Source organism: Staurois parvus, unplaced genomic scaffold (genome assembly GCF_062004578.1).
Source record: "Staurois parvus isolate SC_StPar_1 unplaced genomic scaffold, SC_StPar_1.0 ptg000176l, whole genome shotgun sequence".
In the NCBI taxonomy this organism is placed as follows: domain Eukaryota; kingdom Metazoa; phylum Chordata; class Amphibia; order Anura; family Ranidae; genus Staurois; species Staurois parvus.
In genome coordinates this window covers 466,294-574,728 of record NW_028317972.1, presented here as the reverse complement: position 1 = coordinate 574,728, position 108,435 = coordinate 466,294, and the positions used below count along the sequence as shown (strand labels likewise).

At 41.8% G+C, this 108,435-nt stretch overlaps 1 protein-coding gene and 1 pseudogene across 1 annotated transcript; both read left to right on the top strand.

Annotated features, from left to right (window-relative positions):
• Window positions 1–13,051: 13,051 nt before the first annotated feature.
• LOC149462323 (uncharacterized) lies at window positions 13,052–14,192 on the top strand (annotated as a pseudogene).
• An 8,722-nt stretch (window positions 14,193–22,914) lies between these two features.
• QSOX2 (quiescin sulfhydryl oxidase 2) lies at window positions 22,915–97,219 on the top strand. The gene is made up of 12 exons (XM_089677028.1): window positions 22,915–23,175; window positions 42,689–42,789; window positions 44,386–44,434; window positions 45,098–45,203; window positions 46,266–46,356; window positions 49,335–49,480; window positions 56,278–56,421; window positions 56,663–56,792; window positions 58,924–59,046; window positions 61,091–61,241; window positions 88,899–89,087; window positions 95,360–97,219. Exons 1-12 carry the CDS (start codon window positions 22,926–22,928, stop codon window positions 95,875–95,877), a joined length of 1,998 nt encoding a protein of 665 aa, XP_089533154.1. The 5' UTR covers window positions 22,915–22,925; the 3' UTR covers window positions 95,878–97,219.
• Window positions 97,220–108,435: the final 11,216 nt, after the last annotated feature.

Here is a 108,435-nt window from a genome sequence, read left to right as displayed (position 1 = left end):
TGGCTTTGTTGGTGTTATCTCGCTGTATCAGGGACATGTGAGTATGAGACTGCCAGATGGGACGGGGGGCACTGCAAGCAACAAAAGAGTTGTAATACCTCTTCTTTACCAGACCATATTTCAGTTTTCAGTGGTGTGATAGTTGACAATTACAGTGTCATGCAACACTGGACACAGATACATTTTATTAAATTTTTTGATACAGAGCTTTCTTTTGGTTGTAATTGGTAACTACTTTTTTGTTTTACTATATAAAGGAAAAAAGACCAAAACATAAAAAACATACCCCTTATGTTCTGTTATAAAGCACACCAAACAGAACCGTTTGGAAAGTAGCCATAATTTTGAATGAGAAGCATGCTGGTATTGAAGTGGTTAAAACACAGAGTTTGGTAATGGTACACTAGATACAGTTCTTCATTAACGTATTGTATTAATGAGGAGGAGGTGAAGTGATTAATGCAGAGGTCACTTGAAGTGGGAGGATGGAAATGAGGGGGTTATGATGATGAAGGATGATGAAGGTGACAACGTTAATATACAAGTCACACAGAGGCACCATGGAGATGAAATGTACAAGAGAGGAAGGGGGAGAAGTGATGTAAACATGAGGGGTTGTAATTGATCGTGGTATCAATTTTTTTAATTATCTGCTGCTGATGATCTCTTCATTCACAAGTCTTCATTGATAAATACTTCCTCTCCTGTAAGAAGAAGGCGAGGACTCCCCGATGTAAACACTATAGTGTTTACATTTGTGATTGCTGTGATTGGTCATCCAGCGATCACAAGGTACAGAGCCACTTACATTGGCTCTGTAAAGTGTGTTTGCGATCTGAGCTGTCAGATTACAGATTAGATCACAGTCATTAAACTCATCCCTGCCACCCTTTAGCAGATATACAGCTACAGGGTGGCAGGAGTGTGCAAAATCACTTATATATACGTGATTTTGCATTTCTGGGTAGGGGGTGCATCCCGCCGGCACCTGGAGATTACCGAGGATCTCCGGTGGGGAGGAGGGCTGCTTTGTTTACTAACAGTCCTCCTCCCTGTCGGCTTGGGCACACTGCTCTGGAGGACTGTGCACCACAGCACAGCCCTCTAGAGCAGTGTGCTTACAGTGAAGCACCAACACACAGCCCCCCAGTAAAACACTCCCAGCACACAATTAACCTTTTGATCTCCCCTCATGTTAACCCCTTCCTGCTCAGTGTCATTAGTACAGTGTCAGTGCTTTTTTTTTTTTAGCACTGATCACTGTATTGGTTTCACTGGGGATGTCAGTGACACCAAGTCAGTTCCTCCCAGTATCAGAATGCCCCCTCCGCAGTCCCGCTGTAAGCCGCTGATTGCCGCCATTATTAGTGGACAAAAAAAAAATTCCAGTATCTTTCCCGCCATTTGTAAACAGTATAACTTTCATGTAAACCAATTAATTTACACATATTGGGATTTTTTTTTAGCAAAGACATGTCGCAGAATATATTTTGGCCTAAATTTATAATGAAATTTGAATTTTTAAATTTTTTTAATAGCAAAAAGTCAAAAATATTGTTTTTGTTCTCAAAATTGTATTTTTTTTTTTATAGCTCAAAAAATAAAAACCGCACAGGTGATCAAATACCACCGAAAGAAAGCTCAATTAGTGGGGAAAAAGGACATACATTTCATTTGGGTGCAGGTGCATGATCGCGCAATTGTCAGTTAAAGTAACTCATTGCCGTAATGCAAAAAATGGCCTGGTCGGGGGGGGAATGTTCAGGAGGGCAAGTGGTTCAATATCCCCCGTGCCTAATTTCTTCAGTGCCATTTGTAAACAGCACTGCAGAAGTACAGGTTCACTGTTCTGCCATTGTTAAACATACAGTGGTAGTGAAGTGGATGACTATATCAAAGGTGCAATATCCCAGTTTTAATTGCTGGCACCAGGAGGGGAGCCAATCTGTAGGGGAGCAGTGCTAAAGGAAAGTTTAGGCAGAGGAGGAAGCACAGAACAGGTAGGTCAGGTTTTTAAGACAGGTTTGATTTAAAGCTAAACTCCAAGCAAGTACAAAAGGCACACTGCATGTTGTATGTTGAAATGCAGTTTTATTACAAAATATATGAAAAATATTTTTAAAAATACATTTCAAATATACTGTATGTCTTTAAAAATACAAATCTACATTTTTTGGAATGCATTTACAAATATATGTAAAAATATATTTTAAAATGACTTTTTTATATGTAAAAAAAATCTGAAGAATATATTTTAAAAAAATATATTTAAAAAAATATATTTTTTAAATTTATTCTTCAGATTTTTTTAACCACTTCAATACAGGGCACTTTTACCCCCTTCCTGCCCACTTTGAATGGCAATTGCGCGGTCATACAACATTGTACCCAAACTAAAATTTTATCATTTTCTTCACACAACTAGAGCTTTCTTTTGGTGGTATTTAATCACCGCTGGGGTTTTTATTTTTTGCTAAATTAACAAATAAAGACCAAACATTTTGAAAAAAAAAACATGTTTTTCTTTGTTTCTGTTATAAAAGTTTGCAAATAAATAATTGTTCTTCATAAATTTAGGCCAAGATGTATTCTGCTACATTTCTTTGGTGAAAATAACCCAAATTAGGATATATTTTTTAGTTTGTAGGAAAGTTATAGAGTTCACAAACTATGGGATAGATATGAATATTGATCAGTCCTGAAGTACTGACAGTCAATCTAATTTCTTGAGGTCCAAGAATGTCAAAACAGTACAGATATCCCCCAAATGACCCCTTTTTGCAAAGTAGACAGTCCAACATACTTCATAAGAGGCATGGCGAGTTTTTTTAAGTTGTATTTTTTTTGTTATAATTTTTCGGAAAATGAAAAAATGTAAAAAATTATTTTCACTATTTTTTTTTTACATACTGTCACCAGTGCAGTTCACAGCTAGACACACTAGTATACAATGGATGGCATGAATGAAGCCATCCATTGTATACAACTGTCATGTGACCTGCTGTAATTGGTCACAGCAGGTTACATGGTACCGGTAACGGGGCCGGTACTCAGATCTGTCATCGGCCATATCGGAGGTACACGGCCGGTGACAGATTGCACCGCTGCGCGGCTCTGCAGGCGCGCAAACTGCGCATGCCCGAAAGGACGCCATATGGCGTCCACCCAGAACAGTGAGGGTTTTTGCCGGCTGCCATTCGGCCATAGGCCGGGCGGGAACCGGTTAACATATAAAAAGTCATTTTAACAATTATTTTTAGATATATTTGTAAATGCATTCCAAAATTGTAGATTTGTATTTTTAAAGACATACAGTATATTTGAAATGTATTTTTAAAAATATTTTTCATATATTTTGTAATAAAAACGCATTTCAACATATAATAAATATATATATACATATATAAATTGAATATGGCCAAAATTGTAGCATTTCAAATATATGTCACTATGTTTGGGAAGAATATTTTTTTAAATATATTTTTCTTCCATGTGGGTGAAAACAAATCCTGTTAGGTAAAAGAGCTCTAAGTATTTAGTTAGTGTATTTAGTGGTTTGCCTGAAGTCCAGCTTTAATAAGTTCTTCCAGAAAGTACTTTTTGGTCTTATAGTGGATCTCCAGCTAATGTTTTCCCACTTGTATTGGACACAGTGGTAAAGGCTTAGAAACTCCATCAGGTATTTATTGCTGTTTGTGCCTTTACTGGTGAGGATCTCCTCGTATTTCCTGTGTAGTGACAGCGGACAATAAAACAGGAAGTGAAGGGAAAGCTATCCAATGAAAACACAGGTGTCAGTAAAAAACAATTTTAGTTAGTAGGATTGGGAAAGGTTAAAACCTCTGTCAGATTTTTTTACTGTTGTCTGCATTACCACAGGGGAGATTACCATCCTCTCCCAGTATTCAGGTGAAACAGTGATCACAGGGACAGAAAGTGACAGAGGATATCCTTCACATGAGCAGCGATGTAAACAGCAGCACATCCAGTTGCTCAGAATGAGCATATTTAATGTTCACATGTCTTAAATGGACATTTCAGAGTCTTGCAGGACTCCTTCATCAGAGAGCATCAAATCACACAGTTATATTTTATTCATATAGTTATCCCAAAAGGAAAACCACCATTTCTGTAACTGTTAAAGTTAAAAAAAAAGTGTTATCAAGAGTTAAGTTTTAATTTATAGGTCACCTATGTAAAGTCCATCTAAATCCACTAGTCTATCTAATACTAACCTCTTCCCAGGTTGACAGTGCTGTTGTTGTTCCTCCATGATGGAGGAGTAAGTGTAGCCACCTTAAGATAAGACTTTTAATTTTTTAAATAAATACTTTTTTCCTAAAGTCTGGCTCCAAGCTTGCTGGATCCCACACATGCACAGAAACAATGCTGGTCTCTGCCAGCTTATTGACAGAGCTCACTGTGTTAATTCTCACGTGCAGGTGGTCTGGCAGATGTGCCATGGGGATCTTCAAGTCCTTAGACCTATGGCAGATCTCAATTCAAGATGGTGTCACCTGAGAGGAGCAGTGTAGAGAGAAATTTCCTTACAAACAAGACAACGCTGGACTCCATGGACTGGTAAGTATGTTTTTCTTTTTTACTTTTATACAAAGACAGATTTTAGGATTTAAAAATGTCATTTTGATAGTAAGGGTGGAGTTCCTCATTAAGGACAGGCAAGCTGCAATCTATTAAATGTTTCTTTTTGTGTTTACATACCTTTTAAATGTGATCATTCTGAACAACTGCATGTGCTGCTAAATACATTTCTGCTACTGATAGGTAAGGCACATGCACCATTTTGTTTTCACTAAGCACTCCTTTTTGTAAGGTCTCATCCATCTGGAGGGCACCTAGATGCACACGTTTACATATCCTCAACAGAAACCCAGGCAGCAACAAAAAGCTGATTGAGGTTCTACTCTTTCCTAACCCTTTTGAGAACAAAATGTTCAGCTGCATTAATCATATTCAATACATTGCATGTGATTTGTCAAAGCTCAGTGCTGAATGAGCTGTATAAAAATGACACTGAAGATTTTTGGGTGTTAAAAGCAATATGTGTGAAGTTTTGATTTTCTGTATGCTGTGCACAGTTTGTGCTTTTATATATTTAATATTTTTTCTAAATACTTAATATATTTGTGTCTGTGCATTATTATAATCAATTGCAAAAATAAAGTAAGACCTGTTTATAAAAAAAAAAATGTTGATAAACCATCTCTCCTGCTCACAAATATTTGAAGTGGGAAGCTGTAATGTTTATGTAAAGAGAAAATATAACTAGTGAATGGCAGAAAAATATGACACAACCTCTAAGAAAAGTTCTCCATATTATCTTTTGATAAAACTATTAGATTATAGCTGACCCTACACTTGTAGGATTTCTTTAGAAATCTGTCAGTTACAGAGCATTTGTTTGATATTCTAGGAGTTAAATGGAACAAACTGACAATCTGTTTTGACCAAAGCGAGTAAAAAACTCACAGGATAAGACGTTTTTGTCATATCTATTGGGAACAAATCAAACTTGTTGAATTTGCTCCTGCTGAGAAAAATCGTAACTAGTCGTAACATGCACTTGTGAAAGTTAATCCGCAAGTAGAACTTTGGTTCTATGAAAATCGAGACATCAACATGCAACAGACTGACATAACCTGAAAAAAAAAACACTGTGGAACATCTTACTACCTGAATACTTGTGTAGAATACACGTCATATCCTGTAACTAAAAACCCATTACTGAACGCACGGACTGCTGATTGTAAACTGGAAATGGTTGTTATGGATTACTCCAACTCAAATATCCATTGCTCTTTGTTCAGCCTATGTAAGTGAGCATTTATATCATAACATGTCATTTTTACTGCACTCTGCATAATTGGTTGTGTGAGTAAATGTATTATTATGTATACATAAACATTCCCATCACTCTTCCAATATTTTTTTCCTGCATGTTTGGGTCATCTTTGATATCCTCTGCAAGCTCCTGCAGGCAGCTATGGTTAGGTAATTAATAGAATCTGAGGTCATCATACTGTGGTAAACCTGAGACTATTGTAAGAATTAAGAGAACAACCAGCACGGTGGCCAGAAAAGCCACAAAAGACATTCCTAATTTTTCCATCCTAATCCCATCAAAAGTCACATCCAAAGTGCAGAGATCTAAGGGCTGCCCCCTGCCATGATTTCAATATCATGATTACTACAGGGTCTAATCTTTTTACTTGGCTTGTATCAGGGAATCCTCTATCGATCGACCTCCCTAAGGCCATTCTGTCTTGACACGTTTGATTGTGATCCCAGTCTTATTTACCAGATGACCTGCCCACAGCCATGACCCTTTTCTTTCACCCTCTCTATGAAAAGTAAAAGCTGGCCAAACACTAGTAGAATTTTGTTCAAAGATATGAAAATTTTGAAAAATCATTCATTAGAGACATTGTTGAGTCTAATTATGTTTGAATGCCCTTCAAATTTTGTTTAAACCACAGTTACAGTTAGAATTTTGTTCTTTGAGAAACATTTTCCATCCTGCTCCTTTAAATTTCCACTACAGTCGCAAACAAGCGTTGGTTTGACCCCATTAACCATTAGAAAATTGGAAAAACATCCTGAAAATGAAAATTTTCAAACATTTTACTGGACTATGGCCAGCTTAGCCTTTCCTGTGTTCCTCACTGTAGAATAAAAGAGTTTACACTATGGTTTAGAATTTCCCTCTGTTTACACAGAGTATTACATGAGTATTGGATGACTAATACGTGTATCTCAGTGTAGAGGTTTAGTAGAATAACAAAGATCTAACACAGACAGTCCATAATACCTACCATATACCGGTAGTATGTGGAGAAAATACAATAGAATGCTAATGTTAGAGAGGTAAACTTATGTTACAACTGGTGTATGTTCCTGATTGCCGAGAACTACAATTATTAAAGTGTATGTAAACCCCAAGGGCCTGTTTACTGCCCTTTTTCTGCACCTGACCAATGCCAGTAACTGTAAGGGCACATCACAACCCTGGAGATGCTGCATTTTTCCACAGTGGAACAGATGTCACTGCACTGCAGTGCAGCATGGAGACTTGAATAAAGCAGGACTAAAGTTAAAGTGATTGTAAAGGCCTAAATATGAAAAAAAAATCTAATAACAAATATGTTATACTTGCCTGCTCTGCTGCTCTGTGCAATGAAATTGCACAGTGGCCCGTAATCTCCCCTTCTGGGATCTCCCACCAGCACTTTAGGCTCCTTCTTTTATGTGTGTGCAAGCAAACCGCTTGTTATGGGAGTGCATGTGCAGGCTTACGATGAAGCCCACCTATGTACATCCATACACACTCACAGCATAGCTCAGCCCCACCCCTCTCTGCTCACAGGATTTGATTGACAGCAGCAGGAACCAATGGCTCCCATTGCCTCAGCAAAGCCTGTGAGAGCGGAGAGAGAGACGCTACAGACAGGCACAGCGCTGGATTGACTGAGGACTCTGGTAAGTATTTTTTTTGGGGGGGGGGGGGGGGAATCAGGGGGTGATACAAATACTGGGACATTGTTTTACCTTAATGCAGGAAATGTACTAAGGTAAACAAAATGTCTTGGTTTTACAATCTCTTTAACCACTAGCCTACAGGGCACTTGTACCCCCTTCCTGCCCAGGCCAATTTCCAGCTTTCAGCGCTGTTGCACTTTGAATGACAATTGCACGGTCATGCAACACTGTACCCATAGGAAATTTTTATAATTTTTTTGTGACAGATAGAGCTTTATTTTGATGGTATTTAATCACCTCTGGGTTTTTTTATTTTTTCTTAAACAAATCAAAAACCGCTGAAAAGTTTGAAAAAAAAAGTTTTTTCTTAGTTTTTGTTGTAAAATTTTGTAAATAAGTGATTTTTCTCCTTCACGGATGTGCGCTAATGAGGCTGCAGTGATAGGCACTGATAGGCTGCACTGATGGACACTGATAAGTGGCACTGATGGGCACTGAAAAGCAGCACTGTTAGGCAGCACTGATAGGTGGCACTGATGCACACTGATAGGCGGCACTGACTGGCACTGATAGGTGGCACTGATAGGTGGCACTGATTGGCAGCACTGATGGGTGGCACTGAAAGGCAGCTCAGATGGGCACTGATATGTGGCATTGATGTGGCACTGATGGGCACATGGCACTGTTCAGCACTGACAGCTGGCACTGAGGGACACTGACAGGTGGCACTTCTGGGGCCACACTGATCATCAGGGCACACTGATCATCAGTGCTCTGATGATCAGTGTACATGTCCCCTCCGCGGATTGCCGATTACCGGCTCTCCTCTCGAGCTGTCAGTGTGACAGCTCAAGAGGAGAGTAATCAACAGAGCTTCACCTCATTTCAGAGCTTCCCCTCGGATCTAAAGCAACTGTGCTTGCGGAGCACTTGCAGTGCACAGTATATTTACCTTTAGTAAATCAACCCCACTGTCTCACCTTGCTCTGCACATGCTGTCTATTTTTAGGCATTGTGACGAAAATGTACAGACTGATCTGCTAACAGCTTAAAGATTTTATGCTGCCCAGGACTTCAGAAATTGTCAGCCTCGGGCAAGAAGAAACAGGAACAATGCTGGAGGCAATTTAAAGCACACACTAATTTTGGTAGCATCATTATTAATATGAAATGTATGTTTACTGCTAAAGAACATTATTTTATATCAAGTTGTTATGTGTAAAATTCCACTTTTAAAATTTGTTACCCAACAGATATTAAAAAAAAAATTCCTGGAGTTTTTCCCTAAAGTGGAACTTTACCATTGATTTACCAAAAACAGTTACATTCAAGGCATCTCATGAATGATAACTGATAAATAGATAATTGTATAGCAGCCTCTTTGGCTGTAATGGAGAGTTTAGTTCCACACTAACTGATCACTTTAGTAACAAAAAAAAATTAGCACTGCTAATTACCAATGCACCTGAAACCATGGGTGCATGGGGGCTTATTTACTAAAGCTGGAGAGTGCAAAATCAGGCTCACTTTTGCATAGAAACCAATCAGCGTCTAACCTTAGCTTGCTCAATTAAGCTTTGGCAACAAAACCTGGAAGCTGGTTGGTTTCTATGCAGAAGTAAGCCGGATTTTGTACTCTCCAGTTTTAGTAAATAAACCTCATGGGGTGTTATTTAATAAAACTGAAGTGCAACTCTGCATAAAAACCAATTAGCTTTCAGGTTTTATTGCTGAAGCTTAATTAAAAAGCTGAAGTTAGAAGTTGATTGGCAACCATGCGCAGCTGGGACAAGAGGCGGGCAGTAGAGACAGAAGCCCTGGGTGGAACAATTTACTGGAGAAGGTGGAGCACGGATGAAGTGCAGTGTGCTGCTAAAATCTGGTCCTGGACAAGTACACTGCTGCCAGCCGTGCTACAATATTTGTAGAGCCAGAGGTAAAGCCCTGTGCCGAGTATGCTCCCACACCCGGCACAAGCCTAGGACCAACCCTTCACTTCTCTGTCAGGCGGAGTGATCTCCGTCCGACAGGCGCTTCCTAGTCCCGGCCCAGCATGACATCATTGAGAGGGCGGAAGGGGAGGGAGGAGACTAGAATGCTGCCAGTGCTGCGACCTAGAGGAACAAGTGTGTATCGAACAAATAGGCAGATTAATCTTTCTATCTTATGTCACACAGTATCAGTGTGAATGAGGCCAAAATTGATCTCTTTGGCATTATCTCAACTTGCCGTGTTTGGAGGAGGAGGTATGCTGCCTATGACCCCAAGAACACCATCCCAACTGTCAAACGTGGTGGTGGAAACATTCTGCTTTGGGGGTGTTTTTCTGCTAAGGGGCAGGACAACTGCACCGCATCAAAGGGACGATGGACGGGGCAATATACCGTCAAATCTTGGGTTAGAACCTTCTTCCCTCAGCCAGGGCATTGAAAATGGGTCGTGGATTGGTGTTCCAGCATGACAATGACCCAAAACACATGGCCAAAGCAACAAAGGAGTGGCTCAAGAAGAAGTACATTAAGGTCTTGGAGTGGCATAGCCAGTCTCCAGACCTTAATCCAATTGAAAATCTGTGGAGGGAGCTGAAAATTCGAGTTGCCAAACGTCGGCCACCAAACCTTAATGACTTGGCGAGGATCTGCCAAGAGGAGTAGCCCAAACTCCTTCCTGAGATGTGTGCAAACCTGGCGGCCAACTACAGGAAACGTCTGACCTCTGTGATTGCCAACAAGGGATTTGCTACCAAGTACTAAGTCATGTTTTGTGAAGGGGATCAAATACTTATTTCCCTCATGAACATGCAAATCAGTACATAATTTGTTAAACATGCATTTCTTTTGAAATTTTTGTTGCTATTCTGTCTCTCAGATCTATGGGAATGGTAAACAATGTGCTCCAGTGCAGAATCAAGGCTGTTTACATAACTGCGCTGTGCACAAAGGACTTTCTGCTCCAGGCATATACTCTCTCCATGATCACGAAGAACATAACTAAATAGCTGGCTGGCATATATTTACCAAGATTGAAAAAAGATGCTCCCAACACAGGGTGCTTACTGTGGGGATACAAACAAGGTTCCTAAATGCCACGTCCTAATCATAACGATTTAAGTGCTCATGGACTTTATAGGCACTACAAACAATGGTTCATAAAATGTAACACTTTATTGAACATGCACAATATAAATAGTGCATACATATAAAAAATTGTTACAGAATATATTCTGACCCTGTAACATACAATAATATATAATTAATCCAGATTCATATATTACTAGTTACTCCCACAATAGCAAAGGTATGCCACAACTCAGCAATAACTAAGAGAGGGTATTCTATAGATGATAACAGTAATGGCTCAACATGTTTCGCGATGCTATCGCTTCTTCAGGAGCTGTAAGAAGACTTCTATGAGAAAAGATATATAAAAACTGTATTGATAAAAACAACCAACATCTTATGTACAATACTTGAATCGGAGCTCCACCCAAAAGGGGATGTTCCACTTTAAAGACTGGTCCCTCGCTCCCCATTAAGGATTGGCACCTTTTGAGGGGCGGGGTCGAACGGGTACCCAAATTTGACAGGTTCCCACTTCCACTCTGATCGCCTAGGCGATCGGACGTGGAAGGTGTCCTCTCTTCCTTCCTCCCTGTAGTCTTTTGGGACACATGACAGGTCCCAAAAGACTACAGTACCATTCAGGAAGCGCAGCGCTACTTGCGCATGCGCAGTGGGTACCCAGCTGTGAAGCCACAAGCTGTCACAACCATGTTCCCACACTGAAGATGCTGGCGCCCAGAGAGAGAAGAAGGCCGGTAAAACGGGCTGCAGGGGACACACCGAGGGACAGGTGAGTGTGTGGTTTTTAAAAGTCAGCAGCTACAGTTTTTGTAGCGTGAGTGGAACTCTGCTTTAATGTACACATATCAAAACAAATGGTAATGGAACGAATATAATACCTCAAAATACATACATCTGCACAGAGGTGATGGAGGAAAGCGTCTGATAACACCATGAGGGTCCAATCGATGAGGGGATCCCAGCAATGCCGGAGGGGCAAATAACCTGCCCTATGACAGTACCTGGTGTGTGAAAAGGTGTATTATGATTGATAATAGTATAGTAAGGCCCTCCCAAATAATTGGTACCACTATGAATTAAGGGATAAAACTAACCTCCTCTTTAGTAGAACATAGTAGGGCCACTGGTTATTGTCCTGGTATGGGAGCACCTGGATCAGCCTGAAGGGGCCAGTATTGTATATAGAGATCTATACGTAATACACAAAAGGAAAAAAGTACATAAATATTTGTGGAGCATAGAAGCCCCAATTGTCCCCAACTAGGACAATTATCATACACCTTTTCACGCAGCAGGTACTGTCAAAAAGCAGGTTATTTACCCCTTCAGCACTGCTGGGATCCCCTCATCGATTGGCCCCTCATGGTGTTATCAGACGCTTCCCTCCATCGCCCCTTTGCAGATGTATGTATTTTGAGGTATTATATTTGTTCCATTACCTTTTGTTTAGATATTTGTACATTGACAGCTTCCCGTCTGCCCTATAGCAGAAATACTGCTACAAGGCGGCACGGGTGCACAAAATCACATATATATACGTGATTTTGCATCTCTGGGTAGGAGGCGCTCGCGAGCTGCGCAGCCACCTACCCGCGCCACCATTCGCAGCCGCGGCTGTCAGTCACCGGGTCTCAGTCGGTGATTACCGAGGATCTCCGACGAGGAGGAGAACTGTTTTGTTTATTAAAGCATGTCTCCAGAGCTAACCCTATTGAGCATCTGTGGGGTATCCTCAGATGCAAGGTAAAGGAGCACAAGGTCTCTAACATCCACCAGCTTTGTGATGTTGTCATGAAGGAGTGGAAGAATTGCAACCTGTGAAGCTCTGGTGAACTCCATGCCCAAGAGGGTTAAGGCAGTACTGGAAAATAATGGTGGCCACGCAAAATATTGACACTCTGGGCCCAATTTGGACATTTTCACTTAGGGGTGTACTCACTCTTGTTGCCAGCGGTTTAGACATTACTGGCTATGTGTTGAGTTATTTTTAGTTATTTTGAGGGGATAGCAAATTTACACTGTTATACAAGCTGTACACTCACTACTTTACATTGTAGCAAAGTGTTATTTCTTCAGTGTTGTCACGTGAAAAGATATAATAAAATATTTACAAAAATGTGAGAGGTGTACTCACTTCTGTGAGATACTGTATGTACTATTTATGTTGTGCATATGCAATAAAGAGTTACATTTTATGAACAATTGTTTGTTGTGCCTATAAAGTCCATCAGGTTCTTTATCTTCAATTATAAATTGTCATGTTTAGGACGTGGCACTTAGGAGCCTTGTTTGTAACCCCACAGAAACCACCCTGTGTTGGGAGCGTCTTTTTTTATTTTAATGTCAGATTACCAGGTGGAAACACCCTTTTCTTTGTGGCTCCTTTTATAGTTACACTTGGTGGTGAGTCATCAATTCAATACCATTACTTGTTTATATTGTTTTTCCAGAATTATTCTCAATGAGCTAATATGGACTTTATAAGTACTGCATGGACAGGCTACATGGCAGAGATTCAATCCAGTTGCAATATGCTTAATAGATATGAGAGTCTTAATCAACATAGCGTCAAAACCAAGCGGCTATTAAAAAAGAAGTCCAACTTATATTGGCATGTGGAATTTTTCCAACAATACATCAAAGAGAACATTAGTCCTATAGGTTTGAGAATACAAGTTTTCCTTACCATTAAAAATGCTACCCCAGATTTCAAGACCTCTTGGGAATAGGCCCTTACTAATTGCAGTGTAGACCTGATGGGGCCATTAGTGGGACAGTATCAAACTGATATGAATTTACTTGACCAAGAATTAATATTACTCAACAATAAATATGAATTGATGAAGAACCATAGACAATATGAGGGTAAATATCAGGAAGTTAACTTCTTTGTCAATCTTGGCTACATTGTCTTTATCTCTAAAAAGCAGAACAAACTCTCTAAGGACTGTTTGGACTTTATGGAAGGATATGCCTATCGCTTGGGCCAACCCAACATATAATCGTGAACTACTGAGACAAGGTAATTCTAAATTGTTCTATAATGGGAATACAAATGTCGATGAGGATTCTGAGTCAGATTCTGCCTCTTCCTCTATTCAACAACCACCGCAGGATAATCGTATGCATGGACCATATAATACCTTTCTTGGTCCACATAAAAGTAACCATTCTGGAGGTGGGTACAGTCCTTCCCAAACGCCTAAAAGACACCCCCATCAATTTCAACAGTTTGCCCAGGGTTCATCTCATGTCCCAGGTGCTTTAGCTGCTACAAGCAATGGAAACCCTTACACTGGCACTGAAGCACACAACAATCACCTAGGTCAGGTGGCTACACAAGCCTTGCAAATCACTAATTCACAATCTGGCATTCTCAATTCACAACCCATTTCGAACACCTCCAGGGTGGCCATTCCTCCGACACTTTCTCCGTACACTGTTAATTCACAACCACCAATTTCTTCCACTCAAGCACAGACCAGTATTTTACCAGTAATTCCTCCACAAATGCTTATGAGACAAGCAACTTTGGATCCCTATTTAACACACAACAATTTACAGCCTCCAGCACATCCACCTCTTTTGGGTTCACCACCGATTCTGAATTGAGTGTTATCAATCTCACTCCTTATCACCTCACTAGGTATGAATTAGAGGTTCTCAAATATGGCCTCAGTTTCTGCCCTACAACCCAGTTGGATCGTTATAAAACAATTAAAGATCTTTATCTATTTACCAGGAATCTTACATTCAAATTCCTGTTTGACCCTGATACACAAAGATTGAGACAGGACAAATAACTTATTGAACGTGTCAAGCACTTTACTATGGATGACTTCCGTGTGTTGCTTGACCTGATGTTATTGTTGGAGGAGAATGAAAACTCTAGTGACGGTTTTGGCGATAATACCATTGTGAGCTGTGAAACTCAGGAGAACCTAACTAAAAAATTAAAATGTAAAGCTCAGAAATTCCCAGATTTAATGATTAACAGCAATATTTGGGCCTTTCTAACAACTACTATAAGTGACATCAAACGCATGAGTTTAGCACCTACTATGAGGAACCTTAACAACAGACAACAAGAAGCCATTGTTAAACTTCAGAACCATCCTGATTTAATTATTAAACCCTCTGACAAAGGTGGTAATATTCTTTTGATGACATAATTGCAATATGAAAAAATGTGTAATGATATATTACGCAACAGAGACTGGTACCGTCCCATTTCGGGCAGATTTGTGGGCCCCTTCAATCTGGAGTACAAAGATCTAATCAATTTCGCCTATTTGGAGGCATTGATTGGTAAAGATACTTTTGATTTTCTTAATCCAAAATATCCTCGCGATCCCACGTTTTATACGGTATCTAAAGTTCACAAAAATTCAATGACCCCACAAGGACGACCTATTGCTTTGGGGATAGGCTCTCTGACCGAAAATGCCAGTAGATTGATTTCTTCTTAATGCCCCATGTTGTGCGGCTACCATCTTACATCAAGGATACACATTGAGGGAATGTCTGTACCTTCCGATGCCCTACTGGTGACTTGTGGATGAGGCTTTGTACTCTACCATTCCTCACAAGCAGGGCGTAAGAACTGTACGGACGTTCCTATTTGAGCAAGAACGTTCCAAATCGGAATTCAATGAGTTCCTATTGAGACATTTGTTTTGACACAAAATTGGTTTATTTTCAAAGGGTCGCACCACCTCCAGGTGCAGGCTGTGGCCATGGGTGCTTGCTGTGCCCCAGCCTACGCCAATTTGTACTGGGGGGGGGGGGGTTGGGAACGGGATCTCTTTTCCAACTAAGCTGTGGGCAATTATCTTGATCATGCATTATGTTGGTATAGATATATTGGTGATATTCTCATTATCTGGACAGACTCTGTCGAATCACTAAAAACGTTTGTGGATAAGTTCAATGATAATCACTTTAATCTCAAATTTACACTCAACTATCATGAGTCCACTATTGCTTTTTTGGATCTACAAAGATCAGAATAATTGTTTAGCTACTACTCTTTGTTTAAAACAACAGCTGGCAATACAATCTTGCATGCTGCCAGAGCCCACCCTCCTGCCTTAGTATGGAGTATTCCATATGCACAATACGTTCGCATTAGACGCAATTGCACTCATGACAGGGATTTTAAGATCTGGGCTAACCAATTACGCCCACATCTTTTGCTAAGAGGATATTCCAAATCACTCTTATGCAAAGCATACAATAGAGCTTTGGGACAATCATGAACTTCTTTCCTGTATCGATCCACCAGGCATGGTATTTCTCAACATAGGGTAAAATGTATTACCAAATTTTCGGCTCAACACCAGGCCCTACGTGAGGTTTTACAAAACCATTGGCATTAGCTGTTGGAGGACCCCACCGTGAAGAAATACATCAGTAATTACCATGAAATTGTATTTAGGAAAGTCACATCTCTATGCAACAAACTCGCTAAGAGTCATTACACGCCGTACCCAACATATACTAAAGCCCGCTCTGCAGGAATGTTTAAATGCAACTTATGTAATCTATATCCTTGAATTAAGTCTGGCACATTATTTACCTTACCTAATGGGGAAACTTTCCATCCTAGATTCTGTGCAGATTGCAACACGGAAGGTGTGGTATATCTCATGACCTGCAAATGTGGGGCCTTCTATGTTAGCAAGACTATCAGAAGTTACAATCTAAATTGAGTGACCATATCTACTACTCTGCCAATGGCAAAAAGATTACCCAGTTAGTCGGTACCTAGATCTTTACCACAGATTTGACACCACTATGGTTTCATTTATGGTACTGGAAGTAATTCCCAAGGATCTCAGAGGGGGTAACTGGGATAAACACATATTGCAAAAAGAAGTGTTTTGGATTGAACGGTTAAATGCCACTTGCCCGCTGGGCATTCATGAAACCTTATCTTATAAACCGTTTTTATAATCTATATCTAGTGGTTTTTAGGTACCTGATTATGATGTTATCATTTTACGTTTAATCACCGATATAGTTATATGTGTGCAATTTTGTACCTGTTTAAGATTCTTCATCTTTTGATGCATTGGGCTGTGGCATAACCAAGCCAGTACTAATGTACTGAACTGTTGCCATTGTAATGATTTTGGAACATATCTAATGATACTAGTCATATTTGCTCTGTTTGATCATGTGATGCACATCTGCATGGGGTTGTAGAGGGTGGGCGTCTGGTCCCTGGGTGGAGGGCCTGGTGATCGATGGGCGGCTGGTGGTGCCACGGAAGGGGTCCCTGTTCCATGCTGTCATATGGCAGGTTATTCGCCCCTCCAGCATTATTGGGATTTCCTTATCGATTGGCCCCTCATGGTGTTATCAGACGCTTCCCTCCAACACCTCTATTCAGATGTATGTATTTTGAGGTATTATATTTGTTCCATTACCATTTGTTTTAATATGTGTACATTAAGTATTGTATATAAGATAGTGGTTGTTTTTATCAATACAATTGTTATATCTTTTCACACAGAAGTCTTCTTACAGCTCCTGAAGAAGCGATATCAACGCGAAACATGTTGAGCCATTACTATTATCATCTAAATAGTACCCCCTCTTAGTTATTGCTGAGTTGTGGCATACCATTGCTATTGTGGGAGTAACTAGTAATATATGAATCTGCATTGATTATATATTGTGGTATGTTACAGGGTCAGAATATATTCTGTAAAAATGTTTTATATGTATGTACTATTTATTTTGTGCATGTTCAATAAAGTGTTACATTTTATGAGCCATTGTTTGTAGTGCCGATAAAGTCCTTAAGGTTCTTTATCCTCAATTACATATATTTACCAAGGGCAAGAGACGCACTTTTGTGCAATCCAATTTCATAACAAAAATACCTCAATTACTAAAATAATTGTAGAAATAAAACTATAAATATATAAATGTTCATATATAAAAATCATAAAATATACAAAATGAATACCCCTGAAAAACCCACTGTCTATATGAAATCTACTATATAAAAAAAACCTTGCTAGTACTACACAGTGGGTATAGAAAAGAATCACCCTGCTTTAAAATAATCACTTTTTGTTGCATTACAGCCTGAAATGAAGACAGACACACTTTTTGTTTGATCCAGCTGTATTTACTTCAAGTGAAAGATTTAGCACAAATATGTCAGAAAAAGATTTTTAAAAAAATCAAAAATAGTATCACTGAGTTGGAAAAAAAGATCACCCCCTCCTAAACATGACTTGTAAACTCAATCAGGTGTAGTTAATAACATTCTCAATGGCACACATAGCCATTTGACTTTCAACTGTGGTCAGATATCATCATTTTGATTAAGCTAGTTTAGCACTACCCTCTTGAGGGCTGCTGAGTTTTGGGTTCCCCCTAAGCTCTGCACATCCAGACAACACACATTTTCCACACTTGCATCAACAGTCAGTAAACCGTCCCCAAGCTTGGTTTTTGTTATTTTATTATGGGAAATAACTTGGATAGGGTAATAGGGATTATGAAATGCCTAACTTGACTGAAGCAATGCACAGACACAACTCCCTTTCTCTGTACAGAGAAAGATCCTGGACTGTTCTTCTCCCTGGATATGGTCAGTCTTTACGGATCAGTAGCATAAGCCGTTTGCGGACTAAGGACTCTCAGGCAAGGTCCCCTTTGAAAGTTAACACAGGTTGTTGCAAACTACATGCAGAAGTATCTCCTGTTCGCTGTAGAACTGCTCTTGGCTCCACAGCCTGCAGACCCTACCAGCCCTCCCAGCTTCTCTGAAGGTCTTCCAGGACAAGGATAAAGGTTTAAGCACAGAGCAGTCCTTTGAAAGCTTGCTACAAATGGCAGTCTCTCCCCTTGTGAATTCCTGGGTGTCCTGATGTACTCACACTGTCCTCATTGTCCTCGGCTACTCCTTAGGCAAAATTCCTCCTCAAACTTGGCCATTGATGAGATCTCCCCAAGCCAGGCTGAGCCCAGCCTGGATGTAAAGACCCCGCTAGACCTAGAGGATCCCTCCTAGGCCACCAACAGCCTTCTCAGCACTCCATCTTCCACTTGACTTGCCTGCTAGCATGGCTCTCCCATATTTATGGGCTAGTCTTACCACACTACCATGTCCTCTCAGCCTGGGATTGGTGAGACTCCCATAAACATGCAGACTTAGCTCTAAACCATCTGGTGGAAATACTGTCATTTCAAAGCTCCATCTGTATTCCATTTGACTCAATTCCCTTACAAGGTTTCCCCCTCTCTACTGTTCAGTAACCCTTTCTATCCCCCAAAACCTAAGACCACTGTGGTCTTTCTGATAATGTGCCCTAACATGGTTAGAACCACTGTGTTTTTTTATATCCCTTTTGATATTACTCACGTTCTCTTAAACATATAGCCAATGTCCTTGTCTTGTGTCCCACATATTGAAGTCCACATGTATATTCAAGCATATATACAAAACAATACCACCATTTCAGGGGTGCTAGTGAATCTAAACATGGCTCTGATTTAAGCTTCACTTCACGCGAAAACCCCTTGCTAGCCAATCCTAACAGGTATTCTTTCACTTGACCCGGTGAAGCCAGAAATACTCACCTAAGTGCAGGGGACTACTAATTTAAGACCACCAGTCCTCTTCTCTTACCTGAGAGTACTCCACTGGAAGTGTCCACGTCATGCAGACAGCAACGTGGTTACCAGAGGAAGGACCATTCTATAAAGCAAACAGAACAGGAGAAGAATTGAGTAGTAAGCATTATGATCATGGCCTAAGGTGAGTAAAAAAGAGCAATGGTATTTTTTTTTAATTATTACTAAAGTGATCAGTTAGAGGGCGGTGGAAGGAGGATATTTGCATCCCAGAGAGGGGCTTTACATTGGAACTAAACTTTCCTTTGCAGCCAAGGAAGCTGCCATCTCAGTCACTGTTGATCTGCAATTGCCATAGGGCTGCACATGTGATCATTTGATGGTTTGACAGTTCTATTGAGAGCATTAGTAACTGTGACAGTTATCACCCACAGCTAAGGTTGCCACCTGTCTGGGATTCACTAGTCCAGGTTTTGAATTATGTTTCCTACTTTCAGTCTTCCTTGAAAACCAGACACATTATTCAGACCAGAGTGTGGCTCCCTTAGATAGCTGGAGAGAGGATTAGACGTTCTTCCTCCCCCCAGACTGCAGGGGACGATAGAGAGCCGGGACTGAGAACACAGTCAGAGCCAGCACTTCTGGGAAGTGAAGACTTATCACATGTGGGGACACCAGATGTAAGGAAGGACTCTGATGGGGACACCAGATGTAAGGGGAGGGGACTCTGATGGGGATACCAGATGTAAGGGGGACTCTGATGGGGACACCAGATCTAAGGAGAGACTCTGAAGGGGACACCAGATGAAAGGGGACACAAGATGTACAGAGGCACTTTGTTGGGGACACTTGATGTAAGGGGGAACCCTTATGGGGACACCAGATGTAAAGGGACGATGATGGAGACACCTGATGTAAGGAGGCACTCTGATGGGGACACTAGATGTAAGGGGGCACTCTAATGGGGACACCAGATGTAAGGGGGAACTCTGATGGGGAAACCAGATGTAAGGAGGCACTCTGATGGGGACATCAGATGCAAGGAGGGACTCTACTGGAACCACCTGATGTAAGGGGGACTCTGGTGGGGGCACATGCTTTAAGGGGGACTCTGATGGGGACACCAGATGTAAAGGGGCCCTCTGATGGGGACACCAGTTGTATAAGGGGAGTCTGATGGGAAAACCAGATGTAAGGGGAGACTCTGAAGGGGACACCAGATGTAAGGGGGCGCCGATGGGGATACCTGATGTAAGGGGGGAATCTGATGGGAACACCAGATGTAAAGGGAGACTCTGAAGGGGACACCAGATGTAAGGGGGGCACCGATGGGGATACCTGATGTAAGGGTGGAATCTGATGAGGACACCTGATGTAATGGGGCACTCTGATGGGGACAACAGTTGTAAGGGGCACACTGATGGGGACGTCGGATGTAAGGGGGGACACCTGATGTAAGGAGGCACTCTGATGGGGACACCTGATGTAAGGAGGCACTCTGATGGGGACACCAGTTGTAAGGGGCACGCTGATGGGGACATCGGATGTAACGGGGGACTCTTAGGGACACCTGATGTAAGGAGGCACTCTGATGGGGACACCTGATGTAAGGAGGCACTCTGTTGGGGCCCCTGATGTAAGTAGGGACTCTTATGGGGGACACAGATGTAAGGAGGCACTCTGATGGGGGCACTTGATGTAAGGGGGAAACTTTGATGGGCACACCAGATGATGTAAGGGGGGACTCTAATGGGGCACCTGATATAAGGGGGACTCTGATAAGGACACCAGATGTAAGGGGGAACTTTGATGGAGACACCGAAAGTATATGGGGACTCTGAAGGGGACACCAGATGTGGGGGGCTCTGGTGGGGACATCAGATGTAAGGAGGGACTCTGATGGGGACACCTGATGTGGGGGAACTCTGATGGGGACATCAGATGTAAGGAGGGACTCTGATGGGGACACCTGATGTAGAGGGGCACTCTAAGGGGGACACCTGATGTAAGGGGGAATCTGATGGGGACATCAGATGTAAGGGGACACTCTGATGGGGACACCAGATGTAGGGGAGGCTCTGATGGGGACATCAAATGTAAGGAGGGACTCTAATGGGGACACCTGATGTAAGGAGGCACCTTGATGGGGATGCCTGATGTAAGGAGGCACTTTGATGGGGACACCTGATGTAAGGTGTAAGGAGGCACTTTGATGGGGACACCTGATGTAAGGAGGCACTTTGATGGGAACACCTAATGTAAGGAGGCACTTTGATGGGGACACCTGATGTAAGGAGGCACTTTGATGGGGACGCCTGATGTAAGGAGGCACTTTGATAGGGACGCCTGATGCAAGGAGGCACTTTGATGGGGACGCCTGATGTAAGGAGGCATTTTGATGGGGACGCCTGATGTAAGGAAGCACTTTGATGGGGACGCCTGATGTAAGGTGTAAGGAGGCACTTTGATGGGGACGCCTGATGTAAGGAGGCACTTTGATGGGGGCACCTGATGTAAGGAGGCACTTTGATGGGGGCACCTGATGTAAGGAGGCACTTTGATGGGGGCACCTGATGTAAGGAGGCACTTTGATGGGGACGCCTGATGCAAGGAGGCACTTTGATGGGGACGCCTGATGTAAGGAAGCACTTTGATGGGGACACCTGATGTAAGGAAGCACTTTGATGGGGACGCCTGATGTAAGGTGTAAGGAGGCACTTTGATGGGGACGCCTGATGTAAGGTGTAAGGAGGCACTTTGATGGGGACACCTGATGTAAGGTGTAAGGAGGCACTTTGATGGGGACGCCTGATGTAAGGAAGCACTTTGATGGGGACACCTGATGTAAGGAAGCACTTTGATGGGGACGCCTGATGTAAGGAAGCACTTTGATGGGGACGCCTGATGTAAGGTGTAAGGAGGCACTTTGATGGGGACATCTGATGTAAGGTATTTCTTTTACTTTAAATATTGATGTGATTTGCCTACTTTTATGCTTTATTAGAAAGCTGGAAGAAATTTTTTAGCAACGGGACCTCCTTGAATTGTAATTTATTACCCCTGCCCTAGGTAGACATATTTGCATTGCAGGAATGTGTACAAACTCATGTGCATTCCTGCAATGTACAAAACACACAGCCCTTTTTTGGTTCCATTCACACACCTTGCATTTGTGCTCAAACACCTGCGGCAAAATCTATGGTAACAAAACAGAAAACCAATTCATTCCAAGCAGTGCACATCCTTTTCTTGTCACTGTGTATACTTCTTGTCACATATAGGTCATTATATAGTTTGGGGGCTGAGGTTTGTTATGGTTTCAGGGTGAACCACTAGCTAAGTGCGGGCTAGCTTGCAGTTTTTTGGAACCTGTGCAAAAATCTATTAGATATAACCTTCTGCTATCGATCCAGCTGTACAGACCAGCAAACAAGGGAGAGCTGAACTCATGTTTCCTGAACTGTAGAGAGTCTTGTGACTCCTCTCACCAGTCCCTGTACTCCTTCTGCCCTGCAGATTTTCTGGCCGTTTACCTAGATATGTCCAGAAGATGCACAGTGATCACATTGTATACATTCAGAGCCATGCTGCACACAGCTACATTATACTGAATACAGACCTATCGCCAGCTCCGGGCTGTCCCACCTCCACAGCTGGAGGATCCGTCCAGCCCACTCCCAATCCCCGCCCAGTTAGGGCGTTCCCTCCCGGCTGTGTGTGCTCCTAGTGGTGACGTCACGCCTGCTCAGTATGGCGGCCGGTGTAGTGGGGTCTGTGGGGATGTGGTGGCCGGTGATGGCGGCGCTATGTTGGGTGGTGAGCGGGGAGAGTTCGCTGTACGGAGCCCGGGATCCCGGCATACACGTCCTGGACCGGAAGACAGTCAATGCCGCCCTGTACAATTCATCCTCCGCCTGGCTGCTGGAGTTCTACTCCTCCTGGTGCGGACATTGTATCAGCTACGCCCCCACCTGGAGGAGTCTGGCCGAGGACGTGCAGGGTGAGAGTACCATACACTGCCTGGGGGATGGGTGACATCACTGAGGGGTGGTGTATGTTGGATGGGTGACAACATCACTGGGGGATGGGTGACATCACTGAGGGGTGGTGTATGTTGGATGGGTGACATCACTGGTGGGGGGTGTATGTTGGATGGGTGACATCACTGGTGGGGGGTGTATGTTGGATGGGTGACATCACTGGTGGGGGGTGTATGTTGGATGGGTGACAACCTCACTGGGGATGGGTGACATCTCGGGGGGGGGGGGGGGGGGGTGTATGTTGGATGGGTGATATCACTGGTGGGGGGTGTATGTTGGATGGGTGACATCACTGGTGGGGGGTGTATGTTGGATGGTTGACAACCTCACTGGGGATGGGTGACATCTCGGGGGGGTGTATGTTGGATGGGTGATATCACTGGTGGGGGGTGTATGTTGGATGGGTGACATCACTGGGGGTGGTATATGGTTTATAGGGGGTGGTATATAGTGAACTGGGGATGGGTGACATCACTGGGGGGCTATATGAGGGATGGGTGACGTTATTGGGGGGAGGGCTTTATGGTATACAGGGGATGTGTCACATCACTAGGGGGTACATGGTTTACAGGGGGGGGGGGGAATATGTGACAGCACTCAGGGTGGCATATGGTGTACGGGGGACGTGTGACATCACTAGGGGTACATGGTTTACGGGGGGGATGTGTGACAGCACTCAGGGTGGCATATGGTGTACGGGGGACGTGTGACATCACTGGGAAGGGATGGTAGAAATCGCTTGGGGGGGGTTGGTATATGGTGATATCATGGGGAGTGTATAGAAGATGTGTGACATCACTTGTGTGGTGGGTATATGGTGTACAGGGGATGGGTGACATCACGGGGAAGGGATGGTAGAAATCGCTTGGGGGGGGGGGTTGGTATATGGTGATATCATGGGGGGTGTATAGAAGATGTGTGACATCACTTGTGTGGTGGGTATATGGTGTACAGGGGATGGGTGACATCACTGGAGAGGTAATGACAGCTGAGCACACCTTGTGGTTTGCTATCAGTGGAAGTACAGTATGGGGTTCCTGCTTGCTGTGCATATTGTCTGATGAATTCTGCATGTATTTCCCATCCTTGTGTTCTCGGTGACATTCGCTGTGGTTATTGGCTGCTCTATATCCAAGCTGGTGATGGTGACTTACTGGGGTTTTCCCATAGCATGGTGTCAGCTGAGTGTGTACATTCCTGTGCTGAGCATTGCCTTACATGTTGATGCACAATAGTGATCATTTAGGGAAATATATTTTAGGCAATTTATCTCACCAAAACTTATCAGACAGATGTTATTGAGTGCTGGGAAACATACTGCCTGTGTTTCTGTTATTTTCTGCATCAGGTGACCATTTACTTATGTTTGAGTAGCATCCCCGTGGGCAAACATCACATTTGTGTACTTACTGATAATACTGTTTACAGAATAGCAGTTTGTTTTATAGGCTGTTCTAGCTGATAAACCTGAAAGACCAGGAAGCAGGACTTCTGTATTCATGTCTGCCGTCACCTTCGCAGCCCTGTGTGTTACTGTCTGCTGTCACATGCTTGTGTCAGCTGTCACTCCGTGCTCCATAGGGTCAGAGATGGAGTCGGTCTTAAAATTACTTATTACTAAACAATAATTATATGCATTTAAAAGTGCACATTTGCTCTAAATGACAGCTTTAATTTGTCTTTTTCCAGCATGCTTAGTGAAGGAGGCATCCTGAACCCCATAGACTCATCTTACCAACACCCCCTTGCTGATATAGTCTCTGTTACAGCCAGTCTGGTTTTGGGGGAGCTTGTGACCACCTCCCATGTGACAGTGCTCTGGTCTAGAAGACCACCAAGAGGCCTTAACGCTGTCACATGACCAATGGAGTGACATCACTGCTGTCCTCAACATCATACACTAGGGATTTAGATGACTGCAACCTTTGCATGCCAACATTGAATAAAGTACAGTGTTCTCCCTAAAAATATGTTTCATGGTATAGCCAGGCAGTAAAAAAAAAATAAAAAAAGTGGCGGTGGGAGGGGACATTCCTCCCTCCACCTCCTTGCGCGTCTTTCTGGGGCTTTCCTGTTCTACTGAGAGTGCAGCCAGCAATTCCGCTGGCTGACCATAGAGCTGATCTGAGACCAGAACAACCCCTATCATCCCTGTGGTCTAAGAAACCAATAGCAATGAGCATTTAATCACTTCTGGTTTTGCTGGATGTAAACAAACTAGTGATGCACCGATATATCGGCTGCCAAAAATTATCATCTAAAAAAAGGGTTATCATCATTGTGCTGATAATTGACTTCAGTGCCAAAACACCCCCCCATGACTTCAGTACCCCCCCCCCAATCGACTTTAGTGCAATAATGCCCTCCCTCAACCCCCTGCATTGACTTCAGCGCAATAATGCCCCCCCCCACATTGTCTTCAGCGCAGTAATACACCCCCATTGGCTTCAGTGCAAAAGCACCCGCCCATTGGCGTCAGTGCAAAAGCGCCTCCCCCCATTGGCGTCAGTGCAAAAGCGCCTCCCCCCATTGGCGTCAGTGCGAAAGCACCTCCCCCCATTGGCGTCAGTGCAAAAGCACCTCCCCCCAATGACTTCAGTGCAAAAACGCCCCAGCCCCCCCGCACCCCTATTGACTTTAGTGCAATAACGCCCCCCCATTGACTTCAGTGCAATAACGCCGCCCCCCCCATTGACTTCAGTGCAGAAGCGCCCCCCCGCATTGATTTCAATGCGAAAATGCCTCTATTTATGATTTTTTATTCTATTTAGGTTTCATTTTATTTTCTGTCCAGTTTTTGTGTTACTTTCAAAAAAAGTTATTTTACATTTTTGGATTTTATCTTTTAAATCCATATTCATGATAATTAAAAAGTTAAATATAACACAATTATATATACAAAATATTTTTTTTTTTTTAAAAAACTGTCCATTTCCGTTTTTGGCCAAGTGCATCCTGAATTTTCGGTCAAGAATTTCCATTTCGATGCACCACTAAAACAAACCCACCATTGATCCTGACAAATTCTCCACTCCATTTGCAGAAATGCCATCCCAACCTTGCAAGGAACCTCCACCATGCTTCTCTGTTGCCAGCAGGCACTCATTGTACTGCTCTCCAGCCCTTTGGTGATCAAACTGCCTCCTGCTACAGCCAAATATTTCAAATTTTGACTCATCAGTCCAGAGCATCTCCTGCTATTTTTCTGAACCCCAGTTCCTATTTTTTCATGCATAGTTGAGTCTCTTAGTTATGTTTCCACATCTGAGGTATTGTTGTTTTTGTTTTGTTTTTTGTTCAATTCTTCCATGAAGACTACTTCTGGTCAGACTTCTTTGTTCAGTAGATGGGTGTACCTGGGTCCCATTGGCTTCCGCCAGTTCTGTGCTGATGGCACTGCTGAACATCTTCCAATTTCAAAGGAAAGTTATCATGATGTATCTTTCAGCTGCTGCATTGTTTTCTTGACTAACCACTGCATCTCCAGTCTTAAAGCAGAGTTCCACCTGAAAAAAAAAAATAATAAAGGTCAGCAGCTACAAAAACTGTAACTGCTGACTTTTACAATACAGCCACTTACCTGTCCCCTCTGTCCAGTGGTGTCTTCACCACGGCTGGTTTCACCGCTCAGTTTGGTGTGTATTGCTAGAGTTTTTTTTTTCTTGGGAGGATGCATGTTATCAGCACTGGGACAGTCAGCACTGGGACAGTCAGCACTGTCCAGACAGAGGGTCAGGACTTTCACATTCTCCTAGAGCAGAAAGAAAACTCCTACAAGCTTTAACCAGTGCTCTGCTGAGGTCCCAAGACTGCTCTAACTGCTGATGAGAAAAGGTATTTAGCAGTTTTATATTTACTAAAATAATTGCATTTCCATGTTGTGTGTACTGTGGAAGACCAGAAATCGTGAAGCAGGGTCCTGGGTTTAGTAAAACTTTAAGTAAAAAGTTGAATATAATACAATTATACAGTGCTCAGCATAAATGAGTACACCCCTTTTGAAAAGTAAGATTTGAATCAATATCTCAGTGAACAGAACAATTTTGACAAAACTTAGTTTTATAGAACATTTGTTTAGCTCATTACATGAAAGTAAATAGATTACAAAATCTTCAGTTTTACTCAAATTATTTGATGCAAAAATGAATACACCCCACAACAAAAACTACTACATCTAGTATTATGTATGACCTCCATGATTTGTAAGGACAGCACCAAGTCTTCTAGGTACGCAATGAACAAGTTGGCGACATGTCGCAACATCTATCTTTTTCCATTCTTCAAGAACGACCTCTTTTAGAGCCTGGATGCTGGATGTAGAGTGATGCTCAACTTGTCTTTCAGAATTCCCCATAGGTGTTCAATTGGGTTCAGATCAGGAGACATACTTGGCCACTGAATCACTTTCACTCTGTACTTCAGAAATGCAACAGTGGCCTTAGACGTGTGTTTTGGATCATTGTCACGTTGGAAAATTGCACGACAACCAAGGGCACCGAGTGATCGTAGCATCTTCTTTCAATTTAGAGGAGCAATACATCTGTGAATTTATGATGCCATCAATGAAATGCAGCTCCCTGACACCAGCAGCACTCATGCAGTCCCACAGAAGGACACTGCCACCACCATGTTTTATTTGTAGGCACCATGCATTTTTCTTTGTACTCCTCACCTTTGCGGCACCATACAGTTTTGAAGCCATTAGTTCCAAAAACATTTATTTTGGTCTCATCACTCCAGAGTACAGAGTCCCAGTAGTCTCCATTTTCAGCATGGGCCCTGGCAAATTCTAGGCAGGATTTTTTGTGCATGGGCTTTACAAGAGGCTTCCCTCGTGGACGACACCCATGCATGCCATTCCTCTGCAGTGTACGCCATACTGTGTCACTGGAAACAATCACACCAGTTTGGCTTTCTATTTCTTTAGCTAACTGCAGTGAACTTGCATGGCGATTTTCTTCAGCCCTTCTCATCAGAAGACCCTGCTGTCGCGGTGTTAACTTCTGTGGATGGCCTGGACATCTCTGTGAGATGGTTGCAGTTCCATCTTTGTTACATTTTTGTATCACTTTTGATACAGTATTCTGACTGATAAAGCTTTGCCGATCTTCTTGTAGTCTTCCCTTTCTTGTGCAAAAAAATTTTCTTTCTTAGGTCTTGTGACATTTTTCTTCCATGTGGTGTCATTGCTGATAGCATGAAATGGGAAGGGGTTTTCTTTAACGCCCTTTTATAATCAACTGTCTGCTGGACACCTGTTTAATGAATAATTAGATTCACCTGTAGTTGAATTCTTGGTAATTAGGATTTTGTTGTTTAAAATTTAGCTTTGCTCCTAAAGCAGGCCATAGATGGGTCGAAATCCAGCCGTTTTTAAAAAAAAAAAAAAAAGAAAATCGGTCGTTCAATAGGCCGACGTTACCACCAACGGTAAAAAAAATCAGCTGATTTTCATCCCTTCTACAGCCGCATTTAATTACTTCTGTCCCTGCAGAGAGCTCCACTATTATATTTGACATGAAAAAGTATATCGGTTGCAACATTGTATCTATTTGTATCCATTTCAGATACAATGTTTTTATTGGGATACAAATAGATACATTTTTGTAACCGCAATACTTTTTCATGTCAAATATAATAGCGGACTGGAATTCTTCGTTTTCTTCTTCTTTTTCTTGCAGGTCACGGCTCATGCGCAGATTTTTTATTGGTAAAAAGATCGGGCGATTTGCTGATTATTGCCGAAAAATCAGACGATTTTTTCCAACTTCACAGATAAAAAAAAATGTGCCAAAATCCCAAAAAATGGACGACCAATTAACCCATTAACAGTGCGAAAATCGGCCGATTTATTTATTTATTTTTTCTTCGACCCATCTATGGCCTGCATAAGACTTTCATTGGGGTGTATTAATTTTTGCAACATGGTCTTGAATGAATTTGTTAGGAAAAATACGTTTTTGTGTGTGCAAATTAACAAATCTTGTTTGCAATCAAGGGCCCGCATTTGTGGGAGTATTTTGTAGTATAGTGTCCCATAGAAAATGTTGATTCTGAAAGGAAAGTAAAGGTTTGCTGACAAATTTGTTGGGGTGTACTCTTTTATGCTGAGCACTGTATATAAAAAAAATATATTTAGAAAAAAAAAAAACCCTGTCCAGTTTGGTTTTGGTTTTCGGCCAAATGCATCCTGAATTTTCGATTTTGGTGCACCACTACGTAGAACACAACTTCCATTGATGTCAATATGCCTTACTGCTGCATGCCAGAAGAGGAACTTCAAGCAGCCAGCTCTCTTTCCTGGATATAATGTAAGTAAGGTATGGTGACATCAATTATGCCTCCTAGAAATTCAAAAGTACTTTTTTAAAAAAAAAATGTTGTTTTGCAACTATTTGTGTATTTTTTTGTTTGTGTGTTTCAGGGCGGTCTTCTAAGAAAGGCCCTCTTTGCACCTGAGTGTTCTGGGAATGTGCTAAAATGCATCACGTACCATAATGCGTATGTAGTGCCATTAAGTCTTAACGCAGCTAGCAAATGGCAAATACATGAGGATCACTACCTAAAAAAGAAAGCTCAGGAACTACTTTGGCGCTTTTGTCATGTTTTGGAATGTCTGCGTGGAAATGTAGATTCTAACAGTCTGCCTTGTTATAAAGCTATTCTGAGCATTGTCTTCTGTCAATTCTGCCATTGTTTGGAAGAGTGAAAATAATCCAGTAAAATGTTCATTATTAATAATTTTTCCAGTTTGACTATTTATCCTTTTCCTCACTGAAAATTTATGTTACTCTGAACCTGGCGTGGTCTATTTTTCTTGAGGAACCTAGATGATTTGTTTTATCATCCCTTTTGCTTTCACCTCATTCATTGAAAGTTTGTTTCAGACCAAAGGTATTTATTAATTTTTGGGGGGTTTATTACAATTGCTTTAAAGGGCTTTGCATAAAACTCTTGAATATATTGGGATGGTGGAACTTTGGAGAGATACAGCCAATTCTTGGTTATTCATAAAACGTGTGTGATTTAATAAGTGGAAATTACCCACTTAGGCAGTTGTCATTGGAACAGGCGTCGCCATTAGAAGATTTCCCCTAACTTCCTGTTCCAGTGACAACTATAAAGTTTTGGTTCTTGGATTACTGTGTCTCGGTGACAATAGTCATCAAGACAATGAAAGTTTCCAATTAGAGACACAGATAGAAAAAAAACTGATGGAGGTTTCAATTTTTCCCTGCTCTAGCCAAAACAAATAATACAAAGATCCACTTTAACCAAGACTGAAGGCTAGGCACCTATAGATACTTCCAAATACAGTACATGCATTTTTTTTATTACAGAACACCCAAAAAAGTCCGAAACCGATTGCACACCTATCATGCAAACAGAAAATTTAGATACTGAAGTTACAGTTGGCCTACCCTCTCCCAGACCTTAATAATGGTCCACAAGACCACCTATTGCAGTTAGCTCAAGTGTGACATGATTCTGGGTGCAATGTCGGTTTTTTGCACAGTCTTCCTCCAGCTTTGTTCCTGTACCTCTGTATGGGTTTTCTGTTACAAAGCTAGAGGCAGAATGAATGAACTATGAGTGTGCTGATCAGTGTGCTTACAGTTCATTGAAACTACAAGTCTGACTGCTGCAGTGGCACACGGGACTTGTAGTTTTCTTTTACAGCACTGTACAGCTGTGCCGTTTTTAAAATGTGACAGTGGGTTCAGGGAGAAGGGGAATGGGGGTTTTAATATGTTACATCTTGTACCCTAAATACGGATGTAACATGTTACTAAGGCTGGCCATACATTATACAATTTTCCTTTAGATTTACCAAAATCATGTAATATGAGGCCAGAACTAAACGCATTCAATTTGTATGCAATCAGACAGGCCCTTGCACTACAAAGCTGAAGGTAAATCTACAGGAAATAGAATAAGAAAATTTGTATAATATATGGCAAGCTTAAAGCTGAGCTTATCCTTTAGGCTTCGTTCATACCACGTGCAAAGATGTGAGTTTTTCTTCAGCTGGTTCTGCAAGGACATAAAGAAAACAATTGTCCTCTATGTGGCCTGTATACATCAGTGATATCACGTGCCATATGTTTTTCTGCACAGAAATCTGCAACGTGTATGCAGTATTCTGCGCAGAAAAAAACTCACGTGACAATCAATTGTGTATGTGAAGAGGGCACATAAAAAAACAATTGGGGTTTTTTTTTAATTAGTGCCCTTGTAGAGAATTTGTTCCATATTCCTGTGCAGAAAAAAACTCATATGATAGCAGTGTTATGTTGTGAACAGGGCACATAGAAAACAGTTGTCCTTGCACAGGCCTACTTAATAAATACGCACATCTCTGCACATGGTGTGAACTAGTTTATGCAAGTCAAATCTGCACTTTTTTTAAATCGGTGTCTATGCTTGGATGGCATCGAGGTAAATCTGATCATATTCACATGTATTGTTTCGTAAAATAAAATAACTACACAGTTCCTCCCAGTAAAGCCTTACCATTCCGCTTGCTATTCAAATGAACAGTACCTGTGCCTAGGGGCCGTTGTAAGTACTTTATTGCTCCTTTCATAATCACAGCTTTCTGGCAAAAATAGCAGCAGTAAAAGCTCAGTGTAAATATCTCCTTTTTACCTTCACTTCCTTCATCCTTCTTTTTCTCATTTTCTGGAGTAATTTGTCTTTTCCTGATAGGTGACCCAAGCCAAAAGAAAAAAAATAGGTCCAGCTAATATCAGGAGAGATGTCATTGCATCCAGTTTGATTACCTTTAAAAGTCATTTTTCCTGTTTTCACATGTAAAAGCTTAAAGTAAAACTAAAGGCAAACCTTTTTTTTTTTTTTGGACAATGTAGAGATGAATTAGAATGATTATTTATCAGTTTTTGCTGTCTGTGCTCCCATTAAGGAGATTCACCCTCTCAATTTGTCCTGTTTACCATTATCATTGCAAGTGAAAGTAAAAGAAAATTCTAAATTTTGGGTTGTCCCCAGAAAAGTAATAGAAGAGAAATGTTCCAATGGGGACATGGTCCCCCAGGAATTCCATTAAATTGAAGGGATTTCCTCCCACTTCCTGTTTGGCTATGGGACAGGAAGTGAGGGGAAATCTCAGCAATGTGACAAAGATTGGGGGAAAAAATCGGATGGGTAATAACCCTCTCTTGCTCTATCCAAAATGAAAATAAAAAGTGTTGCCTATATTTCTACTTTAATTGAGGAAGCTTTACACAACAATTTGCATTTTTTTTTTTAGCCATGTGTCTGTAATTTTCAAATTTCATTGAATTCAGATAAAAATAACTCACTTTTTTTAACCCCTTCATGCCACAGCCTCCCAGCCCTTTAAGTGAATCGAAATGCTGGGAGGCGAAGGTCATGTGACTGCTGTGATTGGCTGTCACAGCAGACACCTGATCGGAAAAATTCCTGAATTCCAAGTATGCATTGGGAGCTTTCTGTGACATTTTACTGTGCTTGGAGCACGCAGGGAGTGCTCTCTTGGCACAGTAAAATGTTTACATATAAATGCATATATGCAGCCACTCAGGTTGGGTGGTTAAAGCCCACCCTCCGAGAGGTCTCATATGCGTGCAGCCGGCGGGAACAGGTTCAAATAAAGAATCCTTTTCCTGGTATGTTTAGCGAATTGAGCTATTTGTTTGCATTGGACCCTGCTGCTAGAAGGGCCTGTTTACATTAAGGCTAGGTTCACATATGTGCAGGAGGTGCTGCTGCGGATCCGCACAAAAATCCATGCAGCCGCACCACCCGCACAGAGGAATGTGAACCTGCGGGCTGGTGCCATTAATTTTAATGGCACGTCGCCCACACTGGAAATCGCAACTGTACTGGGAACCGAGGTTCCCATGCGGACTGCGTTTTCATAAGAAGTGCAGGGACTTCTTCCCTGCGTGTCCCGGGCATGGGAGTCCATTCAAATGAATGGGCTCTTATGCCTGCACAAAACGCCGACCGCAGGAACGCGAATATGTGAACTAGGGGTCGGGCTCCATGCACACTGGCTTAAAAAATGCTGCTCCTAGAGGAGTTTAGCTTTTTGCCTGTAGAAGCAACTTCTGTTATTCTGTGTGTCCATGCACATTTGGTAGTCTAGGGGCATTTTTAAGATCCGTGTTTAGAAGCAGGAAAAAACCCTCTTGCGTTTTTGAGAGCATTTTTCTGCTAAAAAATAAATGCTAGTGTGCTTGGGGCCTCAATGTGCTGGCCAGTGCATAGACAAAGCAATTTACATCATATCTTATTATTTGTGTTCATACCAAAATGCTCTAAGGAAAAGTAGTACAGAATACATTTTTGATATATTTATTTTTTATTTTTTTTTAGGGTTGCACCGATATCTGTGCTGATACTAAGCATTTGCACTCAGTACTTATGCTCATGCAAATGCTTGGACACCTAAAACCAATACCTTTTGCGTTGCAGTTTGAGCTCATACAAAATGAATGCGCTGCAAAGAATTGCATGTGATTTGAACAGGAATGCAGTGCAGGCTTGTCATAGTGACTTTAGCCAGGGTTCACACAGGAGCTGTGCGGGAAACTGCATTTGATCAGACAGGAATCAAACTGCATTCCTATTCAAATCACATGCGATTCTTTGCAGTGCGATTTAAGCCCATTAATTTTGTATGGGCTTAAATCACACCTCGAAGGCATTGGTAATTGGTATCGACAAATACTTGAGCAAAAGTATTAGTACTCGTACTCACCGATTTAAAAGAAAAAAAAAAAGGAACTGTCCATAAATTTTTTTTTTTTTTACAGTGCATAAGGTTGAATGCAATGTAATTTTATAATATCTGAGTAAAATTAAAAGAAATTGGTTTAATGATTGTAACAATGCACCGCACCACTCCTATACCATGCACACCAGTGGGCACACAAGAGGGGGTCCTAAATTGACCAGTGCTTTTAGACAACAAATAGCTTTCTGAAAAAGTAGCTTTGTTGGATGCTGTGAACATTTCCTTTTAGTGTTGAAGTGGTTTTAGAAAAGTGAAAATCAGTTACTTGTTCACTGGCAGTACATCTGTCAGCTTCACCTTTTCCTCAGGCTTACAGTTTTCACATTAACTAAACATGGCTTTTTGGCTGCTTAAAGATTGTTCTTTTGGTAACCTGTAATTAAGCAGACCCATCATTAAAGTCTTAGTACAGCCAGCTGAGTTGCTGCCACAGTGACAGGCCTCTTGCCTGCCTGACAGTAGGATCAGTTTCAGAACTGACTACAAGTGGTTATGGGAAATTAGATAGAGGATGAAAAATGAATTGGTATCTGCATTCAGGCTATCAAGCTGCTTTGAAGTGTTTTGAAAGGGGGGGAAAATGTACTCTCACTAAGTTTTTGCCATAAGGTGTCTTACAGAGACCCAGGGGAGTAAATTGGAGTGCATGATATTAAGCACTACTGTGTACCTTTACTGCATGGCCTAAGGCTCAATACTTAAGCTCAAAAACTGCTGGGAACAGCGTTTTTTAGTAGCGTATAGGAGGATTAGCATTTTTATTATTATACAGGATTTATATAGCGGCAACATTTTGCGCTGCGCTTTACAAAATGAAGGTAGACAGAACAGTTACAATACAATTTGGTACAAGAGGAAACGGAGGGCCCTGCTCGTTGGAGCTTACAATCTAGGGGGAAGGGTTGAGTGATACAAAAGGTATTCGCTGTGGGGGGATCAGCTGATGGAGGAAACAAAAGGCAGTTTACTAGTTAGAAGCAGGATAGGCTAAGCAGGTTTTCAGGGATCGTCTAAAAGTGGATAGATTAGGAGATAGTCTGACAGATTGGGGTAGGGAGTTCCATATGATGGGAGAAGCTTTGGAGAAGTCTTGGAGGCAGGCATGGGGGGAGGTGACAAAGGAATTAGAGAGCAGAAGGTCTTGGAAGGATCGAAGAGAGTGGTTTGGTAGATATTTTGAGACTAGGTTAGTGATGTAGCTGGTGGCAGAGTTGGGGATGGCTTTGTAAGTTGTTCGTATTTTGAATTTTATTCGTTGGGCGAGTGGAAGCCAGTGGAGGATCGGCAGAAAGGGGTAGCAGACACTGAACAGTTGGGAAGGTGGATGAGCCTGGCAGCAGTATTCATGATGGACTGGAGGGGGGATGGCCTATGTAAAGGTAAGCCAATGAGGAGGGAGTTGCAGTAGTCGAGGCTAGAGATAACCAGGGAGTGAATTAGGAGCTTTGTGGTATCTGATTAAAAAGGGACGTATTCTGGATATGTTGTGGAGGTTGAGGCGGCATGATTTGGACAGGGATTGGATGTGGGCCTGAAAGTATAGTTCAGAATTCAGGGTTACCCCTAGCACTCTGGCATGCGGGGATGGGTTGATAGTGGTTCTATTGATCCTGACCAAGAAATCAGGGAAAGAGGCACGTGGGGGAGGAAATATAGGCTCCGTTTTGGATAGATTGACTTTTAGAAAGTGGTTTGACATCCAGTCTGATATGTCTGTTAGTAAATAGGTGATACATGAGGAAACTGATGGGGTGAGTTGAGGAGTAGAGAGATTTGTGTGTCATCAGCATAAAAATGGTATTGGAAACCATGGAAAGCTATCAGCTGACACAAGGATGAAGTGTAGACCGAGAATAGGAGAGGTCCAAGGACAGAACCTTGGGGGACCACGACAGTAAGAGGAGTAGGAGAGGAGGAGGTAGAGTTGTAAGTGACACTGAAGGTGTGCTGAGATTGGTTCGAATCTTACCTATGGAGAGTACAGTCACGAAGACCAAGTAAATAGTTTTTTGTGGAAGAGGGGGTGGTCAACTGTGTCAAAGGTAGCGGAGAGGTCCAAGAGTATGGAATAGTGACCATAAGTTATAGCGGTTAGCAAGTCGTTCATGAGTTTTAGAAGAGCAGTTTCTGTGGAGGGTTGTGGGCAAAATCCAGACTGAAAGGGATTGAGAAGGTTATTCTCAATAAGGTGGCAGCTCAGCTGGTTGTAGACTCGACATTCAAAGAGTTTTAAGGCAAAAGCGAGTAAGGAAATGGGTCTTAGGCGCATGTTTCTAGAGAGTTGGGGAAGATGCCAGTAGAAAGGGTGAGATTGAAGATATGAGTTAGAGTGAAGGATAGGCCAGGGGGTGACCGTAGTATTTGCGAGGGAACAGGGTACAGGGTCAGGTGGTTAGGTGGGCTTTAGAAAAATGTTTACCAACCTCCTCTATAGTAGCTGTGTTAAACAAGGGAAGTATAGATTGTGCAGGTGGACAAGGAGTGTAGGGTGAGGGAGATGTCTGTACAGTTGAGATCTCGTCACAAATTGTATCAATCTTATTTTTGAAGTGATTAACAATCTCCTGGGCCTTGAGTTAGTGGGTGGAAGTAAAGAAGGACGAAGTAGAGAGTTAAAGGTAGAACAGAGTTGACGGGGATTGCGTGAGAGGGTGTTAATGATAAAATAGGTCTGTTTGACAGTGTGCAGACAGGAGTAGAATTTTTGAAGGGCAGATTTATATTGGTCAAAGTCTTGCTGGGTCTTAGTCTTACGCCATAAATGCTCCAGAACACGGCTATGTTTTTTGAGGCATCTATTGTCTGTTTGCCAGGGCTGTAGCAGTCGGGGCCTAATTCTGTGTGTACTGAGAGGGGTCAATGTTTCCACGGTGGATGACAATGAACTGTTGTAGACAGAAGTGGCCAGGTTGGGGCAGGACAGGGCTGATATTTTGTCATAGACAATTTGTTTCCAAAAATAGAGAAGAGGGGTTAAGATAGTGAAGGTTTCTGCGGGTAAAGATTTGGTAGTTGGAAGACAAGGAGAAGGAAGCCAAGGAGAGAGTAAAGCTAATAAGGGAGTGATCAGAGATAGAAAAAGGAAAGTTGGTGAGGTTGCAAGGAGTGCATAGGTAGGAGAATACAAGGTTGAGGCAGTCACCATTCCAGTGAGTAGAAGTGTGTCCATTGTTATAGGTCAAAAGAAGTGGTTAGGCTTAAGAGTTTAGATGTAACAGGAGTGTTAAGATTAACAGGGATGTTGAAGTCATCGAGAGTGATTGTGGGAATTTCAGAAGAGAGAAAGTAAGCCTGAAAGCTTTATACCAGTCCCACAGGCTGATAGATCACAGCAATTCTCAAAGAAACTGGAGAGAATAGACGAATAGAGTGAACTTCAAATGAAGAGAGGGAGGTGAATTAAGGACCTGAAAAGTGCTTTGTGAAGATAGGATTCCAACTCCACCTCCTTTCTGTCCACTAGGCCTGGGAGAGTGAGTCCAGAGGAGACCACCATGGGAGAGGGAAGCCAGAGAGGGAAAGTCAGATTCATGAAGCCAGGTTTCTGTAATTGCAAGCAGGTTAAAGGAGTTTGTGATAAAAAGGTCATGGACAGAGGCAAGTTTGTTACAGGCAGAGCGGGCATTCTAATGAGCACGGAAAAAGGGGAGGCTGGCTCTAGGAAGAAGAGGAATAGTAACCAGATTGTGTGGATTGTGGCTGCTGTTAGAGGATAGGGTATGCCAGGTGAATTGGTCAAAGGAAAAAGATGGTGGTTCAGGATTTGGGGAGATGTCTCCATATGTTAGGAGAAGCAGAAGGGTGAGGGAAGTAATATGGGAGTATGACTTATATGGAGGGACAGGTTCCAGTGTCCTGGAGGTTTTATTAGTATGTGAGTTCAGAATTAGCAGGTGTTGATCAGTACAGTAATAAGGTGGAGACAGGAGTAAGGGTGATATATAACTATGAGGTGGAGAAGAGGGACGAAGGAGAGAGAGTTTGAAGAGAGAGGATGATACAACTGTGAGGAGTAGTGAGTGCATGTTACAGAGTGGTGAGATGAAGAAGCAGACTGGGTTAGAGCTGGATGGGGAAACAGGTCACCTGTAGTAGTTTAGTCTTTGAAGTTGTCTGCTGTGGCTTCTCTCTTTGTGCTTTTGCTGAAGTGCAGTGCAATGCTCAATACTTAAGCCATGATCAATACTTCAGTCAAGATGATAGTTGCAAATGCTACCCCTGGCTGTGCCTTCCCTAAGGAAGGCCTAAATTTATACTGAGTTGGGTGGGGGTATTGCCAATTAATCAGTTAGGAATGGGTAGTAGAGACATATGGTTAGCAGGGCAAACTTCTCACACCAAAGGAGGACTACAAGAGACAACAATGGAGCAGGAGAGCAGAGTTGTAAATATTAGGATCAGCTCATAAATTTGGGTTAGGCAATAAGAGCAAAATAAACACCACAATAATATGGACAGAGTTAGAGCTTTTGGAACCAGTAAGAATTACCAATAAGAACATTAGTAGTAATGAATCAGCTTCAGTTAGAGGTGGAATTTAAAAGCAGTATAGATTACCATATAGCAGTGCAGGGTGAATTAGCATTCATACATGTCATGGGTGGTGATAGTACAGATGGATATTGCTCGCAGACTTTTACCTGTGATGGGATAAAGAAGAGTTATTCAGATGATGGAGAGCCGAAGTGCATTTAGTACAGAACATTTAGGGGAAAAAAATAGCAAAAAAGCTGTTCGGAGCTTTTTAGGAGCATTTAGTGTTTTTTTCTGCCGCAAAAACGCTCGCAAAAAATCTACAAAACGTTTTATTTTTTAATCTGCCCCTAAATGCTGAATCTTGAACGCTACTAGCCTAAATAGTGTGTATGGACACATAGGATAACACTGTTTAGCTTCTAGGAGCAGGAAAAAAAATAACAGCTAGTAGGAGCTTAAAAAATGCTAGTATGCATGGAGCCTTAAAGCAGAACTACATCAAAGCTTTTTTTTTTTTCATTTTGAATAGAATAATCAAGGTTTAGGCCCCTGTTAGCTTTTTTGCCATTTGTGTCCCTTTGGAGAGATTTGCCTTCACTTCCTGTCCCATAACCAAAACTGAAAGTGAGAGGAAACCTCTGCAAACTAAGGGAATTTCTTGGGGCCCCCCAGATTACCAGAACTAGTGTCCCCATTGGAAGATTTCCCCTCTATTCCTGTTCTCGGGACAATCTAAAATGTTGGATTTTCTTTTACTTTCAATGATAATGGTAAACGGCAAATAGGGAGGGTGAATCTACAGGAGTAGAGACTGCACTAGAAACCTGACCGGGGTTCTAAACCCTCTCCACTCTATCCAAAACTAAAGAAAAAAAGTTTTGTCTTCAGTTATACTTTAATCCCTTGGCGCCGGCGCCTCCCGGCCCTTTAAGGGTTTCAGAAGCCTGGGGGCGGGGTTTAGGGTCATGTGACCGCCGTGACACGCCGTCACAGCAGTCATATGATCGGGAAAGGTCCCGATCGAAAGAGGAGATTGGGACCTTTCAGTGAGTACCGGACATTTGTGCTGGGAGCGCTCAGGGTGCGTGCTCTCAGCACGTTTTTTTTTTTAATAGAATGCAAATGTGCGGCCGCTTGGCGTCTGGGCCCAGATGCCGGGAGGCCACACATTTGCGTTCGGCCGGCGCCAAGAGGTTAAGGACCTATTTACACAGTAGGTGACAGCTACCGCACGCTACGCCACAGTGGTTTAGTGTGGTAGCTGTCCATTCCAGCTGCACAGAGGTGGCGGTAGGGGCGGTGTGGTGTGCATCCTTTTTTGTTTTTTGTTTTTTTTTTTTTTTGTTAAACTTTGAGGTTCACAAAAGCTCACTTTGTTCATGTTACTATACACCAGCGCAGTGTGTTTCACTGCTGTACAATGACATGCAATCCTGTGATAAAATGCAGCATATCATTGTACCACACCTCCAGGGTGCATTGCAGTGTGAATAGGGCACATAGAAAACAATTGTTTTCAATGTGTCCTAGTGGAAACCTGCATTCTTCCAGTGCAGAGAAATGTAGGTCACCGCATTGTGTGAACAGGGCCTAAGCAACATATGAAAATAATATAGCGTGTGTATAGTTGGCCACATTTCTAGCCTTGTGTAAAAGTTTGTGTTTGTGAGGGTAAAACAGACTTATTGAACGGATTATAACTGATTATATGCCTGCACACTGCTATCTCCCAGTCCGTTAATCAGAGAATACTGCCTGGTGTATTTTTCTTTGGCATACTTCAGACTGTCTCCTTTTAAAGTCCATCAGTGAAGACTTTCCATACATATTTTTGTATATTGTCTGTAATTCTGTGGTGTGAAATAACTATTATTTTCAAGTGTCCTGGTGCTTTAAATGATTGCATGTTAGGTGATAACAACATAAGATATTGTTGTTGGGGGGGGTCCTTTAAAGCCGTCATGGCAGAGGGAGCACACACATCCCAGATGGTGCGCTTTGACCCAGAAGTGCAGTAAGCAACAGGCTAGCATTGTCAGCCTGCATTAATGTTTCAGATTGGTACTGGCAGCCGCCATTATGGTCCCCTGCAGTTGGAAGTGGACGAGGAAGTGTGCATACTGGCAGTGAAAGGGCTCACCCCCCTCCTTTCCTCAAGCCAAACTGTTTTTCTTCTCTAAGCAATACATGACTTTGTGTGCTGCAGAATAGTCAGTTACATCCTTTGTCTGCACCTCAATGGCTGCCCATCTGTCCTCAGATACCTTCAGTCCTCTCAGCTGTCAGCCGGTCTGCTTTAACCGACATCCTTCCTCAGCTGCTATCAGTCTGTGTATTCATAAGGAAGTAAAGCTGTATTGTTGTGTTTTGGGGAAAGTGGCAGATTTTGGTCAGCTCAGATCTAAAGGATGGATCTGATAAATGGCCATCAAGGCCTTCTTTGACATAACTACCAACTGCCCTTGATAACCAAGGCCAATGCAAGGGGTTTGAAGATTTGTCACTGGAATTGTCACTGATTTAAAAATGTGACTGCATTTAGTATCCCATGTTTTTTTCTACATATAAAGAGACCCAGTCTGAAACAGCTAGGTTCTTTTTAAAATGACGCTAACAGCAGATATATTTTTATGTCCATGCATGCTAAATAATGTGTGTTATTTATTACCTCTTGCTTCCCCTGATAATGCCTTTTTCTTTCTTAGCCATCTTTATTCAGTAATTATCCAGGGTCAGAATCTAGTTTTTGGACTGAGGTACTGGCTAAGAGATGACACAAACATGTAAATCATTGTGCTTGTGCAGTTATTGCCTGTATTCACAAATGACTGACACAGACCAACACCTTCTACTGCCTTTCCCCTTGATATTGCTTTATAGTGATACTAAAAGCACACTGTTTCATTTACATTATCCCTTCTCTTTATGTATTTGGCTGATGGCACTATATTTATTTTAGTTAAAAAAATAAATCTATGTACCTTTTATCAAAATCAATATACAGCGGTCACGTGACCCAACTCTTTCCCAGACTGCAGGGAAGCCTCTACGGGAGGAGCTTCTACTCTTCTGCTGCCAGTCTAATGTTAAAAAAAACAGCCTTCAGAATACAGAGGGAAAATACATAATTACCAAATAAGTTTTAAATTGTCATACAAGTATGTATTTGAACTCAAATCTTTATTATTTTTGTGCAAAAGCATGGTGTGGGTTATGTAGGGGAAGGTTCTGGCAATCATAGCCTGTTCATGCCCCTGCAGCTTATATCTATTGTTTATATGGGCTTAGAATTAGAGGGAGGTGATGACTCCAACAATCAACATGTAATATCCCACGCCCATAGGGTTTAGCTGTTTCGTGGGCTCTATAGTCACTTGGGCTGCACAAATACGAAAAAGGAGGAAATGAACAACTTGGAAGGGAACTGAAACTGGAGCATGCTCAGTAGATGTGGCAATAGCTGGTTTATGGGCTGCTGCGGGGACTCAGACAAGGAGGGAGGGACAGTGACCAGAAGGCTCAACCAGGTTTTTGCATAAGACAGAACCGTATATAATACAGCATGTGCTGACAGTTTTTAATGATGTGGGTTTAATGACACTGTAAAGTTACAATGTACAGTCTGAGTGAGGAGTAGAGGAGAAAAATCTAAGAAAATGCTTTCTCTTGCCTGCAGCAGATTGAATACATCACCTTAGCTTAGTTACTGGACAAAGTTATTGAAATGTCTGTTTGTAATTTGCTTTCATGCTTTTGGCTTTTGGTCCGATAAGGTCCCATGAAGTCACTCTTGCAGAGGTTCTTCTGCATTAGCAAATAACGTGGGGCCAATACCTTCTGTCATCTTGCATTTAATTTGCTATATTTTGCCTTTGTATTTTTGAGTGCAGATCATGACTGCTGATAGGTGATATTCTTCTGTAGTTGCTAAACATTTAGACGACTCAGTACTGGGGCCAGTTTGCTGCTGCGGTCCAGTTTCAGCGCAGAGACATATGGAGGCATTAGCTGTACCTGCTCAGCATCTAGTCTGAATATCAGTTAAGATTTGTTTAAGCTTTGTGGCTATTTGATACAATGTTACAGCTACTAAAGTTACATGCGCAGGATATCTGCAAAGCCTTTACATAATGTAACCGAAGACTTGTGGTGTCATAAAAATAGCTTGCCAGATGTGTATTCTGTTATGTAACTCCCGGTTTCTTTCCTTCTAGACTGGGATCCATCAATAAAGATTGGTGCGTTAAACTGTGCCGATGAGGACAATACAGCTATTTGCAAGGACTATGGTGTCCAGTTCTATCCAACATTCCGGGTAAGTGCTGGGGTGATGGCAAAACCAGTATACTGTAAATGCCTAAAGACCTTATTAATGGGCCAGCAAACTGGAATCACCTTCGCAGTTATAGTATAGGAGAACTCCAAATGTATTCCCATTCTCTTGAAGATCCTGTTAAATACCAACAGTAAATTCATTTATAATGGCTTGCAGAAAAAAGAAGGCGATTAAAAGACTTAAGGCTGGAAATCCAAACAGAAGTGGGTTGCTATTACCTGTCAGATGTATTAAGTATAAAACATATAAGCTCACCGTGTCTGACTAGCAGTCTCCATCCAAAAATGTCAGCAACAGGTGAAAACAGAATTCTTTATAGCTATGACTAAGGTCTGATTTTCAGACTGAAACGTGTTAGCGTAAGTTTGCCATGGAATATTTTCACTCCTTTATGCAATAAAGAAGATTTTTGTATTCACCTGTTGCCGACATTTTTGGAATTGGGGCTGGAAATACCTTTCTGCGTGTTAAACATGGCAATTTGTATTACATGAGACTGCATAGGAGACTTAGAAGACAAATCCAAGTGCTTTACCCATAGTGTTTCCTATACTATCCTTTTGTATAAACTCACCGGCCACTTTATTAGGTACACCTGTTCAATTGCTTGGTAACACAATTTGCTAATCAGCCAATCACATGTCATGTACTTAGATGAAGATGTGGTGAAGACAACTTGCTGAATTTCAAACCAAGCATCAGAATGGGGAAGAAAGGGGATTTTAGTGACTCTGAGCGTGGCATGGTTGTTGGTGACAGATGGGTTGGTCTAAGTATTTCAAAAACTGCTAATCTACTGGGATTTTCCCCCTACAATCATCTCTTGGGTTTACAGAGAATCATCTGAAAAATAAGTCAGTGAGCAGCAGTTTTGTGGACAAAAATGCCTTGTACAGGTCAGAGGAGAATGGACAGACTGGTTGCTGCGACATTCAGATAATAGGGTCAGAATTTGTCCACTTGCTGTGGGGGCATTGGTCAATGCTCGCTCCCATGGCCTGCTTTGTGCATTCATAAGACAAATAAAGCCGGGGCTTGGTCCTGCTCTGCTTTCTCCTTTTGGCTTACTGGCTGTGATTGACAGCAATGGGTGGGAGCCAATAGTCCCACTGGTGTGTCCCAGCCAATGAGGAGAGAGAGAGACCTGGGACAGCCAAGGCTCCCGTGCACATCGCTGGATCGAGAAGGGGCTCAGGGAAGCATGGGGGGGGGGGGGGCAGAGAGGGGAGCTGATCACAGAATGCATGAAGGAAAAAAAAAACCTTCAACCTTTTGAACCGCTTTCAGCTTGTCCAATTAAGCTTTGACAATAAAAGTTGCACCATATTTTTCTCTCCCCAGCTTTAGTAAATGACCCCCATACGTCTCGGTACATTAGTGCATTTTGCATACATTGTACACATAAGGTATTTGCTCATTTTTACAGTGATTTGTTTCTATATTCGGTAATGAGTTTATAGGAGGCTAGAGATCATTAGTGAAATATAAATTGGTGAACTATAACCATTGCTGAATCTCTAAAATGTTATATGCAGTATATGTTTAACATTCTAAGAATTATTTAATCTGTTTTAGTTTTTTAGTGCATTTACAAAGGAGTTTACACAAGGCGAAAACTACAAAGGTAATTATTGAATTTATTTTCAGAAGAGCACAAATAATAATACATCCAAGAAAAGTATAATATATGTGAAGCTTTATAACTGAAAGAACTTTTGCCAGTGGCAACAAAATGTTTTTGTTTTTTTTTACCTGACCTTTGTTGTTACTCTCACAGACCTGGAACAAGTATAGTGATCTGACTTCTTTGGCTGCATATTTGTTCTAAGTCAGAAAGCATTGAAACCCAGGACAGTCCTCTTCTAGTATTTTCAGGATGTCCACAATAGTATCCCCCATATTTTTCTTGCTTTTCTACAATGAAGGTGTTACTCTCTCACATCTGGATTCACAAATTATTTCTGGAATAGTTATGGTAAATCTCTGGAGGGAGGGTAACACCATCAGCTGAACTAGTAATGCCAATGGAAGCTGGGCGTTCAGGTGGGGGAATCTCAACAGGCACCACGGTTTCTGAAAGATTTAGGACAACATGTAAATTGAACTTTCATGCATACCTTAAATTAGCTTTGCATGTGACTTTTATTTTCTTGTACTGAATGTTGCAGGCGTGTTGATAATCACATAAACGACAAGCAGTGAACAATAAGTCATAGCATTCAATGCTTGGTTTTGAATTTCTGCCTTGTGTTTCAGTGCTGTGAGAATAGCATTTCTTATTTTGCAGACTCTGATAGAAAAGTTCAGACGGTTCGCCATGGAATTATAGACTACCTGCAGGCTTCCCCTATGGAACACAAGCCTCCTGCTTTCCCTTCCCTGGAGCCGTTTAGGTAAGACCACTGAAATACAGTACTCTATCACCTAGTATTGGTTTTCTCTACAACTGTGTATGTCATTGGTTCTGTCACTGGTAAAGGTACTGGAGACGTAAGAGCACCAAGCAGTCCATATTCAAGTGAAGCTAATGCTTCAGATGATGTTTAGGTCCCAAGACAATTTTCATTATTTAAAACCGCTTTCCAGGTTTAAATCTGCTTCTCTATGGGACTGCAGCCTTTTTTAGTCTTCATTCTGTTGTATACAACTCACCCTTTTGCCATGAGAAACCACCCAAAATTTTAGAATAAGTAGAGTCATGACCTATTAGCTTGTGCAATTACATGGCTCAGCATTTGGTGCTCATAGAACACCAGATGAAAAGAACCTGGTAGTATTAGGCAATGGCGTAGACTAGTACATTATAGCCTCGTCTGGATGAAAAGGCTAATTTTAGTCTTTTGGTAAAAGCTTGGAAATGGTAGTGGTTGAAAGATGATTTGAGTCCACCACATTGACACAAGATTACCTAATTTGTTGCCAAAATTTGTTGAGTGGATTGGTTTTCTCCTGTGATTATTCGCCAGTGAATTTGTTTGGGACATTTTAGTTAGATTCAGTATGCTGCTAAATACGAGTTTTTATTTGTCTTATTTTGGTCATTTTTGTAAATTGCCCCCCAATGCCAGCCCAAAATGCAAGGCACATGCAACAGGCTGCTCAGGAATGCCTCACCATTTTGTGTTAGTGTTGTGGTTTCAGTGCTGTGGTCTGATATGCCCCCTTCATATCAAATTAGTATTTGGCAGCAGGCTCCATTTAACTATATTGTTTTTGTAGAGACTGCAATTGAGCTTTATTGATCGTACACTAGACCTCGCAGAGTTACATTCATTAAAGTATCTGCAATAAAAAGCATTTCTTGTCCTGTAGTAACCTATTAGAGTTAAACCACAACTGGCAGTTATAGAATTGGAAGTAAGAACTGGGCTGTCATCAATGCTGTTTTCTGTGTATAAATTGCTCTTCTGCCTCAAAATGGCTCAGCTTCATCCTTCTCTTTTTATGTTTAACAGTTCAAGTGACATCAACTCTCTACTTGGTCAAAAGGAACCCCATTACACCGTTATCATTTTCGAGAGTGAGAACTCCTATATTGGGCGGGAGGTGTGTTTTTTTTTCTTTTTTATATCTATGTATTTTAGATGAATTATTTAATTTTGTATATAGCACCGAACTAATCTCCAGAGCCAGGATGTCAATGAGCCAAAATATTTATAGTTGACCTTTATTTGTAGCCTTTTCTGTTGTCAAAAGAAGCACATTTACTGGATCCTAGATTGTACTGGCTGGCTTTTGAACCCTGCATAATTATGTCCACTGTTTAAAGCTGAACTACTTTGTATTTAAGCACCACAAACCAAAAGCACTATTTCATTAGTTTTTAATATGCAAAGCAAACTCACCCATCCATCCATGTCTCCATGCTTTATTTTGCTCAGAAATAACTTTGAAAACACCCCCTAGCATTTCTGGCCCTGGCCATCTTGAGTAAGGTCAGATGATTTTTGTAGCATTTACTTCCTGGAATCTATCTGCCCCTTGCTTAGGCATACAGGCTGAAGAGTGTGCTTAGGTGAGAAGACCTCTCCTCCCCTCCTGAAGACTGATGGGATGTATGACTTCATTTGTCTAGACATCTTAACCAGAAAGTGTTTAAAGAATTGTATTAAAAAACAGTTTAAAACAAGTAATTATGATCTCATCTATTTACTAATGCTAGCAGCATGAGTATTCATAATAGTCAATGTTGATTGAGAAAATTAAATTTCACTTTAAGAAGATATTGGCAGTATTTAATCTTTTTACCCTAAAATCGCAATCCTGCACAATGTCCTTTTTGTCTCTTTCGGTCAATTGACCATATCAACCGCTCTTATGCTTATCAGATGAAGTTTTCCCAGAAACTGTATATGCCGTCATAACCTTTGATATTGTACCTCACGACACTGCAAATAAATTGGCAACTTCAGTCACAGAGGCATCAGCTAAGAGGGCAGCAACAATTTGCCTTTTTTGAATCTCAATAAGCTCTAACATGATTCCATATTACTAGCAGCACACACAGTGAATGACCAAAGTGAGGCTTCCCACCTGTTAGGTGTCTCATCACACAGCGGAAGCCAAAGAATGTTACATCACTTTCGCTTTCAACACAAATTTATGTAGTCACTTTTACACCTGCAAATCATGTAGTCTTTCCAATTGTAGTGCACCAAAATTAAAATTCTGGACCGAAACAGAAACCTAACATTCAGGATGTCGAAAAACAAAATGGACAGTTTTTTTTTTAAAAGTATATTTTTTATATATAGTTGTATTATATTTGACTTTTTAATTAATATCATGAATCTAAATGAGTATGAATTAAAAAAAATACAATCAAGTAACGTAAAAATTACTTTTATTGAAATTAACACACAAAAATTGGACATAAAATAAATTGAAATGTATATAAAATGAAAAAAATGTAATCATTTTTGCATTGAAGTCAATAGGGGTCATTTTTGCATCAGGGATGTGCAAATTCTATTGCCCAATGCCTGGGACATGCAGTTCCGGGCATTTGGCCGTGCTGCGGGCAAGCAACAGGCTTTACTTTTTAATTGGGCAGTTGGAGGTCATAGTCAACCTGTCTCAGTCCGTTCAGTCCCAGCACAGAATACAGACAGCTGTACAGCCTACTGCACGCTCCTGCAATTTCTCGCTGACATCGTGGGGGGGGGGGGACGGTGCCTCATGCCCGTGCCCACAGGGAGGGGAGGCGAGGCGGACAGAGTAACGAGCACGTAGAGGGGAAAGTGAACCGGCTTATGGAAGGCAGGAGGAGGACAGATCAGCAGCATAGCCCCAGCTACGGAACTTGGAAGTGGGGAGGGAGCATGATCTTTTTCGTTAAGGAATTAGAAGAAGGAGGGGTCTTCAATGTAATGGCAAGAGGTGGGAGGGCCAGTGCTCAGCTTCCCCTCCCCTCTATGCCTGTGGTGCCCAGATGTACATTCTACTCATCAGCCAAACTTGGCATGGGTACCCTGTCTTACCTGTCATTCCTTCCTGTATGTTCCAGATTATGTCATATAGGGGTAGACATTGCTGATTGGCCATGACAGTCCCAAATCTGGCAGATTTAGTCCCTGCAAATGCCAGCCCTGTCTAGTAGCACAGAAGACCCTTTCCTTCTGATATATTCTGGGCCTCTTTTAATCTTTTTAACTAGAGAAAAACTATCTTCCATCCAGATAACCGTCCTCACAAAGAAAGGTTCCTTGATGCCACGTGACAGCATTGAATGCGTTAAGCAAAATTAAGCCCAGCGGCAGTGTCCCTTTTAAAATGTTGGCAACTTTGCAGTGCTACCCTGGCAGCAAGTGCAGGGCCCTTTAAGGCTAGGTTCATATCCACGCGGCCGAGGTTTGAATGGGCTGCCTTCCCTCATGAAAAGCAAAATAGAAGCCCCTGTACTACTTTGAAAATCACAGCCCGCATGAGAATCGAGGTTACCAGTGCGTGTGCGATTTTCAGTGTGTGCTGCATGACATTAGGATTAATGGCACCCATTTGCGGATCCTGCATTTCACTGTGCGGGTCCCACAGTGGCACCACCTGCACAGTGTGAGCCTAGCCTAAAATCTAATCTTTGTTTTTTTTACATTTAGCCCTGCTGCAGGAAAGCAGCAGGGTTTACTTTTTTTTTTTTTCTCCACACCCCTGTGCATGGAAGTCAGTAAGGGGGAAATTGCATTGAAGTCAATAGGATGCGATTTAGCATTAAAATTATCATCGGCACCTTTTGGTTTTTTCTATCAGCAAAAATGCTGATTACCTTTTTTTCGGCTGATAATTTTTGGTGGCTGATATATTGGTGCATCACTACTTTTCAATTTTTTGTCTAACCCTTGTATGTCTAATAATTGTGTTTTACTGCGGCGGGGAAACTGGAGTGTAAGCTCCTCTAGATCACAAACTCAGGAAATTGTCAGTTTTTAATAAAAAAAACTTGCAGTCTTTTTATTCAGACTTGCCAACAAGACAAGACCAGATAAGTTGTGTTTTCTGTGCTGACAATGATCTCTTCCCTCTTCCAGGTTATAATGGACTTGATGCAGTATGAAAACATTTTGGTGCACAGAGCGTTAAGTTCAGATAAGGCTCTGTTAGAGACGCTTGGTATTGTCTCTGTTCCATCATGTTACCTGATCTACCCCAACGGTACTCACGGATTAATTAACATGTAAGTAACTAAGTGTCTGTAAGAGATACAAGGCGCTTTCCTTTCCTCTATATGGAGGATGCTGTGTTTTCACAGTACTCGGTTTAATGTTACTCGCCCGTAACATAGTAACTGCTGATCGTGTCCCCTCCAAAATGTCTCTGTTGTCCCACTTTTCTTAATTTTTGTTTCATGCATTTTCAAGAATGGGAATTTTTTTTTAAAGAGTGCAACAGAATATTTCACTTGTTCTTTAACGGACACAGGAATCTAAATACTCAGGTTATACTGTTCCTTTCAGGAGGACTGGACACTGGCAAACAGAAAAAATGTAAGCCAACTCCCAGTATAACCCTTACGGTATCCAGCATGCACCAGGTACAGTGGCAAGAAAAGGTATGTGAACCCATGGAATGAACTGTTTTTTTTTGCAGTAGTTGCCATAAAACGCAATCCTCATCTAAGTCACAATAGACAATCGCAGTGTGCTGATAGTGATATTAAAGGCAGATTAAAAAAAAAAATATGTTATACTTACCTGCTCTGTGCAATGTTTTTGTACAGAGCAGTCCCAATCCTCCTCTTCTCGGGTCCCCTGCTGGTGCTTCTGACACCTACCTCCTGCCTGGGGGAGCTGCACACCTTCAGCCTTTAAAACCACTTTAACCACATCCCCACAGCCCTATAGCAGAAATACTGCTACAGGGCGGCAGGGGTGCGCAAAATCACGTGTATATAGACGTGATTTTGCATTTCCGGGCAGGGCGCGTGCGCGACCCACCTGCACCGCCATTCACGGTCGCAGCTGTCAATCACCGGGTCCAAGCCGGTAATTACTCGCAAGCGCCCAGTGATTTCCGACGATCACTGATGGGCACGATCGCTGGCTGTGATTACAGTGAAACACACACGCACCTCCCCCTAGTAAAACACTCCCTACACACTGTTAACCCTTTGATTGGCCCTCATGTTAACCCCTTCCTGCCCAGTGCCATTAATACAGTGTCAGTGCATTTTTTTTTAAAGCACTGATCACTGTACTGGTGTCACTGGGGATGTCAGTGACACCAGGTCAGTTCCCCCCAGTGTCAGAATGTCCGCCGCAGTCCCTTAGTCCTGCTGTAAGTTGCTGATCAACGCCATTATTAGTAAAAATAAAAAATTTTAAAAAATCCCAGTATATATATTGTCATTTGCAAACGCTAGAACTTTCACATAAACCAATTAATTTACACGTTTTGGGATTTTTTTTTCTTTAGCAAAGACATGTCGCAGAATACATTTTGGACTAAAATTATGATGAAATATGATTTTTTTTTTTTTTTTTTTTTTACTGGACATGTTTAATAGCAAATAGTCAAAAAGTGTTTTTTTTTCTCAAAATTGTCAGGTTTTTTTTTTTATAGCGCAAAAAATAAAAACCACACAGACGATAAAATGCCACCAAAAGAAAGCTCAATTTGTGGGGGGGAAAAGGGCTTAAATTTCATTTGGGTGCAGCGTTGCATGATCAAGCAATTGTCAGTTAAAGTAACGCAGCGCCGTAATGCAAAAAATGGCCTGGTCAGGAAGGGGGGTAAATCCCCAGGAGGGCAAGTGGTTAAGGTTTGGGCTCTGACTGGCCCCTGCAAAAGATGCATTTTCTTGTTCTGAAGCCAGTCTGTGGTGGGTTTACTCCAATGCTCAGGGTCATTGTCCTGTTGCTTCACCCAACGTCTGCTAAGCTTCAGCTGGCCAGCCATCCTGACATCCTGTGGCATGTTTTGGTAAACTTGGGAATTCTTTTTCCCCTCGATGATTGCAAGTGGTCCAGGCCCTGAGGCAGCGAAGCAAGTCCAAATCATGATGGTCCATTCACCATACTTCACTTCATGATATTCTGATGTTGGTAAGCTGTACCCTTTTTGTACCATACATAGTGTTGAGTTTTCTTCCAGAACAATTCAATTTTTGTTTTATCAGTCCACAAAACATTTTCGCCGGAGCATTGCGGTTTGCCAAGGTGCTGTTTGACAAACTTCAGGCATGCGGCAATATTTTTTTTTTGGAGAACAATAGGTTCCTCCATGTTGTTCTGCCATGGACACCCACTCATATACAGGGACGTTGCTGGTTCCAGTGATGTCCTCAAGCCTTTAGCTGTTACTCATGGGTTCTTCTTTACCTCATTGAGGATTCTGTCATCGTTCCTTGGGAGTCATCTTGGCTGGGCACCCATGTTTAAGAAGAGTTGCCACGGTCCATTTATAGACAGTTTGTCTCGCTGTTGACTGATAAATGCCTAAATAGATAGCTTTCCAGTCTTGTGCAGATTAAAGTGGTTATAAAATTTTTTTTTTTTTCTTTTAAAATAACAAACATTTCATGCTTACCTGCTCTGTGCGATGGTTTAGTATAGAGAAGCCCCTATCCTCCTCTTCTTGGGTCCCCCACCGGTGCTTCTGTCCCCTTCTCCTGCTGAGTGCTCCCAGAGCAAGCTGCTTGCTCTGGGTGCACTTGTGTGTGCTCACTCCCGAGCCTCATTTTTGTGTCTATGGTACATACATCGCTGGATCGGGATTGGGCTCAGGTAAGTGTTAGGGGGGACTGCGTGTCTGAGTGTCTTTTATCTAAGTAGCTCTAAACCACACCTCCAAACTCTTCATGAATTTGACTCTAGGTGTGCAAAACACTGACTCTTATTAATGTTAATTAAAGTAATTAGTCTATGGGTTGACTTCCTTTTTCCTCGAACAGTGTGAATGTCTAATGGGTATGTTCAATAGAAAAAGGGGAAATTTAGAATTGTTTCTGTGTTCTAAACTTGAGCACCCTTTGTGTCTATTGTTGTGACTTGAGGATCAGATCACATTTTATGGCAAATTACTGCAGAAAACCAGTTAACACCAAGGGGTTCACATATATTTTCTCACCATTGCATTTGCTAGTTTCCAAGGATGATGGTTGTCTTTTTCCCTAGCTATGTTGAAAAAAGTCTATAACCAATTTTTTTTGTGCTAGACTTTATTTTTGGATTCTTCTGCCATTCAGGTGATGGTCCTTCAAACAGCAGCTGGGCTGCAGGTGGTTCCCAGTCTTTCACAGTGGGGCCTGTAGTAGTTTTTTTTTTTTTTTTTTTTTTTTTTTTTTTTTTTTTCTGGACTGCTTTTGCTGACTGTATTTGAATTCCTGTATCCTTTAAAGTGCTAATAAAGGCCTCCTCTTCTCAGGTCCCCCGCAGAGTGATACCAACTGCACTGCACCTGTTATCCAGGCTTGCGCTGTCCAGAGTGGTGCCAGCAGCAGGAAAGAAGAGATCTTCAGGTCAGTGTGAAGCAGTACACTGGTCATTAATAATATAATACTGCTTTCACACTGATGCACTGCGGTTTACCCACACTGTGGGTGCAGTACAGTGTACCTGCGGCTTTCCTGTGGGTTTTCTGCACTTGGCCATGTTGTGTTGGTTTTTCATCACCTGCTTTAACCCCTTGGACCCCACAGAAGCATGCAGTTGCAGGGCGCTTGCAGATGGGTCCCATTTACTTGAATGGGGCACAATTGGCAAGCAGTTTCACCCACCAAAAGCAGCAGGTGGCTTAATTCCTACTGAAGCATGTGTACACTTTTGGCTGCTGCCTCAGCAGCTGAAGGGGGTAGGGATTGGAAAACCAGGACTCAACTACAGGTTTTTTCCACCCCCCAACTTTACCTGTGAACAAGCCCTAAGGCTGCCTCTTCCAAATGCAAATGAGAGCTCATTGACAAGTGCAACAAGCTATCCAAATGTGTTTGACAGGAGGCTATATATTACCTCCTCACCACCCGATTTAAACTCATGATTGTCATGCTATGCACGTTCATGGACTAACATGATGGGGCTCTAAAAGTATTACTAAACCCAAAACCAAGAGTCGCATATCTAAAGTGTACAATGCATCTAGATATACAGTCAGGTCCATAAATATTGGGACATTGACACAATTCTAACATTTTTGGCTCTATACACCACCACAATGGATTTGAAATGAAACGAACAAGATGTGCTTTAACTGCAGACTGTCAGCTTTACATCCAAATCAGGTGAACGGTGTAGGAATTACAACAGTTTGCATATGTGCCTCCCACTTGTTAAGGGACCAAAAGTAATGGGACAGAATATTAATCATAAATCAAACTTTCACTTTTTAATACTTGGTTGCAAATCCTTTGCTGTCAATTACAGCCTGAAGTCTGGACGCATAGACATCACCAGATGCTGGGTTTCATCCCTGGTGATGCTCTGCCAGGCCTCTACTGCAACTGTCTTCAGTTCCTGCTTGTTTTTGGGGACTTTTCCCTTCAGTTTTGTCTTCAGCAAGTGAAATGCATGCTCAATCGGATTCAGGTCAGGTGATTGACTTGGCCATTGCATAACATTCCACTTCTTTCTCTTAAAAAACTCTTTGGTTGCTTTTGCAGTATGCTTTGGGTCATTGTCCATCTGCACTGTGAAGCGGCGTCCAATGAGTTCTGAAGCATTTGGCTGAATATGAGCAGATAATATTGCCCGAAACACTTCAGAATTCATCCTGCTGCTTTTGTCAGCAGTCACATCATTAATAAATACAAGAGAACCAGTTCCATTGGCAGCCATACATGCCCACGCCATGACACTACCACGACACTACCACCACCATGCTTCACTGATGAGGTGGTGTGCTTAGGATCATGAGCAGTTCCTTTCCTTCTCCATACTCTTCTCTTCCCATCACTCTGGTACAAGTTGATCTTGGTCTCATCTGTCCATAGGATGTTGTTCCAGAACTGTGAAGGCTTTTTTAGATGTCGTTTGGCAAACTCTAATATGGCCTTCCTGTTTTTGAGGCTCACCAATGGTTTACATCTTGTGGTGAACCCTCTGTATTCACTCTGGTGAAGTCTTCTCTTGATTGTTGACTTTGACACACATACACCTTCCTCCTGGAGAGTGTTCTTGATCTGGCCAACTGTTGTGAAGGGTGTTTTCTTCACCAGGGAAAGAATTCTTCGGTCATCCATTACAGTTGTTTTCCGTGGTCTTCCGGGTCTTTTGGTGTTGCTGAGCTCATCGGTGCGTTCCTTCTTTTTAAGAATGTTCCAAACAGTTGTTTTGGCCATGCCTAATGTTTTTGCTATCTCTCTGATGGGTTTGTTTTGTTTTTCCAGCCTAATGATGGCTTGCTTCACTGATAGTGACAGCTCTTTGGATCTCATCTTGAGAGTTGACAGCAACAGATTCCAAATGCAAATAGCACACTTGAAATGAACTCTGGACCTTTTATCTGCTCATTGTAATTGGGATAATGAGGGAATAACACACACCTGGCCATGGAACAGCTGAGAAGCCAACTGTCCCATTACTTTTTGTCCCTTAACAAGTGGGAGGCACATATGCAAACTGTTGTAAATCCTACACCGTTCACCTGATTTGGATGTAAATACCCTCAAATTAAACTGACAGTCTGCAGTTAAAGCACATCTTGTTCGTTTAATTTCATATCCATTGTGGTGGTGTATAGAGCCAAAAATGTTAGAATTGTGTTGATGCCCCAATATTTATGGACCTGACTGTAATACTATTTAAACATGATATAAAGCAAAAATTGTAAATTGTGGCAGTGGGTTTAGTATCACTTTAACCTAATATTTGTTGCACAACCTTTAGAGCAAAAAAAAAAAATAGAGATTTCTGTAGCTGTCAATGAGACTTCTGCACCTGCCAACACATAGTTTAGTCTACTTTTCTTCAGAAAACTGCTCAAATTGACCCGAGTTTGAAGGGTATCTTCTCCAGACTGCATGTCAGAATAGTCCAATATTTTTCTCCTTAGTCATTCTTGGGTGCTTTTACCATTGTGTTTTGATGTCATGGGTCCTTCAGCTGCAAATGTGACCACTTTTTGACGTTGGGCAGTGTATTTGATAGTCTTGAGATTTTATGTACTGATGTGACATTGCAAGAAGCTCCAGTTTTGCCTCACCTGCCCAAAGAACATTCTCCTAGAAGCATTGTGGCTTCTCCATATGCATCTTGGAAAACCCTGGTCTGGCTTTTTTTGTTTTTTTTTCAAAAGTTGAGTCCCCCCTGGGTCTTCCTTCTTTCAGCCTGATGTGGATAAAGTGACGGATGGTGCAATCAGACACTGATGTACTTACTTTGACCTTGTAGTTTAACTTGTATCTGTTTATATTTTCCTTGACTTTTTGTTTGCCACTTAAACTATCCTGTTTTTCCTGGGGTCACGTTTACTTTTGAAACTATGTTCATGGAAGATGGCCACACTCTCTTGCGCCTTAATATCTGCATCTTCACTCACAAGAACATCAAGTTGCTTGGAGATGGTCTTCAATCCTTTATCTGGCCTATGCTGGTCTATGCTTATCTGCATTCTCTAATCCATATTCTGTGAAGTGAAAATAATGATGCCAAACAGCAGACTTACTACTTTTGTCCATCAAATAACATGAAAATGTTTGTAATACTTATTACAGAAAATCGTTTGAATAATCAATATGATCCAGTTATTTAGAGTCTTTTCTAGGGGTACCAACAAATCTGTCTAGAATATCTTTGTAGAATAAGCAATTATCTCTTTTCACACTTTCTTTGCTTCACTCTGTGAAATGCCAAAGGCATGCAAGTATACTTGAGACAATTGATTTGAATTGAATCACTTTTCTAAAGGAGTGAAGCAATGAGCTGTACGTGTACCAACAAATGTATATTGAATTTTTTTTTTTTTTGTTTCTGTATGTTAATGTGGATTTTCTCTGAAAATATAACAATTTTCATAGTCGTTTTTTTAAACCTCTTTCAGTGCGAAACCTCTGCGATCTGTCTTCTCCTCTCATCTAAAAGCTCTGCCTTCTGTAAGGAAGAAAGTAGGGGCACACTCTGACTATCCACCGAGGGTGGTCCAGGAGGATGATAAACAGGATGTTGCCTGGAAAGAGTATGACAAGTATGTACCTTTTTTAAGCTGCCCATACAAGGCTCAGTTTTTCTACGTTCAGCAGAAAATAACTGAACCGATTCCCCCGTCCACACATTTGAGGTGAATGTGGGAATCCTCCCAGCTGTGTCATTGTATTGTGACAGCGGGACTCCAAGGATTTCAGAACAGAAAACTGTCCTTTTTAAATCTTATTTCTTTCTTCAGAGTAAGCTAAGTATCCTGACTAACTCTTGATTTCCTCATTTAGGTCCAAGATGTACACAGCTGACCTGGAATCAGGGTTGCATTACCTATTGCGAGTTGAACTAGCCACCCACCAGACACTTGAGGGAGAGAAGCTGAAAACATTTAAAGACTTTATAACCATCTTGTATAAGGTAGGACTTTCAACTGGTGTGTTATGACAGTAGCAAGCTCATAAGATACAATTGTGGCTACTTCCCAACATCTTAGAATATCTAATCATTTTATTCCCCCTTTTAGAGGGCTGTTTTTAAAACTGGTTTACTTACCAAGCTAGAAAATAATAGTGGCTTAAAACAATGCCTGTTCCACTTTCTTGGCTAGAATGTTTTGCTTCTCTTGAGCACTGACCATATTGCAGATGATCTAATAAATATGTGGCCACATTTTAAAAGAAAAGTAAGCTGCCACAGTCCCTATGAATAATACTTTTAACACATTTCACCAAATTCGCAATTCAGTATTATTGTTTTGATATCTGTTCTGAAATGTGTCTGTTACTGTAGTAGAGCCAGCTGAAAAGGAAATCAAGTTGTTTTGCCACAAAAAAATTTTTATTTTTATGTTTTCATATGTTACGGATAGATAGAAAGGCCTTGTATGGTCTGTGAATTCAATAGGGTGAAGTCTTTTGTGATGTTTGTTACCCAGCAGAGCAGCAAGTTCAGTATTTCTGCCCACCATCATTTCTTAGAGCAACTGTAGTACAAATCTGCCTGTCATATTATTTGTGATAAGCAGTACACTCTAATACTTTTAGTAGATAAGTCTCAGTGCCTCATTTAATTTATCACGTTGCATGGTAGAGATGCAACGTCTTTTGCAGTTATCCTAATGTTCGCTACTATTCACTGCACCTTAGAGCCTGTGACTACTGATAGAACTGACAGATCTCTGTACCAATACAAGCGATGTTTTCAAGGTGATCTATCCTACTGTTCTATTGAATTCTGATAGCAGGGAGGCTCCCCTTATCCAAGCCCACCCCCCTTCCCCCGCCAGAAGTCACAGATCAGTGCTCGCAGCCATTTGCTGCAAGTACTGATCGGATGCTAGTCTTCCAGCATGTCCATTCGACAAAAGCCGGTTATTAGACTGGCTTCCATCAGATAGACGACTAAACACTGACTGAAAGTCGTTTGGTTCCTGCTGAACTGGCCGACATTCAGCCCGTGTGTGCCAAGCTGTGTATATCTACCTAGTATGTGTTTTTGTAGGATTTCCAAAAATTATGAGCTCTTTTTGTTAGCTGAAGTAACATCTGTACAGCAGGATTAAAAAGGGGGTTTTGGTTTCACTCAGCAGCTAATGAGAGTTTAGTTGCCACTTTTATAGGGTGAGTTCTGGTTGTTGTGGACAGTAGCGAATGAAGGGGAGAGAACAATGTTCTTGGACAACTTGCCAATCAGCTTGTCAACAACCGAATTAACCTGTCTAACAGTATGCGTTTGTAACAGGGGTTTAGTTACATACATATGTAAGCCACAGAGCCACGTCACGGCACCCTGATAATCTGTGGTCCTAACTCTACAATTTCTGAGAGCCCCCATAGTAGAGCCACATGTGGCCATCTTTTTATTCGCATGTTGGAGTTTAGGTACGTGGGTGAACTAGGATGCCCTGACTGCCATTGTGCTATATGCTAGGGTCCTGTGCACTCCTTTGCCTTTAAGAGAAGTGGGCCTTCTCAGGTCCACCTGCCTTTGATCTATCCATTAAATACATGTGCCTCTAACTAAACCCCTGTTATAAACGCATACTGTTAGACAGGTTAATTCGGTTGTTGGCAAGCTGGCTGGCAAGTTGTCCAAGAACATTGTTCTCTTCCCTTCATTGGCTATGTGATGCCTGTTTGTGTCCTTATAGACTTGGGCGGTGGTCATCTTTTTATTTGCATGTTGTGGACAGTATACTTGTTTCACCATGGAGGACTTGTAAGGAGGTGCTTCTTCTTCCACGTGCAGTGAGACATCAGTTCTTTGCAGCCTTTTGTTGCAATTATACTGGTATATGTTTCATGCAAATCTAGATTGCCATACTATGCACAGTCCTTTTACTCTAAAAAACTAAATAAAGTGCCTTCTCTAGTTTTTTTAGACAGCAGCGTTCAAGAAAATAGCAATTCATTGGAACAAAATTGTTTAAAGATAGTTGAAACTATAAACCATATTCCCTTGATGATTTATTAGGCACACACAAATTGTACTTAGATATGATATTAAAAAAAGTGGAGTTTACTTGTGTACTTAAAAAAATGCCTTTCAGCTGTTCCCAGGGCGCCTCCATGTGATGAAGTTGCTGGAAACACTCCAGGAGTGGCTGGTCAGTATGCCTCTGGACAAGATTCCTTATGATGCCATCTTGGATTTAGTCAACAACAAAATGCGGGTGAGTATGAAGGAATCCTTGTGGCTGTTCTCAGTCAGGTCCTAAACAATGTAGAGAGTTAACTCCTTGCTCAAGTGGGGATAGGGTGTCTAAGGGGTTAAGTGTCGAAGAAGAATGTGTAAAGTCCAGGTTTTATTTTATTCAAACTCCTCATATCATAAAAGGCCAGCGTGGTTCAGGGGTTCAAAGGGTCCCCCTTCATTAGAGTTTTGCACAACAGTACCAATTGTGTACTGAACTGAAGTTGGAAAAACAATTCGTACACATTTTGTTGAACGGTACCAATTCTCCCGTAACAGACGACCTTATGATCCCCTACCATTATGTCTCCTCATTCCTAGTTCAACCTGTTAAAGCGATTCTAAAGATTGATTTTTTTTTTTTATAAAATAACAAACATGTCTATACTTACCTACTGTTTGCAAAGAGCAGCCTGGATTCTCCTCCTTCTCACGTCTCCTGCAGGCTCTCCTGGCTGCTCCTGTCTGTTGGGTGCCCCCACAGCAAGCAACTTGCTATGGGGGAACCCGCTGCTCCGTGTGTCTATTCACACATGAAGCTGCTGTTTGGCCCCGCCCCCTCTCTCCTCATTGGCTGACTGGCTGTGATTGACAGCAGCGGGAGCCAATGGCTCTCGCTTGCTGCCTCAGCCAATTAGCAGGCAGAGACCCAGGACAGCCGAGGCTGTCATTCACATCGCTGGATCATGATGAGGCTCAAGTAAGTACTGAGGGAGCTGGGGGAACTGCTACACACAGAAGAATTTTTACCTTCATGCATAGAAAACCACTTTAATGTTGCACTACCATGCTGCAATTGAGTGTGTTGCACACGGTTGCAGAGCAGTTGTGGCTTTTCCCCATAGACTGGTCTTGTTCGGTAGCAGTAGTGCCCGCCAAATGCGCCATGTTGTTTAATTTTGTGTGCAGATGCCAAGCATAGTGCCATGATGTGTACAGCTTTGAGCGATTGCATACCTAAGTTCATGCAAGCGGTTGAGAGGCAGTAAAACCATGGATTAACCACCTGGTTTTATTGTCCCCTAGCCTTACGTGATAATGAAGCCTAAGTGGTAGAGGGGCAAGCTTACTCCTGAGAAGGAGATCGACCAGATGGAGATTGAGCTAATCATAACACTATACCGAAGACCAGCACACTGGATCAGATGGTCTCAGCTAGTGTTGTGTACCCCATAGTGAATTTAGTTTTGTCGATGCAGTAGTTTTCCATTTTGAATGTGTATTTTACGCTTTTTAAACATTATTTCTGTCTGAAAGCAGATATAGCTTTCTGCAAGTTACGATTTCTGTTTTCTGAGCAAAATCCAACTGACTAGCGTTGTTATATATATTCGAAACTGCTGAGAATCCTTGTCTCCCAATTCCAGTAATTGGCTCGCCTCCTTTGAATAGCTATGTGACGCCAGTGACGGGGCGCTCTTCCTGCCCCTGAGGCCAGTGACGGGGCGCTCTTCCTGCCCCTAAGGCCAGTGACTGGGCGCTCTTCCTGCCCCTGAGGCCAGTGACGGGGCGCTCTTCCTGCCCCTGAGGCCAGTGACGGGCGCTCTTCCTGCCCCTGAGGTCAGTGACGGGGCGCTCTTCCTGCCCCTGAGGCCAGTGACGGGGCGCTCTTCCTGCCCCTGAGGCCAGTGACGGGGCGCTCTTCCTGCCCCTGAGGCCATTAATGCTATTAAGGCCATTAATGCTGTTAATAAAAAAAAAAAAATAGTACTGTTTTTATGATACTGATATTTGCACTAAAACTATAATTGTCAGGACAAGCTTTTGTTGCATTCCCTTCTTCTCAATCCAAGCAGGTTTTAGTGAAAATTTTAAAAGTATCATTGGTAGAACTCAGTTGTTATTGTGACAAGTTCACTAATATGGCTTCCCAAAGCCTAAAGAAGGTTGGAAATCTGGATGCCGTGGGATAGCCACTGAGTTTTGTGGAACAAAATACATTCTGTGTCTTGTCTGTAGTGATAAAATGTAATTTAAAAAAACCGGAACGTGCACGTCAACATTAAAATGATGTGATTTTACAGATTTCTGGAATATTCCTCACAAACCACATCCAATGGGTGGGCTGTCAAGGCAGCAGATCCCAGCTGAGAGGATATCCCTGTTCCTTGTGGAAAATCTTTCACAGTTTGACCGTGCAAGGTGCCACACAGCCTGAAGTCTTGGCTAATACTGGTGAGGATTAATTTGTTTTTAAACAGCCCTACCTTTTCCTTAACAGATGGCACTGGGGACTTGCATTTTTACTGTATAAATGTTAAGCTTTAGCTTTAAGAGTTTCAAGAGATACACTTGGATTCCCATCTCATAGTGAGAGAGCTGCTGAGAGCAAATAGGGGCCAAAAAATGAGACCTATCACTATGCACGTTTCTGTAACCCATAGCAAATGGTCTCTTAGTTGGTTTCTATGAGATATTAACACCTACACATTAATTGCAATGTTCTGTAGAGCAGGTTTACAAGCCATAGAAGGTAGTTATGGTTTATTGCATATTTTTTTTCAAGAGGCCTTCTAGCCTTTTTTCTTTTTTTGTCCCTCCGTTTACAGTAGGTTCTCATAATACGGGTGACTATTAAAGAGTATGTAAACTCTAATAATCTCTTATTTGCACCCTTTTGGTCTGTTAAATATTGAAAAAGTTTTGATTAATCTTTTTAATAAGTGCAGAAAACCTGTTTTGTTGGACATATGTGCTGCTATAGGTGAATTCAATGTTAAATATGTGATGTGGAACTACTGCAACCACCCAATCAGTGTACTCAATCACCAATAAAACTAAATATATGCACATACAAAAAATGGTGCACTGCTCCTTACAATGAAAATAAAAATGAATCTAATTCCTCTATATTGTATACTTGTGTTATCAATAACAAGTATTAAAACATATAGCTAATAAGCAGTAAAGTGCATGCATACACTATAATAGTGCTTCAAACCAATCAAATAGATCAAGTGTTATATGTTCTTGTCCACCAAATACCTCTGAACAAGATCACACAACATTATCAGAAAAAATGTCCACTTGTGATTTTCAGTGCATAAGGTTTCCACAGCGATCACTCCGAACAGTGATAGACTTTGGTGTTAGATCCAATATCAAAAATGCAAATGGTGAGCAAGTAGGAGCAGCTAGCACCAAAGATAGTAACAACAGATCTCAATGAACAAACATACAGCGAGGAACAGAAGTATTTGAACACCCTGCGATTTTGCAAGTTCTCCCACTTAGAAATCATGGAGGGGGTCTGAAATTCACATTGTAGGTGCATTCCCACTCTGAGAGACAGAATTTAAAAAACAAATTCAGGAAATCACATTGTATGATTTTTAAAGAATTTATTTGTCTTGCACTGCTGAACATAAGTATTTGAACACCTAAGAAACAGCAAGAATTCTGGCTCTCAAAGACCTGTTACTGTGCCTTTAAAAAGTTCACCTCTACTCCACTCATTAATCTAACTTAGTAGCGCCTGTCTGAGCTCTTTAAAGACACCTGTCCACCCCACAGTCAGTCAGACGCCAACTACTACCATGGGCAAGACTAATGAGCTGTCAAAAGACGCCAGAGACAAAATTGTGGACCTCCACAAGGCTGGAAAGGGCTACGGGGCAATTGCCAAGCAGCTTGGTGAAAATAGATCAACTGTTGGAGCAATTGTTAGAAAATGGAAGAGGCTAAAGACGACTGTCAGTCTGTCATGGGGGTGGTAACATCATGCTTTGGGGGTGCTTTTCTGCGAACGGGACAGGACGACTGCACTGTATTAAGGAGAGGATGAATGGGGCCATTTATTGTGAGATTTTGAGCAACAACCTCCTTCCCTCAGTCAGAGCATTGAAGATGGGTCGTGGCTGGGTCTTCCAACATGACAACGACCCAAAGCACACAGCCAGGATAACCAAGGAGTGGCTCCGTAAGAAGCGTATCAAGGTTCTGGAGTGGCCTAGCCAGTCTCCAGACCTAAATCCAATAGAACATCTTTGGAGGGAGCTGAAACTCTGTTGCTCAGCGATAGCCCCGAAACCTGACAGATCTAGAGGAGATCTGTGTGGAGGAGTGGGCCAAAATCCTTGTTGCAGTGTGTGCAAACCTGGTCACGAACTACAGGAAACGTTTGACCTCTGTAATTGCAAACAAAGACTTCTGTACCAAATATTAACACTGATTTTCTCAGGTGTTCAAATACCAATGTTCAGATGTGCAAGACCAAATAAATTCTTTAAAAATCATACAATGTGATTTCCTGAATTTTTTTTTTTAATTCTGTCTCTCAGAGTGGGAATATGCTTTCTAAGTGGGAGAACTTGCAAAATCGCAGAGTGTTCAAATACTTCTGTTCCTCACTGTATATGTGAGGTGCAGCGCATAAAACATACGAAATAAAATGTGTAAAAAAAAAAAAAAAGTATAAATTAAATATACATATATTTCAGTACAACCAGTATGAATCTGTATATCAGTGATGTGACACTAATAAACACAGCAAATCGTGTTAGATTCCACACAGTGCTCTGGAGTCCAATGTGCAATCCACCACCACTATGCACTCACCAGAAGGCTACTTGTTAGGTAGCAAATATAACAAGAGATCTGTATTATCCGCTCTCCAACATCTGTTGGTCCATTACATCCTGAAAGGGAATGCTCACCACATGGAGCCTAGAAAACGGTGTATATAGTGTAGTATTAATTTAAAAGTATGCATAAATGCATTCCACATGGAAAACAGCAAAACATTAAGTGTGCCACATACCAAGATGGCCACCGTTCCGAAGCACGGACCCGGCGGCGTGACGTCAGCATGTAGGCTCCACCCAATGCTTTTCGTGCATACGCACGTCATCAAGGGTACGCCCATTGTTAGGTGTAATATGCCACCATTCAGCCATTAGATGCAGTGCTCGCTCACCTTAAATATTGGCCTATAAAAATAGGTCAAATGCCTTTTTAGATATGAAATCCTTGCGGATCCACCATCCAGCTATTAGTGGCCACTTCTTACATAAGGTCCCTTTAAGAGGCCAGCTCCTGCTGCCTCCTCTCCCAGCATCACTCAAACATATGATAGGGACATACTTATAGCACAAAACATACAGAGCGTTAAAACCATTTATTTAGGTTAAAGTTGCACTCACATGGGTTTAAAATTATTGCGCAGTGTATCAAGATAACCAGTAGCAAACTCCGCATCGCACTCACCGGCTCCTTTTGACGCATTGCGCCATTGGTCACATGGCTTCCTTTTTTCGTTTATAAAATAAAAAATAACCTAGTGGTGATCATATACCACCAAAAGAAAGCTCTGTTTGTGTGAAAAAAATCATGTAAATGTAATTTGTGTACAGCGTTGGATGACTGACCAATTATCGGTTAGAGCAGCACAGTGCCGAATAGCAAAAAAATGCCCTGGTCACGAAGGTGGTAAAACTTTCCGGAGCTGAAACGGTTAAAACATGGCGCTTGGTAATGGTGCACTAGATAGAACATATCATTATAATGTACTAGTCATACTCAGAGTGAGGAGGTAAAGGGTCACATACAGTGGAGGATGGAAATGATCTTAGGTCTATTAGTTACACCCCACGTCTTCAGGTATTGGCTGTTTGTGCATCCTGGAAGGTCCCTCTGTACTTCTGGTGCCCCCTTCAGTTGCTCCTTATCACTTTGCATGTGTTTCTGAACCTTCAGTATTCTATCTGAGTTCTCTGCTATTCTTATGCCCTTATGCCATTCAGGTTATAGAGCTTTGCTCCGTTGGTGTCCCTTCTCCCTTCTTGAAGGCTTGCTGTCTCTAAGCCATGAACAGGCCTTATAGATGATTTGTTCAGCTTGGTAACCTCTCCTGGCATCCTTCTGTAAAGCTTTATTGATCCTTATAATTAGCACATTTCTGAGGTAACTGACTCCTGGATGATGTAGCAGAGTCGGGTATCTTTAGGCCTCAGCATTGGCAGTCACCTATCACCAGTAAGTGCGTTGGTCTTATTTAAATCGTCACCTAAGGTAAAACTTTTTTTTTTTTTGGATAGCGCAAGGAAGGGTAATCCCTGTAATCTGTATCCCATTGCGGGGATTCCCCTTCATTTCCTGTAGCCAAAACATTGAGAGGGAATTCCAGGGTGTCACCAGAACTAGTGTCCCCATTGGAAGATGTCCCCTCTATTACTGCTCTGTCAACCCAAAATGTGGGAATTTATTTTACTTTCGATGATCATGGTAAACAGGACAACTAGAGGCAGTGAATCTCCCTAATGGGGGCACAGACTGCAATAAAAGCGAATAAGCAGTCTAATCCCTCTTTACTCTATCCAAAACTAAAAAAAATGCTGCTTTTAGTGACAGTTTAAGCCGCCCCTAAAACAGCCTACCTTTTGCTGCATTGTCAGTCAGCGTTCATCCTTTTTCCTTCCCCATGCTGGTTCTTTCCTAGCTTCCTTAAGCTCCTTTCCCTGTGGTCATGGGTTTGGGGTCTGAGCGGGGCTCTGGTCTTAATCTCTGTGGAGCAGTTAGTCCCTGCCATCATCCTTCAGGGCCTTCAGGTGACTGTGATAGTCTCATGCTTCCATTCCTGGTGCATTTAATTTGAAGTAACCATATACCTAGGACTATTATGTTCACGTTGAGGACCCCCACCTTGACTAAGCTTTGGGTTCCATTGGACATCATCTAGGTGTTGCAGTGCCTTGAACACCAGGAAGGAGTTGGTTGCCTCTATGACAGGGAAGTTTGCCTTACTTCTATGCTGGACAATGCTAAGCATGCTAGCCCCACTCAGAGGTCCTTCTGAAAAAAGTTGCCTTGGAACGTGACTCTGCCAAATCTATAGCGCCTGCACTGAGAGGGCCTTTTGCCCACCTGGATTGCCGGTGGGTAGAGAACTTTAGCCCAATGCTGCTGGTATTCTCTGCTAATAGTATGTCCAGAAGACCTCATGGGACCTCTTCAATGGGGAACGGTTCTCCCTTCTTGGCTGTTCAGCAGCTTATTAGTATCCTTAGTTGATTGTTGACTTCTCTCTGAGAGAAGCTCACTTTCTTCCTATGGAGGTTTTAGCTCTCTCTCTGTTATGGTTCCACTGCAGCTGCTGGATTGGTTGACACCTCAGCTGTTAACCTGGGGAATTCTACCTGCATCTGGATTGAAGAAGTGAAGCCACCCTGTAATGTTGCTGGAATGCACTGGATCCTACTGTAGGCACCCCTCGTAGCACATGGGGCAGTGTGTGGAGTTAGCTGCAGGGTGCTTCATAGACCATGTGGTAGATCTTACCATTTCTTGTCTTTAACAAGACCCTCACAGTCCGTGTGGTGGATAAAAAGCTAGAGCTTTTTTCTATGACCTTACACTACTGTGTGAATGGCTTGGCGGACCCAGGGTGAGTGTTCTCTCAGTTCATATTGCAGGATATTTTGACTTAAATGCTGGTTAGCTGAGCTCCCATTCCAAAAGCTACTTGAGCATTTACCCTTTTTAGTTGAATACTTCCTTGGATAAATACATCAAGGAGATTACAGGGAATAAGGCTGTTCTTTCCAAAAAAAAAAAAGACTAGTGCCTCCACCAGTAGATCTTCTACTCCTTAGGTTAGGAAATGTTCCTTTTGTCACTAAAGTTCCCAGCCTGCAGATCTTCTGACTGCAGTCCAGTAGCTCTCATCTCAGGTGGTCATTACCCAATACCAACAGAACTCTTTCAAGGTTTCTACTTTTCCCAAACCAAATGGAGGATTCTGGTCCATTATGTTATTAAAGACTCACAAATTGTACCTGCAGGTACAAAAGATCTGCATGGAATTTTAAGGTCATTCTTTGCCTCTCTTCCTCCAGGGGATTTTCTAGCTTCAGTAGACATCTTGGATTGTTACTTGCACATTTCCATCTTTCCACTTCATCAGCGCTATCTGTTTTACATTGGGTCATCAGCATTACCAATTTGTCGCCCTCCCCTCTGGTGTTTTCACGTGCCCATTGATTTTTTGCTCCATGCTTAGGGGATTTATGTTGTGTGTTACCTGGATAATCTCCTGTTAAAATTAGTCCTCCCTGTTCCGATTAGCCAACAGACAGTGCAGATTTTGTAGAGCTTTGGTTTGACGCTCAACCTGAGAAAATCATCTCTGGACCAGGGGCGGACTGACAACTCATGGGGTCCCTGGGCAATAAGAGATAATATTGCCCCCTGTGTCTCCACCTACACTCAAGCCACACCCACACAACACCCCACCTACAGGTTGCAGCTCAGCTGCATAGAAGGGGCATTAAAAATAATAAAAAAAATAAACCAACGTTGTGGGGTCCCCCCTCCATTCATACCAAGACCTTCGGGTCTGGTATGGGTTTTGATGGAAACCCCCACGCCGAAATTTTAAAAAAAGAAAGGCATTTGGTCCCCTCCAAGATCCATACCAGACACATATCCGTGCATGCAGCCAGGCAGGTCAGGAAAGGGGGGGGGGGCAAGGGCTTGGTATGGATTTTGGGGGGGACCCCCACCTCATTTTTTTTTAACTTTGGCGTCGGGGTTCCCCTCAAAATCCATACCAGACCCGATGCGGTCACTGGGGAACCCCACTGACAGCTGAAACATTAACACATGGTTTTCACTACTAAAATACTGCATGAGTGGACAAAATAACTCATGTGGTATTTTAGTAACGTTTTTTGGTGAATTCAAACATTTTTTTTTAAAATGCTATGCAGTATCATATCCCATGCTCGGATGTGGTAAGATGCCGCCTAGTGAATTGTTCCCAGTGAGCCTCTCATCAGGCCCCCTACTGACCCTGGGCCCTTGGCAATGCCCAAATGGTTAGTCCGCCCCTGCTCTGGATTTATCTCACTAATTGGACTTCATTGGCCTGATGTTAGACATGGTCCTGTCCAGAATTTTTCCAACTTAGAACAAGCTGTCTCTCCACTCTTATTCCTGATCATTTTGGACCCAGGGGAATCCTTCACTTTGTGCCTGCATGAGAGTCTTGAGTCTAATGGATTCCTCCTTTTAAAGGCTGTGAAATATGGCCAGTTTTACTTCTGACTATGACATCTCGATCTTCCAGCAGTGTGTTACAGTCTTTGGTCCCCATGTGTCTGACCTCCAAGGCCAGACTCTCCCTAGTAATTTACAACCCAGCTCTAGAGTGAGGGAAGCCATTTTCTCCAAAGATTGGGAAAGTTCTTTTGAAAAAATTCCAGCCTATCAAAATAAGGCCTAGTCCTGGATGCCCTCTCAGTATAGGAGACTTGGTCTTTGGAGCAGGCCCACCTTCCCATCAACCATCTGAAACTCAAAGTGATTAGATGTTCTTCCAACCTGGGACTCCTCGATTGAGAGGAAACCTGGCAAGAATCCATTCAGGCAGTGCCATGGCCTACATCAACCTTCAGAGAGACACCATGAATTGTGCTGCTCAAAAGGAAGGGGACTTGATTCTCTGTTGGGCAGAACAGCACATTCTGACCCTGTCTGCTGACTACAGACAAAATATTGGCAGACAGACTTTTGAAGTCATTAGCATTTGGATCTGGTGATGAGCTCTCCGTCTGGAGGTGTTTCATGCCATTTGCCACAGGTGGGGGATCCTCATTGTAGATCTTCTGACATTCAGATTCAACAAAATCAAGACAGGTTTGTCGCCAGGACAAGGGAACCTTGAGCCTTCGCATTGGACATTCTGGTGACCCCATGCAGTCAATTCATCCTAAATTACTCCTTTCCCCTCCTCCAGATTCTCCTATTTTGTCTGTTCTGCAGAATTGAGATGAAGTGTATTCCGGCGATTCTTACCACACTGAATTGGCTCCGAAGGACATTGATCGTATATACTGGATGGCCTGGATCTTCTGTTCCAAGGGCCAGTTTTCCTAGTCGCTGCCTTTAACAGCATGGTTGTGAAAGCCACAGTTCTGATAGACAGGGCAGATCAGACTCTATCATCCCTACCCTCTTGAAGGTTAGGAAATCAAAATCTTGTAGTCTACCACTGCAACTGGAGATACTGTTTTGTTTGGTTTATCTTTGAAAGCACTCTGTGGCACTTATTCTCTCCATCCTCCAGTCTGGCTGGGATCAATATCTGACTTTGAGTACCATCATGAAACAAATCTTGGCCTCAGTCATTCTGTTTCAGAGACCCCTGACTTCTCTAGGCCATGGTGTTGCATACATATCTCTTCCATACTTTCTTTGGTGTACATCGCTCAATGAGCGCCTGGCTAGACAGCTTTGTCTTGCTGTTTTATTCCCTTAAAGAGGTAGAGATGTTAGGCCATGGATCTTCCCATGTAGATGGACTGGGCTTTCTTACTTGGGCATATCCTCTGTGTTAGGTTCCGTTTGAAACATACTCCTTTTGGGTGTTATCCCCAGTGTTTTTTCTTCTGTTGACCACATCAGGTTGTTCCCAGTTGGGAATTTATTGTTCTACTTTTTTGGGGGGTTCTGGATGATTAGCTTCTTGCTGGTTCACATTTGGTGTTCTTTCTGTGCGAGTTTTTCCTCTCATTTCAAAAGTCAAATTCAGTATTATAGTAATTCCTGCCAGTTCTGCCATGGAGTGCCATTAGACACTTTCTGTTATAGAGTGACCGTGCTTTTACCAAGTGGCCTTGCTAATGTACATTGCATAAGCTCCCAGACTGTTTTATTTCATTCTGCTGACCATTGCAGATGCACATTTATAAAGCACACTGCTGTGCTTTAACGTGCAGTAGTCATGTTTTTTTTTTGGGGGGGGGGGGGGTTCCCTTTTTTTTTTTTTTTCTTTTTTTTTTTCTTTTTTTTTCTTTCTGATGTATATTGGCTCTACAGAAGAAGGTGACTTTTCTTTTAATGGCAAATATTTAAAAATGTAACTTGAATCAAACAAGTATCAAAAGGAAATTTAGTTAAAAAAAAAAAAACATAGTAAAATTGTCCCATCTCTCATAGCCTTTCCTCCCCCGCAAGTGTCACCAGTTCCTCCAAATATCTGGTGAAAGGTCATGAATTGTGAGTATTGAGGGATGGTGGTGAAACTTATTGCACTTTGTTTCCGGTGATATACAGCACCGTAATTGACTGCAGGTCACTCTCTTTACCCCCTTCCTCATTATTTGATTTTAGAAATACTGTTATTCATGGATTACACAGAAAGCCATTTGGAGCAACAGTCTAAGCTATTCCTATCGACATACTGCTGATGGGCTGAATTATGGGGGACGCCTCTAAAGGTGCCACCTCAGAGTTGGAGGTCAATAATTAAATGGATACCAAGCAGTGGAATTATGCAGGCTTGGGTTAATGAGCACTAAGGGTAAAACACATTTATACGTTGATGAAGGGAAATTTGTGTGTATGTGTATGATATCTGTAAATGGTATAAAATATGCACATGCAGGTCAGTGTGTTTGCAGTTCTGGCCCCTGTTTTTAAAGATATCAAATATGATTTATTACTCTGACTTGTCTGATTCTAGCAACACACACTTTCATGTTTAAAATTTATTGCTTCCACCAACATTCTGAAACAAATCCTGGTTTCCTTTTTTTTTTTTTTTTTTTTTTAATTGACCACAGAAGTTTGTGTTCTTTTTTTTCTGCTCATTCAATCCAATTTTTTTATTGAGAAATAAAGAATAGTTTTATCTGCCAAAGGATTTGGATATTTTTGTGATACACATCTGCAACATGCTGGGTCAACTGACACTTATTGGACACAGTTGGTTGTGTTGAGTCAAATGACCAGGCAGAGGTGTTACCTGGGAAGCCACAAAGTTGAAACGACCAAAAAAATGTTCCATGCTTTTAAAGTAAATTGTCTGCTGATATATGTTGGAGAAAAAGTGAAAACAGTTGAAATACTTTGTACTTCCTGATATGGAGGACATGTGACCTTCTCCCCAGACATGCCTGCAGATATGCTTTAAAACCCTGAAAATGATCAGAAATTATCTGACTGGCTTCTAAAGAGCTCCCTTTTCTTGGTTTGAGCTGCCTTTTTCTAAAGTGCTGAGAAAGGGAAGTGGTTGCATAAAAGAGCAAAATTTGCACATGCATCTGGCAGTTTGTGATATGAGGACAACAGTAAAAACAGCTTGTTTTTCACAGTTGGATTTTAATGCTTCTATCAGGATTAAGTTCTTGTTTGTAATATTTCTTGTCTTGGAAAGGGTTAAGTCTTTAAGTCGCTGTCTCACAAACACACTTATTGGTGTGAAAGGCGCCACCGCTGCTGGTCTCTGAGTGGTTCCACACTTGACTGTATCTCGCCTCAGCCGAAATCTGACAAGTACTTCTTACGCTAAAAGAATTGGGTCACTTTGAGTCTGCTGGATTATGTCTTGGGGAGCTTGTTTTCTCCCCTCCTCTCCTTGTATCTTCTGTTAAATCCCATCGAATAAAAAGCCTGCGGCCCTCTAATCCTCGCCAGCACCAGGTAGGGCTTTAATGGTTATTGTCCACTTTAGAGATTAGGGTAACCCAGAATGGCAGTAGTTGGCGAGGAAGGAGGCAAGGAGGATTACTCCATGATACACGGCAGATGTTGCTGAAAGATCCATCCAGGGACTTAAGAGTAAAGAGAATGAGCCATTTTGTCTCTTAACTCCTTCAGACCAAGCCCATTGCTGCAGGATTCTGGGTAAGAAAGAAGGTTGTGTGTGAAGCAACATTTTATTGTTTTCACATCCATTTTTGCTTTAAAGAGAATCTGTCAGATTCTCACTAAGCTATAGAGCACATTGCACCTGATGTTTGCTTATATGAACCCTATTTTGTCTTTATACCCGTAACTGCTCAGGAGGGACCTGTAAAATTTACATTTACACAAGTTAGAATTATTCCAAGTGAGTTGACCCCATGCTGCTTCCAAGACAGTGATGTCAAAACAAACCAAGAATAATTGTCTTCAAATAGGCCCTGTTGGAGCAACTGCAGCCAGCGTTTTTCATAGCACGGGGGGGGGGGGGGCATAAAGCGATAGTGGGCTTTGCCTACTTCTAAAATGTACTAGGTGTGTACTGTACAAGTTAGGGATAAAGGGTTGTATTTTTATTTTGTTTCGTAAGCCGCTTCATGCCCATCTGCTTCTGTTCTGAAAATATTGATCATAGAAAATGGAACTGCATTGCCGTCTTTCAGCACGGTCCCTGTGATGTGTGAAATGTTGCATCCCCATGATGTTACATGCTGTGCCTGTATCTTAGAAATCAGACATCTCAATTTAGGATAATGCCTTTGGCCTTGTTAAGTAGATACAACAGGGTTCATGTTTTGCTCAAAGCATCAGCTTAGATTGAAGGAGGTGCCAATTTTACATTCACACAACAGGCCCAATTTAACTTGGCCTCTGCATAGTGCTGCAAGGCGAGAGCTGATTGCTGGTGCAAGAATTCAGGGAAATCTTAGTGACATAATTTAGGTTTGATGCTTTATTTATAAAAAGATGTCTGAATTTTACTATAGCAGGCATAAAGAATTATTCTTTTTTACAGTTTACAAAGTGGTGGGGATGCATATTTTATATTTTTAAATTTTTAGTTTATTTAGCACCTTTAAATTTAGTCTCAGATAGTGTGGAAGTGTTAGAAGCACTGTTAGGGTTTTTTTTTTTTGTTTGTGTTTTGCGGTCTGTGTCCTTGCTGGGGAGGTTCATGAGTTCCAAATCCAAAGATTCCAAATCTTCAAAATGCATTTATATACACTTTATCTAAACCCCAAAAACCAAATGTAATATACATGTTATATTTCAACTTACTGGTCCTTAGATGAGGTTGCTGTAGTATTCTTTTTGTAGGTTTTTATTTCTTTTATTTTCACTTGGTAATCCAGTGAGTAACACACCTCATGTCCCTGCATAGCTATGGTGCTTCACTCCAGTGTTTTTATGCAGGGAGCCTTGGTTGTCAGCCAGGCTGGACTTTAACCCTGTTATGACAGCAACATGCTGCTGAAGAACAGGTGGACCTTAACACCTATCTGCCGCATATACAGTGCCTTGAAAAAGTATTCATACCCCTTAAAATTTTCCACATTTTGTCATGTTACAACCAAAAATGGAGATGTATTTTATTACTGTAATTTAATTTCATTGTAAATGCAGCTGTTCTGTGAAGCCCTCAGAGGTTTGTTAGAGAACATCAGTGACCAAACCGCATCATGGAGGCCACAGAACACACCAGACAGGTCAGGGATAAAGTTGTGGAGAAGTTTAAATCCGGGTTAGGTTATAAAAAAAAAATATTCTAAGCTTTGAACATCTCACGGAGCACTGTTCAATCCATCATAAAAAAAAATGGAAAGAGTATGGCACAACTGCAAATCTACCAAGACATGGCTGTCCACCAAAACTGGCAGGCCGGGCAAGGAGAGCATTAATCAGAGTAGCAGCCAAGAGGCCCATGGTAACTCCGGAAGAGCTGCAGAAATCGACAGGTCAGGTGGGAGAATCTGTCTACAGGACAACTATTAGTTGTGCACTCCACAAATCTGGCCTTTATAGAAGAGTGGCAAGAAGAAAGCCATTGTTGAAAGAGAGCCATAAGAAGTTCCGTTTGGAATTTGCCAGAAGCCATGTGGGGGACACAGCAAACATGTGGAAGAAGGTGCTTTGGTCAGATGAGACCAAAATTGAACTTTTTGACCTAAAAGCAAAATGCTATGTGTGGCAGAAAACTAACACTGCAAATCACCCTGAACACACCATCCCCACCGTGAAACATGGTGGTGGCAGCATCATGTTGTGGGGATGCTTTTCTTCAGCAGGGACAGGAAAGCTGGTCAGAGTTGATGGGAAGATGGATGGAGCCAAATACAGGGCAATCTTAGAAGAAAACATGTGAGAGTCTGCAAAACACTTGAGACTGGGGTGGAGGTTCACTTTCCAGCAAGACAACAACCCTAAACATACAGCCAGAGCTACAATGGAATGGTTTAGATCAAAGCATATTCATGTGTTAGATTCGCCCAGTCAAAGTCCAGATCTAAATCCAACTGAGAATCTGTGACAAGACTTGCAAATTGCTGTTCACAGATGCTCTCCATCCAATCTGACAGAGCGTGAGCTATTTTGCAAAGAAAAATGGGCAAAAATGTCACACTCTAGATGTGCAAAGCTGGTAGAGACATACCCAAAAAGACTTGCAGCTGTAATTGCAGCGAAAGGTGGTCCTAAAAAGCATTGACTCAGGGGTGATGAATACAAATGCATGCCTTCAGATATTTATTTGTAAACCATTTTGGAAAACGTTTATCGTTCCACTTCACAATTATGTGCCACTTTGTGTTGGTCTATTACATAAAATCCCAATAAAATACATTTACGTTTTTGGTTGTAACATGACAAAATGCGGAAACTTTCAAGGGGTATGAATACTTTTTCAAGGCATTGTATGCATCACTGTCTTTTATTGGGGTGCTCTTCATCAGTGCTCTCAGAACTGTGACTGTTGTTACGGACAGCTTCATGGTCATCTACTATTGTTCTGGAGCTGGTAGATGGGGCTCCCAATGACAACAGCACTGTGCAGCCAAAATGCGGCAGCATCAGGAAGTACCACCTGCCCATTTAAAGCACTAACTTACTAACTTGGTTTAACAGGGTTAAGGATGTCTTCCTTTATTCATCTCTCTTACTTGGCCTACTGGGGAATGGGTAGTGTACAGAAGACTGCTTGGAATGCTGATAACATTGTTTAATATATCCTTTCAACTCACAGAAAATTGCAAGGACACTGAATTTTTGGCAAGTCAACAGGCATTTTATGCACTTACTGAAAAAGTTCTTTGTTTCAGGCAGTAAGTCTGGGGAGAAAGGGGCTAGATAATGCTGTATGTCCTCCAGCCAGGAAATGAGCTTGGTTCTATCTTGCTTGCTTCAGCTTCTAATGAACACTTTGAGAAGTTTACAGTGTGCAATGAAAACAGAGTAAGCAATTTCAATGCAGGAGGAACTGTACAACTGTGGAAGACTTGAAGGTAGGGGTAGAGTTCAGCTTTGTATTTCAATGGTTTTTATTAATTTTAAACAGTATAAAACAGAGGCAACAAAACACGCCCACGCAGGGGCTATCAATTGCACCGATAGAAAATGCATAATAGAGCAGACAACGCTCTAATTCCAATAAGGCAAAACGTATGCCCACGTAGGGGCTATCAATGGCACATAGGTTACAATAACATCAGTGAAACCCAGATTATCGCACCTAAAGACAGCTGTCCACTGTCACATCAAAACAAACAGAAAAGGAAAGAAGAAAAGCAGAGAAGAAAGAAAGAGAGAAAAAAAACAAAAACAAAACAAAAAAAACACACACCAAAGAGCAAGGGTCCATGAGCGCCAATACAAAACTCCTTCACCTCCCTATACTGGCAGGGGGGAGCGTGGGAAAGGCATATTGCAACCACGGCTCCCATATTGTCAAAAATTTATGTTGAGAGTCGTTGCATATACTCGACATCTGTTCATTGAGCATCATAGTAGTCATACGATCCCGCACCCCCTGAAAAAGTACAAACGGACTCTTCCAGGCCTGGGCAATTGTCCTAGTGGCCGATAAAAACAAATAGGAAGCCAACCGCTGCTGACGAGCCAAGAGGCCCGGTATGGGGCAATGAAGCAAAGCATACCGAGCATCCCGGCGTATGGAGAGATGAAACAAAGTGAAAAGGAGGCCAAACATACGAGACCAAAAACGAACCAACCTCGGGCATGACCACCAGATATGCAGTACATCGCCACGATGGCCACAACCCCGAAAACATCGATCACTACAGGCAGGGTTAGCCTGGGCCAAACGAGTCGGCACCCAATACCAACGAAACAATACCTTATAGGCTGCTTCCAGCGTGGTCGTATTAAACGAACATTTAGCTATGAGTGACCAGGCTTTATTCCAGTCCTCCGGATCCACAGCCACTCCCAGGTCGCGTTCCCTCTGAACTACATATGAAAGAGAAGTGTGCGACGAGCATCTGTTCAAAGCTGCGTAAAGAAGGGAGATAAGGCCCGGGGCGCCCGGACGCTGCTGGCAAAGCCGTTCAAAGGCAGATTTCTGATATGGGAAAGCAGAAGTGGCCCTCAGCGAGAGTAGCCAGTGCCGCAACTGAAGGTACCGAAAAAATTCCGCTGGGGGAACATCCCGAGACTCCCGGAGGACATTCCAGGTGGGAAAGGACCGAAAAATCAAAAAGTGTTGCACCTGTGAGAAACCATGAGCCACCCACCAAGAAAATGCCCTCGGGTGATCTAGACCCGGCGGGAAAAGAGGGTTATTAACGATTGGAAGCAAGGGCAAGAAAGGCGACATCAGACCACTGGAGTAACGTACTGAGTCCCAGACTCGTAGGCCATGGAGCAACATCGGACTCAGCGCCGTAGGACGCAGGGCAGGGGGAAGCCATAGAAGTGTCGATAGTGCGATAGGGGCACAATTAGGTAGTTCCAGCAGGACCCAGAGAGGAACGTCGGAGGAAGCGTGCAACATAGACAGCGGGGCAATTTGGCTCGCCTGATAATACTTAGTTACATTGGGTACCCCAAGACCACCTTGGAGTCTATGAGCAAAGAGCGTATTTCTAGAAACTCTGGGATGCTTATTGGCCCAGATAAAACGCATAAACTTCGCCTGAAGCAACCGAAGAAAATGAGGGGGAACCCGCACTGGGAGGGTGCGAAAATAATATAACAATTTCGGCAAGATGGTCATTTTCACTGAGTGAACCCGTCCTATCCAAGACAGGTGCGGAAATTGCCAGGAATGCATAGGAGAAGATAAGGAGCTAAGCAGAGGATAATAATTTGCAGCAAAAAGGGAGTCATAGGTGGGGGTCAAGCGAATGCCCAAGTATTCAAGAGAAGAGGAAGCCCACCGGTAAGGGAAATGGGATTGTAGGCGTGAAACCAAATCTGAAGCCAAAGTAATATTGAGAGCAACGGTTTTATCCAAATTAATACGTAGACCGAGATCAAGGAAAAGCGCTCAAGAATTGCCTGCAAATTAGGAAGCGTCGTCAGAGGATTAGTAAGGGTCAAGAGGGCATCGTCCGCAAAGAGGCTCAGCTTAAACTCCTGTCCCGCGTATGGAACCCCCGATACATTGCAGTCGGTCCGGAGCGCTAAAGCCAGCGGCTCAAGAGTTCAGCTTTAAGCTAAACTTTATACCCAGAACTCAGCAACTGGTATATTTTTGTTCCTACAAGCTCTCCTCCTATCTCAGCCTGCAAAATGGACATTTAGTCCCTTGTTGGATTGAAGAACGGCATTTCTACCTGTAAGGGACCTTTCCTTTCCCAGAGGGAAGTTGTAGGACTGATTGTTGTCTGTTTGATTTCTCACTTCATATTGAATCTAAAGCCTAATACACACTATGAGAAGATAGGACAAATGATCGTCTGTTTTTTGCATGCTAGTCTCATATCGAAAATTAAGAGGTAACTAATGTAATGTATTCTTTCATTATTAGCATACTTGGTCTTGGTCACTTGATTTTTTTTTTTGGATGAATACTGTACTGATTAAATGAAAATTTGTTTGCTCTGGTATTGTATGAGAACAATTTTGGTGTTTTGTCCCTTCGGATAATTTCGCATGAACTGTCATGATCGGCTCTCAAAAGCTGTGTACTATATACAAAATTATAAAAATGTGATATGTTTCCATATATTCCTTTTATTCCTAAAAGGCCTGCTAAAAACTGCTCTTAAGTGCTGCAAACTACAACCTGTCTATGAGTGTGATGTGCAGTGTCCACATTCCTCTGTATGCTAGCATCCAGGGGCGGACTGACAACTCATGGGGCCCCCGGGCAATAGGGGATCATGGGACCCCTGTGTCCTTGCCCAAACTCAAAAAAGCCTATGAAAAAGGTACCAGGGGCATTTCATGGGGCCCCCTACTGACCCCGGCCCCACTGGCAGTGCCCGAGTTTCCAAATGGTCAGTCTGCCCCTGCTAGCATCACAAAAATTTTAACTTGGTTATGGCCACTCCTCCTCCTTGGCACATTCTAGCAGAGCTGCTCTAAATCATCAAAGTACCACTCCTATAGTGTTGTAGGACTTTATTATAAAGTGAAGGAGGTGGGTGAATTTTTTTTCCAGCTGCAAGGAACAGGTAATGTGGTAAATGGTGTTTTTTAGTTATTTCAAAAACATTGTTAGACCATTGCAGCTTTTCTTACATCCAGCATATTTAACTAGTTACAGATTTTGGTTGTACTACACATGCCCACAAAACATTGTACACAGGATGTGTGTATCATGTCCAAAAAAGCAGTCTGAACCAGTGTTTAAAAATACTACCACTGAGATGGGAATATAGAAAGATACATTTGTATCTATTCTGTTCATTCATCTTCAGATCAAAGGAATGAACTTGGGTCTGCATGTGATTCAATTAAAGCAACCTGACAAGTAAAGAGAACCTTTTTTTCTTCATAAAATTTTTCCTCTGCTTATCCCTGTTTTTTTATGGATTTGGGGTTGTATTCGATATGTGCAAAGAGAGATCTCACAAACACTTATAAGTAAAACATTTATTACAAGTAATGACAGATATAGATAAATATTAATATAACAAGAATACTTAACTAAAGATGCTGCTTCCACCATGGATCCCTCCAATTATATGTCATGGTACACATGTGACCACAGACGCTTGCTTAACGCAGCTCTGAGAACAGACAAAATATTTCCAGCTACAACTGTAGTATATAGACTATGGACAGCCCCTTGCAAACTCCCCTCGCAAGCTACAATATGACCTTTTTAAGGACTTGGTCAATTTGTAATCACACATTCCTGCAAGGAGGGGGCACTGGCTTGTCCATAAAGTCACATTCCTTTGTTATTTAAGGTAATCCAATGTTGTCCTTTAACCAAAGCTTAGTGGCATTGTTAAACATTTGTGATGCCAACATTAATAAGGAAATATGTAATTTGCAATTGTAAAGTGCTTTGATCCAGAATCCTAATCATAATTTTAGTGCCATTTTAAAAAGGACAAATTACAGAATAAAATGCACACTTTTTTGTGTACAGTAACACAATGTATTTAACTTTTTGACTGCTCAAAAAAGAGTGTGCATTTTGTTTAGTTTTGTTTTATGGTCTAAGGGTTGAAAAAAAATTTATTGTTGCAAGAACATACCATGAAAAGGCCTTGTTTGTCCTTTAAAACACAATATACAGGTGAAACTCAAAAAATTAGAATATCGTGCAAAAGTTCATTTATTTCAGTAATGCAACTTAAAAGATGAAACTAATATATGAGATAGACTCATTACATGCAAAGCAAGATAGTTCAAGCCGTGATTTGTCATAATTGTGATGATTATGGCTTACAGCTCATGAAAACCCCAAAACCACAATCTCAGAAAATTAGAATATTGTAAAAAAAAGGTGCAATATTCTAGGCTCAAAGTGTCCCAATCTAATCAGCTAATTAGGCCATAACACCTGCAAAGGGTTCCTGAGCCTTTAAATGGTCTCTCAGTCTGGTTCAGTAGGAATCATAATCATGAAAAAAAACTGCTGACCTGACAGTTGTGCAGAAAACCATCATTAACACCCTCCGTAAGGTAATTGCAAAAGAAGTTGGATGTTTCCAAAGTGCTGTATCAAAACACATTAATAGAAAGTTATGTGGAAGGGAAAAGTGTGGAGGGAAAAGGTGCACAAGCAGCAGGGATGACTGCAGCCTGGAGAGGATTGTCAGTAAAAGGCCATTCAAAAGTGTTGGGGACTTTCACAAGGAGTGGACTGAGGCTGGAGTCAGTGCATCAAGAGCCACCACACACAGATGGATCCTGGACATGGGCTTCAAATGTCGTATTCCTCTTGTCAAGCCGCTCCTGAACAACAAACAACGTCAGAAGCGTCTTACGTGGGCTAAAGAAAAACAGACCTGGTCTGTTGCTCAGTGGTCCAAAGTCCTCTTTTCTGATGAGAACAACTTTTGCATTTCATTTGGAAACCAAGGACCCAGAGTATGGAGGAAGAATGGAGAGGCACACACTGCAAGGTGCTTCAAGTCCAGTGTGAAGTTTCCACAGTCTGTGTTGATTTGGGGAACCATATCATCTGCTGGTGTTGGTCCACTGTGCTTCATTAAGTCCAGGTGCAACGCAGCCGTCTATCAGGAGATTTTGGAGCACTTCATGCTTCCTTCCGCAGACAAGCTTTATGGGAATGCTGACTTCATTTTCCAGCAGGACTTGGCACCTGCCCACACTGCCAAAAACACCAAAACCTGGTTCAATGACCGTGGGATTACTGTGCTTGATTGGCCAGCAAACTCGCCTGACCTGAACCCCATAGAGAATCTATGGGGCATTGCGAAGAGAAAGATGAGAGACATGAGACCGAACAATGCAGAAGAGCTGAAGACCGCTATTGAAGCATCCTGGTCTTCCATAACACCTCAGCAGTGCCGCAGGCTGATAGCTTCCATGCCACGCCGCATTGAGGCAGTAATTGCTGCAAAAGGGGCCCAAACCAAATACTGAGTACATATGCATGCTTATACTTTTCAGAGGTCCGATATTATTCTATGTACAATCCTTGTTTTATTGATTGCATGTAATATTCTATTTTTCTGAGATTGCGAATTTGGGGTTTTCAGGAGCTGTAAGCCATAATCATCACAACTATGACAAATCACAGCTTGAACTATCTTGCTTTGCATGGAATGAGTCCATCTCATAAATTAGTTTCACCTTTTAAGTTGCATTACTGAAATAACTGAACTTTTGCACGATATTCTAATTTTTCGAGTTTCACCTGTATGTATTGTTATCTTATGTAATGCAAAGTTATCACCAAATAAACAGGTCCATAGCAGAAATGTAAAACTTGTTCTGGTCCATAGATGTTGAACAGGTGTATGAGGTAAAATGGTTAAAAGGAGCAAGATTTTTTTTTTTGTAGTTTACGGCATTTTGAATTGCTGTCTTTATTATTTTTTTTTTTACAATTTGAAAAATTTGAATTAGTTTTTTTTTCATTCTTATCATATATTTCACAGGTTGCTAGGGGGTCTTTTCTTTTCAAAACTCCATGCTTGCCACCTCCTGGGTTCATTATGACATTTTTATATGCAATATTTACCCAATTAAAAATAAATTAAAACTTGGAGAGAAGTCTGTTAACATTTCTGCATTTGCCTTAATTTTAATGCTAGCCAGTACCTTTCTTATGGAAAATTCATAAAAATCTTATTCTTAAAGTTAAATAAAATAAATGAAATCTTATACATATTACTTAGAGCAGAACTTCGTCCAAAAGGGGAAGTTCCACTTGTTTGCCTCCTCCCCCCTCCTCTTTAACATTTGGCACATTTTTTTTGTGGGGGGTAACCAGGTACCCACTTCCGTCTGGATCTCCTAGGCAATAATTGCGGTAGTTAACCCCCACCCCCCTTCACCTGCAGCCTTCTGAGACACATCACAGGTCCCAGAAGACTGCGGAACCATTTACAAATGGTCTCGTGCATACAAAGTGGGAAGCCAGCTGTGTAGCCACAAGGCTTCACAATCTGTTTCCTTTAGTTAAGATGCCGGCGCCTGGGCCCAAAGCCCATTGAAGAATCTGCTCGAGTGAGGATAAAGCTGGATCCCTGGACAGATGAGTGTACTTATATTGAAAGTCAGCAGCTATAGTATTTGTAGCTGCTGAATATTTTTTTTTTTTAGGGGAAGATTGAAGCTGCTCTTTAACATTTACTAATATAGAACACCTCTACTGTATGAAAGTATTGCTTAGCTTTTTAAATTGTTGTTAAAACAATGGTTGAAGAGAAAATATATAAAATAACCTTATCCATTCCCTTATTCCTTTTAAAGATACAGTGATAGTTTGCTTCAAGTAGGATGGCTGAAGACAGAAAGGGGGCTTCCATTTTCAAAGCTTAAAACGTCATTTTTAAAGCACCGGATCCCTGTATTGTCTGACAAAATGATAGTTTTGAAAAATAACTCATTTTTTGATTGCCTTAGGTTCAATTAAAACTTTTTCATTTACTGTAGAATCATTGTAGAAAAGGACAAGTTCAGAATGAATACTTCATTAAAATGTAATTGCTATATCTCTATGGATGGTACTCATTATGTGTCTCTAGTATGGCATTCATAAATCTCTTGGCTTCAGGTACTTTTTTCCTCTGAAAGACTTGACTGTCTCTGTTTTGAGCTATTGGGTGATTTAATTTTCTTTCTAAAAATTGTTTTGCAGCATTTCTTTAATACCTTTTTTTAATCTGCTTTAATCGTATCACCCAACATTTTATTTATGTATGTCTACTCAATCACCAGCTTGACATGTTGGAGCAGAGGAGAGTGCATTCAGCTCTTATTAAACAACGTAGCAATATGTTCTGCGGAGACGGAGAAATAAAATTCATTATTACTGTGTTATAATATAGACAATGTTCTGCTAATAACCATTATTTTTAAACTATAGGTTTTTTTTTTTTTTGTTTTTTTTTTTTTTTAGTTTTCTGTTTTAAAGAGGATTCTGAGTGACGTTAAACCATATCTGGATTAAAGTGTATCTGTAGCTAAAAGTTTTTATCTTTGGATAGAGTGGGAAAGAATAGAACCCCTGTCAGGTTTTACTACTAAATGAGGCTCTGTTCAAGAGATTCCTTTTCTTCCTGTCTGGTAAAAAGATTGTCCCCAGGACACAAAGGACATCGTTTAACAGCAACACATACAGCAGTAAACATTATTTTCCTGGTCATACAGTACAGAATACAGGCTTCTATAAATTATTGCCACTGGGTTATGTGCAGCTTCATTCAGGTGATTTGGACATGAAAAACAAAAAGGCTTCCCTCCCATGCCTAGCTGCTAGGGCCTATTCTCTCTACTGAGAGAAGCCTATCTTGTTCTTCAGAGGACTTCTCTAGATAATTTCTTTCCAAGATGATTCCTTCATCTCTCACAGTCACAGGGGCTCTTAATGCAACTTCTGTAGTAGAGCATTGGGGGAGTCTGTACCCATTTCTGGTCGTAGGCTTGAGATGGTCTTTGCCCCACATAAATACATCCAGTGGTTGGGAACAGTGTTCATCGATTCATCAGACCATATTACAGTCTTCCGTTGATCGAGTGTCCATGATGTATGGGTGTTGCACTACTTTCACCTCTTCTGAGCATTACAATTGGTCACTAGTGATTTTGACAATTGCAGCTCGCCCATGAATGTTTTGCTTATGGGAGTTCCCTCCACACAGTTTTTGTGGACACAGGCTTGGAAGACTGAGATTGAGCTCTGCGGTCACTTTTGCAGCCGTTGTTTTCTTATTCTGGGTCACAATCCTGCGCGATGTCCTTCTGTCTTTTTGTCAGCTGACCATGTTGGCCACGCTTATGCTTATCAGACGTTTTCCCGAAAACTGTATATGCCGTCATAACCTTTGATACTGTACCTCATCACACCGCAAATAATTTGGCAGCTTCAGCCACAGAGCCACCAGCTAAGTGGGCACCAACAATCTGCCCCCTTTGAAGCTCAGTAAGCTCTGACATGACTCCGTATTACTAGCAGTGCACACAGTAAATGGCGAAAGTGAGGCTTCCCACCTATTAGCTATCAAACAGCGGAAGCAAAAGAAAGTTACATCACTACTGCTTTCAATGCAAAACATGCCACTTTCACACCTGCAAATCATGTAGTGTTTCCATATTTTTGCCCAACCCCTTTGTATGTATACTATAATGCCAAAAGTTTTGGGACACTCCTCTAAATCATTGGTTTCATGTGTTCCAATCACCTCCATGGCCACAGGTGTATAAAATCAAGCACTATAATATCAATGTTATTCGAGCGCTTTTGTTTTGGTGGAGGCAGAGGGTTTGCCACGTGGATTGTGCTAGCTGCTTTACTTTTTTTCCTTTTTTTGTCTTGTTCTCACCATTTATTCTTTGAGTAACAAATCAAGCACCTAGGCATGCAGACTGCTTCTACAAACATTTTGTGAAAGAATGGGTTGCTCTCAGGAGCTCAGTGAATTCAGTGTGGTACCGTGATAGGTTGCCACCTGTGTAGTAAGTCCATCCGTGAAATTTCTTTGCTACTAAATTTTCAACGGTTAACTGTTAGTGGTATTATAGCAAAGTAGAAGAAACTGGGAACAACAGCAACTCAGCCACAAACAACTCAGCCACAAAGTGGTAGGCCACGTAAAATGACAGCGTGGGATCATGCATGCTGAAGAGCACACTGCGCAGAAGTCGCTGTCTGCAGAGTCAATAGCTAAAGACCTCCAAACTTCGTGTGGCCTTCGGATTAGCACAACCGTGCGTAGAGAGCTTCATGGAATGGGTTTCCATGGCCGAACAGCTGTATCCGAGCCTTACATCACCAAGTGCAATGCAAAGCGTCGGATGCAGTGGTGTAAAGCACGCCACCAGTGGAGACGTGTTCTCTGGAGTGATGAATCGCACTTCTCTGTCTGGCAATCCGATGGACGTGTCTGGGTTTGGCAGTTGCCAAGAGAACGGTACTTGCTTGACTGCTTTGTGCTAAGTGTAAAATTTGGTGGAGGGGTTGTTTTTTAGGAGTTGGGCTTTGGCCCCTTAGTTCCAGTGAAGGGAAATCTTAAGGCATCAGCATTCCAAGACACTTTGGACAATTTTATGCTCCGGACTTGGTGGGAACAGTTTGGGGATGGCCTCTTCCTGTTCCAACATGACTGCGCACCAGTGCACAAAGCAAAGTCCATAAAGACATGGATGAGCAAGTTTGGGGTGGAAGAACTTGGCTGACCTGTACAGAGTCCTGACCTCTTTGGGATGGATTAGCGCAGAGACTGCGATACAGGCCTTCTCGTCCAACATCAGTGCCTGACCTCACAAATGCGCTTCTGGAACAATCTTCAAACATTCCCATAGACACGCTCCTAAACCTTGTGATCAGCCTTCCCAGAAGAGTTGAAGCTGTTATTGCTGCAAAAGGTGGGCCAACTCAATATTGAACCCTACGGACTAGGACTGGGATGCCATTAAAGGTCATGTGCATGTAAAGGCAGCCGTCCCAGTAGTTTTGGCAATATAGTGTATCTATATGCATATAGCCCAGTCATAATTATTTAAAGAAGCCTGTGTTCATATTGTTGAGCCAGGGAACCACCCAAGGCTATGTTTTGTGTGCTATTATTCTCATAAACCAATAAATACAATTTATAAAAAGAATCCTGTGCTCTTTACTGCACTCCTGGAAACAGATTTTTTTGGTAAGTAAAAAAAATCCTATTTGTTTAAGTTAAGTAGGCAAATGCTTGAACCTTTGTTAGCTTTTTATTGTTTTGGGTTTTTTTTCCGTCATCACATCCTGTCTGGCAAAACTAAAAAAGGATCTGTTATAGATACACTTTAAGTCATGTTTAAAGTTAGGCTACGTTCACACTAGCCTTGTTAGCAAGCGGCAGACAGTCATTTGGGAAGCGTTTTTACCGTTTCCCAAACACCTGGGAAAATTTGCACATTGCAGCACATAGTGCTGTTCAAATAGGAGCGTTAGCGTCGCGGCAAAACGAACGCCTCTGGTCGAGCCAGGAGGAGTTGAAGCCTCCTATTCAAGTTTATAGTGCCACTCCGCAAACGCCGGCCGTTTGCGGAGCGTTAAGACCATTCAAACTTCATTATAGGCATTTGTGGGGCGTTTTTAACGCTCGACAAACGCCTAGCAACCGCCGCTGAACTGTGCATGCGGTAAAAACACTCTGCAAACGCCGGACCAACGCTTATCAAACGCTATAGGGGCGTTTGGCAAGAGTTGGAAAAACAGTCAAGTGTGAACGAGCCCTTAAGGTTGTATGATTGACTACTTTTTAAATACCATAACTGGGCTAATGTACACTAGAGACCAGTGACAGCACTGACACCTTTTCGTATTTATGAGAATACATCCTCTCCAATTACTAGGGACCAGTGACCTCACTAAGACTTCATTTAAAGAGAACACTCTAAAGAGAGCTTATTCATTTTGCCTGAGACCAGTGACATCACAGAGACTCTTAAAATTCAGAACATGACCTAATCACTAAAGACCAATGACATTACGGCGTTGCTTCATATTTATAAGAAGGCAGTAGGGCTGCAACTAGCAATTTATTTTCATAAGTAGTTGGCCAATTTATTTTTTTGGATTAGTTGGAAAAAAACCTCCAATATGCCATTTTTTTTTCTTTTATTTAAAATTAGTGCACAAACATCATTTTACACACAAACTGCAGAATAAAAATGCAAACTCTACATTAACATTGCTTAACTGTACAAATGTTTTAACAAGAAGAGTAAAAAAAAAGCACAAACATTCTGAGTAGAGGTGGACTATCACTGTCCCAGAAACTTTGCATCAGATTGTAAGAATGTTAACATGTCCGCATGATCAGGGTTGAGGCAGGCTCCTTTTTTCAAACTATTGCTTGCAGCAGAGAAGAGGTGCTCTGATGGTGTGGAGCTGCTTGGGATACTAAAGTAATATTTTGCTAGTTTTGCCAACGAAAGGTATTTCTCTTGGGTTACTCTTCCCCCAATTCAAAGGGTTTTCCTCCTTGGCTAGGGGCTTCTCTGCAAAATAAGGCTGGACATAATTTTTACTTGAGTATTAAAGCAGTCAGTCTAGCTCTTCACTAGCCTTCTGGTTCCCGGCGCCAGCATCCTAACTATGGGCAGACAGCTGTGCTGCTTTCGGTTTCACAGCCGGCTGCTCACTGCGTATGCACAAGCCATGTTGTGTTTTATGAATGGTCACGGAGTCTTCTAGGGCCTTTGACATATCCCTGAAGACTACAGGGAGGCAGAAAAATGTCCACTGAACTTGAGCAGAAGAGGGAATGGCTACCTGTCAAAATTAGGTACCACCTCTACCCCCAAATTCCCCCTAAGGAAGACTTTTGGGGGAAGATCAACTTAAATATCTTCCTCATGTTTCCCCTCTTTAATCTCTTCTTCACTGCTGCCCCCGATTCAAGGAATGTGTCAACTAGAGGTGCTGTAGATGTTGACGACTCAGCAACTTTAATTACAGGCAAAGTGGTTGGGTGTGGGGAGAAGGAATATAAATCTTTTTTTTTTTTATTATAAAGTAGTACTAAAAGCTGACTGTTTTCTTGAATATACTAATTTTTAAATGCATAATACTGAACTTTTAATTAAAATTTTATTGTAATGCCTTAACTTAACTCCAGTCTATTTGCTCCAGCTTCTCTGGATTCAGATATCACTTCCTTCCCCTGCCCAGGGGCATTATTCTTAACACACTCGGGCATTTACTGACATGTATGGACGGTGTACTGAGCTGTATGTGTACTGCATTGTGCATACTGATATGTAAACAAATAATGCATTCTGTATGCATGCCAACTAATCGGCTAATTGATAATGAAAATCTGACTATTTTTTTATTATCGATTTATGTCAATTAGTTGTTTCAGATATAGAAGACAGTATGTCCACTCACTAGAGACCAATGTAAACTGATTTCCTGTGTTGTTTTTTTCTGGGCACATGAATGAAATGTTTGAGTTTATTAGACACCACAAATACAGTTGTGGAATTGTAAGGGTAACTAAAGTATCTGAGCCCAAGGCATATTTTTTTTTATTCCATAGTTTGTATGTACACAGAATATCTAATTATTATACCTAATTTCTCAATGGCTGCAGGTAGTGTGTGTATAGCTGCCCGTATACCAGATGTATATAGGGACAGCACTATGCTCTGGCTCTCTCTTTACCCATTGTGTACCCAACCACTTCATTATCTCTCTATCAAGCCTATTTTGTCTGTGCTGAAACCATAGCCTCCATTCCAGAATCCTGATACTGGCCATCCCTCTCATCTTTCCCACCTCCGTTCTTGATAAGACACAGCAAAACATTACTGCTTCAAGGATGTTAAATATTGATATGACTAAAGTGGGCACTGGCACTATGCCAGGCCATTAGATGGAAGACAAGCTGGCGGCGGACTGTTCCAGTGGCCTCCATAACACTGGTTTTCAATAGCATGTTGTAGCATTTTCTGTTGTGGCCCTTTTAATTATGGAATTAAAAGGAGAGGTCAGTTCAGCAGTAATGCAGGTGACCATTTGCAATTCACTCTGTAGGTCATCCTATAAAGTCTTTGAAGAGTCCTGCATTCATACATTTATTGCTTTGAGGCTTTTCCCGAGCTACTGTAGTGAGCTTCAGTGTTGTTTGAGTGTTGCTGCATTGTAGAAGGAGCAGTCTGTCTTACTGGCTGGCAATTAGGCAACAGCATCCTTGGCAACTAGATCAGCATTACAACAGTGCATTCTTCAATACGTAGCTTGACAGCTGAGCTTTGGAAAACCATGAAATACACATATGTGCACTATTAGCTACCAGAGGATTTCTAATGCTCTTCAGAAAGCCCTGTGATCCCGGCAGTCTTTGAAACAGCATAGCTAGGTCTGTGACTTCCCTTTTCTCTGCTGCCATGAAGTAACCTTACTTCGTCACTGACCCAACTCCTGTGTAGTCCTTGAAGAAGCAGCCCCACACTTATCAGAGCCATTCCTGCAGTTAAATTGGACCAGCACCAATGTGCATTGCAAAAAAACCCTGATTGGCATGTCTTCCTATTTCCAATGTGAGTGCTGCTGTGCTGAGAATTACAAGAAGCTAAAGTGAAAAACATTTGTTACATTATTATGTGAATTGTAATTAAAAATACATATGTAATACCCAAGTAAAACTTTTTTTTGCTATATTTTGCCTAAAGTTCATCTTTACATGTGATGTTGCTAAGTGATTATCTATGATGGTGGGGGTTTTTTTATTTGGTTTTGTTGTGATAGAATTTTTGTTTTTTTTTCCTCCCCAGCTTTTGAAAATGATGCCCAGGCTGTTCTGAAGATCATGAGGCGTTACATCCGCGAATTTTTTGGCTGTCGTGAATGCGCAAAGCACTTTGAAGCAATGGCTAAAGAGTCTGTGGACGCCGTGAAAACAGCAGAAGAAGCAGTCATGTGGCTATGGCGAAAACACAATGTGGTCAATAATCGACTGGCTGGTATGCAAATAAAATAGTTTTGGGCATATGTGCTGGGGCTAAAGAAATAATATTTATCAGACTGCAGCCATTTTATTCAATGCTAGTATACAAGTCATTCCCAAGTCAGTGCAGCTGCTGTTTATGTGCTAATACCAGCTGCTGCAGACATCACTGCATTTGTACCAGAGATGAGGGCAGGGAGGTGGCCGCTTTCCACCTGTCATCCTATCCGATCCACTGAGCGGATGGGGAATGGATTCCCATCTGTCTGTTTTTGGCATACAGGATTGGATCGGATGCCGGTGGGTGTCAGTGGACACCTGTCCGCTGACACCCGCCGGTCCATACAAGTCTATGGATGGTCTGAAAAACTGACAGGCGGACCCAATCGGACAGTCAGTGTGAAAAGGACCTAAGAGTTTTATTGATATCTTTAACCACTTGCCTACCAGGCACTTATACCCCCTTCCTTACCAGGCCAATTTTCAGCTTTCAGCGCTGCCGCACTTTGATTGACAATTGCGCGGTCATGCAACATTGTACCCATATGAAATTTTGACCATTTTTTTCTCACAAATAGAGCTTTCTTTTGGTGGTATTTAATCGCCACTGGGCGCTTTACTTTTTGCGCTATAAATTAAAAAAGTGCAAAAAATTTGAAAAAAAAAAAGTTTATTTGTTTCTTTTATAAAATTTTTCAAACAGGTATTTTTTCTCCTTCACTGATTTGCGTTGATGAGGCGGCACTGATGGGCACTGATAGGCGGCACTGATGGGCACTGATAGGCAGCACTAAAGGGCACTGATAGGCAGTACTAATGAGGTGGCACGGATAGGCGGCACTGATAGGCAGCACTAATTAGGGGTCACGGATAGGCGGCACTGATATGCAGCACTGATAGGCGGCACTGATAGGTGACACTGATGATGGGTACTGATAGACGGCACTGACTGGCATCACTTCTGGGCACTGACTGGCGGCACTGACTGGCACAACCCCTGGGCACTGACTGGTGGCACTGACTGGCAGCACTGCTGGGCTGCACTGGTGGGTGGCACTGGTGGGCAGCACTGGTGGGTGGGCACAGGTGGGTGGCACTGGTGGGCACAGGTGGGTGGCACTGGTGGGTGGGCACAGGTGGGTGGCACTGCTGAGCACATGTAGGTGGCACTTCTGGGCACAGGTAGGTGGCACTGCAGAGTGGCACAGGTGGGGGCACTGCTGGGCACAGGTGGGGGCACTGCTGGGAACGGGTGGGCGGGGCTAGTGGGCGCACTGCTGGGCGGAACTTGCGGGTGTCACTGCTGGGCACCGATCATCAGGGCACTGATCATCAGTGCCCTGATGATCGGTGCCGATCCCCGCTCTGACAACTGCCGGTTCTCGGCAGTACTTTCCTCACGATCTGACAGCGTGAGGAAAGTGCAGCCGAGAACCGGCACTTGCATTTCCCTGTGATCAGCGTGTCATTAGACACCGCTGGTCACGTGGTAAAAGGCCGGTGGGATCGGCCTTTCACCACATCACGCGATCAGCTGTGTCCGTAGGACACAGCGATCACGGAGATCGCCGGGTGCGCGCCCCCTGGGGCGCGCAGGAGAGCGCGTTCTGGGAGGACGTCATATGACGTCCACTCAGAACTGGCCGGCCGCGGTGAAGCCGTCATTCGGCTATGCGCGGTCGGCAAGAAGTTAAAGAAAAAATAGACGGTTGTACAACAAAACAAATTACGATTCTGTAACCCCAGACCAGGGAAAACAAGAGCTTAGAAAAGTCAAGCAACATTTATAATATAGTAGCACACCCTCTAAAGAAACACATGTTACCCATTAAGGCATCTGCCTTCATATAAAAAAAAAAGTACAAAAAAGGGGGAAGCATACACTCTCCTCCATTTGCTGAGCCCAGGATCACGCAACCGTAGCACCAACCGCTAGGCGGACTATGCAATATGTAACCAACTTTGTAGCGCCTATATAGAAAGCAGTAAAGTGTTGGTAACAATTATGTTGGATTGCTAATGCTGGGCAGGAAACAATGCAATTTTGCTACCGTAAAGAAATCCACTCTTAACTTTGCTAGAGTTTGGAGGAAGTATCCCATGATCTCCTACAGCTGATGAAACAAGGATTTAAAATAGAACTATAGTCTCTTGTCATTTGTTCTGTTCTAACATTCACTTTCAGCTCAGTATCTCCTGGAATGTAATCTCTGTGGCAGTATCATATGGGAGAAAGGTCAGAGGCTAGGTTCACACTGTTGCAATGCGGTTTTCGCTGCAATTGTATAGCACAGCTTTGATGCATTCTTGCATATTCCATGGGACCAAGTCGCACTGTAAATTGCACCAAAGTAGGAAAGAAACCTTTTTCAAAGATCGCACTTTGCTGAGTCACATGTTAGTTGAATGGCACCATTGAATGCAATGCAGCTTCCCTTGTCCTATAATTCTGTACAACTCAAGGAACCAGCACTGTAACATCATTTGGGTTTATTAGGGATGTGCTTGATTAGCAAGTTCACAATGTAGTATCTCAAGCTCATGATTCGGTATTTCTGAAACACCAGAAAACTAGAAACCAGAGGGCATTTTCACTGTTTGGCCTGGTATTCAGGTTGTGCTAGGATAGCAGTCATTCCCAATCTGGTAAAGCGGTTCATATTTCCATGCTGAATGTACCAGTTGGAGGAGTACATTTTCAATACAAAGTTGCTGCAGTATTTTCACGGCAGATTTCAGCAAATGAGCTCTGAATGATTGAACAGTAATGGATTTTGCTGGCTGTATGCTTTCATCCTGAAAACGATTGATTAATATAGATGTTGTAGACTCTACTGGTAAACCACTTTTGTAGTGCAAAGAGATCTATGGTGAAAGGAAGTACTAGAATTTGTACCTTCTACATGACTGAAATTTACTTCAAGACTTTTAGAAAAATATACAGTTGTGTTCAAAATAATAGAGTGTTGAAAAAAAGTAAATAAAGCTCAAATTCCTTCTAACAGCTTTTATTTCCATACACACAAATGCATTGGGAACACTACACATTCTATTCCAAATCAAAACATGAAGAAAAATATATCAAATTTGTGTTGTTCCTCTAAAACAATTGAAGAAAAGTGAATATTAGACTGTTCAAAAAAATAGCAGTGTTTGTATTCTTCTTTACAAACTCAAACATTCACTATAAAAGCTGAAAAATGTTTGAAGAATTTGCTTTCCTTTGAATCACTTAATGAATATTTAGTTGTATAAGCACTGTTTCTGAGAACTGCTGTACATCTGTGTTGCATGGAGTCAACCAACTTCTGGCACCTGTGAACAGGTATTCCAGCCCAGGATGATTGGACTACATTCCACAGTTCTTCTTTATTTCTTGGTTTTGCCTCAAAACCTGCATTTTTGATGTCACCCCACAAGTTTTCTATTGGATTAAGATCCGGGGATTGGGCTGTCCACTCCATAACATCAATCTTGTTGGTCTGGAACCAAGATGTTGCACGTTTACTGGTGTGTTTGGGGTCGTTGTCTTGTTGGAACACCCATTTCAAGGGCATTTCCTCTTCAGCATAAGGCAGCATGACCTCTTCAAGTATTCTGATGTATTCAAACTGATCCATGATCCCTGGTATGCGATAAATAGGCCCAACACCGTAGTATGAGAAACATCCCCATATCATGATGCTTGCACAACCATGCTTCACTGTCTTCACAGTGTACTGTGGCTTGAATTCAGTGTTTGGGGGTCGTCTGACAAACTGTCTCCGGCCACTAGACCCAAAAAGAACAATCTTACTTTCATCAGTTCACAAAATGTTGCACCATTTCTCTTTAGGCCAGTCAATGTGCTCTTTGGCAAATTGTAACCTCTTCAGCACATGTCTTTTTTTCAACAGTGGGACTTTGCGGGGGCTTCTTGCAGATAGCTTGGCTTCACATATTCGTCTTCTAATTGTAACAGTACTCACAGGGAACTTTACACCTTCTTTGATCTTCCTGGAGCTGATTGTTGGCTGAGTCCTTGCCATTGTGGCTATTCTATCCATTTGAATGGCAGTTTTTCGCTTTCTTCCACGTCTTTCAGGTTTTGGTTGCCATTTTAAAGCATTTGCGATCATTTTAGCTGAGCAGCCTATTATTTTCTGCACTTCTTTATATGTTTTCCCCTCTCCAATCAACTTTTTAATCAAGGTACGCTGTTCTTCTGAACAATGTCTGGAACGACCCATTTTCCTCAGAATTTCAGAGAGAAATGCACTGTAACCAGCATGTACAACATTTGCTGCCTTCCTTCCTTAAATATGGGCAATAATTGCCACCTGTTTTTCAAAGAGTGAATGACCTCACTAATAGAACTCCACACTGCTATTATTTTGAACATGCCCCTTTCAATTAGTGATTCAATTACACAGAATCAGCAGCATGCATGTCATGACTGTTGGGTCTGTTGGATTTCTATTACTCTACTACACCTGCTAGTAAATTATTTGCCATGTAGAAATATAATTTCTACCAAAAACAGTGATTGATCAGGTTAGTGATGTCTGACTGCTATTATTTTGAACACAACTGTATTTCCTTGCCATTGTGTTTAAATATTATTCATAAGCACAGTTGCTAAGCTGCGAAAATTATGGTTCATTTCAGTCTGTTATTGATTTAAAAATTATCGCTGAATTTTAAAAGAACGGTGTGTTTGATTGGTGCTACAAAATTTCAATTTAGATGCAAAAATGTTTAAACTCCAAGTGCATCCAAAATAAAAAAACACAAAAATCAGTGCAAGGAACATAATTTACAATCCATAGGATGTGAACCTTGTGCTGTTTTTAGTTCAGTATTTTTTGCAATACAAAATAAATATAATCCATCAAGCACAGATTGTCTTTACAAGAAATGACATAGCTGGAAAGGTCATATCTCAAAAAGCATAGTCCAAGGGGCTAATGGGCATCTGATTCCTCTTCTATTAGGTGAAATCTTCCTCCATCCATGCCCCCACTTCCCACACCCGACATATTTATCTTCTGGTGTGGTGGGGGTTATATAGAACTAAGGGGCTGTCACAAGCTCTTATCAAGAGTGTATAACTATGCCTGCCCTTTCCGCTCAGCTCCGTCATTCTGGAAAAGGCATTCATAGTCAGGCTGTCTTGATGAGAGCCTGTGACAGCCCCTTAGTTCTATTACCCCTGTTACACCAGTAGATTATGGTGGAGGGGGGAGCATGGATGTAAGATTTCAATTGGTAGAAGAGATTACAGCACAAAGGACACTTCTTACTCACTGGAAGTTATGTCGTCCCCCCCCCCCCCCTTTTTTTTTTTCTGGCTGCTCTGTCCGCACTGACAAATTCTGCAATCGACTTGAATGTTTTTTTTTCCTTGTCATTGTGTTCAGCCATTGATATGTATTTGGCACTTGGCATCATGGCGCACAAGCTCACTGTGTTTTCAGTGTGTGCGGTATCTCAAACTTTGATTGCACACTTAAGCAATATATTATTATTTGTAGACTAAAACTAGAAGGGATATGTTTACAGAAAGGAAATTCCATTCCCTACCTGCTTGAAACTCACCAGTTTTCTTGTAACAGTTCCTTTTTTCTGAAAAAAAAAGCATTGAACACCAGAGAAGCATTGACTCAAATTATGCTTTATTAAAGTGATTCTAAAGGCTTATTTTTTTTTTAATGGAAAAAATATCAAACATGTCTATACTGGTTTTGCACAGAGCAGCCCAGATCCTCCTCTTTTCGGGTCCCCCGCCGGCGCTCTTGGCCCCTCCCTCCTTTCGGGTGCACCCACAGCATGCAGCTTGCTATGGGGCACTCTGCTCTGTGTGTTCATTCAAACACGGAGCTGTGGCATGGCCCCGCTCCCTCTCTCTTCTTCTCATTGGCTCACTGGCTGTGATTTACAGCAGTGGCAGCCAATGAAAGAGGGAGTCCTGGGATAGCCGAGACTCCAATGCACATTGCTGGATCCAAAGGTGGCTTAAGTGAGTATTGGGGGGGGGGGGGAATGCTACACATAGAAGATTTTTTCACCTTCATGCATAGCATGCATGAAGGTAAAATACCTTGAGCCTTTAGAACAATGCTAAGTGGACAATTGTACAATATTGATACTGTTGTTAGTCCCCATTTGTTAATTGTGCTATAGGATTCTAGTGTTTTTTGTTTTTTTCACTTTATGACCATATTGTCTGTAGTTCAGAACATTGTTCAATTTTTGCCAGTGTAGTTTGTGGTGTAAAGAGATCAAGCTAATGTATCATTCCTCATGCAGGTGCTCCCAGTGAAGACCCGAAAAGCCCAAAGGTTCAGTGGCCAACACCTGACCTTTGCCCCGCATGCCATGAAGAGGAGGGTGGTGTCCACAGCTGGAATGAAAAGGAAGTTCTTGCCTTTCTCAAGCAACACTACAGTAGCAAAGAGATCTCCCTGCAGTATGCGGACCCCAACACTGACCAGCATGACGTAGTAGACGAGAAAAGAGACAAACTTCCTACAAAGAATACTGGGAGTGATAATAACTCTGAAAAACACAAGCAGCGCGAACATCCTAGACCTGAATTTTTAGACAAGTTAATTCAAAATCAACCAAACAAAAGTAAAAATTCCAACTACCATCTGGAAAGTAGCAAAACGTCTGTTACTTTTCTAGGACTTGGCTTCTCCAACATAGATATGAGTCTGTGTGTGGTCCTTTATATAACATCTTCATTATTCCTTATGGTTATGTACTTTTTCTTCAGAGTGCGCTCAAGACGGTGGAAAATTAGATACAACAGACCTTATGTATAACTTTTTTTTTTTTTTTTTTTAATTTAAAGTGTCTCACCATTGACCATTTAAGACCACAAATATTTTGTACTAATTGCAGAGCCAAGTCTGGTAATCAGGGATATACTTTGTGTCGTAAATGTTTATTCTTTAAATTGTTCTGAAGGTGCTGCTAAGAAAACATTTTGGGGCTTGATTAGGTTGCCTATTTTTGAAAACTTCTGGCAAAGATATTCAAAGACAGTAAACAGAGTTTTTTTTAAGCGTTCATCTGGGAAGCCTTTGTTTATGGTCTTGTGGCCTTTTCCACCAGCCTGGACATGCTTCAGATCTAATTTGAGAGCCTGCCTGGCGAAAAATTAAATAACGTGACCTTCCCTTCGACTTTTGAAGTATGTGAAGACTTGATTGCCATGGTTTGCATTGATGTCAGTCTTTTATTCCAAACTGCTATGCTCATCTGGAGCAAACCTATTGGACCTGAGTTTGATTGTACACCCCAGAAGGAAGCATAAGAACGTATTACTTGGGGTTCCCGAGATCCAGCTGGTTCAAAGTACAATCTAATACATTTTGAAAAATGGATTGCCAACCTTTGTGTTGATTTTTTTTTTCTTGGCTGTGCTTTGAAAAATGGTCTTCACAAAAAAAAAAAAATTATTTTCTGGGGGATTCATAGACCACCAGAATGTATTCAGCCTCTCTCCAAGAATTACATTCGCCAAAGTGTTTGTTTTTATTTTTGTTTATTTTTCCATGGAAGTGAAATTCCCATGTTAGACAAAGGAAATGACATTGGTCACTCCTGTTGTCTCTTCTCTTCAAATTCAAAGAAGGAGGATTAAAGATTTTTGGGCTGTGACATCTAGTAAAGCCCTTTTTTGTGTGAAAAGGAACCAGAGAAGCCTGGAGGCCGTTATTTGTGGGATTTATTGTTAATCTGAGTATTACAGTTTTGACCAAACATTTCCCCCTATGTGTATTATGTGTGTTTTTGTTTCCTTCTCGGGCAGGTTCAGAGCATTATGTTCAGTGGTGACGGTGCATAATTTATTAGAAAACTGTGGTTTGCTTTGCAAGATGTTCATATGTGCAGCCATATTGTATTTCCTAGTTGGAAAGCTCCAGTACTTTGAGCCACTGGCCTAGAGAAAGTTTGCAGATCAATAGTTTTTATTTAATTCTGATTTACTTCCTTCAGGCTTTTTTTGGGTCAGTAGCTTAGAAAGTATTGCCAGAGGCAACTAGGCCACTAGCAGTTTCCGGAGGTGATTGGAAAAGGCCATCTCCACACTTGTCTCAGCACAGGTTTTCTTTTAGCTTTTTTTTTATTATTTATTAAATGGTCAGTCAACCTGAAAAATGAGTTTTTGTGGTGGATATTGGCATAATCATCTGTTGTGGAAACTTGTGCCTGCACTCTCAGCTCCACTGCAGACTTTAACAGATGACTTTTAGGTATCTGTTTTCTGATGAATGCAGGAAGTGGATTGAGACCCCCGTTAGAAGGGACATGAGGGAATAAAAAGCAAGGATCACCAATGTCCTATAACTAGTTAACATTTGTAAGAAGAAAATCTGGCACCAACATATCACCACCCATAAGTCTGTCTGTTTTTGGACTGACTCTGAATAGCTGAATCTGAAATGTAAATGAATATATGTGAATAACCATCAGATTTACAGTGGGGATCGAAAGTTTGGGCACCCCTGCTAAAAATTTGTATTAATGTGCATAAAGAAGCCAAGGAAAGATGGAAAAATCTCCAAAAGGCATCAAATTACAGATTAGACATTCTTATAATATGTCAACAAAAGTTAGATTTTATTTCCATCATTTACACTTTCAAAATAACAGAAAACAAAAAAATGGCATCTGCAAAAGTTTGGGCACCCTGCAGAGTTAATATCTTCTACTGCCCCCTTTGGCAAGTATCACAGCTTGTAAACGCTTTTTGTAGCCAGCCAAGAGTCTTTCAATTCTTGTTTGAGGTATCTTTGCCCATTCTTCCTTACAAAAGTCTTCCAGTTCTTTGAGATTTCTGGGCTGTCTGTCACGCACTGCTCTTTTAAGGTCTATCCATAGATTTTCAATTATGTTGAGGTCAGGAGATTGTGAAGGCCATGGCAAAACCTTCAGTTTACGCCTCTTGATGTAATCCCCCGTGGATTTCGAGGTGTGTTTAGGATCATTATCCATTTGTAGAAGCCATCCTCTCTTTAACTTCAGCTTTTTTACAGATGGCATCTGTTACCATCCAAAATTTGCAGAAATTTTATTGAATCCATTTTTCCTTCTACTCGTGAGATGTTCCCTGTGCCACTGGCTGCAACACAACCCCAAAGCATGATTGATCCAACCCCATGCTTAACAGGTGGACAGAGGTTCTTTTCATTAAATTCTGTGCCCCTTCTTCTCCAAACGTACCTTTGCTCATTTCAGCCAAAAAGTTCAATTGTAACCTCATCGGTCCACAGAACTTGTTTCCAAAATGCATCAGGCTTGTCTATATGTTCATTTGCAAAGTTCAAACAATGATTTTTGTGTTGAGGACGTAGAAGAGGTTTTCTTCTGATTACTCTTCCATGAAGACCATATTTGTACAAGTATCTCTTTATAGTGGAATAGTGTACCACAACTCCAGTGTCTGCCAGATCTTTCTGGAGGGATCGTGCAGTCAAACGTGGGTTTTGAATTGTTTTTCTCAAAATCCTGCGAGCTGTTCTGTCTGATATTTTTCTTGGTCTTCCAGATCTTGCTTTAACTTCCACTGTTCCTGATGACTGCCATTTCTTAATTACATTCCGGACAGAGGATATTGACATCTGAAAACGCTTTGCTATCCTCTTATAGCCTTCTCCAGCTTTGTGAGCGTCAACTATTTTCAGTTTCAGTTTTCTAGACAACTGCTTAGAAGAACCCATGGTGCTGATTGTTGGGGCAAGGTCAGATGAGTCTGGGCATTTAAAACCTTTGAGATTGACATCACCTGGTCTTCCCAGACGATGATTGAGAACAATCCATAGCGCTGGCAGGTCTCAGCTTTGCAAAGGGGGCAGTGCATGTTATAAATTCTGCAGGGTGCCCAAACTTTTGCAGACGCCATTTTTTTTTTTCTGTTATTTTGAAAGTGTAAATGATGGAAATAAAATCTAACTTTTGTTGACATATTATAAGAATGTCTAATCTGTAATTTGATGCCTTTTGGAGATTTTTCCATCTTTCCTTGGCTTCTTTATGCACATTAATACAAATTTTTAGCTGGGGTGCCCAAACTTTCGATCCCCACTGTACATTCATTTTCACATTAGAGTATGAAGTTTGTAACTTGAGAAGGAATAAAATTTTTCTATGACATAACGGAACCAGAATGCAACTGTATAGCAGAGCCTATGAAAGGCTGCCTCATAAGGGGGTACCACTGGCCCTTCTGTACAGGGCCAGGGCCAACAGGGGTGCCCGAGCAGCAGGGGGAAGTGGATGTAGACAGGGAGGGTGATCAGTGCGTTGGGGGTGCAGATACTAAAACTGTTCCCCCTATGTGGCTCTCTCCATAGCAGGTGAAAGCTGGCTTCTCCTCCTCTCCCTCCATCCAGGTTTCAACTGCTGCAGAGATAGCCAAGGGGGAACAGTTCCAGTAATTGTGCCCCGGATCACCCTCCCTGTCCATCCCTGCCTCCCCCCATCTCCTTCCGCTCGCAGCACTGCTGGCTTTCCCTCTGTTGGCTACTGCAGGCACATGGGGATCTTTTTAGCATGAAGAACTGTGTTTACTATGCTTCAGTTTATGGATGAACAGGAGCTTCTGTGCAGAGTACTTTCTGTTCATTTATCTCCAATGCAGCTGAGGCTGTACAGAAAGGGAATGAGGAATGTGTGTCCCCAGTACCTTTCTCTGTTTTGAAAGTGAGATGGCAGGGGTGTGCTTGTACCCCTGATATTTCATCAAAGCCCCCCAGCACCATAATGAAAAAATAGTTTTTAAAAAATGTACAATTATAAAAAAAAAAGTAAACTATTAAATATAAATTGAGGGCTCATTCACATGGGTTCTCTGGCCCATACTCTGTGAATGAGTGAGTTTGTGCGGCACTCATGTTAAACCCCAAGACCTTATTCACAAGCAGAGCTTTATTCAACACAGTTTTCCCTTTCGGATTTAACAGGAATTTTGTAAGTTATGTTGTGTTTGCGTCCGCTAGTAAATATTTGTGTATTTTTAACGAAAATCTAGTTTTTTTTAGTTTTGGGGGTGAGCCTGTCTAGCTGTACAGGGTCCCATGATTTCTAACAGCAGCTCTGCCCATTTGTATGTTAGCCTAAATAGCTGTCACTTGAAGAGGTGTCTCTATAAGATTTATGCTCACCTCCGGTTCAGGTGACAGCAAAACATCAATGAATACAAGACGTTCTCTGATTGGACGAGGTAGAGATTGTGATTTCACCGCCCCTCCTCTCCACATGTCTTCACATTACCGATAAGTAAAGAGTTAAAATGAACATGGGTGGCTGAAGTCCCCTTATTAAGCCCTGGTTCACACTGATGTGACTTGTCATACGATTTGACCGTTCAAATCATATGAGAAATTGCATGCAATAATCCGCAATTGACTTTGCAGTCGCACCAATTTAGAGAAGTAGTTCTTGCACTACTTTTGCCTATTTGGGTGCAACTTGCATAGACATCTGTACATGAAGTCGCACAGATGTCTATCAAGTCGCACTGCCATCCAACATGGAAATCCTGTGACTTCAAGTGAAGTCGTATGATTTCAAAGTCAGATTCAATGTGAACAGGACTAAAAGCATGTGTACCATCTGTGCATGTCTGCTATATGCAGGTTGTCACCTAACAGATCTTCATAGGTCTTTGCAACTCCATCACAACCAGAAAACTGAACTGTTCAAAGTGATCCAAACAATCTACTATTTACAGTCGGACTCCAATCAAAAGCCAGTAATGTGAACAGCTTTTTTACTTGGGGGTGACCTGCACCAGTTGTGGTGAATATTGTCACTGCGCCTTCACTCCATCTCGTCCAATCAGAGAACGCAATGTATTAAAAAAAATGCAAAGCACTCTGAGTAGTGGAAGTGCTGAGCAAACAACCTTCTGTAGTCACTGTGCCAAGGGGAGGCAACTTACACGGAACCTGAGCAGGACCCAGAACACTGCAACTATCACTGTATGTATCACCAACTACTACAGTAAATTCCAGCTTCCCCAGTGGCCCCTCGTGTGAAATATGCATACATACCTTGTGCCAAGCTGGATCAATGTAAGTATGTAATACAAATTATTCTTGGAGTACAGCTTTAACTTTGTTGCAGTGTGCCGGACTGGGCATGGGATGTTTTACAGCACTTGGGCTGCCCTTGATTTTATGTGCCAAATTAAATGACATTGCTCCCCCTCTGGAAGAGTGCTGGAAGGGTGGCTAGATTGCAGCTGAGAAGTAACAGTCCCTGATTCTGTTTTAAAATCCAACCCTGTTTGATTAAAGACTGAACAACAGAGGATGGAAATCTGAGAGCTGCCTTGGTGAGTTGTTTTGAAGTTGTAGACTTTGAAAATTCCAGTATTAGCAGTCCTAATGGGTTTTATTTAAGGTCCCCCAATTTGTTTTTATCAGAATGTGAGATTCCTTTTCAGTCAGCATTTTTAATTCAACCAAGGGATGATTGGAATGTGTGTGACAGTGTTTTATGTTGATGCCATCAGATTTTCTGGTCAGTTTGAATACAATATCAATATGTGTCCTCAGATCTGGCAAAATTGTCATGTTATATGTGCTCAAACAATTGCTTTACCAATTGCTATTATAATGCATATGTTTTGAATGATTTTTATTTCCTAGTGTGTGGGGGAAATCCATTTTTTTCTTATTTAATTGTATAGAAAAAAACAAATACGAGGTATATGAGACCTAAAAGAAAAGGAACAATCGACCATGATTGAAATTTACAGTCCACTTTAAGAAAAGTGAAATCTTATTTTGTGTTCTTTTTGGGTTGGGTTAGAGCTAGTGTCCATAGAATGTAATGCTCTGCAGGCTTGACCTGTGGCTGCAGAAGCTGCAAGTGCATAGAGAGTTCTGTGTACATATAGTGGGGCTGATTTATTAAAACAAATGTACAAGAGTGGGTAGGAATCATTTTTCCACTTGTATCAGGGATGCACATGTACGTGGGTGCACCCCTTTTGCAATTCCTGAACCCCCCTGATTGTACACTGATGTCCAATGCATACTAAGCGGTCTCCATTTTCTGTGCACTTTGCACCCAAATAATGCTGTTTTTGTGCTTTCTGTTCCTATAGGGCACATTAAGGCATGCACATGTCAGTGTTTTTTTACCGGCTTGAAAATTTGTTTGCCCTATTCGAATGTAGGGAAAAATCAACGTATATACGGGTATTATCATTGGCACTAGTGCTTCTGCTAATGTGCACAATGATACATGCATTTGCAGTACAATACTCTGAGAGGCTTAATTGTGCTGGTTTCCATGCATATCCTTTAGTTGAACCAACTGTGTCTGCATTTGTTGTACATCAGCAGACACTGAATGTGTTCCTGAGAGGTCTATGTTAAGCTACACAGTATGTTGTGTGTACAGGGAACTCTAGACTACACAAATAAATGGACCTTCTCCACGGCCATAGTGCTGACATGAGTCTTGTGGACCAAAGCTGCCTAATATGCAGTTTGGAAAATGCTTGCTTCCATCAGAGGCTTCTCAGCCAGGCCATTTCCATTGGCACAGGTGCTCTTTAAAGCTTGTTAGCCTTTTTTTTTTTGTCGTTTCACAGATTAGAGTGGGTCACACACTGCCTGATTAAAGGGAGTGTTATGGGCTAGCTAGTAAATATACAGTATCTGGGGTGACAACAGAGGGATAAAGGACAACCAAGGTATCCAAACACGTTGTAAAGTATCAGACTGATCACTATAGAAAAGCAAAGGAGACCTTGTGGTACATAGCAGAGCACAATTTGGGTGAGCAGGCCACCTAGAACCAAACCGATGCACGGTACTGTTGTATACTGCATCATGTGTAAAAGCCAAAGTCTCAGATATGCCAAAAGCCGTTAACAGATTTTCCATTTTCTGCACCTGGATAGAGTGGCCATGTTGACCATATAGTTCACTATGGGTTGTAACATCACTGTGGAATTCTAGTACTTTGAAAATCTGAGGAGGGTTTTGTCTCCTGAGAATTCCTTTGGGTGGACTTTAATTTGAAGTGCTCAAATATAAAAATGTTCCCCTTCATTCCCCACCATTATGGACCTGCTGTTCTGGCCTTAAAGGTATATACAAGGTAACCCAAAATTCATAATGGGCCATACCTGCCCGTTTTGTTTTTGGGCTGTTTTACAGAAAAGTCATCAAACTACTTCAAAATTTGAGGAGTTATATTCCCACCACAAGCACGATGTTAGGATAACTCTGTTCTGTGGGTCCTGTGCTATTCAGCATACACAGACATATACAGTACATTGTGTGAACTCCAGAGTCTATATTGATAATTCATCATTTTGAGGAGCTGAAGTTGCTGGATGTTTGTACCTCAGTATGGACACCTCAGATTAAACCCCAGAAACTGCCAAGGGAACTTGATCTGATGAGATCTCTTTTAATTAGTTTTGTTTAGTCTTTTTGTTTCTTTTATTTTGGATAGAGTGGAAGGAGTTTTGAATTTTTCAGGTTCATTCCTGCCTGAGACTATATTGGGGTCTCTCACCTAATGTCCTTGTGACAACAGAGCAGGTAGTTGGGAAAGTGGTTGTCACCAAGATGGGAAGGCATAGACAATAATGAAAACATTAGAAGTTGTAACCCCTTCTCACACAGAACTGGTGTTATTTTTGTATGTGTCCCCAGTAGTTAGACTGACAGCAATTAAAATGTGACAGAGGCTCTAGTCTAACTCTTTCCAGCTGTATCCTAAACCTAAGAGAGTTTATGGCTGGGGATATGCTTTGAATTGACCATTTTCTAAAAACTAGAGTACTACTGATCTTCTTTTTTTTTGACAGATATAAAATTTAAGATGCTCTTTGTTTTAGCATGAGGGCCTTACATTTTTTATTACGTCAGGGAAACAACTATTTTGTATTGAAAAACTTTAAATAAAATTATAAGATATGCGATGTTCAAGTCGGTCTGTTATTTTAACTGATATGTACAACACAACTATGGCAATGATACGGGGGGGAAAAGGAGATTTAGTACATCATTTTGTTCATAATTGAATTGTGGAAAGAGCAGAGAGACAAACTACTATGGGGAAAAATGTCATCATTGTGGGAGGGGCAGAGACACAAACTACTTTCACCTCTGTAAGAAGGAAGGAGATGCACACTTCTGCAGACAAATTTCACTATTGTGGAAGGGACATAGGCACAAACTATTGTTAATGAAAGGCACTGTGGAGGAAATGTCACCACTGTAAGATGAAAGCTGCTGCGTACAACGGAGGGGAAGACTCACCATGGTGGGAGGGACAGTAATTTGTGTCTCCGCCTCCAAAATAGAGTGAATTTCCTCCAGTAGTATGTGTCTATGCTGCACCCTAATTGTGAGTTTTTCCCCATAGCAGTTTGTCTCTGCTTCTTTTCACAAAGGTAGACGTAAACTGATATAAAGAAGAGCTACTGATTAGATACATCCACTGTTTGGCACATCTGTTTCAATTTTTCACTAGGGCTACCCATGAATTGAATTAAAGCTGGCTCATTAAGAAATGGCCAAAATGACCAGCTTTTTGAAGTTGAATTTTTTTACCTTCCCACCAAGACCTGACATGTTCTCATGTTACCATTAATAGTAGGCAAAAGGGTTAAAATGGACATGGGTGTTAGAGATTCGTACATGAAAAGCATGTGTACCATCTGTGCATGTAGTTCACTACCTAACACACCTACACAGGGCTGTGCAACCCCTTTGCGACCAGCAAATTGAAATGTTCAAAATGGGACAATCGCCCTACTATTTAAAGCAGGACTGCAGAACATGTCATTCTAACTAACAAGGCCCTCTGATTCCCATTGTATTGTAACTGTACTATCTGCCCTTATGTTATAAAGTGCTGCACAAACTGTTGGTGCTATATAAATCCTGTATAATAATAATATGAACTGCTCTTTACCCAGGAATGGGGGCTTTCCTAACAAAAAGGAAAAAAGGGGGCCGCAGCAAATCATGAAGTCTGCCATCCTTCTGCGTTTCTGGGTTGTGGACAACAAAATAGCTTATACACAATGCAGTCCCTTTTTTAAAGCTTTTAATATTGAAATAAAAGTCAGCAATGACAGCCCGAATAGGTCCCCTTTAAGAGCACCCCAGAGTCCTTTACAAGCATTGTAGACAACAAAGCTCTACAAGTTCATTGTATTGTCAATGAATTGTGCATAGTCAAGAAAATACACATTCAGTACTTTGAATATAAAGGAAATGCAAATAATGCAGGTATCATTTATTGCCAAAAAAAACTTTAGACATTTCAATAGAAAAGGAAAATGCAAAACTCAAAGCTGTTTTAGATTTTATGTTTTCTGACATTTGTATGGTGAATCTAAAAAGACTATGGGAATTATACTACCTAGGAGCCACAGATGTTCCGTACAGCTGCCTGTACAAATGAATTGCAGGATGTGGGTATACGTAGCTCCATGTGTTAACATGCATACATGTATGGATGTATGCCCCTGGACTCAGACTCAATCTGCTTTAACGCTGCCTAAATCTCAACAAATTGGTTTAACGTTTGGCCTCAGTTTAATTTTAATTAGAAAAAAAATATACCGGTATATCTGTTTAGAGAAAATCTGTATAACTTGTTTGGTTTAAAACAAAATTGATTTAGGAAGATGAATATGTAATAGCTGCTTCTCTGACATCACACTGTAACCAGGGAAACTATATTCCTGTGTTTGGTCAGTCTTGAGGGCCTTCACATAAACTTGGAAGGTCTAAGAGGACACTCCTCTATAATTCATGGTTTTGCCATGTTTGCTTTGGTCATTAAGGGGAAATGTGATCCTTTGTCATTTTTAAAAGAAACCTGCCAGGGAGAATTAAAGGAGGCTGCTTATTTTTTGGAAATGCTACATGCCTGGCTACTTCTTATCTTAAGGTGGAACTTTCGTTTTCTAAAATCCTTCCTGCTAGGAATTTTTATCCAGAGCTGCTGTGGGAGTTATTTGCTAAAACTGACTGGTGCAGCTCTGCCTAGAAACCAGTCAGCTTCCAGGTTTTATTATCAAAGCTAAATTTAACAAGCTGAAGTTAGAAGTTGATTGGCTACCATGCACAGCTGCACCAGATTCTGAGTGCACCAGTTTTAGTAAATCTCCCCTGTCTTTTTTGCTATAAAAGTTTTTAACCTTGCTGCTAGCAATTATATAATGGTTATACACTGAGGTACTCATACGCAATTTTGGTTTGACTACCCCTGGAATAAATTAACTTCCATATGCATATGCGGGAGTTGCGTCATCCTGAGCTGGCTATTTAAGATGGCCAAGGACGCTGAGCCTGTTGAGAGGCAGGTAGTGGATGCTGAATTATTGAAAGGGATTTTACTTCTGGTTTTAAAATGTTAGATCTTGTGCGCCACATACTTGTTCAAGGACCATAACTAGGAAACATAGAAACCTTCCAATGAGAGGTGGTTGAATAATCCAATGGCGATTAAAGCCTGGTACACACAGGCAGTTTGTTTTTTGTTTTTCGTTCAATGCAGCAGCCTGTACGAAAAAATAATGGAGGAGCTTGCTGTGCTAACTATGCAATGGTATTACAGTGATCTCCCCCCTGCCAGAGCACACGGATCAGGCTAATGACTGTGAGCATTGATCGGATGCCGATTGGCTGCTGTTGTTCCAACATGCCCTTTTGACAGAAGCTAGACAGCTTGCTGTACAGTGGGGCAAAAAAAAGTATTTAGTCAGCCACCAATTTGCAAGTTCTCCCACTTAAAAAGATGAGAGAGGCCTGTAATTGGCATCATAGGTAGACCTCAACTATGAGAGACAAAATGAGAAAAAAAAATCCAGACAATCACATTGGCTGATTTGGAAAGAATTTACTTACAAATTATGGTGGAAAATAAGTATTTGGTCACCTACAAACAAGATTTCTGGCTCTCTCAGACCTGTACCTTCTTCTTCTTTAAGAGGCTCCTCTGTCCTGCACTCATTACCTGTATCAATGGCACCTGTTTGAACTTGTTATCAGTATGAAAGACACCTGTCCACAACCTCAAACAGTCACACTCCAAACTCCACTATGGTGAAGACCAAAGAGCTGTCGAAGGACACCAGAAACAAAATTGTAGACCTGCACCAGACTGGGAAGACTGATTCTGCAATAGGCAAGCAGCTTGGTGTGAACAAATCAACTGTGGGAGCAATAATTAGAAAATGGAAGACAAACAAGACTACTGATAATCTCCCTCGATCTGGGGCTCCATGCAAGATCTCACCCCGTGGGGTCAAAATGATCACAAAAACGGTGAGCAAAAATCCCAGGACCACACGGGGGACCTAGTGAATGACCTTCAAAGAGCTGGGACCAACGTAACAAAGGCTACCATCAGTAACACACTACGCCACCAGGGACTCAGATCCTGCAGTGCCAGACGTGTCCCCCTGCTTAAGCCCGTACATGCCCGGGTCCGTCTGAAGTTTGCTAGAGAGCATTTGGATGATCCAGAAGAGGATTGGGAGAATGTCATATGGTCAGATGAAACCAAAATAGAACTGTTTGGTAGAAACACAACTCGTCATGTTTGGAGGAGAGAGAATGCTGAGTTGCATCCAAAGAACACCATACCTACTGTGAAGCATGGGGGTGGAAATATCATGCTTTGGGGCTGTTTCTCCGCAAAGGGACCAGGACGACTGATCCATGTACAGGACAGAATGAATGGGGCCATGTATTGTGAGATTTTGAGTGCAAACCTCCTTCCATCAGCAAGGGCATTGAAGATGAAACGTGGCTGGGTCTTCCAACATGACAATGATCCCAAACATACCGCCCGGGAAACGAAGGAGTGGCTTCGTAAGAAGCATTTCAAGGTCCTGAAGTGGCCTAGCCAGTCTCCAGATCTCAACCCCATAGAAAACCTTTGGAGGGAGTTGAAAGTCCGTGTTGCCCAGCGACAGCCCCAAAACATCACTGCTCTAGAGGAGATCTGCATGGAGGAATGGGCCAACATACCAGCAACAGTGTGTGCCAACCTTGTGAAGACTTGCAGGAAACGTTTGACCTCTGTCATTGCCAACAAAGGATATATAACAAAGTATTGAGATGAACTTTTGATATTGACCAAATACTTATTTTCCACCATAATTTGCAAATAAATTCTTTCCAAATCAGCCAATGTGATTGTCTGGATTTTTTTTTCTCATTTTGTCTCTCATAGTTGAGGTCTACCTATGATGCCAATTACAGGTCTCTCTCATCTTTTTAAGTGGGAGAAGTTGCACAATTGGTGGCTGACTAAATACTTTTTTGCCCCACTGTACATATGGGCTGAATGTTGGCCAGTTTATGTTGAACTGGCCGATA

Excerpts from the sequence above, each read along its gene's own strand:
- QSOX2 (XM_089677028.1), top strand. The coding sequence starts at position 22,926 with ATGGCGGCCGGTGTAGTGGGGTCTGTGGGGATGTGGTGGCCGGTGATG. Across the intron at positions 46,357-49,334 it reads ACTCCTATATTGGGCGGGAG|GTTATAATGGACTTGATGCA; the intron begins GTGTGTTTTTTT and ends TCCCTCTTCCAG. Across the intron at positions 49,481-56,277 it reads ACTCACGGATTAATTAACAT|TGCGAAACCTCTGCGATCTG; the intron begins GTAAGTAACTAA and ends AACCTCTTTCAG.